This window comes from Phoca vitulina, unplaced genomic scaffold (assembly GCF_004348235.1).
Source record: "Phoca vitulina isolate PV1807 unplaced genomic scaffold, GSC_HSeal_1.0 scaffold11, whole genome shotgun sequence".
Classification (NCBI taxonomy): domain Eukaryota; kingdom Metazoa; phylum Chordata; class Mammalia; order Carnivora; family Phocidae; genus Phoca; species Phoca vitulina.
Window position 1 is genome coordinate 4,633,439 of NW_022589714.1, and position 144,179 is coordinate 4,777,617.

At 37.6% G+C, this 144,179-nt stretch overlaps 2 protein-coding genes across 3 annotated transcripts; one reads left to right on the plus strand and one right to left on the minus strand.

Moving 5' to 3' along the window:
• Nucleotides 1-6,224: 6,224 nt before the first annotated feature.
• Nucleotides 6,225-7,031, plus strand: GJB7 (gap junction protein beta 7). The gene has a single exon (XM_032410086.1). It carries the CDS (start codon nt 6,225-6,227, stop codon nt 7,029-7,031), a length of 807 nt encoding a protein of 268 aa, XP_032265977.1.
• An 18,721-nt stretch (nt 7,032-25,752) lies between these two features.
• On the minus strand, nt 25,753-113,057 carry ZNF292 (zinc finger protein 292). 2 transcript variants are annotated; one of them, XM_032409321.1, is made up of 10 exons: nt 112,701-113,057; nt 112,340-112,587; nt 111,942-112,138; nt 67,543-67,697; nt 67,274-67,352; nt 64,913-65,048; nt 50,134-50,336; nt 43,807-43,943; nt 41,350-41,491; nt 25,753-33,052 (listed from the first exon to the last, which is right to left on the minus strand). In XM_032409321.1, the coding sequence occupies exons 3-10, from the start codon at nt 112,107-112,109 to the stop codon at nt 25,901-25,903; spliced, it is 8,172 nt and encodes a 2,723-aa protein (XP_032265212.1). In that variant the 5' UTR covers nt 112,110-112,138; nt 112,340-112,587; nt 112,701-113,057; the 3' UTR covers nt 25,753-25,900. The 2 variants fall into 2 exon arrangements, with proteins under 2 accessions (XP_032265212.1, XP_032265211.1); XM_032409320.1 differs by lacking the exon at nt 112,340-112,587 and having other exon boundaries at nt 112,634-113,057.
• Nucleotides 113,058-144,179: the final 31,122 nt, after the last annotated feature.

Genomic DNA, 144,179 nt, shown 5'->3' on the forward strand with positions numbered 1-144,179 from the left:
CAAACATCATGAAGTCAGCTTGGAGAATATTAGTATCCCTCTTTCATAGAGAGGGAAACGGAGCCCTCAAAAGAGTGAACTTGTCTATAGTGACATAGCACAGAACAGCCCACTGTGACCTCTAAGGCTCTCTGTGACCTGGCTGGACCTCCTTTTCCAGCCTCATCTCAGACCATCCACCCCTTACTCACTGAGGTCCAGTCATGTGGACCTTCCTTCTGTTTCTCAAACACATAAATTCATTCTGTCCAACCATTCCATTTTCCTAGGACGTTCTTCTTCATAGCTTCATGTAGTTGACTTCTTGCCTCTTGGGGCTCCATCCAAAGGCCACCTCATCAGAGAGGTCTCCCATGGCCACCCAGTCCAAAGAGGCTCTCCTGGTCCCATCAAAATTACATCATTCTGCTTGTGCTTCCTCACAGTCTTCATCATTATCTGATATTATGCATTTCTTTCTTTCTTGTTTATTGTTTCTCTCCTTCCTTAGAACATAAGCTCTACGAGAGAAAGGCCCTTCTCTATCTAGCTCACTCTTATATCCCAGCACCCAGAGCATATACTTGTCACAATTCTTTTTTTTAAGGGAGAGAGAGAGAATGAGAAAGAGAGAGAGAGAGAGAAAGTGCGGGCAGGGAGAGGGAGAATCTTAAGCAGGCTCCATGCCCAGCACAGAGCCCAATGTGGGGCTTGATCTCACAACCCTGAGATCATGACCTGAGCCAAAATTGAGTTGGATGCTTACCCAACTGAGCCACCCAGGCGCCCCTTTATTTTATATTTTAAAAACTGTACTCATCCTAGTAAATGTGAAGCAATATCTCATTGTAGCTTTGATTTTCACTTTCCTAAGACTAATGATGTTAAGCATCTTTTCATGTATGGACTGGCCATTTGTATGTCTTCTTTGGAGATATGTCTATTCAAACATTTTGCCCATTTTTGAATTTTCTTTTGTTGTTGAGTTTTAGTAGTTCCTTACGTATTCTGGATATTAAAACCTTACCAGATACATTACTTACAAATATTTTTTCTCACTTTGTGGGTTGTCTTTTTGCTTTCCTAATAATGTCCTTTGATGAACAATGGTTTTTAATTTTGATGAAGTCCAATTTATTTTTTTTTTGTTGCTCATGCTTTCAGTATCATATCCAAGAATCCATTACCAAACTCAAGGTCATAAAGATTTACCCCTTTGTGTTCTTCTAAGAATTTTATGGTTTTGGCTCTTTTATTTAGGTCTTTGATCTATTTTGAGTTAAGTTTTTAAATGGTGTAAAGTAGGGATCCAACTTCATTTTTTTCCATATGGAAATCTGATTGACCCAGCACCTTCTCACCTCCACTTTTAACTCAGATCAAATGATTGGGGAAAATTTGCAACTCCCCAAAATTATTCCTGATATTGGCAATATTGAATGTTTTACTTTCTGAGAATATTTGATTAATTGAATTTTCCAAACTAAATTCCTGTGCCGTTAACTGCTAGTTCTTACAAGAAAAGAGAAAGTCATAGGAGAATTAGTACATTAGAATTGGCAAGTAGAAACTATTCAAAAATTGGTAGTTATCGGGCACCTGGGTGGCTCAGTCGGTTCAGCGTCTGCCTTCGGCTTGGGTCATGATCCTGGAGTCCTGGAATCGAGCCCCGCATTGGGCTCCCTGCTCAGTGGGGAGTCTGCTTCTCCCTCTGCCCCTCACCCTGCTCGCGTTCTCTCTCTGCTTCTCCCTCTGCCCCTCACCCTGCTCGCGTTCTCTCTCTCTCTGTCTCTCTCTCAAATAAATAAATAAAATTTTAAAAAAATTAAAAAAATTGGTAGTTATCCTTAGTGGCTTAAGAAAAGGGATAAATTAAAGACCTTTATTAAAAATAGACAATCTGAACTATTATTAAGAGATATGAATGTTCTTTGTGTTCTTCTAAGAATTTTGAGTGATGAGCTAATGACTTCAAACCAATAATGACTGCTTTCAAATGCTTAAAGGACTATTATATGGAGATTCTTAATTTATCGACCTTCATAGGAAAAAACCTAGAGAAAAAAATATACTTAACTTACAATTGGAAAGACTTCCAATTTGACATCAAGGAAAGGCTTTTAATGGCAAAATAATAATGATGATGATAATAATAATGCTTGTGGATCACCTACCATGTGTCAGACTCTGTTTTAAGCCCCACGTGGCTGGTTCTATTAACATCAGAGGTGAACTTGGACTTGAACCCAAGGAGTCCAACACTGTGCCCAGGCTCTTATCCATTATGCTAAACCACCTTTGTTAAAATTGAACTAACATTAGAAAACCTCTCTCTCCTGAGAAAAGCCATTACCTTTCCATCAGCAGAGAACTTCAAAATAGGATAGACATCTATCAGTCAAATGAAATTCATAATCCTGTCACATTTGATGGTATCAGTCTTCCAATTCTACTCAAACACCAGTTGCTTTTTTACTGCTTTCCTTTTAGCAAAAAAGTCTGAACCTACTCTTACCTTCCTCCCTTCTCTAAAACGCCCAACAGGGTACTTTCAAATGTTTTGTAACATTACATAAATATCCTTTTGAATAATATGGACAAATGCCCAATGACACATGTTATAGGAAAACATAATACTTTTTGTTTTCCCTTTTTAATCTTTGGGACTTTGTTTTAATAATTCATAGAGACATTAACCTTTCAGGTGGATTTGAGAACCCTTTTTATTTAATACAATTTTGTTTGTGTTCTGAAAACCCAAGGACATTGAAGTATTTATTCCCTGCTGAATAGAGCATTGTGTACATGTATCTTTGTTTTCTCTGAAAACATCTCTTAACCTTCATACATTTCCTCAGGGCTCTAGCGTGTGGGCTTACTACATATTGTTCCCTCTGTAAGAGGTAATGTGACATGCTCCAACAGGTGTGCTGCTATAACAATATCCCAATTTTCTTAACCTCCTCATTCCCCTCACACCATAATTTCCATGATACTCTTTCAGCTGAGTTATAAAGCAAAAAGTAATAATTTTGTAATAGAAAACAAGACATGAAATGGCAAGGATTTCACCTGAGAAATCACAAAGAATATTTGTGGCAGACCTGGAGCTCTGGTCCACATCTTCTGATGATAGCAGAAAGTTAAGAGAAGTGATTTTTACTTGGAGAGATTTTGCCTCATCTCCACAGGGTACATTTGGAAATGTCTGGACTACATTTTTGGTTGTCTGAAATGGGGGCAGGAGGTGGTACTACCGCATCTAGCTCGTAGAGGCCAGGAGTACTGCTAAACAACCTACAATGCACAGGGCAGCTGCTCCAACAAAGATTTATCCAGCCCCAAATTTAATAGCGCCCCTGTTGAGAAGCTCTGCTTTAGAGTGATGGAAATTCGATTTGGAACATTGTTCTGCATCTTATTTTGTAAACGTGGGAAAGTGGCTTCATTTTTTAGAATCTGCTTTCTCATGTGAAAGAACAAAACATCCACCACCATAAACAAACAAACCAAACCAAAAAACAGAACTTCCACTTCCCAGGGTAGTTGTGAGAGACCCAACTCAAAAGCACTGAACAGAGAGTGCTGAGTATATAATGAGCCCAACAAACAAATTGGGGGCTAAACCACAGAATTCAATTATAAGACAAAATAGAAGCCAGAAAGACAACATCACTGAAATGAAAAAGAAGGCTCTCTAGCATCCTATCAACTTTTTAAAAACTATTTTTTAATTTAAATTCAATTTAGTTAACATATAGTGTATTATTAGTTTCAGGGGTAGAACTTAATGATTCATCAGTTGCATCAGAGCACGCAGTGTTTATTACATCAAATGCCCTCCTCAATACCCATCACCCAGTTACCCCAACCCCCAACCACCTCCCCTCCAGCAACCCTCAGTTTGTTTCCTATAGTTAGGAGTTTCTCATGGTTTGCCTCCCTGTTTTTATCTTATTTTTCCTTCCCTCCCCCCATGTTCATGTTTTGTTTCTTAAATTCCACATGAGTGAAATCATATGGTATTTGCCTTTCTCTGACTGACTTATTTCACTTAGCATAATACCCTCTAGTTCCATCCACGTTGTTGCAAATGGCAAGGTTTCATCCTTTTTTATGGCTGAGTAGTATTCCATTTTTTATATATGCCAAATCTTCTTTATCCATTCATCTCTCTATGGACATCTGGGTTCTTTCCATAGTTTGTCTATTGTGGACATTGCTTCTATAAACATTGGGGTGCATGTGCCCCTTTGAATCACTATTTTTGTATCCATTGGATAAATACTTACTAATGCAATTGCTGGGTCATAGGGCAGTTTTATTTTTAACTCTTTGAGGAACCTCCATATTGTTTTCCAGAGTGGCTGTACCAGTTTGGATTCCCACCTACAGTGTAAGAGGGTTCCCCTTTCTCTGAATCCTTTGCCAACATCTGTTGTTTCCTGACTTGTTAATTTTAGCCATTCTGGCCTATGTGAGGTGGTATCTCATTGTGGTTTTGATTTGATGCTGAGTGATGTTGAACATTTTTTCATGTATCTGTTGGCCATCTGTATGTCTTCTTTGGAGAAATGTCTGTTCATGTTTTCTGCCCATTTCTTGACTGGATTTTTTGTTCTATCAGCTTTTATATGTTAAAGAGCAAAATGATGGAAAGAGTTGCAAGATAATTAAGCAACATCAAGGACATACTAGGAGGAGAGGGGAAGAGATGATGAGACTGGAAATAGAAAGCTGTGGGAAGGATGTATAGGTGAGAGATATTTCAGCAGTGACCTGGAGGGGAATTTGAGAGATATTTAGGAGGAATCAGAAGAATTTGGTGAGCAATTAAAGAGTCACGAGAAAGGAGTCCAGGATGAATATGAGATATCCAACTTGGGTCCTTGGGCACTGGTGATGCCATTGAGCAAGAAAATCAAAGGGCAGGACAGATAATAAATTCAGCTGTAGATATATCAAGTTTGAGATGCCTGTGACATATTTAAATGATAACCAAGAGGCAGTGAGATATGGAAATCTGGGGAGAAGCTGAAGATCTGAGAGTCAGGAATCTGAAAGCAGCAGTTGAATCCATGGGAATGAATGAGATTTTCTAGGGAGAGAATATGGAGTGAGAAAAGAACAGAGGACAGAGCTTTTAAGAACTAGACAAAGAAACCTAAGATGGCACAATCAAGAGGATCAGAACAACAGAAAGAGAAGAGAGAGTAATACGGATGTCAAGGCTGAAAGAGTTTCAAGAATACAAGACCAGGCAACAGTATCATAGAAAAATTAAATGAGATCCAGAGCATCCAGAAGATTTGGTAGTTGAGTGGCAGTGCTAATTTTAGTGTGCAATGGTGAGCAGAAAAAACTAGACTCAGTGAGTTGAAGAGTAAATAATAACTGAGGAAGTAGAAATAAGGGATAAAGGAAGATAGGGGGTTTGTCAGAGAGATAAGCTATGCAGATTTCTCCCAGTAAAAATGGATAACATTTAAGTACACTTATATGCTGAGATGAATAAAATGGTGAGGGTTGGAGATACAGAATATAGAACCAGGGAAAACGAATAGATCAAGAATGGGCTGTAGAGCCGGAATGATCATTTTGAGGCAATATGAGACTGACTCCTCCCTCTAAACTGGGTGGAACAGGTTAAGTTGGGCATGGATGTAAGTCTGGAGGGGTGAGGAAACATGAGTTTGGAGTTCATATTGGAGAGCCTCACTTATCACTGTCAGAATGTAGGTGAGCTCCGCTGTTGGTATGGGATACGGGACACAAAGGGAGGTAGGTGCAGTGAATAACCTTTAGGGATTGGGGAGGGGCATTGACAAAGTAGAAAAAGTGAGTAGAGATTACAACTTCAAGAAGTGGGTATGTGAGGGCTATCTCAAGGTACCAAAGTCACCTTGGGATTCATATCTAATTTTTTCTAGATCAGTAACAGAACCCATCCATCCTTAGAGAGAAGCAATAAACTGAAGAATTTGTTTGAAAATGGGATAGTGTGTGTGGGATCACCAACCAAATTCCAAATTAAACTGGACATGAGATAAATTACATCTGTGGACCAATTGTATCATCTCCTTGTTTGAAAGTGAGTCCTCAACATCCAGAGTTGAAATTTGAGTTTATCTTCCACAATCCCGTAATCAAGTAAGACAGTGGAAATGATCAATGAAATAAAAATAAGTGAATCATGATGAAATTGTTTTCTTTTGCAGAATCTTACCTTCTTTTGAACCCAAGTCATGAGTTGGATGTTGCTCAGGGACCTCCTAACTGGAGTAAACAAATACTCAACCGGGATTGGGCGGATTTGGCTCACTGTTGTGTTCATCTTCCGTTTGCTGGTCTACATGGTGGCGGCAGAGCATGTGTGGAAAGATGAGCAGAAAGAGTTTGAGTGCAACGTTAAACAGCCTGGTTGTGAAAATGTGTGTTTTGATCACTTCTTCCCCATCTCCCAGGTCAGACTTTGGGCCTTACAACTGGTCATGGTCTCCACGCCTTCACTTCTGGTGGTTCTACAAGTAGCCTATCGTGAGGGTAGAGAGAAAAGGCACAGAAAGAAACTCTATGTCAGCCCAGGTATGATGGATGGGGGCCTGTGGTACACTTACCTTATCAGCCTTATTGTTAAAACTGGTTTTGAAATTGGCTTCCTGGCTTTATTTTACAAACTATATGATGGCTTTAGTGTTCCCTACCTTATGAAGTGTGATTTGAAGCCTTGTCCCAACACTGTGGACTGCTTCATATCCAAACCCACCGAGAAAACGATCTTCATACTCTGCTTGGTTATTACCTCATGCCTGTGCATTATGTTGAATTTCATTGAACTGAGCTTTTTGGTTCTCAAGTGCCTTATTAAGTGCTGTCTCCAAAAATACTCTAAAAGACTCAAGTCCTCAGCATGTGAGTGCCACAACCTCAGATATGTTGAATGTGGTGAGATAGGGGCTCCTCCCCTACTCCAGAATCGCCATTCAGATTTGGCCATGAGCTCACCCCAGCGAGGTGAAACAAAGCTGCTTTTTGATGCACAAGAGGGTTAGACAAGGAGAACCTGCATCCTTTCTAAGCAAGACCTGGGCTACATTGGAACACAAAGGGCGTCAGCCTTTATGTCATTTGGGACATTTTTTAAAATTTTCAGTATGTGCTCAGTTGTATACACTAGACAGAGATCTCATTGTTGCAGGATTCAAGTATGTATGTGAGTTGTGTTTGAATAGTTAATTGCAAATTAGTCTGAAGAAATTCAAAAGGCAGCATTCTTTTAAATGCTTAGATCCGTCAACTGGAAAATATAAAATGTGACATTTCTGAAAAATGTGATGGCCTCCAAGCTGAGGTTGAAGTGCTGGCAGTCTTTCCATAGTGGCAGCCGAGGCTCCCCTCACTCAGCCCTACTTAATCTTTGTAGAGAAAGAGCATGTTGAGGGTGGGGCAGCAGCTAACCAAGGACACAAAAAAGCACACACAGTGACACTCAGTGAGAAGGCCTGGCTTGGGGAAATGACCACAGGTTAGGGCTCCCTGGATATAAGTGGAGTAGGGAAGAGGGAAGAAAGCCATCATCTGTGGTCTCCAAGTTGATACAAATATTACCGGGAGATATTCTGCTTAAGCCTGAACTAGGAGACACCTGAAAGAGTCACTCTAGAGTCACACGGGAAGGCAGGTCCCATTGAGTACATTGACCAGGAGCAGGGTAGGACCCAGAAAGAGAACATACCCAACTTGATAATTACTTGACACTTCTACCACTGAACATTAAAATACTTTTTAAATTTCTGTATTTGTTGAACCTTTTTATAATCAGGAATTCAGAATGTAGTCTACAATATATCATAGTTTGCCCACACTTTACTAGTACATCTCTCTCTAGAATAGATAATAAAATGTATACTATGCTGTTACATCGGTGTGGAAAAATGCAAAAAAAAATATGTTTATTATTACTTGATTTGGAGCCTAGCTTTTAGTTTATTTTTATTTTTTTTCCTTTAAAGAAAGAGAGAGAGCATGTGAGCACGAGGGGGGCAGGTGGTAGGCAGAGGGCGAGGGAGAGAGAGAATCTTAAGCAGGCTCCACGCCCAGCATGGAGCTCGGCGTGGGGCGGGATTTCACGACCCTAAGATCATGACCTGAATGGAAATCAAGAGTTGGAGGCTCAACCGACTGACCTACCCAAGCACTCCTTTCTTATTTTTTTTAAGAAATCACAGATATATCATCTTTGGATTTAATACTCTAATGGATGTGTATTTCTCCAGAATAAAATGAAGTGCTTTTGTTGTCTGTCATTGATGTTGTTACTTGACTGCACTGAGTATTATTATTCTGTGAAATAAACCTTTTCTGACAGTTTTAGAACATGACTTGCAACCCTGCTTGGTAAGGATAGCTCAGAAATCATTCTTCTCCACTGGGAATTTTTTAATGAGAAGTCAGTGCATAAAAATGTAATTTTAACTAAAACCGATTATGTCATGTCTTTCATGGCCCTGCCCTCTTCAGCAGAAAGCCACTGCGATACATGCATAATGAAGGTTATTTCTGTCATTATCTACAAACCGTGTCACCAACAGTGGTTATAATCTGTCTTAAAGACTGTGCCCTGGACAAGACAGAGAAAGGTGAACTTTGTGGTTTTCCCCATCTTTCAATTTATGCCTCAGATCACTCACTGTTGCACTCATGAGCCTACATCCATTTGATATGAAAACACCTCACCTTCAAAAATGCAGGTAACCACTGAAGGACTTAAAGGAATACATCTAAATTTTTGACAGTGATGGGGGTTAAAGAAGTTTAAGGTTTTTGAGGCCCCGATCATGGCACATAATCTAGAAAATAGGGTTTTAGTGCACAGAACTGGAATGGAGATGATTTTTCAGTCTGAGGGTAAGTTTGCTGCCAAAAATGTTTTTGAGAAGCTCAGCCTCATAACATCAGTTATGACAACCAGTTCCGCTCTAGGGAAAAGGATTGGTGGGACATTAGCATTGCTTGCTTTTCCACTTCGCATGGAGAGGAGATGGAAAGGTAACGGGAGCAAGGACTGTGAATGAAGTTGTTTAGACAGGAAGGGGAATGATTTTTTTTTCCTCCTTTAAGCTTAGTTTACAAAATGAGTTTCCTATAAGAATACTCTGGAACTTGTCTTGGTGCCAGTGAAGACCCAAAGCATTTGATTGAGAGAAACTAGCGTTTAAATTTTGGCATCTTTATTGTTTCTCTTATCACTAAATTAATACTTACTGAGTTGTGATCAATAGAAACAAGACACTGTGCTATGTACCTTCAGAGATATAATTCCTGCCTCAAGAAAATCTCCACTTTCATGGAGGAGCATGGAGGTGAAGATGGGGGGAGTATCTCACATCTCACACCATGTCCTGTATTGACAGGGTCACCTCCCTTGACTTGACCCCCCTCCACCACTAGTGCTCAGAAAGCAGACGATAACCTTAGAGATGAAGAAAGTGAGACGCCCAAGTTCAGTCACTTTCTTTCAGGGATCTACATCTAGTAGAAGCAGAGTTAACGATCAACCGCGGTTCTTCCTTAAACCACTTTCTCACCTCATGAGGCTGCCCAGATCACTAAACAGACATCTTCTTAATTTCATTCAAGCCATTCCTGACCTGCAGGTAGTTTGGCTTTCTAGCACTCAACCCCAAAATCTTTCTGGCTACAGATTTCGTCTGTGGCCACAGGGTTTCTTCTCATTGGAGCTGGAGGGAATTTTTTTTCTTTTTCAAGTGCTTGTATGAAAGAATGCCTAGGGTTGCAAGTAGCTACGGTTCCAGTCTTCCCAAGGAAATTAAACCAACTTCCTCAAGACAGAAAGACTGAAAAGTTAAGAGGAGAGGAGAAAAAGGCAAAGACCTGAGGATGTTTGAACTTTTCAGTCCTGCTGTCCCTGACACAGGCTCCCCACTACCCCTTCCACCCCTGCTTTCTGCAGTTTAGTTATATGAAAGATAATTTCCCCATTTTTGCTTGAACTGGTTTAAATAGGGTTTCTGTATCTTGCAACTGGAAGAATCCTAATAAAAACCATGTTCTTCATACATTTATTTCCTGTACAATTAAAAAAAGAGAGGTAGGACACATCTTTTGTACTTATTCTTCCCTTTTTAGGCATTGAGCATCCTAACTTTGACACGTGTGTACGTATAGAGTGTTTGTGTGAATAGGGGGAGAGATGTGGAAGGATCTCAACATTGGTTACGATAAAGGAGAGGTGAATTTTTTCTTTATAAATCTTTTGTTTCACATATTATTTTTGTTCTTAAAATTTTAATAAAGAAAATAAAGCAATTAAAAGCCCAAAGTGCCCCATCCCATCACATGCATAGCACACCTTCCCCAAATATTGATGCCAACTTATTCCTAGTTTATATTTTGTTTGTATATTTAATACTGCACAGAGCACAAGAGAGAGGGTGTGTCCCAATTCTGTAAAAAAATTGGTGAGGAAAGAAAGAACCAGTGGTGGAGCATGTAAAGGCAAAAAGTGTCAGCATTCTTTTGGATTTTATGACAAAATCCCAAGGGAGGTGTTCTGGGAGAAACCTACCAGAAGCTCTTTCTTTAGTATAAAATTGGGTCTTTTCTCACAGAGCGAATCTTCCTTCAGCTGTAAAGTATAATGGTGACTGTGGGGAGTTCTGAGAACTTTCCACAGACCTATCTTGTTTCCACTGTGTCAGGGAAATTTTCCTATTCTAAGTAAAGATTACTTTTTAAAAGGCTGTGATGTATCCATACATTGTTTGAAAGCAAAGTAAAATGAATTCTGTATGTTACCCAAATAGGTCAACATTCCCATCTACTTAAAGGTGAAGTATCTGATCCTTCCCCTGCTATAGAGATTTAATTTTATATTAAAAAGGAAAAATAATTGTTCAGAGAAAAGTAATATATGTGACTTCTGTTAATTGTCTTGAAAATGTTTTTCAGACATTAATGCCGTCAGTCGAAATGGACAGATGGCTGTGGTATAGAATTGTCTGTACAGAATAAGAGGAAATCGAAGAAGTGGATTCCAGTTTTCTATCCTTTAGAAAAAGGTCACTGTTGAACTGTGTGCAACAGATTGGGTCCAGAGGAGACAAATATTAAGCAATCCCATTTTCACTTTCTCGCTATAAAAATTTCACTAACTAAATTGATGGTCATCGATCCCTTATAACTAAAAGAAGTATTAGTCATTAGGTTAAACAAGTGCTTTCATTTATAAAGCATTTATTTCAAAGGAGAGTCAGTGCAGTAACTTGAGATTTGACTTTCTATGGAAGACTAGCAAATGTGATAAACCAGTCTCAGAGAAAACGGCTTCTAATTAGATTAATTTGATGATGACATTAAAAACTACTCACTGTGGCTAAGGTGAAGGTTGTCTTATTCATCTTTTCGTATCCTGTATCCCCACAGCTTAGGTCCCTGGTACTTAGGAGTTCAAGGTTTCTTGGGGAAAAAATCTGTTCCTCTTGCTTCTTCTTCTGTCTACCCACCCATTTACTCTTCTTCACCTAAAAGAATTCTGATTTTGTTGGAGGTGGCAATGTCCCCAGCTAAAAAGTCACATTTCCAGGTCTCCTTTCCATGTACCTTTCCTTGTAAAAGTAGCAGTGTGAAATCTTCTTGTCAAAACAAGATTTTTTGACCGATGCTCTGGGGAGAAGTTAAAAAGTAGGGCTGACCTAGCTTGAATGCATCTTTTTACTCCCTAGCCCCTTCCTGCCTGAGACATCATAGCTAGAGCTGTAGTAAACATCTTTCTACCATGAGGTGACTTTGAGGATGGAAGCATGACCTTATGCATGAAGAAACAGAAAGACAGCTCCTGGGACATTTGCTGCCATCTGTCATGGAACTGCCATATTAACTCTGAACTGCCTATTTCCATGCTTTTGTTTTTGTTGTTATGTGAGAGAGAACTCCTACCTGATGTAAGCCATTGCCTTGTTAGGCTCTTTTACTTATAGCCAAAAATAGTTCCTGACTACATTCATGTTAGTGATTAGGATGAAGACACAGAAGATATGCTTTTATCTACTGAAGACAAAAGAAATGACCAGTATGTTGAATGCCAGACATAAAACATGATTAAAATATCTCAGAATTTTGTTCAGAACAAGTCAGATGAAATGGAACAAGTAGCCATTCTGTATCAAGATTTAAAATTTTAATATGAGACAAGGATTGATATTAGTTCATGACATAAAGTCCTTGGAGTTTAAGCTTACACCTTAGAAATGAGCAAAGTGTAGTATAAGACTATTGAAAACAAGTTAATCTTGTGTTAGAAGTGTGTGTCCAGACTATAGGGAATGATTTTCCCAATCCTGAAAAGAGAAATACCTTGTTACATGTTCCAATGTTTCAGAACCAGTATTGGTGAACATCAAAGAGATAAACATTTTATCTAATATAGAAATATTCTATTAATTTGAACTACCTCAAAATGAAATGACTGCGCAATAAAGTAGTGAGAACCCTGAGAGCGATGATCAAGAATATTCCTGAATTGTACAGCAGGTATAGCTAAATGACCTCCAAATTTCCTTTTAACTCTCCAAGATTCTATGGTTCTCATACCTAGAACATACACTGGGCAATGGCAAAATAAGACTTGGTACTGGTTATCTCACTATACAAACCTGATACCATAGAAAGATCTCTAATAGAGAATTACCTTAAAAAACAAATTTCATGTACAATACTAAGACACCTCTTTAAACAATTTAGGCAGTTCCACAGAACTGATTATAACAAGATTTATCTTTTTAAGATTTTGTCAGAGAGAGTGAAAGAGAGAGAGAGCACAAGCAGGGGGAGGGACAGAGGGAGAAACAGACTCTCCACTGAGCAAGGAGCCCGACCTGGGACTCGATCCCAGGACCCCAGGACCATGACCTGAGCTGAAGGCAGATGCTTAATTAACTGAGCCATCCAGGCATCCCAAGATTTATCTTCTTTATAATCATAGCATTGTAATAACATGTAAGGTACTTAATATTTTCTATAATTTCATTCTTTTCTCCACCTTGAGAAATCTAATTTCATTTCAAGGCTTGGATCAAATATTTCTACCAGAGAGCATTTTTAAAAAAAAATGTAAAATGGGGATAAATAATACCTATGTCATAGGTTGTTAACCAAAGATGATCCATGCAAAGCATTGGTAAATGGATTTTTTTTTAAATGTTAGGTATTGTAATTAACAATACATGGCTTCATTATATCACTTATCCCTATATAATTTGCTTGTGCATTTGTATCCCCCTCTAAATTATGAGCATATTAAATGTAGGCAAGAGCCACGTCCTTTACCATTGTACCCTCAAGGCTTAACCCACAGAAGTAGCTCAGCAACAATTAACATATCCATGAATCTTATACTCTCTGTTGCATGAACTAAAAAAATCATGGTATTGTGGAATGGAAGAAATCTTTAAAATGTTTATAATGAGAAGAGTACAACTCAGAATGATAAAGTGACTTGCCTAATATTACATGAAGTGATGGAGTAAGAATACAGGATTTTTTTAACTCCAAATCTAGTCGTTCAGAAGTTTTCTGTACAAAATTGTTTCAAAGATCTTTGGAATATTGGCATCCCATAGAATAACCAACTGCGCTGCCCTCTGTTTTTTTTTTTTTTTAACCTTAGTGGTCAATTAAATTCTGATTTTGTTGGCAATGACAATGTGCCTAGCTAAAAAAAAATACACATTTCCAAGTCTCCTTTGCATGTAGAGGTAGCAGTGTGACTACCTTGCTGTCAAAACAAGATTTTTTGGTGCTTTACGGAAAGTTAAAAATACGTGTAATACATGCAAGGTGACTCTAGCCTGTTTCATTATAAATGGTGGTCTATTAAAAAATATACATCATAGTCATTTCCAATTTTCAAAATTGTACTTCAGTAACTGTTCAATTTATCATACTCAAAAATATAAATGATCACATCTTAGTCTATGTCCTTTATAACATATAAATAAAAAATGGAAAAGTAATTTCTAGTTCAATTTCTAGATCTTAGCTCTACACCACATTTCCTATGTTAGCTTGCCATCTTGTGGCCTCTTACTCCTGTGCAACTCAGTATCTGACCATCACACACTCACACATCCACTTTTTCATTTGTTTTATATGCAGCATGTAAGTTAGGTGCACATCCAATTTCACTCCGAGACCAACTTCATTCCAGCAAAGGTTGACAAACCTGTAGTCAGAAATACAAATGCTGGCAGCTACAAATGAATCACCTAATTAAAAAAATAAGCTCTGAGAGACAAGTACTTAAAAAACATCTGAATATTTATTGAATAGAACATGCATACGTTTGCTGAAAAGGAGTGTACGTAATTTTTTTGTGAAGTCAATATGAACATGGCCTCTGATAAAGATGGGAAAGCAAGGTAATAACAGGATTTAGATGCAGATTTTACCAAATCAAAATGATGAGATGGTCTTTCTTCCCATTCTAACAGAATTATGAAATCTACTACAATGTTTACTTTCTCTGAAGGTATGCATGTGTGTATGTGTACACGCACATATCTACCATTGTAACTACAATTTAAATTTTCCTTCAAGCAGTATTTTAGGTTTAACCTCAGTTAAGAGCACATGGGTCTTTCAGAATAGATGAGTCAGGTGGTGACATTTGAATAAAAACTGTGACAATTACCTCCAATACCAGCTACTTCCTTTCTATGGCTGTGATTAAATGAGTTGACATATAATGAACTCAGAGGTCTGACACAATTGTTTATTAAATATAATCTATTGACCATATGAGATAGATAACGCCAGATTTCAGTCTTTGGCTTCCCAAGCCTCCCTTCTAGGATCTTTGAGCTCAGTATTTTAACTGTTGCTTCCCTGACAGCCCAATTCAATGTACCAAAGACCTGAAAGCTCTGACAAATGGAGCATGTCTGCCCTTCGCTTTAGTGTTGTACTTCTGAGAAAAGCTGCCTACACAGATGTTAGAGCTTGGTCAACGAAAAGGGAAAGAAAAAAAATGTATACATCCTATAGGACTGGGTTTCTGCTGACAGTTTTAAAATTAAAATTCAATTTTTCTCTCATTGTTGGGAATATTGGCTTAGAGAGAAAGAATAACACTGTTAAAATCTCAGTGATTACACACAACCCACCATTTTGTGGTAGAAAGGCTCACACCATTACACTGAACATTCTGGATGTTTCTGGTCATTTCACTTCTAGCAGAACAGCTGTTGCCTCTCATACTTCTGGCTCATCAACTTTGGCTGGGGAGCTGGTGTAGGATCAAGATTTTAGAATTGCTTCAGTTCCTCATTTTATACTGGTAACATGTAGGCTACATTAAGAAACCTATTTTTAAAGTGTAAGACATCAACATATGCTGCAACATGTGACAGAACTTAGAATTTTGCCTTATTTACTCATAAGTATATTGCACTGCCTTCCATATTTGCAATGATAAATTTCACCATATAATCCTGACACTCTCCATATTCATCCTTCTGCTTTGAAATTGCAATACTTCCAGCCAGCAGGACAGTAGAGAAAGCATTCTAAGCGAGGGGTCAGACCTGTATTGTAGGTTTACTATTACAAGTCATTACATTTCCCCACGTCACTGTCCTCATCTATAAAAAGGTTGTTACTTTTTCCTCTTACGGGGCAGGGCTTGAGAATTCATCTTAAACTGCCTAAGTAAGGTTAGACCACCACCCAAATGCCATCATGGGATGAGAAAATTCCCTTTGAGGGCTTATATACTTGAGAAAAACTTTGTAATGCTCCAGCTTTAAGAAGCTGTTAAGTAGGTTTAGTAAACACTTTTAAGGATTGCTTTGAAATTTTCAAATAAGTAAATATAATAATGTGTTTACCAGGTAACTGTGTTTTAGGGTTGGAGGTGACAGATAAGAATTGCCAAAATGACTGTTTGAATATTTGGACTGTAATGATTGCCGAAATATTTTTCCAAATATGTAAGAGATTGATTCTCTGTATATCCCATCCCCCTTCCTATCTGTGTTTAGGTGTTGGTTAACATCTTGAAGCCTCCACATAAAAGGGGGTATTTTGGCTTGGTGAGAAGGGGGGCACTCTCCTTTTAGGGGTGACTCTTAGGTACCTGTTTCCAGTGAAGAATTTCCTGGTGTGATCTGCTCCTTAATAGTTTGAAAGCTACTCTGTGTCCTCAAAAGCCTAGTGACATAAACACTTCACTGCTGTAGAGGGACCACAGCACATGAGGGCTATCATTATCACCCTGACGCCCCATTCCTCTTCTCCAACAAACCCTTGGGTGACTGGGGTTTTTAGGGGATCTAGGGGTGGTAGTACTAAAGGCTGTTTTAAGGGCAGCTTGCATAGCGAACATCCTTTTGACATGCCCATAGTTACTTTGAGGGAACACAAGAACCTGGAAGATGAAATGGCAGCAAACAAAACATCTACTAGTTTAATTATAGGGCTCCCAATACACACCGACTATAGAGTGAGAAGAAAGCTAGCTGGTCAGAATCCATTCAACCCCTCCACAACTGCTTATTTTCCTTTCTCTTAGCTTCTTTGGCTTGAGAGTACACAGCTGCAGCAAAGATCTCTAGTAGTAAGCCCTTTGTTCTTCTGTGCTCCCTACCTTCATCAACACAGCTACCTTCTTCATGGCGCCAGACTTGATTCCAGAAGTTTTTTTTTTTTCCCCTTTGGAATCAATATTAACCGTAAACAACAACAAACTATGTATGTATGTAACATTAAAAATATCATTTACGAATCATATACTAATCGCCTGGGGGAGAATTCTCTTCAGCTACCACGACATTTTTTTACATCATTACAAATAAAGACACTGAGCAACTTGTTACTTCATTTGGCAGCCTATGTTTTCCAAATAAAGGCATATACAAGCTCTGGAGTCAATGAACATAGTTTCAACTCTCGGCTATGCCACATACTAGGCAAGATACTTAGCCTTTCCTCATCTTATTCAATTTCATTTTAAAATGAGAATATGAGCACCTAAGAATTGATGTAACAATAAATGGAAATACAAGGAAAGCTCTTAAGCACAGTCTAGCACATAGTAGCAGCCAACAAATATTAACTGTTACTATCATTAGCAGATCTGATACATGGGACTAGGCCTGGGAGAGCTAGAAACAGCAGATTCTTGTTAGACTGTAGCCTTGGTCTTGAAGTATTCAAAGCTTCTCTCTCTTCTTGGGTCACTATAAATGCCCTCTCCCTACTATCTCCATTCTTACTATTCTAATTCCTCTCCCTGACTTCTGCTTAAGCATTTCAATTCTATTATGTTCTTTAAAGAGTTATCTCTAGAGCTGTTTGCTACTTCACAAATTTGTATTCTGCAACCTTAACTGAATCCGGATCTCCCAAGACTTCTGGGCCAAGAGGATACAAGAAACTACTTCCCCAAAATCCTTACATGCCCCACATAGCCTGGAAGCATTCTCCCTGACAAACCTCTTAAGGACTTCAGCACTTGACTCTGTCTCCTTATACCCAGTTCTACTAGGGATATCTTCTGTACACAGTCCATTCAATAAATTAGACAAAAATTCTTTAAATTTTTTAACTCCAGTAACTTTCATCTACATTCTAATTCAGCGATCTACTACAGCCATTTCCAAACACTGCAAGCTGCATTACTCCTAAAATCTTAAATTTCAATGCCCTGGTCTTTCATATCTAAATCTTGGCTTTATTCCCATTATACCCTTTCTTTGGTGCCACAAAGACCTCTAGTCCCTTGACCACGCTCTTCTCTTCAGTCCTTTTGGCTTTATTTCCTACTCTAATTGGGCTCAATTCATTGATGTATTTACTCCTGCCAGGACTATCCAACCTCTTCTTTCTCCTCCATTCAAGCTGAAGAACAGTACTGGAAATAGTACATAATCATACAGATGGTGCCACTACAAGATCATGCTCTCAATTCAGCTGTGCATTGAATGCTGATCAGTAATCCTTTTATACCTGCAACTGAGCTCCTTCCCTCATTCTTCAACTCAAACCTTTACCATTTAAACCTTGGTTTCCTACTTTTCCAAGGCTTGCTATCCTGTACATTTCTGTTTCCTTTCTTCATGACAAGGAGCTCAACATTTCTACTTAACAATAGTCTAAGAGAGTAGGGTGCCTGGGTGGCTCAGTCGGTTGAGCGTTTGCCTTCAGCTCCGATCATGATCCGAGGGTCCTGGGATCAAGCCCAACATCAGGATCCCTGTTCAGTGGGGAGCCTGCTTCTCCCTCTCCCTCTGCTTGTGCTGTCAAATAAATAAAATCTTAAAAAACAAACACACACAAAAACAAGTCTAAGAGAGGTCATTTTTAATTGTGTAAAGCTAGTATTTCTAACCTGCATTCTTAAGACCAGGTTCCATCTACTACTCAAACTTCGACCTCTTTAACAGGTACGTCCCCAGAATCCACAAATGTTTTAAGACTCATCTTAAAATCTCTCAAATAAGGGAAAGCACTGACCAATTTCCTTTTGTTTCGTGCAAGATGCTTAAATAATTCATTGCCTTGACTTCCTTAGCTCATTCACCAATTGAATATAACTAAACAAACATTACTTGGCATCCACCAAAACTTCTTTAAAGATCCAATGACTACCAAAGATTAATTCTAGTAGCCTCTTTATTCTTAATGATCTCCCAGTGGCACAATACAGGACCAACTATCCCTCAATATTCTCCTCCAGCTTCCATAATGCCCCACACCCTTACCTCCATTCCTGGTCTCACCTAACTTAAACCTTCCTTTCCAAGTCTTCTTTGCTAGTTTTTTCCTGACCACTAAGTGTTGGTGTTCCTCAGGGTTCTCTCCTTGGTGATTTATCTTTCCTTACATGCTTGCTATTTCTTTCAATTGCAGCGAAGTGTAGTAAGTGCTCACTGTATCTCAGATTGAGCAAAATGCTGATGAGACAGAAGCCAAAATACTTGTACTCAAGGAATTAAAGTCCACAACTGTAGTTTCAGACCCCTATAAAGAAATGATCACTATTCCTCTCTGCCTTAATGACCTATAAGAACCTCAAACTCAATATTAACCTTTCTTCCAGCCCTATTCCTTCTATATTACCTTGGCAAACAGCGTCACCATTCACAATTACCCAAGCTAAAACTTAAGAATTTTACAACATATGCTATTTTTCACATCTTAACCCCTCCTCTCTACCAAATCCTTCTCAATGCTACTTGAATATGCTCAATTTGTCTATACAATGAAAAACTGGTTGGACTCCATGACACTCTTTAGCAACTATTTTATCAGTCCTCTTTTTCATTTCAATAAAACACCAAAAATAGGTGTTTACACTTGCTTTCTACACTTCTCAAACTGACTTCCACTCAAACTAAGTAATTGCAAAGGTCACGGATTACTTTCTTACCTCTAAATCCAAAGGATACTTTACAATTTCCTTATCTCAGGAGAATGTGACACCTTGAAATAGTTCCATCCTACAAGTCTCATGATTTTTCCTATTTCTCTCTTATCTACTTTGAAATTCTAAGTTTCTCAGAGTTAGGTCCTGGATCCTTTTCTATACTCTTCCCTTAGGCAATCATCAACTCACAAAACTGCTCTTTTATCCTCACCTACCTAAATAACATTTCTTCATTTATTCAAACCAAAAACCTGTAAATTTTCTCAATTTCTATCCTCTTCCTCTTTTCCCATAACCCGTAATGATCAAGTCCTGTCAAATATCCTAGATCTCTCAAGTCTGTCCACTTTTCTCCTCAGCTATCACCACTCTTCAAGACAGTATTCGTTCTTCCATGGACAACTGAGCCTCCTTAACCGGTCTCCTTGAATTTTCCACTGGAACACTCCCTCACCAGAATGAACTTTTAAAACCAGCCTGGAGTTTTCTCTAACTTCCCTCCCCTTATCGCCTTTAGAGAAGTCTTTATTAACTTCTTTCCCTCACCACAGACTACATAGTACCAAATTCTCACCCCATTATATATTCTAATAATGCCCTTAGCACTAATAATTATAGTAATTGTATAGACTCTGAGCTCCAGGAGAGTCAGAATCAAGTTCTCTTTATCTCCCATTTAAGCATTCAAGAAGTTTTTACTACCACTAAGTATGTAGTATGTGCAAGGTACCAGATTGTTCCATGGCACAGAATAAAAAGCAGTTACAACCTGATAAATGCTATCAAGGAAAGTTGAATGGTGCAATGGAGTAATTGATAACAGGGCTGATGCCTAAGGCCTAAAGAATGAGTGAGTGAGTACACAGTAAAATATAGCATTCCAAGCGAAAGAACAGCTAGTGCAAGGACCTTGAAATGTGAAAGAGCCTGGCTTGAGGAACTCAAGAGAAAGCAATGTGGCTAGAACACAATGGGCAAAGGAGAGCAACAAGATGTATTTAGATAGGCAGGCATCATAGTAAAACAAACACCTTATTTTATTCAAAGGGCAATGTGAAGAAAAAATTTTTTCTCCACCCACTCCCCACAAACTAAAATTACTTAAAAAAAATTAACCTAGCTTTTGGTGGGGAATATTCGGAAGAAAGCTCATAAGAATATTACAGTGGTCTAGGCAAGAAATGATTTGGATGAGAAGTGGATTCCTTTTCACTTGAGGTAAAAATGCCTATACTTGTGACCAAACATAGAGAAAGGGTGTGAAGTGGTTACCATGATGATGTTAGAGAACCTAGATTGAGAAATCTAGGTAGTGATTTCACTTATCCAGATAAGGATATGGGGAGAGGAACAGATTGAAGGTGAGGTAGGGAAAGAAATGATTTGGGGTGTTATGTTTAATTCTGAGGTAGGCAGTTAAAATTACAAGCCTGGAACTATGAACAGTTTGGTCTTAGAGGTATAAATTTGCGTGTGATGGTACATTCATACTGAACGCCAGAGAATGGACTAAATCATCCAAAGAGAGAGCGGAGACATATACAATAAGCCAAGGTCAGGTATTGGGAGAGGAAACAAGGTTGGACTCAGTGATGGAGCAGCCAGGAAAGGTAAGATAACCAAGAGAGAATATTTCCAAGAGTAAGTCATTAACCCTGATGAATGCTCCTAAGGCAGTGAATGAGCAGAAAAAAAGAACAGATATGGCAGCATGGAAAAGAATGGTGATCCTGATGAAAGCAATTTTCGGAACAGTTGTGGGATATGATATATAAAGTGGGATTAAATGAGAAGAAATGGAATGTTTGACAACTCAGATTAGCTCTGATGGGAACCAAATAAAAGGGATTATAGTTAGATGGAATCGCCTTCCCCATATCCGCCCCCGCCCCCTTTTTAAGAAGATTTTGAGGGAGAGAGAAACACGGCGAGAGAGGGAACAGAAGCAGGGGGAGTGGGAGAGGGAGAAGCAGGCTTCCCACGGAGCAGGGAGCCTGATGCGGGGCTCGATCTCAGGACCCTGGGATCATGACCTGAGCCGAAAGCAGACGCCTAACGACTGAGACACCCAGGCGCCCCCCTCACCCCCTTTTTTTAAGAATAGTAACTACTAGGGCACATATATAGACTGTTGAAAGGATCTAGTAGGAGAAAGTTTGATGAAAAGAGTAGCTAATTCAAAGTTTTTGAGGTGAGGAAGGATTGATTTTTGGTAAGAGTGCAGATCTGTAGATGGGCTTATAAATTTGGTGGTGAAAAGTGGAGAAAATTCCAGTCACGTTTTTCTATTTTCTCAGCAAATGTGATTAAAAGCGCATTGATGGAGTAGGAAAACTGGAAAAAAAAAAAAAAGCATGGAAATCATTTAAGTTTGTGGAAGCAAGGTATTACAGTAACACTGCAGAAAAACTGCCAGTTTTGAGTCTCTTTGAGATTATAAACTTGCCTGTTGTAGTAATTTCCTCCCACTCAACTGCTCAAAGGCAGACAGGTTTTGAAATTGTTCTAGATCACGACAGAGAGAGGGGCATGATCTGAGGATACCTGCAAAGGAGTGCATGTAACAGTTGGATCTAGTCTCTAAGTAGGACAAGTTGAGGACAGGGTGAGCGGATGAATAATGAGCAGGTGGTAGGATTAACTGACTAGTTGAGATGAGGTAGAAGTATTTTTTAGTGGAGATATCCCAAGCAGGTAAGCTAGCAGTTTGTGGCTGGACAAAGGGAATCTGAATTCCAAATATGGAAGTGATACATGTAGGGCTTCCATTTATGGAGAGCAGATCACTGAAATGAAGCACCTCTAATGAGCAAACCACTGAGAAATAAAGCAGATACTATCATTTTGTTCACTGAGAGGTAGGTAGTGTTGGGAGGCACAGATAATAAACAATATAAAATTAAAAACTGTTATAAAAGGACATGTGAAACTTATCAACTGGAATGGATAAATTGGCCAATCAGAAAAATCACCACTTGTAAACAGATGATACATGCTGCACTGGTGCACACACCTGCTGATTCTCAGCCCTGGTTTAATGAATGCCATTTCAGAGGAGTGTTTCCTAAAACGTGCTCCCTAGAACACTTGGTAGGATATATCTGAGTATTAACATTAAAAAAGAAAAATATTTTCATTGTCAGTTAAGTCTGAAAAATTCCCATTTAACAGTTAACATGTTCTGTGCACAGAACTTTCAGTCTTTAATATACTGCTGTGCACTGGATTCTTTTAAGAGCGAGCTAGAACATGCAGTTTAGAAAACTTTGATGACAGAAGTTCCAACCTGGTAGTAACTCATTACAATAAACATTTTGAAAAAGGTTGCCTTACTGTTCTACTGTTTCTCAACTCTGTTAACATCTTTTCTTCTGGCCCCCACCATTTTTTGCCTCAAGTCTCCCTGCTTTTAACTTCCAACTTATCCAATCTATCCTCTATATAATACCAATTATCTTTCTAAAATTGGCATCTGGTGAAACTGTTGAACTTAAATGCATTCAGGAACCACTTAATAAATCAAAATTGAAAACTATATGGCATACAAGAACCTTCATGATCTGGCTCATTTCCTCTTCAGCTTCTCCAACCCCCTATCTTTCCACATAAACCACTTGCAATACTGCAAATGCACTATGCTGCTTCATCATACCTCCATACCTAGAATTCGTTTCCCCTATGACCATCCAAGGACTGGTCATCTTTCACGAATCACTTTTCTACAGACTTTCATAAACACCCACCCCTGCAATAGAGCATTCCCTCTTTGATATCTCTAGCTATAGTATTTATGTAATCTTAATAGCTATAGCAACTGTTTGCTTACCCAATGATCAAAAAATTGCCTTGCCAAAACTCGATCTCTGTCTAGCCCTTTAAAATAATTTATGTTGAATTTAACATTGCTGAAAATCTCCCAAACTGTTACCTTTTCACTTCACGATACATTTTGAATACGTTCTGATCTGTAGATTCAAATTCTTTGGGTTTAGAAGAGGGAAAAAAAGTCCATTTTTAAATGATAAAACCTAGGCAAATGAAGGCTATAGGAAGAAAGTATCTCAAGACAATAGACTGAGGAAAAGTATACATGAAAAATATATACTTTAAGATTACTTTTTTAATACTTAGGCATTACATTCCATATCAAATTTTACCAACATGCTGTTCTATAAATTAATATTTTATACCATAACTTGATTTTTGTTCCATGCTAAAAAGCCCACTCTGCCATAATTACTTTTAGCAAACAGTACCTGGAATATAAAAAAAATTAATTCAGTGTTGGCAAACTTTCTTCTGACATGTAGAACAATACAGAAATGTCTAAGGGTCAATTTTCTTGAGCTAATGAGCAAAAGAAAAGCCTCAATACAATGGTATTTTCACTTAACGGTGGCTCATCACTACATTTACCAGAAATAAATCTCCTTGCTACTGTACTGTTTAGGGCAGTTTTGCCAAATGCCTATCTTTAAGAGCTAGGTCAACTTCCAAGAAAACTGTACGGAAACATTCAGTTGTTAACAAAAATTTAATATTAAAATTATTCAGAGTTAAGTTACTGTTAATTTAGGAAAAAAACATGTATTAATTACCCATAAGAACAACTTTTATTTTAATAAATAACAGTGGGCTTACCAAAGGGAAGGGATTTTAATGTGTCAAGTTTTATGCATATTGGTAATAAACCTTAAGGAGGTGAAACCAACTATTCAATATAACCCATTAGGCCCTAAAAATAAAACTATAATACTTTAATAAAACTTAAAAAAATATTTTCCAAAAGAAAATAATTCACTCCTTGACCATGCTTATTTATTCAGAGTACCAGCAATTTCAGTTAAGTGCTTCATTTTTCCTGCAAATCTGATGTTGCACAGGGAATATACACATTTTCATATTATTACAACATTGTCAATATCTCAGGCTAATAATATTGTGAATGCAACTGGTTTATAACAAACACAAAGTCAAAAATCAATGCTACTATTTATGGCAAACAGAAACAAAAGTAAATTCAAAAGATGTTTTCTTTTGTTTCCAGTACTGACTTTAGTTGGACTTCAAATGAAGGTAATAAACTCTCCTGAAATAACCTCTATCTCTGCCGTGAATCCACAGTATAAATATGGTGAATAAAGCTAAACTATAAGAGCTAACTATATACTGAATAACCAAAATAATCAATTATAACAACTAATACTGCTCTGGAAGACCAATCTAATGAAAAAAGTATCATTAGATGTGGTGGGAAAATACAAATCTGTACAATCTAACATCTATAAACAGTAAAATCAAAACATCCAACTTCCTTATAGAAAGTGTTTCATCTATGTAATTATAAATGTTAAGGACTCTTGCATTTTATAAACACAAGATGGGCTCACTTTGATGATACCAATTTTAAGATTTATAAAAATGTTTAAAAAAATCTTTCCACAAAAGTTTATACAGTTTAAAGCTATACACCAATCTATAAATCTCAGAAAATGGAAAAAAAAAAAAAAAAACTTTATAAGATCACATGTATAAAACAAGAAATGAAATGTGATTTTATTTAAGGCAATACTGGGCTACTTCACAAATCACCACCTCAAATATTTACACTGCTCCACACTACTAGTTTCTATCACATTCACAAAGGATTTTTTTTTTAATACCAAATGTTTAAAATCTTTGATGTAGTAAATTCTTTATTCACATTTCCATTATATTTCATGGAATCATAGTAACTATATCCAATTAGAAGCACTGAAAAAAACCTGTAGCTATAGGAAACTGCTAAAGAATCTGCTATAATTTCACATGAATACCATCCCAAAATCCTGGAGGATAAATTTACAAAGCAGAGCAAGGTGTTGATATAATGTGCCTACTTTGTGAAAAGTAATTTTGAGATCTTGTAAATAAATGTTTTATGTAAAAAATCAATGAACCATGGCAGAGTTTCTACTTTTAGTTCAAAAAATTCTTAATTTAAAACAATAAAAGAACAGTTTTAAAAACTTGATCACTTAGTTAAAAATTAAAATTCCAAATATAAATGTGTCATTTAATAGTTTAGACTTACACACTGCTGGTGGCAGCAAATGATTTACAGTAATAAATATGTACAAAAAAGATATCTACAGACTACTGTTCTACATGAGCAGTGACCTGGTGAAACATAACAATCACACAGATAATTCAATTTAGTTCATGGAAAGGGCAACTGGCTGATAGAAATTTGAGGTGTAGCTCAACTATTTACAATAACTGAAGTATTGATTCTGTTCCTCAAGTCCCATAGGGATAAAAAAAAAGTTTTACATGACAAATGTCATGTGTTTTTTTTTTTTTTCTTTTTCCTTTTTTTGGCCAGGTTAATTCATGTCAGCAACAAAAATTAATGAGAAAGTTTCACAACTCTAGCATGCTTGATGGCTTCCTACTTAAAATAAAACCGTAAATAATGTATTTATAGTACATTAGTTATCAGTACTGCCCTCTACCTGTGGCTTTACCCATACTAATTTCTTTCATAACAGACACATCTGGATCATTTGAATGTACTTCAAGTTTTTTCAGACTGACGGTAGGTTTCATTTCCTGAAGTTGTTTTAACACAAGTTCAGTGCAATCTTTAAGAGTCTTGTCTAAAACAATTTTTACATTATCACTGCACTGAAGCTGTGATGGATTGGCAAACTGTACAAAGGTTTCACTTTCTTTACAAGAACATACATGATTTCCACTAGTCACAGCAGTCTTATCAGTATTTCTTCTTGAATTTGAATGGGATCCTTTCTTATTTCCACTATTTGGATGATCTTTGTCAGAATTTTTCTTCTGCTTCACTGCAGACTCCTCAAGAAACTTCAGAAATGATACTTCAAATCCCATTGGTTTAAATGAGCTCCAGTCAAAAGATGCAGGATGCTCCTCCGTGGTTTGAATTGCAACAGCAGTTTCTTCTTCTTTATGCGTACTACTTAACTCAACTGCTGATGCTGGTTCTGCTTTTTCAACTTTTCTCTTTTTATTTTGGGAGACATTTTTTTCTTTATTAACTCTCTTCAAATTACTTGTTTTTTGTTTTTCTGACTGGCAGGGGTTATTTTCCTGAAAATCATTACTTACATTTGAAGAGGTATGAGCTTGGGTCTCCACACTTGCATTATCTTCATTTATTAATTTTGTAATAAATAATTCTGTTAGCTCATCCATTTCATCTTTCTCATTTTTTTCACTTTCTCTCTGTGGAACTGTAGCTGTTCTGGAGTTATCACTGCTCTCTGATACACATGTGTCAGAATTTTTCACATCACTCTTATCACCTTCTTGCTCAGAAGTGTCCTTTAGTTGTGAGTTGCAACACCGTTTGAAGACAATGAGAAGATTACGGTGTTGTGATGTAAATGCCTTTGATAATTTATGGCATTTATAATGTCTAATTATATTGCTTTCACTTGTAACAACCGATGTACACCCTTTTATCATACATGGATACTGGGTCACAAATCTGCTTGTACACTCAGATAAGGCATCATTTCTAGCCTTTATAGAATATACGTGCTTTCCACGTTTCAGAGAATAAGGCTTATTTTCTTCAATCTGCACAATTTTTGCAGTCTTGTTCTCTAAATTATTTTTTTTCTTTCGTTTCGTCTTAGGCATTTTGATTCCTTCCTTTCCAGATCTGTGTTTTGTCCCCCGATGCTTAGACTTTGTCTTTTCTTGGTTTGCTTTGCTTGATATATTTTCCTGACCAGGTGTTAATCTTCTTGGCCGAATCAAATGAGCTTTGTGTTTGTCATTATGCTTATTAAAAATGTGTCGGAGGAGATTTGACCGAGTTGCATATATACGGTCACAGCCTTCACAGTCACACTTGTATATGCCATCTTCTTCAGTTTTACTTCCCCTTATCCCAATTCCATGATCTGCCTCAAGATGAACAACATAGTTCAAGTATGTGGTAAATGAAGACTTACACTCTAACTGGTCACATGGAAATTTCCCAACATCCACAGAAGCAGTCATACTTTCAATCTCCTCAGGAGTCATTTCATGAAGTTTCATGTAGTGTTGTATCAGGCCAGTAATTGCTTGGAAAATTCGAGAACAGTCACTCACCTGACATCGAAATTCTTTCACAGTCTGCTTAGTTTCAATTTCTTCACTTTCTTTACCAGCTTCACTTTCTTCTTCAACCTCTGCAGAAAATGCAGGTAGATCTGACTTGTGTACAGCCTGGTAATGCAGAATTAAGTTTTGCTGTATAGTAAAAGCGGCAAAGCAACCCTGGTGAACACATCGATAAGGTCTGTAGGGACTGTATCTTGTTGGAAACTCAAGGGAGTGAGAAACTGGCTTCTTGCGTTTTTTCTCCTCCTTTTCTTTTTTATGTCTCCTAATTTTCCGTCCTTTGGTTTGTATGTTTGTGAGAGAATTTGTATTACCTTGTTCTGAAGTAACTGTGATCACTTGCAAGGAATTTTCTGTTTTTTCAGGACTTTTTTTTTCTACAAGTTGTTTTTCTGGGATCACTGCTACATTACCAAGGGCATTTTCCTTCATTGCTCCCAAGTCTAAAGCGGGCTGCAATTCCCTTTTATTTTCCTCTGTCATAGTTAGCTGTCTTTTTACTTGTGTAACTCGTGGGGCTGACAAATTTTCACTCTGAGATTTTCTTCCATAAGGCCGTTTTATTTTTAACTTTACCATTTCTTCTGTTGTAAAATGATGGACCAACTGACAGTGTGCCCGGAGATTAGAATTTCTTGTAAATGTTTTTGTACAGGTAGGTACTACACATTTAAATGGAGCAAATTTCAACTGATTCTTCTTAATTTCAAGAATCATCTCTGGAGTGTACTGATGAATCTTACCATAGTGCTTAAATAAAGCATCCTTTGTCATAGCACTGTAATTACAGCCTTGGTTTTGACACACAAACGGTTTATTAACTTTGTCACTAAACTGAATGTTGCTTATCATTTCAGAAACTGGCTGAACAACTGTGACATTTGGAATTGGTTTAACAGGAGTGGGAGTCAGTGTCACTGATGTATTTATTAGTACACACTGGGGTGCTGGAGTGGACAGGTCATTTTCTAATTTTAATTTTTGCAAGCCTTCTAAAATTTCCTGTATTTGATCCTCCTTATGTAATACTTCAGACGGAGGAATGTTACTTTTTGCTGGCATGACACCTATGAAGGAAGAAAACTGAGAAGAATCAGGTAACTTGTTATTTTGTACAGCGTTTACTGAAGGAAGCTGAATGTTATAATTTATTTGAGCATTCTGTGATGTTTCACCAACACCGTGAGATCCACTTTTTACCTCAAGTATTTGAGAATTCATAGCACTTTTAATAATTTCAAGAGTCTTTTCAAAGTTTTGTATAACATTGTCTTCAGAAATCTGCAAATCAGAATTTATTGAAGTCGTGCACGAATTCAAAGCCATCATTTGGGAATCACCATTTTCAGTTTTTAATGTTAAAGGAGCTAACACGGTATGGGACTCAAGATTGGTTTTAAAGTTTTCTTTCACATCAGTAATAAATAACTGATTGTCAACATTATTTAATTTCTGTGTTAGATTTTCCACCAAACCCTGAGGCTCACAATTTGGAATTACATTTGAATGGAGGTTACTAGTTGGTATCTCTATACTCTTTGCTATAAGTCCCATTGCTGTTAAGTCACTTGTTACCAAATTTTGGGAAGCATTAGGTGCAATTAGGGGAGGAGCAACTTTCTTTCTTCTCTTCGAAGCACTGTTTCCCTTCTTATTTAAATGACTAGACCTCGTGTTCTGAGGACCACTTATAACTGAAACACGTGAACTGTTACTGGTAAAATTTTGTGATGGCCCACTAGAATTAGGGAATGAACTAGAACACAAACCATTTTCAACAGTCTTCAGTAGTAAGTCATTTGTTGGGAAAACAGGCAAACTGCTGCATTCCTCAATGGAGGAAGTTTTGGAGTTTGGGGTCCTATTCTGGTTTGTCAGCAGGGGGTTTGGGTGGCATACAGTCTGCAACAGGGGTGGCACAGTTGGATTTGGCATCACTGTTGCACTTACTTGTGCCGCATCTGAAACACAACCTGTTGGAACATGAGAAAGCATTTCGGCACCCTCAAATGTACTGGGAATGCCAGCAGTTTCCAAAGCCTGTTTAATAATTTCACTTCCTTCTTGACTAACACTGGTACTAAAGCTAGTCACACCAGTCCGAGGAAATGTATTTGGTAAAAATGTTGACGAGCGATTTTCAGCAGCAAGAAGTTGCAGGAATGATGGATCTTTAAAACATGCTTCTGGACTGAAGGTAGACTGTTGCGGCTGCTGCAAATTTACTGCATTTGTGGAGAGAATCATGCTGGCAAGAAGAGAAGGCTGTCCATTATTCTGTAGGAGTTCTTGAGCAATTTCTGCTCCATCCAGTGGTTTACAGTAAGATCGCTTAGACAAGTGTCCACCCAGAGATCTGGGATTAGTAAAAGCCCTGTAACACCTGCTACAGATAAATTTCCCATCTCTGATAATTGCAGGCCATTTAGCCCTTTTGTTGTGCTTGGGTTTTCTTTCCTTCCCGTTTGGGACCCGCCCACGGTCTTTTTTAACCTTTTCAGGTGCAGACTGTTGGGCACTGGTGCTATTAAAGTCATTTGCAACATTGACTTGTGAAGGAAAAACTGCATTTTCACCATTACCTCCCTTTAGAAAGGAGGAATTAGTGTTTCCTTCAATCTGTGAGGAAAAATGATTTGTATTATTTTCCAGTTGGGAAAAAACAGAATTAGCCCCATTATCTGCTGGTGAAGGGAAGAGAGACATTGAACTACTTTCTGCAGGTAGAGGAAGGAAAGGATCTGAGCCACTGTCAATATTCAAAGGCAAAACTGTTTTGGTTAGATCTTCCATTTGTGCTGGCAAGGTAGTAGTTGATAAATTTTCCATTTGGGAACATATAATACCACCACCTTGTTCATTTTTATCCTGAGAAGGTATATTTGGATTTATGACACTTTCCACTGAGGGCAACAGTGGAGTTGACACACTTGTTAAATGAGCTGGAAAAATGGAAGGCGAGACATGCTGCAACTGATTTGAACAAGTAGGATTCCCGTTGGCTTTGGTCTGTGGTGTAAAAAATGCATTGTTAGAGCTGCTCACCTGTGATGGCAAAAAATAAATAAACTTTCCATTATTTGGTGTATTTAAGTTGTTAGATTTCTGACCTTTTTTACTTTTGCGCTGCATTTTAAATGCAGCATACTGGTCAGGGTGTGCTGTCTTCATGTGTTTCCCAATACTCTGTGAAGAATTATAGGTTCGAGTACATCCCTCAACCTGGCAACTGAATTTCTGAACTGGCGCTTTTGGAGGCACTGATGGAGTTCCTAAAGAACTACTTGGGTTGGGCTGTGGTGGAACAAATGTGATACTTTCCAATGTCTTAAGAGATAAATTATAAAGATTGGATGATGTTTTAACATTACCTCCACATTCAAACTTGGAAGCTGGTAAACTGTTCTGAAAGCCTGCCTGATTTTGCACAGAAAAGGTCATCAGGTTGTTCACTTGTCTTTCTAAGTTTTGTGGGGTAAGGTCACCTATTTTGAGGGTTTCTGAATTTACTAAAGAATTCTGAGTAATCTGGGCTTCATTAAAGCAATCCTGTTTTCTTTCTTGAAAACCTGGACGACACAAATCATTACAAGTATCTCCAACTGGTGTATGTAAGTCTGTGACCAGTGATTCAGCAGTGCCTTCCACAGCTGAGTTTTCTTGCTTTCCAAAGTTATCCTCGATCCCCTGATTGAGGGACACTTTAATGGATACAGCTACTTCACTGGCCTGAAGCAGAGGAGTAGTCACAGGATTTTCCAAACCATTTGACAATGGTCCATCAGCTGGCCTGAGCTCTGATGCAGAAATCTGGTCTTGTTTGGTCACAGCTGATTCTGCTTTGCTTTTATCCCAAGCATCACTTCTATCTGCCGGTAAGGTGTTTTCAATATTATTTTCTGAGGGAAGCATAGACCCCTCTTTCTCGATGCTCACTTCTGTGTTCGGATTCACTTTAGAAGGCTGAACACAATCTCCAGATGAAGTATGTTGGTCTTCAGGAGGCAGCACTTTTTCAGGAGTACTGTGATCGTCCAGATGCTTTTCTAGCTCACTCTGAGAACGATAAACCTTACCACAACCTGTGAACTTACAAGTATAGGTATTATAATGCTGTGCTTCATGATCATACAGTAAATAAGCTTCTGAAAAAATTCTGCCACATTTAGGAAACATACACTTTGCTCTAAAGATTTGATGTTCCTTTCGGTGTGTTAAGAGCTCTGCGTAACTATTAAAACCAGCCTTACATTTCATCTGTATACAGATATATGGTTTACTGCCACAGTGCATTTGTAGGTGATCATTAAGATGAGTAACACTTACAAAATGCCGTCTACAGTACTGGCAAATAACTTTTTTGCTTTGCATTTCAAGAAAGCGCTTGGCATCTTCATTGTCCTTATGGCCCTTTACATGAGCAATTAAATTTTTAAAGTACTTAAAGCCCTTTTTACAAAAAGTTACAGGGCAATTAAATTCATTAACAGGTACTGGTTTCTGGACTGGGATCACTTCTGGTTCATAAGATTTATCTTTGTCATCAGTCTCATCATCTGAACCATCATTGTCATTAAATACTATGAAGTCTGTTGAATAGAGACTATTCTTTTTTATAGGCCGCTGTTCCTGCTTGGTCACAGCATTAGTCTTCTGATTCTCATTGGTAGTTGCGATCTTAGGTGGCCTCCCCAATCTTCTTAATGGTTTCATAGCTGCTAGTCTCTCCTTACTAGATTGTTTAACATGCAATGTGACATGAGGGACAAAAGTTTCTTTAGAATTGAAGTTCTTTGCACATATAGGGCAACTGTAAATCCCATCTTTGTAATGTTTTTGAGCATGTCGTACTATTCTATGACCAAGGAATTCTTTGTCACATAGCACACAATACTGCATGTAGGCTTGCCAATTCCTAAACCTAGCAGAAATAAATCCCCTCTCTCTTAATTGTTTTATCTCTCTCTTCTTCTGCTTTTCATCACAGATGTCTTTAAGAAGGCCAGAATTAGCACCAATTCCACCAGAAAGTCCATTCATAGAAGTTTCTTTAATCTCTTCCTGGTAGTCCACTACTTTCTCATAAACTTCACTGTCGTTTAGTTCATCTATCGAAGACACAATAGATGCTTCTTCCCCCATTAATGCAAGACACTGTCGTTTTAATGTTTTCCAATCCCAGAATTCTGGATCAAAGGGCCATTGAGTTTTCAATACAAGTAAGAGCTCACAGCGTAGAGAATTTGGTATCGGAAGATTCTCTTCATCATATTTCTGGTCTGGCTGGTTATACAGCATTTCCACAGCATAATATGCATCTACTGTAGGCTCAATAAGAAATTCACTCAGTTGACAAGCACGTTTAACTTCCAGATCATCAGGCAACAGGCACGAAATGGTCTTGCAAATAGATATTTTCACTTCAGTATTTTCTGTAGATTCCAAACGAAGGGCTTTTACACATAATTCTATACAGGTGGCAAGTCCAGCCCCTTCAGTCTGTGAAAAAGCAAATAGGAAATGTTAATTTAATCTATACTAACACAGGTTTGTGAATTTAGTAATTTTGAAACTGACGTTTGCTATTCTCAAATTTTGCAGCAACATATGAAATGTTGCCTCCTCTAAAGCACTGTAGCTTAGCCTTGTGTATGCATGTGTGTGTAAAATGAACTGTAAAGAATAGCAGAAAAAGGATAAGCATTGGGAACAAAGAGAAGACCTGGGTATAAAGTCATCTAATATAGCTAGGCAAACTTGGAAGTTATTAACTTCTCTAACCATTCACAGCCCACTTATAAAGATCAAAATAGCATTTAAACTTCATAAAACTGCTGTGAGCATTAATGAATATTATGCATCTAAAGTATCTGATATAGTTTAGTACAATGGTACTGGTACATAAGGAAATAATCAATAAATATCAACTTTATCACCAATCTTATCTCCTAAGTTTGTATTTACAATCCTTCTGAAATAAAAACCCTCTTAATCCAATTACAGAACTGAGAAAGTTCCTGTATTTCCTAACTTACTAGTAATGAAAGGAGATTTTCATTTTTAACAGAATGAAGTAATTTGATCCTTCATAGGGGGGATTCTAGTTCTATTATACATTGGCTAAATGCCAAAATCACATACCTCACTGTTGAACTATCTTAAAAATTAGAAGTACAAGGAGACACAATAAATGTTTTTCCTTTTGAATAAGTATCTTGAACTATTATTATAAGATAGCAGTAATGAAGGTTAAGAGTCATCTGAAGATATATGTAGTAAAGAGATAAAAGTGGGTTTTAAAAGGACTAAGAGAACATAAATATAAGAAATAAGCCGGCTATTAAGATGTGGCCACATTCATGGGAATGGAATATGTATTATACAGGATCAAAGGCAGAAAAGAAATAAGTAAAAAAAGCTGATAGGGTCTGTATTTTCACAGGCTAAGAAGGAAATAAAATATTTTACTAAAACAGAAGCTTAGATTTGTGGTCCAGTAGGAAAGTGAGGGGCGGATACTAAATTGGCCTGACTTTAGGAAAAGCAAGGGCACAAAGACCAAGAAGAAAATGGACAAGAATAGATACAGGACCTATTTTTAAAAGTGACAGTGAGGAAACGACAACAGGGAAAGAAGTGGGACCACATGGTTGTCTCCAGCTTTTACGTCAAACCTGTATAGTGATTTTCTACTATTTTGAGATAAATCTGAGCCAGAAAACTTTTACAGCAAAATATCTGCACCTCTCTTACATGCCTTAGGGGCTACTACTAATAATGGATAATTAGGTCACTGTCATAATATGAAGGGGAAAAAAAGACATGTGGTGAGGAAAGGTGCATATTAGAGAGAGGACGTCTTGGAGAAATCAAAGGTCAAGTCAACCATAAAGATGATCTCAAGTGATAATGTAGACATGTACCAGAAGGACTAGTAAATATGTACAGAACGAGAATTCTGGAAAAGGCTGTATTTATTTAGAGAATTCAGGAAATGATGGAGAAAGAGATGATTTTAAGAAAGGATTCAGGAAACAGGTTTTGTGGATGCCATCTGCGTTGAGGAAGATGACTGTAACTATTCTCTGTCATGTGACTGCTGATCCCTTCATAAACAACAAAAGCAGATTCAAAAATTCTACTTACTGTTTATAAAATGCAACTAAGATTATTTCAGAGAGAAACTCAACAGTTCTATTCTAATACAGTCTGCTATTGGATTCAAGGGTGCATTTCAACTCATTAAGGGCAAATGGCTTTGAATAAATTTGCTTTAAAAATATCTTAATGTTGTAATTGTGAAATCTTAATGCCAACAAAACTATAACAAAGTTTTTATTCTTGTTAGTTTTCATCTCTGTGATTAAAAATTGTTGCTAGGTATATAACAAGTGTTTTTAAAGATGAATTTGAATTAGTAAGTTCCTATAAATATGTGATTAAGCAATTAGCCTATAAAAATCTACTTAATTCATATCATTAGTTAATAAAAGTTACTGATAACACCAACTTGAATTTAAGAGTGACAGGAGCAGAAGAAAGCTAAGTGCTAAAAATTCAGAGGAGGAATAGAGATTCACCCCCGACTGACAATGATCCATCATGAGGCAACCTTCTGAAAGATACAAGGTTTTATCTTTGGTAACCCCCCACTTTTCTGTTCCTTTCCTCTGACTGCCTAGTATACTTGGCCCCAAGCTACCCAAGGCTTACAGACTGACTAGTTCTCCCATGTACACCCTATTTAGCCCTCTCCATCCACACACAGCATCACGTCTTACCCTGCTTTAAAATTCTTAAATGGTTACCTTTGTACCTCAGAATTAAGTATATTCTTAATGGGGAATACAAAAGGGCCTTCACAATCTTTAATAATGCCTCATCTGGTCTAGACTCATCTTTTATTTTTTGCCCTACCCAAACAGCCTATATACCAGGTAAACTGAGCTAATTGTAATTCCTCAAATACGCCATTCTCTCATTTGTCTTGATACCACTTGTGATACTGTCATATAATACATACATACATATTTTGGTTTTCATCCAGGGTTCCGAGCAAATAGCTCCTAAAACCTTTGTAATTTCCTAAGTGATAAGAGCTGTAAGGGTATCTTTTGTTCCCAGCTCCTGAAATAGCTCCAGAGCCTTAAACTGTGAAAAGGTGCTATTATTAATAAGGCCCTTTTAACCACAAAAGAGTTTATGTTAATGAGGCAATTTTTGGAAATCCCCTAGATAACCACCGGACGGGGGCTGATAGGGGAAGAAACCTGTGATTAGAGGGTTGGAACTTTCAGCTCTTGCCCACAACCCCACCCCCAAGGAAGGGAGAAAAGCTGGGGTCTGAATCAATCGCCAATGGTGGCTGATGATTTAATCAATTATGCTTATGTAATGAAGCCTCTATAAAAACACAAAAAGAAGGGGGGTTCAGGGACCTTTTGCACTGGTAAACATGTGGAGATCTGGGAATGCAGATTGCTCCTTGCCCTATGCATATCTTCCATCTGCTTCTTCCTGAGTTGTAGCCTTTCATAAAACCAGTAATCTAGTAGGTAAACTGTCTTCTTGAATTCTGTGAACACTCTAGCAAATTAATCAAATCTGAGGAGGAGGTTGTGGGAACTTTTGATTTTAGCCAGTTGGGTCAGAAGCACAGGTGACAAACTAGACTTGTGATTAGCATCTGAAGAGGGGTGTGTGTGTGGCAGTCTTATGGGACTGTGCTATCTCCAGGTAAACAGTGCTAGATTTAAGTTGTAGGATACCTAGCTGGTGTCCACAGAATCAGAGATCTGCTTGATGTGGAGAAAATCCCCACACATTTGATGACCCAAAGTATTCAGTGAGTAGTGAAAAGAGGAGAAAAGTTTTTTCTGTACACCACTTTCTATGCTTTTTCTATTACTAGGAACACTTTCCCCTCACTCAGAGTCAACACAGACAAGTGGGTTAGAATGCCCACCTCTTTTATTCATTCAGCACTACTTTATACCAGGCACTGTGCTAAGCAATGTGCTCTCACAGGAGTCTTAGCACTCCACCAAAACTGAAAGACTCATACCATATTACAACTGTTTGTGTGTCTCCATTAGTAGACTATGAAAGCCTTAAGGGCAGGGCTGTATTTTTCAACTTTTAATTTCAAGGGTCTAGGAAAAAGCATGAATAAACCAGCCAATAGTCTTCAATAGCTCCTGGAATTCTCAAAGAGGGCTACCAGTTAACCCAAATCACTAACCTTGAGACTAAATTACATCATGTGAAAAATAAGGAGTTATACCAGGACCTAGTCACTAGAGCATTAACTTTAAGGTCTCTTTTAGTCCTAAAACAATAATAATCTATGATTCTACTTTTTGTTGTTTTTTAAATATTTATTTATTTGAGAGTGTGAGGCACGCATGCCACTGGGGGTAGGGGCACAGGGAGTGAATCTCAAGCAGACTCCCCACTGAGCCCCAAAGCAAGGCTCGCTCTCACTGAGATCCCGACTGGAGCCGAAATCAAGAGTCAGATGCCTAACCAACTGAGACACCACCCAGGCGCCCCTATGATTCTAGTTTTAAGATAAAACCTCTAGGGGCACCTGGGTGGCTCAGGTGGTTAAGCGGCTGCCTTCAGCTCGTCATGATCCCAGGGTCCTCGGATGAAGCTCCGCATCAGGCTCCCTGCTCGATGGGAAGCCTGCTTCTCCCTCTCCACCGCTTGTGCTCTCTCCCGTGTGCTCTCTCTCTCTCTCTCAAATAAATAAATAAAATCTTAAAAAAAAGAAAACCTCTGATCAGATTTCAGAAAGTAAAAAACAAAGTGAAAAACATTTTTGCAATAGGAAACAAGATTTTGGGGGCAGAGTACTTAATTAGCAAGTTGCAAGTTATTCTTGTGAATAGGTGAGCTCCCCTGGACCAACTTTCTAAGCTATTATTCATGCTTTTAACTGGTTTTTTTATAGACTTTACTTCTGAAAAGTCTCTCCAGAAAGGTACTATTCAACAGAACCGTCCGTGATGACAGAAGTATTCTTTATGCTATTCAATATGTCACTAGCCACATGGAGCTACTGAGCACCTAAAATGTGGCTACTGGCTACCATAATGGAAAGTGTAGCTCTTGTCCAAGTTTTTGCCTCTCCAACACAATCTCCTCGTGAGAGGGGTGTAAGGTTGAGGGAGGAGAGTCACTTTTACCTAATCTCCTTGATTAATCTAAGTAACAAATGAAATACAAACTGGTTAGAGTTACCAGGTGGTCAAGAGAAAGTCGAGATTTATACCCAATCTGTCTGGCTTCTAGTTTCAAGCTCCTTCCACTTTGCTATACTGCTCTTCAAGTTAGACATAAAGCAGTGGCACAACCTATATTTTAAAATTGCACAGTTATTTTTTAAGAAATTTACTATTAGGGGCGCCTGGGTGGCTCAGTCGTTAAGCGTCTGCCTTCGGCTCAGGTCATGATCCCGGGGTCCTGGGATCGAGCCCCACATCAGGCTCCCTGCTCGGCGGGAAGCCTGCTTCTCCCTCTCTCACTGCCCCCTGCTTGTGTTCCCTCTCTCGCTGTGTCTCTCTCTGTCAAATAAATAAAATAAAATCTTTAAAAAAAAAAAAAAGAAATTTTACTATTAAGTTCATTTTTTTAACTACAGCACTACAATATATAAAATGAAAAATCAGAATGAATTAACAAGGTTGGTAGAAAAAAAACTAGAAAGCAGATGAATCCACTCCTGTTCTTTACTCCTGAAAAGAGAAATTCTATTCTCCTGAAAAGAAATTATTTCAAGGGGCGCCTGGGTGGCTCAGTCGTTAAGCATCTGCCTTCAGCTCAGGTCATGATCCCAGGGTCCTGGGATCGAGCCCTGCATCAGGCTCCCTGCTCCGCGGGAAGCCTGCTTCTCCCTCTCCCACTCCCCCCTGCTTGTGTTCCCTCTGTCAAATAAATAAAATCTTAAAAAAAAAAAAATTATTTCAAGAGAAAAAGTGAAGATATATATAAGATTTATTGACCAACTACAGATTTTAAAAGTTACTTTTAAAGGGGGACAGGAGAGTATCCTCCAGTCTCCTTTCAAAAAAAAAATTACAGATGAATTAAAAAATACTTCTTGGGGTTTCTGGGTGGCTCAGTCAGTTAGGCGTCTGACTCTTGATTTTGGCTCAGGTCATGATCTCAGGGTCCTGTGATGGAGATTTTCTCTCTCCCTCTCCATCATGCTGCATCCCTGTTAAGGATTTCTAAACAGTTTAGCACCCCCATTCTATGCAATGGCAGCTACTGTGTACATTTAAAATGGAAACCAACTGCATTAATACTATAAGGGTTACTATAAGAAAATTAATTAATTTTGGGGCACCTGGGTGGCTCAGTCCGTTAAGCAGCTGCCTTCAGCTTGGGTCATGATCCCAGAGTCCTGGGATCGAGTCCCGTGTCAGGCTCCTGGCTCAGTGAGGAGTCTGTTTCCTCCCTCTCCCTCTCTCCCCTGCTCGTGCTTGCTCCCTCTCTTTCTCTTTCTCAAATGAATAAATAAAAAAATCTTAAAAAAATCTGTAAAATGTGGATTCCAATTGAGATAATTAGAAACACATTTGCAACCTCTGCTTATCACTTTCCTCTTATCTAATCTGTTTAATCTACTTATTAATAAGTGTTTTCATTTCAATGACTATGTTTATTTCTAAAAGTTCTTTTGACTTTAAAATCTGCTTGATCACTTTGATAGTGTCTTTCTCATGCTTTAATTATTTTATGTCTTTAAATATATGTATTTTAAGGGCGCCTGGGTGGCCCAGTTGGTTGGGCAACTGCCTTCGGCTCAGGTCATGATCTCGGAGTCCTGGGATCGAGTCCCACATCGGGCTCCCCGCTCAGCAGGGAGCCTGCTTCTCACTCTGACCCTCTCCCCTCTCATGCTGTTTCTCTCTCTCTCTCAAATAAATAAATAAATCTTTAAATATATGTATTTTATAGAACTTTCCATAATTGTGTTAAAGTGTTAGGCAAATAATTCTATTTCTCTACTGAAATTCATTCATACCACTCTGTTTCATATGCTTTACAAATCTTTTTTTAAAAGATTTTATTTATTTGAGAGAGAGAGAGAGCACAAGCAGATGGAGAGCAGAGGGAGAGGGTAAAGCAGGCTCCCCGCTGAGCAGAGAGCCCGACATGGGGCTCAATCCCAGGACCCTGGGATCATGAATGAGAGCCAAAGGCAGCTGCTTAACGGACTGAGCCACCCAGGCGCCCCTGCTGTATAAATCTTGATGGTTAAATTTATTTATGTCTTATTTTTTTTAAAAGATTTTATTTATTTGACAGAGAGTGAGAGAGGAACACAAGCAGGGTGAGTGGGAGAGGGAGAAGCAGGCTCCCCGCGGAGCAGGGAGCCCAATACAGGGCTCGATCCCAGGACCCTGGGATCATGACCTGAGCCGAAGGCAGACACTTAATGACGGAGCCACCCAGGGGCCCCTATGTATTTAAATATACATAATTTATAGTGTCTATCCTTGTATATTTAATCCTATTCTTCTTTTTCTCTGCCAAAATTCCCTCATGAGAAACTGTTTCATGTTCCATAATTCCTGACATGAACTCATCTCAAGCGGAGCTTACCTGAGGATCCTGCACTGAGTATACGTCCCTCCAAAGAAGTTCTGCATTCTGCCAGGTATTACCAGCCCAGTACTCCACTCTTTACCTTCTTAAACATTACTTACTCAGCATGGGGATTTCTAGACTATATAAATAGGGCAAATTTATTTATTTATTTATTTTTATTATTATTTTTTTTTTTTTTAAGATTTTATTTATTTATTTGACAGAGAGAGAGAACAAGTAGGCAGAGGGAGAGCGAGAAGCAGGCTCCCCGCCGAGCAGGGAGCCCGATGCGGGGCTCGATCCCAGGACCCCGGGATCATGACCTGAGCCGAAGGCAGCCGCTTAACCGACTGAGCCACCCAGGTGCCCCTAAATAGGGTAAATTTAGACCCCAAATCTGTGTGAGGGGTAGACCTATGGTTACAACTTCTTAAGGGAAACATTTTTCCTTCTCTGACCCACAGCCCAGTAGGACATGCACAAGCTTCCCTATCATCTATCTGTATTAAAAAGTAGTATTTTTTTGGTCTACTTTTTCAATGAAATTCTAGGATTTCCCAGGTGGGGCTTGGGGCCAGAGAGCTCAGCTACAATCCCCAACTTGAGAGGGCCCAAAATCTTATCTTTTATCCCCATAAAGCTATCTCCTGTCCCAATGTGCAAACCCCTTAGTTACTGCAAGTAGTAACATATCCCAACACCCAGCAGCAGCTTAAGTTTTCTGCTCCAGTTTTTAAGTTCCTCTTCATTTTGGGCCTATGGATTTCCCCTAATCCCCTTGCAATCTTAGATGCTATACATCAAAAGAAATGTTTATTTTATTTCATCAAGTATTTTGGGGCATTTTGTAGAAGAAGGATTTTTAGATAATGTAATCTGCCAGACTGCTAGTAAAGGAAGCTATCTCTGTATTTCTCTTTATACTTTCTAAATTTCTACAAAGCCAAATTATCAAAATAGTGTTAACACCTAGGAGTAAAAATTGTAGAATGATACTTTTCTTTAGCTCAAGGGCAAACCCCTGGCTCTCATTTGTATTTTTAAGTTTTTCTATATCAAATGCCTATTATAAGACTAATAAGAAAAGCAATGTTCAAAACTCTAAATGAAAGAACAAAAGTCACTGGAAGAGGTGCCAAAATAATAGTTTTTTATTAAAGATAATTAATATAGAAAAATAGCTTGGTTATTCTTACCTCTGAATTAATAACTTTAATCAGGAAGAAAATGTGATATACCGTCTTGGTTAACAGAGAAAGTTGCCGACATCTTTCTAGGTACACTTGTATAGATGGTTCTACTCTTTGCTGTAATTTACTCCAAAAGAGAGTGAGTTCCCTAAAAAAAATTTATAAAAAATAAGTTGGAGCCATAATATAATAATCATGGACTATGTTGGTCCAGTCATTACATTTAAAATTAAAACTGGTTTTAGATTCCAATTTTACACGTGGAAATTAAATTTAAATTAGATACAAAATACAAAATATTTCCCAATTTTTTAGACTAAATAAAATCAGATTTTGATTTATCATTCTTTTAATATTTTTCAATGTCAGAGAGAAGCACTGCCTGTTACTAGTAAAGCACCTCTCATTTAAACAAGTTATACAAACAGTAATTGAGCCACATTTGAAATTTATGTAATAAAGCACAAAATGTGTTTGTGTATATATAAAATGCATATATAGATCAATGGCATATTTTTAAAAGCATTTAATTTTATCTTCTACCTGAAACTGAAAACTGACCAATTTAATTGGTCAATTAAATTTAAAATTATTATTAGATGAATGTTAACAATCAATGATGACACAGAACTCAAAAGTAACTTAACTAATTTCTGTCCAATTGGTGAAATAATAAGACACTTTGAAAAATGAACTTCGAAATTTATTTCAAATACAATTAGAATCTATTTTTCACAGAAAATAATCCTACTGAAATGATGAATTTTCCTCCCTTTTACCTATCGTCCTATTTCTCTTCTGTCCTCCGTGGTTAATTTCCACAAAAATCTTCTTCCTTGCTGCAACTTTTTTTCATCAAGTATTCTCCTCAGTACAGGCCTTTCCTATTATTATTTCCTCAGTTTGCACTCCTAGGAACTCTGCCCTTTCACCACCCACTTGAGTAACTTGCTCATTTACTGGATTTTAACCTATATATTGAGGACTTCAAAATCTGTCTCTCCAGTCTTGACCACTTTCACCTCTCTAGTTTTTTGTAAGACTTCTCCACTTTGATCTCTTCTGAAACCTGAAACTTAATATATGAAAAAGATGATTAACATTCTTTCCAGTTCACCATCTTTGTAATTTAATGCATCATTATCAATGACCCTGTAAGTCTCTGCTTTCTATTATCCTAAAGACTGTTACCTTCAACATTTTTTCAACCCATCCTACATCCATAAGGAAGCCTTCATAACTTCCCAGCTGGACTGTTAACTAGTTTTCTAGTTGACTTTTCTAGCTTAACTCTGTCCTGCCACTTCTTCCCCCCAACTCTGTCCTCACTGTTCAGACCCCAATCCATTCTCAAGTACTTGTATTACACAGCATTTCTTAAACATAAATTTTTTTGCCCTCCTACTTAAGAGCTTGTAATAGATTGCCTTTGATGATATGAAATCCAGACTTTGATGACTTTTTTAAAGCAGTGTGAGAGTTAAATTTTTAGTCACTACTAATATTTATGTTACATGGAAAATCTACTTCTCCTCAGTAAATGCATGCTTTTTATTCTCCCTTCAGAATCTTTCTACCCACCTTTTATATCAATCCTCTGTGTACTGCATATATGATTTTCCCTTCACAACAAAACTCGTAACTGCTCAGAAAACCTTTATAATTGTGAACTTTATTCTTCTTTAATTACACATTTAGTTTGCCTGTCCCATATTCATGGGATTTGTCTGTCATATGTCATTTGGTAAAAATTCTTAAATGTCAGAATGTTGTAAACTAAATTCTGTGTTTCCAATACTACCAACACAACACTGAAGACTAATAACGCTGTTCACTGACCAGATAAATTGCCAGTTTTAGCTAACACATTAATTTAAGACAGCTGATCTTAAGATTTTTTGAGTCAGTTGAAGTCAACATCTCTATTAGTTGTATGTTCCCAAAAGAATATAACAGGCTTTGCACACTTGAAAATGTACCATATAAAGAAATGTGCACTCAAGAAGTTAGTGAAATAGAATGATATCTCACAGATGGAAAATAAACTGTATTTCCATACATGAATGACTAAGCTAGTTATGTAGTTAAAAGTATGTAAAATGCAGAGGAAAAAAATATACACATTCAATCACAGATGGCTTACATATCTGAAAAAATTGTGGCATTAGACAAAATAAACCTTTCTTTCATCTTCTAACATCTAAAAATTTCCTGATCATTATTATTCATTATACAATCATTACTGGTATACTAAGGAGTTGTCCTTAATATAAAAAAATTTTGAAGTTATAATATGAACTACTTGATAATCAGTTTGCACAGCATGTAGTAACTGAAAATAAGCTTTTTGTTTTGGTAAGATTTTAAAGGATTAAAAAATACGTCCTTAAGCTCTCTGAATTCTCACAACCTATCTTGTATTCTTATTTAACAACTTTTCTTTACAAAATAAAACCAACTCACCAAGCACAGTACATATCTCCTTGTTGGAGCTGACGTGATAAAAATGCAGTACATAAGACAAGAGCACTTTTTTCATCACCCTCAGATTCTAAGTTACAAATCATTTCTAGTGCATCTTTGCAATCAACTTCTGAAATCTACAGAAAAAAGGATATAGAAAACATGCCATAAAATGGTTTTATTATTAGGATATATAGTAATATACTTTAGAATCTTCACTAGATATTTACAGATCATTTTTATCAGTAAAACCTCATTGACTCATATACTATCAATTCATAGTTTGTCATTACTGGGCTGCAGTAAAGAAATAATCTTTCTTCAAGTCAGAGAACCAACTATTTTCATGAACTTTACAAATATTTACTTATTTGCAATGACTAATCCTAATTATAAGTACCCTCTACCCATTAATCAGGTCTATGATACTGAAAAAGAAAAGTTGTATTTTTCCCCCTTTTATCTGGTAATTTAAAAATCATTAGCATCAGCAGAAAGGCAAAGAAAGGTCTACTGGATATAGACTAATAAAGTGTCTATTCATCTGAGGGGAAAAAAATATACTATGAAACATTTTATGTAGTTATACCACCTTTAAGTTAAGCTCACCTCAGTGTTCTATAAATCTCCATTATTTTTCTTTTCATATAAATTCATTCCATCTCAAAGCCTGTCAACAGTCATGCATGCATAAGTATAACCTAGATGAAGGCAACTTCTTCATTTAATTATACATGTATATCTACTGCTTATTTTTTGAGAAATTAAAATTTACTACCACATTACAATCATTTAATACATAAACAGATCTCTATAAGCATTTGCTGTGAGACAAGGATATAGCAAACAGCATACAACCACAAATCACTGGCGTTCCACAAAAAGATTAATTCCAACATGGTATAAATGACAAATGGGGAAAAAAAATGAAGACCAATACAGACCACTGGCACCCATGTACCACAGAGATAACCATGCCCCTCCTTGTTGATCTTCTGTCTCTCCTGATCAACGTTTGAGTACAGGAAAAGTGTATGTGTGTGTGTGTGTAAAATGTAAAGTGTTTAGGATGAACAAGTGACTAAATGAGGATAATCTTTGAGGAGGATAAAGGTTGCATGAGGATAGATTCAGAGGTTCCATTTTATACATTAAGTTGGGCTATAAAACTCTAAAGACCCAACTCTGAGTCTGTGTATTTAACAACAATGATTTCTTACAGGAATAATGAAGTTAGTGGCAGAGTTAAGACTGAAACCTAAGTCTTGGAATTCCCCGGTGCAGTGCTCTTTCCATTACTCCTCCATCTGACTCTTTCTAACAAATCTTTAAGAGACCCCACTTAAACAAATAAAAAAAAGGGCTGAACAATATATAATCATACAATTAAATATTTTCAAATATCTACATTAAGTGCATTATCAGACATATTTTATTATTTAATCATATATTTCCTACTAGGAAGGTATTATCATTAACATTTTATACACAATGAATGTGGGGTTCAAAGAAACTATGTAATTTGCCCAAGTTGCAACAGTTAATTAAGTGGTAGAGCTACAAATCAAATTTTGTCTAACTGACATTAAACATGCTCTTTCAATTTCATCACATTATCTTTTATTACAAGCTGTGTTAACTTTAAACAATTACCCTGATACACACATGTAGACAAATGTTAGAAGTCAACCCGTAAGTTTTATTTTTTCATGTTAATAATAACAATAATAGCAGCTACTATTTATTATTAGGGCCAGCTTCTTCAGAAATAGCATTGCTAACCATATAGCTTGCCTGGTAGATACTACTACTAACTTTTTAGAAATAAGGTTCAAAGAGTTTAAGTTAACTTGCTCAAAGTCACATGCTTACTTAATTAGTGGCAATCAAAATTTTAACCCAGGTGCAGCTTCAAAGTCTGTGCTCTTTCCAGAATTCCCCATGCATAAGCATATTGAGGCCCTTTATTGCTAAATACTGATTTTTTTACATGTTCAGGTTTAATAAAAAATCTTATATCCTGAAAGTCTGATTTGTTTTGAATCTCATCTTTTGTTGTTGTTCTTCTAAAACCTAAGCCACTCTTCTTGAATGCTCAAATGATGCAAAATGCGTACATTATATATAAGGAAACTTATTTTCCCAATGATATTACCTACATTATTAGCTTACACTTAATAATTAGAAATATATATTTGTATGTAAAATAGCCTCAATATATTTATTTCACATATATACAAAATATCAAGTGAAACATCTGCCATATTCAGTAATACAGAAAACCTCACTTTTTATAGGTATACTAGGAAAACAATTTTTAGTGTGTACTTCATAGCTTTCATTTCCCTGGTTTGCCACTAGATGGTCCTCTCGAAAAAATAGGACACTAAAGAGAATGGCAGGGAAAATGAAACCATATTTAAACTAATGGATAGTTGAATTCAAACCATGAAAGTGAAATACAAATCAAATATAGCTATCAATGAACAAGAATTTTTTTTAAATCCAAGGCAGCATAAAGTAGGAATTACCAGTATATACCTAAATAATGACTATATATTATAGACATCTTTTCTCTATTGCTTTGAAAAATGAGCAAAAATTTAAACACCAGAAAATCTGGAACTGTGAATAAATTCTCAAAGTCAGAATGATCTGTTCATTAAAACAACATTAAAGACATATTATGCTAACTCCCTCTGTAAAACAGAAAAATCATTTCAAGAATGTGAATAATGATTTTTATGTCTTCGTATGGCTCGTTATGCCAGGTATTCAAAAAATACAGAATACTTCATCAGTATTCTATATACAATTGCCAAGTGTACTTTTAAAATGTATTGGCTCTAATCACATTTTAAGAAGTCTTGCTGATCAACATAAAATTGCTTTCCAACTAAAAAAGAACTTAGAGGGCACCTGTGTGGCTCAATTGGTTGAGCGTTGGACTCTTGGTTTCGACTCAGGTCATGATCTCATGGGTCGTGGGATTGAGCCCCTGCCCCTCCCCGCCCCTCCCACTCTGTCATGCTTGGGCTCCGTGGAGAGTCTGCTTGAAAGATTCTCTCCTTCTGCCCCTCCTCCCACTAGCTCTCTCTCTAAAATACATAAATCAATCTTAAAAAAAGAAAACAGAACCTAAATGGTAAACCTATCATACTAAGAAAACATAAAATCAAATCATGAGCTACTATTTTTTAACTCTCAGGCTGGCAAAAATTTAAAAGACAATCTCCAATGTTAGGAAAGAGGAAATTTCATATACTGTTTATGGGGGTATAAACTGGCATAATATTTTTTGGATGATAGTATGGCTCTATCTATTAATTTAAAATGTGTAGACTCCTTCATCCAGCAATTCTGCTTCCAGAAATCTGTCCTACTAGTGTACCCCTGACAAGAATGAAAGGATGTATATATAAGGAAACCGTTTAAATGTCCCCTAGTCTGACTAAAAATATTACAAATCCGAACTATGGAATTATGAAGCCATGAGAAAGAATGAGGTTGATTTATAAATGAACAATATGGAAGGATGTCCATAATAAATGGGGAAAAAGTGACCAGCAGGTCAGGCTGTGCATATGTATGCTTGAAGCATATAAAAAAAATACATGTATGTGCATAGAAAAATATGAGAAAGGTTACATATCAAATTTCAAACTGAATGATTACTTGGGGGAGTATTAAATGGGTAAGGGATGGTTAGAGAGAGAGGATTTTACTTTTTAAAAAAATTCTATGTTTATTTTAATGACAAAACCAATAGAAATACTGGCTCTAAATAGATCCAAAATACTAAAACACTGCTCACTTTGTTTTATACCTATACCAAGAATACAGGCCAAGCTATTCCTTCCAGAGAAGCCAGATAAACACTCCTCTCTCAGCCCCATTCCTTGGCCATCTACCAGGGCTAGCTGCTATTTCTATTATAGTGAAAGGATCCTGGGAAAATCCTAGTAGATTCCTTGTCTACTGGCTCCCCTGGACAAGGATTTCCTCAAAAGGATCACAGAATCCAGGCCATGGCTGACTCTTTCCAATATCTCTTCCTACCATACACCAAGGAATGGGTAAAAAAGTCAAATGCTTATAAGAACCAGACAGGGAAAAGCAAATGAATGTGTGAGAGACAGCACACCTCTTCTGAAGAGGGCAGTATCTTTGGGCAATTGTTTCAAACAAACGGACTACCTTCCCTTGGGGCAGAAATAATACAGGCCTTGGTGACAGCCAATCTTAACCCACTTCACATGGAACAATGAAGAAAAAGTCTCTATATATTTTTAATAGGAACATAAAAGAGTAACCAAACAATTTCTAAGCAAAAGAAGACTTTTAACAAGGAATGTGTAGACTTATACATATCCTGTCCTGTTCTGCACTTTATGATCTAGTGTTGTTTCTGGGATAGGGTACAGAGACTTTGGTGAACTCTGCTTAAAAACATGGAATGCCTTACTTCTGCTTACTTAATATAAGAAGGAAAAAAAATCATTTTATATGACATCAGAGATACCTGGGGCCCTCACACAGAATTTTCCTGAGGATCTCCCAGAGCAAGCTAGGCTGCTGCTACTCAACTATGAAAAATTAAACCAAAAGGGAACTTAGGTTCAGTACTGCAAGATCTTTTGATTATTCAAGAGAGTTAGAAATACAGATTTTTCCTGGGGATTACAAATTCATAGTCTTCAACTTCAAACAGGGACTTCGCCTAATGACCCCATGTTTAGATAGTTTCCTATTAGAAGCTAAGCTGCTTTAGGCCAAGACTTATGCCTTAACTCACATTTAACCCCCCAGTGCTTAGACAGCACACATCACTGACTTAATAAAAATTTGATGAAGGGAGGATAGATGAATGGACAGACTGACATAAGGGCAAGGAATGAACTGCTAATGAAAGCTTTACTATGGAGCTGAAAAATAAGAGGTAGCAGCAACACAATAATTTAAGAATTTTAGAAAAACTGTTAAACACATTTCAAAAGCTATCTCAAGAAACTTTGTATGTCTGTCAATTAACTGTCTACATAGCTATTCTGAACTAATAAGAAAACTTCAATCTTCTATATGTCTAAACTAATGATGTAATTTCCTAGGCTACAGCCCTGAGCTCTATTCTATTCAGCCTAAGAATTGCCAGACATCACTCTTCCCAGTACTCTCATTATCCTCACCATCCACAACAACCTTATTTCTAATCTTGATCCAAGCCTACCATCTCCCTCTTCATTTTCTTTAAAAAAAAAAAAAAAAAACATACAATTACCACTATAATTACAAACTCTAACCTCATGTGGGCATTCAGCTTTTTGTCTGAGGCTATCCTTCTTCCAGACTGATTACAGTATCTGTCTACTCAGCTGATCATGCAAGCTCTCTTAATTGTCTTGGTTTGTATCTCAACTCTTCCTGTTACACATCTTTAAGTGTGTCCTTCAGTCATTTTCTTCTCCTCTCTCTATTGCTCTGGGGTTGAAGGATACTTATATTAGAGATACAAGACAACTGTGTGCATTAAATGCTCAATCAAAACTGTTCAACACATTATAGTTTTCTTTATCTAAATTATTTAAATACATATTCCCTGTTTCTTGATCAACAACTTTTAATTTTCCTACCCTGTCTCCAACTTCATTTTGGAATTACGAGTCCTCCAAAATGCAAATTCCCATTTGGACCATGATTCTATCTCAGAATTCTGTAGTATAAAACAAATACACGAATACTATGCTTTATGCCAAACTAGAAGTAAAAAAATCATGTCTCACAAAAAATAAAGTTTTACATTAAATATGCAAATAAAAATTTGATCTTAATATATATATATAGATACCGGCTATATATATATGACTTCTCCCTAGGAATACATTCTGTTTTTGAATACGCTAGGCGTGTGTGTGTGTATAAAACAGAGAACATATTTTTAGGAGGAAGTCACATAAATTCTATAGTTACTTAAATTAGCCAGTTAGATTTACAAGTATCTTAAAGTCAGGTAAAACTGAAGTTAAGGTCCAACTGCTAACAAATAAAAACACCCTACTAAATTGTTAAGCCACCTTCATCTTCCCATAATTTAACCACAGCAGTAAAAAGGTTCAATTTTAAAAAGAAGCTAGGTGAAATCAGTTTACATATAACTCTGAAAGCTGCTTAGAATCACTACCCCAAAGCATACTAAAATTTAAGACTGACAACAGTCCCTCACTTTCTAAGAGAAGTCAAAGACATTCTAATCTAATTGAAAATTAACCTCTTCACTTTTAAAAATACTCACTTTTAAAAATAATTACTAACAAAAGAAAACATACTCACCTCTTCGATTAACTTTTCATTTGGTGATGATGTACAAAGACAAACAAGGTAAGTTTGCTTAAAACTACCTTTTGTACCAATCTCTGGATGGTCAGAACACAGCTTTGCTAGAGCAGTTGCTTGACTTAACTGATTGGTTTTGATTAGATGTTTAATTCTCATATCCAACAAGATGGGACCCTCAAAAGCTAAAAATTCATTCACTTTAAAAAACAAGACATAATAGATTATTAACATTTGGTAATAATTCATTTGCAATACAAATACTTAGAAGGAATATCTTTTTTAAAGCACAGGAACTAATACTCTTTTTTTTGCTTTGCAATTTTCTATTACTGTCATGCCACTATAAAATACCTGACTTCATAAGCAAAAGGAAATTATATTGCTAACTTTTATAAGTTGCATTAAATATTTTTACCCCTGAGAGTACCATTTAGAATGAGGTAAATTAACTTCTTTATGACAAAAATAATTTTGCATCGAATTCTAATAGTCCAAGCTATTAAAATTACACTAAATTCTTTTCCCCATAGCATTTATTCTTGAATATCAGAAGTTAGCATCCCTGGAAATCTGCAGTGCTGGGGCATTACACACTTATACTGGTAACCACTGGATATTCTAGAAGATGAGATTCAACTAAAATTGTGTTCAGTACTGATGATGTATTTTTTATTTTACAAAGGCGAAGTCTACTTTGTTTTAATAGATGTTTTCGAACAAATTAAACATCTACAGAAAAATAAATAAGGGGGAGGGGAGTCTACTGAAACTTCTGTAGGTTTGTAATTTTTAAAACATCAACCGATAAACCTCAACATTTGCTTAAGACCCACATACACATAATACATTTCTATTCTGTTCAAATCTTCAAACACTTGTTTGATCAACTACAAATAAAATTTTTTATTTTTTTGTATTTGTGAAGGAGACTTTAAATTTTAACAAGTGCAAATTTAAACTCTTCCCTATTTTCCTTATCAGAATGAGAAAATCATGTTTAAAAATTTACTTGGTGATAGCTAGCCTGAAACCTTTGGAAGGCTTTTAGTAATAGAATTTTAAATACTCTAAATAAAGCACACAATTCCTCTACTTATGAATAGACTGGAAGATATGTCTAGTAAGTAATTTGTGGGTTAAAAGATGGAGAATGAGAGATGTTCTTCCTTCTTTAGATATCTGCGACCCTCTAGGGCTTTTATTTTTTAGATCTACCTGCACTGCATCCCATTGTGAGAAGATTCTTCTACGATACACTATAATCATGGCTCCTCAGTATTCAAACCATGAACATGTATGCATTTCAACACAGGATCCCAAATTCCATCCTTTTTTTGAAGTCTAGACCTTTGTACCTGCCACTCTCTATTCTATTCTACTCCCTGCCACGTTAAATCAAAAAGAATAAAGATTGAATACAGATAAATACTAACTCTGTGGTGCCTCTGACTAGATGTCTTACATATACAGGGTATTACTTTTCTTTTTTTAGTATCACATGATCCCACTTGGTCAATTATACTGCAAGTATCTTTTCACCATTTAGTTTGCTGCCAAACCAAAATCAGGGAAGATTCTAAACGAAAACTTGAAAAAAAAAGTTAAAATAAAGTTGCTCTCGCTATAAATAAATCATAGACTTAAAAAATAGCTTTAGTTTCCTAATACAATAATTCTCTCAGAAGAGAAAATCCAGCAATAAAAAGTCTGGGAATTACTTAAAATACTCCCACTAAAACTCATAATCAACAAATTCTGAGGATTATGGCAAAGAAATTATTTAAAGGTGGCAAGTATTTAACAAAACCGATGATACTGAATAGAATCTCAAATAGTCCCTAAAAATCTCAAATAGCAACATATAAATTAGAATGACAAACTGTGCAAAATAATTTCTGTGCTAATTCAATATATAGGAGAATATATGTTAATACTGTAAAATTTCAAAAACATAGATTTTTTTTTTTTTAATGATGGGAAACCACTGCCACACTCAGGGCAAAACTGATTCCAAAGAAATACAGAATATTAGAGCAGAAGGGACTTTACAGATCATTTTCTGTAACTCCATCATTTGACAGATGAGTAAACTGAGGCTCACAGAAAGTAAGTAACCTCCTAGGGTCATAAAGCCAGTTAATGACAGAACCAGGACCAGAATAATGGGTCTTTTGACTTCCAGCTTAATACAGTCATGGGATGAGAAAGCCAAATTCACATTAAATGTGTCCACTTCTAATTAGAATGGCACTTTATAGCAGTAAAGAGCTGTGAAGTAGGATTAACTTTTAAAGGAAAACAATCATGTATTCTGAAAGCTCAGGATTCAAACAGATCAAGAGTAGATTACATTTTATTTATTTATTTTTTTAAAGATTTTATTTATTTATTTGACAGAGAGAGACACAGCGAGAGAGGGAACACAAGCAGGGGGAGTGGGAGAGGGAGAAAGAAGCAGGCTTCCCGCGGAGCAGGGAGTCCAGTGCGGGGCTTGATCCCAGGACCCTGAGATCATGACCTGAGCCGAAGGCAGACGCCTAAGGACTGAGCCACCCAGGCGCCCCCACAGATTACATTTTAATACTCAACTCAGAACCTGCTAAATGCTTACTCTCCCTGGTCTTTTTCCATTTCTCCTGCACTGCTTTCCATTTCCCATTCCTTTAATATCTTTCTCTACTTCTCTCCAATCCAGAACATGCTTTTTCTTACAGTGTTATAATATCACATCAAAGGCTACCTGTTTTAGGGCTTGCCAGACTTATGAAAAAAGTTTTATATTTATTCTTGAGTAGCTAGTCACATCACATCTCATTCCCTACCCTGCTTTTCCCACATCCCAGAAAAATAAAAATATCTTTAATTTTACTTGTGTGCAGTCTTTTAATCTATTTTCTCTGTATTTATGGACTTGAACAGAAAAGCAGGTTTTACCACAATCGAGCCTATCAAGAGAGCTGAACGACATAAAATGATAATGTAAATCAATATTTAGCCAGTTCAATTAAGAATGGCTGCTTCTCACAGAATATCACTTACATATTAAAAAATACAATTTCTATATTAAAGATAATTAACTTTAAATATATTACAATATATAAGTTGAATTTTTGTGATAAATCATTATACAAACATTAAATGAGCATGTCCTATGCACAGACTAACAAGGTCCTGGATTTCCTTCAAAATGGAGTCAACTTATTTACTGGGCATGTATTTCCATGGCCATATTTGCACACAATCTCCTCTGTAGCATCTCTGAACTAGCTATTTAGCAAGCATCTCAGACTCTGCATACAGAAATCTCTATACCACAATATGTATTATCTCAATTCACTTAGTCATGCTCAAGCCAGGAACCTAACAGTGGCTTTATAAATGCTCTCTTGTGCCTTCTTCTCACCCACACATCCAATCCACCACCTAATTCTGTCACTTCTAATGCCTAAATACTCCATCCCATTCACTTTTCTCCATCTCTATTCCTGCCATTCATCCACTCCTCCCAGCCCTCATTAATCCATCAGACCACTTTGTAGCACTCTGCTAGTCTTCTGCATCCACTCTTAAACCATCACATCTTCTCCCAGCTTAAAATGCTCCAATGCTTTCCCTTTGCCTTTAAAGAGTAAATTCTAAACTTTTCACCATGGCCTACCTGAATCTGCATCAACTATTCCTTTTTAAAAAATACAATTTGTATTTTCTCTTAAAAACAATTTAGCATGTGGGCAAGAAAAAAAAAAAGAAAGAAAAGGCATCCAAATTGGAAAGGAAGAAGTCAAATACTCTGACTACAAGATTACATGATCTTTTTATGTAGGCAACCCCAAGGATTCCACAAAAAAACTATTAGAATAAATGACTTTAGCCAAGTTATAGGATACAAAAATTAAAATACAAAAATAAGTTGCATTTTATATACTAACAATGAACAACCTGAAAAGGAAATTAAGAAAACAATTCCATTTACAGGATCAACAAAAAATAAAATACTTAGGAAGAAGGTGAAAGACTTGTACCCTGAAATCTACAAAACACGGCTGAAAGACATTAAAGACAAGTAGATGGAAAGATCCCTGTTTGTGGATTCAAAGACTTAACATTGTTAAGATGTCCAGCTATCAAAACTATCTAAGAATTCAATATAATTCCTGTCAAATCGCAATGATGTTTTTTGCAGAGAGAGAAAAATTTATCCTAAAATTCATATGAAATCTCAAGGGACTCCCAATAGCCAAAACAATTTTGAAAAAGAACAAGTTTGAAGTGTCATACTTCCTCACTTCAAAATAATCTGTAAAGCTACAGTAATCAAAACAGTGTGGTACTAGCATAAAGACAGACATATAGGCAATACAATAGAGCAAAAAGGCCAGAAACAAACCTTCACATATATGGTCAAATGATCTTCAACAAGAGTGCCAAGATCACTCAATGAGAAATGGACAGTCTCTTCAACAAATGGTGCTGGGAAAACTCATGTCCACATGCAAAAGAATGGAGTTGGACACTTACCATAGACCATATAAAAATTTAATCCAAAATGGATTAAAGATCTAAATATAAGACCCAAAACTATAAAACTCCTAGAAGAAAACAAAGAGGATAAGCTTGAAGACACTGGACTTGGCAAGGATTTATTGGATGTAACACCAAGGTACAGACAACAAAAACAAAAGAGGTAAACTACAACTACATCAAACCTAATTTTTTTTATGCATCAAAAAGACAGAATCAACAGAGTGAAAAGGCAACCTACATAAAGGAAGAAAATATTTGCAAATCATATATCTGATAAGGGGTTAATATCCAGAATATATAAAGAATTCTTATAACTGAACAATAAAAAAATCAAATAATCCTATTATAATGTGGGCAAAGGACTTTAACAGACATTTCTCCAAAGATGATATACAAACGTCCAACAAACACATGAAAAGGTACCCAACTAATCATCAGAGAAATGCAAATCAAAACTACAATGAGATATCACCTCATACCCATTAAAATAATTACTATCAAAAAAAAAAAAAAAAACAACCCACAAAAACCAACAAACCCAGAAAATTAGTGTTGGTGAGGATGTGCAGAAATTGGAACCTTTGTGCACTGTTGATGGGACTGTAAAATGGTGCAACTTCTATGGAAAACAGTCTGGAAGCTCCTCAAAGTTAAAAACAGAACTACCTACCATATGATCCAGCTATTCCACTTCTGGGTATGTACACAAAAGATCTGAAAGGAGGGTCTTCAAGTGATATGCATATGCACCCCCATGTTCATAGCAGTACTACTCACAAGAGCCAAGAAGTGGAAGCAATCCCAGTGTCTACCAACAGATGAATAAACAAAATGTGGTATATCCATGCAATGGAGTATTATTTACTCTTAAAAAGGAAGAAATCCTGGGATATGTTGGATATGCTACAACAAGGATGATCCTTGAGAACATTATACTAAGTGAAATAAGCCCATCACAAAAAGGTAAATATGATATGATTCTACTTATAAAGGTAACTAAAGTAATCAAAGTCATAGACACCAAAAGTAAAATGGTGGTTAACCAGGGGCTGGGAGAGGTGTGGTAGAGGGAGTTGATATTGAATCGTTATAGAATTAAAAAAAAAAAATTGTTGGGGAGACTGGGTGGCTCAGTCAGTTAAGCATCCGACATCAGCTCAGGTCATGATCTCGGGGTCCTAAGACTGAGCCCCGAATCAGGCTCCATGCTCAGCAGGGCATCTGCTGGCCCCCCTCCCACAGCCCCTCCCACCACTCATGCACACTCTCTCTCTCACATAAATAAAATCTTAAAAAAAAAAGTTACAGAATTTTAGTTTTGCAAGATGAAAAGTTCTAGAGATATGGTTTACAACAATATGAATATACTTAACACTACCTGAACTATACAATTAAAAATGATTAAATGATACATTTTCTTATGTGTTTTTTACTACAATAAAAAATAAATTTAAAAAATCAATGTAATACTGTTAGTCACAAATATCCAAATTTAGAAATTTAATAAAAACACAACACTTCAAGCTGCAGGTAAGTGTTTCTTAACCATGGCTGCACAATTATGTTGATCTTCTAAAAAGTACTGATGCCTGGGGCTCAGACCCAGAGACTCTGGTCAGAGGCAGCCCTCCACTACTGAAATTTCAGTCTAAAAACTCTCTAGGTAATTTAAGCACAGATAGGACTGAGAACCACTGCTCTAGGTATCTATATTTCAGTGTCCAAATTACCAATTAGGAATAGTCTTAATCTTCACCCTACCCCTCACCCTTTCTTGAGGGAATATGTTACATTTATAAGAAATAGAATTTTTTACTTAAAAGATTTCAGAATTTCTTAAATCATGCTGCTTGCTTTTTCATTAAATCTGAAACTTTATGGTCATTACCTGACTATGGTAAAACTTTATGAACATAACTGATTTTCTGACATGGTTGCTATAAAACAGAATTTTTGAAGACTGGGGGTGCTTGGGTGGCTCAGTTGGTTAATCATGTGCCTTCAGCTCAGGTCATGATCCTGCTCAGCAGGGAGTCTGCTTCTGCCTCCCCTCCCCACCCCCCACTTCTGCTCTCTTACTCACTCTCTCAAATAAATAAAATCTTAAAAAAAAAAAAAATTTTTTTTTAGACTAAAAAAATTCCATGCCATAGATGAACCCAGTTAGTATGCAACACTAAAATTTTCATGTGAAGTAAGATTTCATTATGAGTTCTGAACTTAATTGACATATTTATCCATGTAACTTTATTATAAAACACACTCATTAAAATAGAATGCTTCAAGATGTTTCAAGAAACCAATGAGTGTATTTTAAAACCATTTTTAGTAAAAATGAAAATCTAGGGGTCACTACATTTATATTTAATTATATAAGAGTATAATCAATGTTAAATACAAATATGTCATCAGTCTAAAATGGGAGTGAACACTTCTATAGGCTTACTACAGTTAAATTCTATCAGCTTAATTCTATCCAGTCACTGATCCTCAAGGATCTAAGGGTTATATGTAAGTAAAAGGCAGTCTAATTTAGAAGTGATTTTTAAAAATAAAATCTAAAATGTTCCACTTATTTTTTATGCCAAGACAAGGTCAATTAAGGGCACAGAAGAGAGAAGGACATAAGGCAAAAAAAGGGAAATCAAACAAGAAAGAAAGAAACAGGGAGAGAAAGGAAAAAGAAGAAAAGAGAAAAGAACGAAACAAAACCAAAGAGAAACAAGTTAGGCCAACTGTATTTCTAAAAGTACTTAATATAGTCTTTAAGGTGCTCTTTTTATTGACTTTCTATAAGAAATGTCCTAACACAAAATAACTGTCAATAGATTTAAGTCTAATTTTCAGAGTCACTTTTTCTGGCATTCTCTGTATACACATATAAAGCTATATATACACACACGAAAAATATACCAAAAGTATCAGGGTGAAGGAACTGTGGAGATTTACTATCCAAAACTAAATGCAGCTGCATGCAATCAGATCTGACCTCATCCCATTTACCTGGAAAGTATGAGTTATCACCAGCTCTCTCCTCCCATCTCCCCTCCCTTCAAAATATTACATCTTACGTATGCTAATATCTGATAAAACGGAACAATTTTTCCACCTTCACTTTTAAATGCAAAGTTTATTACTGAAATAAAGACTTATTTTCTCACAAAATTCTTAAGGATTTATAAGTACTGTGGTAAAGGTTAAGCTTTAGAAATTTCCTTTGAAAAATAAGAGGTTCCGGGGAGGGAGGGAGAACTGCAGGGCTTAAGATTCAAGAAAGGACTGGCAAGCTAACAAAATATAACTTGTACAATTGCAAATTATCCCAATATAGAAGTATAAGGGACAGATTTGAAGGAATTCAGTGTGACTGTAATAGGGCGCTCTCTCAGAGTTTAGACTGTAAAATGATGACATGTAGAAAATGGAAAGCAGGCTCAGGACCAATGATGCATGCACCGTTAAGTGTTAGAGACCTGGTACTAACCTATGCAAAATGTTATTAAAGCTAGAACCCAAGATGACCCCTAGCTCACCAAAAATGTTGAGAACAATCAAATTGGCAGAGGTGGGTAACTCCTGGAGAAAAGACTGCTACTTGGGTTTAACTATGTATTATTTATGATGACAGAGAAAAAGGAGAATTCCTCTAATGGTGGTTCTGTTAATAAGCTTTAGATTTAAAAGGGCAGAACAATGGAGCAAATGGAAACAGATGGAAAAAGTTATTTTCAAAATGGGGCTGAGCAAAAGATATAATCCTGAATAAGTCTCCAAATTAATTATATTAAAAACATGGCTTGTGATTGTTCAGAAGATATGTGAGTGTTAAGAGCCGAGAGAGATACACTAAACATAAATTAAGTTACGCTTGTCACAAAAATTATCTCAATATGTATCAGAGACCCGAATGTAAAATGTGAAACTATAAAACTTCTTTGAGAAATCTACAGAACTCTAGGTTTGGTAATGAATGAGTATGTATGTATGTACATATGTATGTATTGCTATTTTTATATTATTTCATTTTAATTCCAGTATAGTTAACATAGTGGTAATGAGTTTTTAGATAAAACACCAAAAACATGATCCACAAAAGAAAAAATTCGTAAGTTGGACTTCATTAAAATTTTAAATTTCTGCTCTGTGAAAGACATTGTTAAGAAAAAGGATGAGCCACAGACTGAAAGAACATACTTGCAAAACTCATATCTGATAAAGAACTTGTATCCAAAATATACTGTTAAAACTTAGCAATAAGAAAACAATAAGAAAACAAACAATCTGATCAAAAAATAGGAAAAAAAAAATCTAAAGGGATGCCTCACCAGAGATATACAGATGGCAAATATGCATATGAAAACATGTTCAGTATCTTATGTCATTACAGAAATGCTAATTGAAACAAAAATGTGGTATTACTACACACCTATTAGAATGGCTACAATTCCCAAAACAGGTAATCCCAATTACTCAATGAGGGTCTAGCGCAACAGGAATTCTCATTCACTGCTGGTGAGAATACAGAATGGTATAGCCACTTTAGAAAACAGTTTGGCAGTTTCTTACAAAGCAAAACATAGTCATCCCATATGATCTAGCAATCTTACCCCTAATATTTACCCAACTCATGTGAAACTTATGTCCACCCAAAAACTTAAATGCAAATGTTTACAGTAGCTTTATCATAAAGAGCAATGGTAGTAAACAAGATGTCTTTTAATAGGTGAATGAAGAAACTGGTATATTCATACCACACATAATATCATGGAATACTATACAGCAATAAAAAGGAATGAGCTGTTAAGGTATTCAAGACATAGATGAATGTTAAATGCATACTGCCAAGTAAAAGCAGCTAGGCCAAAAGGCTATAATTTTATGACAATCTCGAAAAGGCAAAACTATAGAGATGGTAAACAAATCAGTAGTTATCAGGTGTTCAGGAGAGGGTTCAGTGGGTAAAGATAGTTGATTTTTTTATGGCAATGAAAGCTACCTGTATGATACTGTAATGGTGGATACATGGTACTAAGGATTTGTCAAAGCCTATAGAACTTTACAGCACAAACAAGAAATCTTAAGGTATGCAAATTTTAAAAAATTATTTAGGAGGTTGAGGAAGCCCAGGATGAAATGAAGAATACGGCAAAAAGAATAATAATAAATAAATAAATACATTTAAAAAATCTAACTGTATTACAAATGTTATGAAAGAACTTCACTGAAAGAGGTAGGGAAATAAAGTGCTCACCTAACTAACTTTGGATGAGTGGAGTCTATAAGAAAAATGGCAAGAGAAATTGTACATAAGCATTGTATTCTAATCAGTAAAGTTGTTTTCCACAGAGGTATAAGTTATCAATTCTGAAACTACTATACATGTACACTAAGACTGATTAATTAATTAAGTATATAGATGGCCAATGGTAGGAGGTCAGTCTGAAAAGACTATATTACTGCATGATTCCAATTATAGGACATTCTGTTGAAGTGAGAGGTTACAGATAAGCAACAAGACTAGAATGACTGGAAGACATCAGCATGAACCCTCCTATTTAGTTTGATATAAATACAGCTGGTTACATATGGAAATATTTACTGATGTGTCTACACACAGATTAGTATACCTACATATATTTTCTTGCTTTGTCTGTTGAGAGGTCCTAGAAGTAATGACACCCTAGAAGCAATGTCACTTCAGTAGCAATAAACACACCCAGTTATCAGGTCTTGGTTTCTATTACTGTTCTCTAAGAAAAAAGAACAAGGCCTCCTTGGAAAAACAGCTGATTCAAGGACTGGGGCAGGAAATATGCAAAATAAGCTGGAGTACCTTATAGTGCCAGAAAGCAAGAAAGTACCTCAAATAAAAAACATAATCCATAATGACAGGGGTATGTCAAAGGGACACAGAAATTAAATCAGAGGGTTCCCAATGGCCAAAGCTGGGTCAATTTGAGTTAACAAAATAAATAAAATAGTACTGGATTACGACTAAAGTATAAAATGAATATCCATTAGTCCATACGGATATAAATAAATGACTGAATAAATGGGGGAAAGACAAATCTGTGTACATTCCAATAATCTGTGTAGATACTGCCCCCCTTCAGGGGGTGGAGCTTAAATTTCCACCTCTTAACTGTGGGCTGCATGTAGTAACTTCCTTCCAAAGAGTACTGTATGGAAAGGGAGAAAAAGAGTAACTTTAAAGTGGAGAAACCTGACACACTACCTCAGCCAGGTGATCAAAATTAGTATCAAAAATGAGAAGTCATGTGTACCCTTGATATGATGTAATAACAATGGCATTTTACCTCTGTGATCTTCCTCCCCAAATCCATAAGCCCAGTTCTAATCATGAGAGCAACATCAGACAACTCCCAATTAAGGGACATTCTACAAAATACCTGACCAGTATTCCTCAAAACTGTCAAGGTCATCAAAAACAAGGAAAGTCTGAAAAATTGTCACAGCCAAGAGGAGCCTAAGAAGACATGACGACTAAATGTAATGTGGTATCCTGGATGGGATCCTGGAACAGAAAAAGGACATTATGTAAAAACTAAGGAAATCTGAATAAAGTATGGAAGTTAGTTAATAACAAAGTATAAACACTGGTTTATTAACTGTGACAAATGTATCATACTAATGTAAGATATGAAGAGTAAGGAAAACTGGTAGTGGGGTATATGGGAACTCTTCACAATTTTCCTGTAAATCTAAAACTATTCTAAAATAAAAAGTTCATTTTAAAAAATAATAAATCAGGTCATACTAACCTATATTAAATATTATTACTTAAAAGAACTCTAGCCAAATACTTGTTATGGTGTTATGGTCTTTCATCAAATCCTTATATACAAAAAAGGAGAACCATGGAGCAGACATAAGGAAAAACAGGCATATTTTAACAAACAACCATAATCAAAGAGTATTGATTAAAGGCCTGAAGGCAAGAAGGAAGATTTCTGTAAGTATCCCAGGGGCTAGGTTTTTGGACATGACCATTTTATGGTTATTTTCAAGGACCTGGATGTCAACAGAATATGTTAGTAAGAGGAAACTGGTAAGGACAAACCTTGAATAACAAAATCAAGACTGAAAATAATATTGAAAAGTTGCATACACAGAATCAATCTAACAGTGAAATTAAGCAGGGGAAAAAAAAAAAGCAATGCTTCATGTGCCAAAAGACAAAGCATAAAAATGTAGTTGGTAATATAAGGGTAGTATTTATATTTAAAAATTTTTGTGTGATTTTTGTAATCTCACTGAGTTGTGAGAATGATAGGCTACCCAAAAAGTTTAATGTCATCTTAAGAAACACAACGTATAAATTGTTAGGATGAAAAATGAGAGTACCAAAGACCTCAAAGTCGGCCAGATCATATTTAGGGTACACATTAAGTTCTGAGAATTACATATTAAAGAGAACAACAAAACGCACTAAAAAAACCCCAGGAATCGTGATTTAGATTTAAAATCTTTAAAAATCTCAACTGCTATGGCATGCAAGAGGGATTTATACTTTGTTTGACATGGCTCTAGGGGTAGCACTAAATCCAAAAGATGGAATTCTAAGAACGTAGTTTTCACAATTTTCATAGTGAAGATTTTCTAATCATAGGTTAAGAACAGACTGAAGTACACAGCAAACCACCTCTCTAGCGAATAAACTGGTGTTTAAGAGAAGGCCAATTTATTAGTGATATTTAGAAAGGAGTTAAAATTGGGTAAAAAAATAAGCATTCATTGTCTTTCCAATCCTGAGATTATGACCAAAGAAAGGTACAAGTAATATGTAAGCTTAAAGTTCCTGTGATATTCAAAGGCCATCTACTTGAATTATGTTGATTTAGTTATTAGAGTTACTTTATTCTAGGATGCTAACACCTTAAAGTGAAATCAGCATTTCCACCCACCCTCAATCCCCCAAATCAAAGAGCACTTCTCGGGTTGTTAGCTGGGTTGTAGTGAGTCCAAACTCAGTCAATAAAAAAAAAAAAAAAAAAAAGTTCAGGATTAAGTAGATTACTGTTCAAATACTGTATCAAACCTCCAAAGGCTTCACTATAAACAAACTAATGAGCATAGCCTCCTGAAGTGTATTCATTATTCTCTAAGCTCTAGTTCTCTTCAAACTTGCTGTAGTTAAGTTAAACTAAGAGGCTGGATATTTAAAACTACAAGTTCCCCATCCTTTTGAATCATCAAGTTTGAAAATGTAAATAAATTATTATTTTTGTGTAAAATGTTAATTCCTTCAACTTTTTCAAAAGAGGTAATAAACATACACTTCTAGCTTTTGTGATTATCCATAAAATGACTCCCATCAAAGAGACATTCTAAGTAGCAGAGGACCAAGTAAAGACTATGGCTGCAAAATCTCTGTCATTTAACATCTGATTGCTTCATTGAGTTGTATTAAAGTCTGGCTACCTACAATCCACTGCTATTGTAAGAAACTGCTCTTGGCTGAATAGTCCAAATTACTCCAGTAGCTATGTCAGGCAAAGAACAAGAAATAAAGCAGCACAGAGACAGGCAGAGGCTTTGTTAACAGAAACGATGTTAGGCACATTAAAGCAAGTAAGGAAACTGAGGATATATTCTTTTAAAATAAATTTTAAATCTCTGCTAAGGTAAAGGTTCCATTTTCCTGTTTTAGTGTAATGTCTGAGTTTTAGCAAAAATGCTCTTCAGAAACTGACAACAGAAAAAAGGAGTTAATTCTTTACTTAAGCTAGGTGCGATTTTATTAGGCTAGGCGCAACAGGGCATGATATAAAAAGGAGAGAAGTCCTGACTTCAATTCCTGGCTCTGCCTCACAACACTGGCAATGTAATATAGAAAAGACAACCAATCGTCCTGAGCCTCCATTTTCTCATCTGTAAAATAGGGATAATAAAGATCCTACCTTTTTCACAGGATCATCAAGGTTAAATGAAACCATGAATATAAAAGCACATTTCAAACTGTTAGGAACTATACAATGTAATCTGATATTATTATTAATATATTACATCCAGTATTTCCAAAAGCTGAATAGATTAGAAAGTATAATTTGATTATAAGAACAAAATCATAGTGGTATTAGTATTGTGGGAATATAATTAATATGCCAAAGGCAAAAAAAATCCAAGATTCTCAACTTTTAAATGTTGTTCTTATTATTAATTTAAATAATGAGAGTCCACTCCCCATTTCTCCAAGGTCTTGAGAATACTGTAGTTAATCTGTGGATATCCTTGATGGAAGGGGGGTACTAAAAATAATTTGCTTGTGAAAATTAAGGAACAGGTAACATTGCTAGAACTATCAGGAAAGCATGGAGAAATGGTAAGAGGGGAGCCAGGTAGGAAAAACCAGCTTGAAGAGAAGTCTGGAGAATGTCTGGAAAGCCTTTCAGTAAATATCAACGTACACAGAGTTCACAAGCAACGGACCTAACACTCCTTTCTCAGCCTTCACCATTTGCTATCACATAGCAAAAAGCTAAAGTTTGCCATCAATCAACAAGCAAAGCAGCAATAAACAACAGAAGAAGTTTATTTACTTCTTTAGTTAAATACCGTGGGAAAAGTTTGAGTGAAATCTGGGCACTTCCCTAAATAATTTCAAGAAAAGTACCAAAGACATTAATTGTGCTCTTCTTCATGGTATATACCATTTTTGAGCTCTGAACATTAAGTGTTATACATATTATTAGTGATTTAGCCATCTACTTCCAACAGAGTGTCTGCCAGTTTGAGTTTAACCAGGATCTTTATTGCCCAAGCTCACACAATAACAAACAATAAAATAAGATGGAGCGATAAGCTGTTTGAGAAAGAGTACTAATCTTAGAGACAGAAGACTTGAGAGTTCTAGATTTAATTTCTTCTCTATTTTGAGGAAAATCATTTAACTACCCTACTTCTGCTTCCCCATCTGTCAAGTAGGTTATCAAATATAAGCTAGATTGCCACCTGTCAGGATATTGCAGAGGGAATTCCTCTATTTGAAAAGGTGCTGGGAAAAAATTTTAGTTTTTCTGTTACTCTAAGACTGTGTAATATCCTAAAAATACATCTTCCCCCAAATAAAATAAAGGTGAAGGGCCTCAAGCACCTCAGCTAAAATTTAATTAAATGGTCCTTCTTTGGGAAATCTTGAGATGAATTATATTTATCAAAACAATTTTAAGTACTTATTTTTTTTCTAATCTAATGATTCTTTTTTTTTCTCTCTCTCTAGAAAATTTACCTTTATCCTTATCCAATGGTTCCTGGGAAAGAATAGTGCACAGTACCGGGTTTTTCCACACCCCAGTCTCTTGAGCTAGAGTAGCTAAAAAATGCAATTCACAGCTGCCATTCTCCATCAGCTTTTCATGAGCTACCTATAAATATTAAATAAACATCCAAAGAATTACAACAGATTTTTAAAAGCAAGCTTATCAGGCTCTAAATATAATACTAAACTTTTGAAAAATAAGATTTTTATCTTTAAAATTTCACATCACATTACAAAGTGCTGAATTCCTTTACTTCTGATTCTTAAAGATGAATCTCAAGAATTGTATCAACTGTAAATTTTAAATAAATACAATGTATTTCTAGCGATAAGTCAAAATTATTTTTCCCCCAAAATCTAAACCAAGAGCAAAGTTACTTCTGAAGGAAGCTATCAGAATATCCAAGCATAAAAGACCTTACACATTTTATATCCTTTGTGTTAGTAAAAAACTTTTTCCAAAAAAACTTCTATCATTAATAAAGGACAGATTTGCATCAAGGCCTAAGTGACAACGTACACATATTCCAACAAAAGGGACTTATGAAAACAACTAAATGCATGATTTTTCATTTATTCATTACATAGCCTTAGCAATATTCTATTTAAAACTGACACTAAAACTTGCTTACTAGTTGTTTCCAAGTGTTCATGCAATTAGCATATTCTTCAAGACACAAAAGACCAATGGTTTTTATTCAACTCAGAAAAAGTTTATTGGGACTTTCTACGGGCAAAGGACTAGGGAAGAGAGCAACTGGTCCCTGCATTTATGAGGCTTATCCTCTAGTGGGGTAAAGAAAGTTAAAACAGTAAAACATAGGCAAAATGAAACATATGCTATTAAGCAGGTATAAAATAACCCCAACGAAGCTCTGAAATGAGAGCAAAGTGTCATGGAAACTCTTAAAGCTACATGCTATGTTTTTAGTCTATTCCTCAAAACCATAAAGTCTCCCCACTGCAACAAGTTCCAGTGCTTTAAGAAAGTTTCTTCGAGCAATTGCTAAAAGCTACCATATAAGGATTTAAAGAGTTACTTCCTTCTCATTAACCTGTATGAAAAAGTATCACCTAGTGCTACTGTTTCAAAAAGGAAAGTTTAAAAGTTTATCATATGCTGACAAAATAGCATGAGGAATTCAGTATTATATTTGTATATAAATAACTTAATTCATTCTGGGATAGAGTGCCAAACAATGAAAAGTTCTAAAATAATTATTTGCCTAAAAATAAATACTTGCTGGCAAAACAACCTAAGACATGAGTTACTGATATGCTGAAGTAGAAATTGCGTGATCAAAAAGTTAGTTGCAACATGACAAGACAAGACACCTTCATTTCAACAGTTAAGTATTATGTGTAAGACACTATATGGAATCCTATAATAGTAATAAGATATGAAACCTACCTTCAAGAATTTTGCAACTGATGAAGATTTTAATGGTTTATATTAAAATAACAAAGCTGACTTCTCTAACTACAGTTTATTTCACATGCTTCTAAAATTTGAAACTAATTATCTTTAATATATCTCCTACAGAAAAAAAACATCAAGCCAAAAATATTTTATGAACTCTGGCTAGAGAAAGAGAAATACTTTCTGAAACTAGCTAGTAAAAACATTCTTTTTAGTTAATCAATTAATCAAAACTTACTTGAAGCTATAGTATATACAGCACAATCTAGTGCTTGAAACAAAGTTTAACATTCTTGAAAATACTCCAAGACAACTAAGTACTAAATTGCATAGTACTTCTATAAGGTAGAATAACAACACTAAATAAGAGAGACAAAGCATGTGTTTTCAGTTATAGGAGAAAAGCATGGACTTTGGAATAAAGAACCTTGATTCAAACAACTACTCTGTAATATTAGCTGTATAAATTTGGGTAGATAAATATTTTAAAGTATGAGCCTCAGTTTCCTCACCTTTAAAATGGGAAAAATATACCTACCCCCACAAAGTTTTCATAAGAATTAAATGATATATTAAATTCGTGTAAGGCATATTGCAGATGTTCAGCAATTAAACTGTTTCTAAATACAAATTAGGGCATTTTCTTTTGTTTTCCCTTACTGGTCTGGCAAAGTGCTAATTAACTGCTCCTAAAGAACTGTGCAATATTCAACCAATCTATCTAAATGTATATCTTCATTTAACACACATTTATGAACATCTACTATATGCATGACATTAGTGTTAACAAGAGCTGCAATTAATGCTTGTTATTCCCTAGATGTTTTAAAGTGTAGCCAAATAATTTATTAAGAATAAAGAAAAGGATATACGATATACCTAAATGAAATCTAACAGGTAAATATTCTTACCTGCACCAGTGTCTGAAATTGTTCCCACTGTTTATCTGATAACTCAACAGGCAGACACAGTAAAAGTTCAACACAGCTTCTAAAAAAACAAAAAATTGGTAAGGATACAAATATTTATTAAAATTCAAAGTAAAATAAAATAAATAATCCTAGTATCAGTAGATACCCCATAACTATTCTATTTAAAATTAAACTATCATAAGACTGAGATACCAAATTAAAACAAAAAAGCTAAATCTAATTTTTTATTTACTCAAAGGTCTACTCACAATGCCAAGCGTTCCAGAACCAATGCTACATTTTCACATTCAGAGGTAAGATAAGGTCGGGCTTTAACATAACTTTGGATAGCCACTGTGTATACCTCCAATAAAGGTAAAGGATCTTCTGAAGTTTTCCATTTCTCTGCATATTCAAGGAGTGTCTGTTTTGGAAGGAATAATAAAAAGTATCCAATGTAAATCAAAATACACAGGCTAATCAACTGTTTTTCTTTCCTCCCTTAGAAATTTTGAAAAATAACATTTTTTATTTTTAAAAACAAAAAGCAGCTTACACCAATTAAAATATTAAAAGTAATAAAGTCACAGTCTTATTTCCAACAGCTCTCTGTAAGAGAAAAGATTAGTGTTAATTTTCCAACAACAGCATCGTTTCATGAAGGATGTAAGTAGTGCAAGCATTATCTTCTTTCTTCTCTATCAAAATGACATCTTTCACCTCAAAACTCCTAAGATTTAAAAGTTATTTTAAAAAGAAGATACCTAGACCAGCTTGACCAGAAGGCATGCAGTAAAGAATTTCAAATATTTTTGTTTCTATTTTTCATATAAGGAGCATAAAATTCAACACCTAAAATAAATAAATTGCATGTAGTCAGAAGACATGTAATTTTTCAGTTAATAAAAAAATAATAGTACAACCTATCACTATTTTTATGACAACCTTTATCATTTAAAAAATCATCTAAAGTACTTCAACATACATAAAATGTATATTAAAGATTAAAGAATGATAAGGTGAAGTAACTTTTGCAATAAAGTGCTTATTTTTTAAAAATAAAAACTCTTTATCCCTTAATGAATATTTCAAATATGCCTTATCAGAATTACTAAAAGTAAACAAACAAACAAAAAAGACAACCCCCCAACCCCCTGCTGTTTATCCTATAGAAGGAAGAGGTGGAAGAAACTGGCAGCAGCATTTAAAGACACCCACATTTAAGACTCTACACTATTAAAATAGTGAGTTACTAAAAAGTATTATCAAAAAGGTTCTATAATTATACTAAATAAAGAAGGACTCTAATTGTTTTTATAATAGAGAAAACTGCCATAGTTGGTCCTCTTCACACTTCAAGATTTAAGACTCCTCTCCCCACATGTGGACATTCAGGTACCCTTTCCCAGAAAAGAGGGTATCTTGAATGAAAACTCCATGAGGGCTTATATCCTCTCTGGCATAGAGAAACAACTTTTAAAAAATATGTAGATAGGTAGAAAGGTAGGAAGAAAGTTAGAAAGTTAGGAGGGAGGAAGGAAGAACTTACATTCTGCTATCAAACACTCAAAACACTGCCTTGTACTCTCTACTACCTGCAACAGTAGTAAGTGATCAGAGAGAATAAGGAAGGACTAGAAAGGGTAAGCTGGTAAATTAAAGAACAGCATAATAACAACTCACTCTCTGAGCAGTCATATATTCACAGACCCTGATTCTCTCCAAGTTGGACAGAAGTGCAGGTAACCTGGAGACCCAAACTTGCCACTGACATCTGAAGTGAGGGCAGTCTTGTGGGACTGAGCCCTTTAACCTAGGGGGTGTTTGATGCTAAGTTCAGGTAGTTACTGTCAGAATTTAATTGTAGGACACCTATTTGGTGTTGGAGAGTTAGAGAAATGGTATTGGGAAAGAGCATGTATTTCGTGTTAGCAGTAAAAAAGAAAAAATCCCTCAACACAACTTATAAATATCTAGCCTCCGAGTCTTCTCCCTCTCCCTCTGCCCCTCCCCGACTTGCATGTGCACGCACGCTTGCTTGTGCGTGCTTTCTCTCTCAAATAAAAATAAATAAAATCTTAAAAAAAAAAAACTTATAAAATCTAAACCAAACCTACCAAATGAATAGAAAGATCTGCATTTTGGGATTGTTGGTAATCATCTATTTCTAGGAATGAAACAGAGTATAATGTTCTGTTTTTAATGCTGGTTTTAATGTGTTCCTTGGGCGTTTTATGGTGATGTGGCAGAGGATGACCTCACATCTTCAAGAATTTCAGAATTAACACCAACTGTGCATATAATTCTTACTTTAGCTAGCACCTGTTTATACACAGTTATTAAATTTTTTTTTTTTTCTGGAAAAACATGTTTAGATGTCTAGGAAATTTCATGCCTGGCAAATGTTTCTACTCTAACATGGATTGGATTGAATGCTTAGGTTTCCCCTATTAGTCCTCTAGCAGTAATGAATCAATTTCCAGAAGAGTTTTAATTTTTGCTGGAAAAGAAGAGAAAATATAGCATACATACCACTTTCCCAATGGGTTTGAAACTATAAGCTTCCTCCTTTTCTTATCTCCTAACCAAAAGAAACTCTAAAAAAGGTCATACATTTCTACATATATGTACATACATATCTAGGCATTCCTCATTTTGTTGCACTTCTTCATTATGTTTCAAAGGTATTGCGTTTTTTAAAAATTGAAGGTTTCTGGCAACCCTGCATTGAGCAAGTCTATCAGCACATTTTTCCCAACAGCATTTGCTCACTTTGTGTCTGTCACATTTTGGTAATTCTTACAGTATTTTAAACTTTTTCATTATCATTATATTTGCTATGGTGATCTGTGATCAGTGATCTTTAATGTTACTACTGTAATTGTTTAGGGCACCACAAACTGCATCCATCTAAGACCGTGAACTTAATCTATAAATGTTGTGTGTGTTCTGAATGCTCTACCGACCATCTCTCGCCCTCTCCTTGGGCCTTCCTATTCCCAGAGACCTGACAATACTGAAATTAGGGCAATTAACCCCACAAGAGCCCTCTCAGTATTCAAGTGAAAGAAGAGTCACACATCTCTTACTTTAAATCAAAAGCTAGAAATGACTAAGCTTAATGAGGAAGGCATGTCAACAGCCAAGACAAGCTGAAAGCTAGGCCTCCTAGTCAAACAGCCACGTCATGAATGCAAAGTTAAAGTTCTTGAAGGAAATGAAAAGTGCTACTCCCATGAACACACGCATGCTAATAAAGTGAAACAGCCTTCTTGTTAATATAAAGTTTTAGAGGTCTGAATAAAAGGTCACCAGCCACAAGATTCCCTTAAACCAAAGCCTAATCCAGAGCAAGACCCTAACTCTCTTCTATCTATGAAGGCTGAGAGAGGTTAAGTGGCAGAAGAAAAATTTGAAGCTAGCAGAGGTTGGTTCAAGAAAAGAAGCCATCTCTAACATAAAAGTGTAAGGTATATCAGCAAGTCACCCAGAAGATCTAGCTAAGATCATTAATGAAAGTGGCTACAGTAAACAACAGATTTTCAGTGTAGACAAAACAGCCTTCTATTGCAAAAAGATGCCACCTACGACTTCCTTAGCTAGAAAGGAGAAGTCAATGCCTGGTTTCAAAGATTCAAAGGAAAAGGCCAACTCTTGTGTCAAAGGCTAATGCAGCTAATGACTTTAAGTGAAGCCCATGCTGAAGACCCTAGAGCCCTTAAGAATTATGCTAGATCTACTCTGCCTGAGCTCTATAAATGGGACAAAACTCGAGGGATAGCACATCTGTTTACAACATGGTTTACTGAAAATTTTAAGCCCACTGTTGAAAAAAAGATTCCTTTCAAATATTACCACTCACTGACAATGCACCTGGTCACCCAAGAGTTATGATGGAGATGTACAAGATTCATGTTGTTTTCATACCTACTAATACAACATCTGTTGTGCAGCCCATGGATCAAAGAGTTATTTCAACTTTCAAATCTTATTATTTAAGAAATACTTTCATAAGGCTAGAGCTGCCCTAAACAGTGTTTCTTCTGATGGATCTGAGCAAAGTAAGTTTAAAACGTTCTGGAAAGGGTTCACCATTCTAGATGCCATTAAGGACATTCATGATTCATGGGAAGAGGTCGAAATATCAACATTAAAAGGAGTTTGGATGAAGCTGATTGCAACGCTCATGAATGACTTTGAAGGCTTCAAGGCTTCAGTGGAGGAAGTAACTGCAGATATGGTGGAAACAGCAAGAAAACTAGAATCAGAAGTGGAGCCTGAAAGTGTGCCTGGCTGGCTCAGTCAGAAGAGCATGAGACTCTTGATCTCGGCCAAGGTAGTGAGTTTGAGTCCCACATGGGGTGTAGAGATTAAATTAACAACTAAAAAAAAAAAAGTAGAGCCTGAAGATGTGACTATATTGCTGCAACCTCATGATAAAACTTAAAAGAGGTGAGGAGTTGCATCTTAGGGATGGGCAAAGAAAGTGGTTTCTTAAGATGGAATCTACTCCCGGTGAAGATGCTATGAAGACTGTTCAAATGACAACAAAGGATTTAGAATATTACATAAACTTAGTTGATAAAGCAGCAGCAGGATTTGAGAGGACTAACTCCAATTTTGAAATAAGTTCTACTGTGGGCAAAGTGCTATCACACAGCATCACATGCTACTGAGAAATTATTACTGAAAGGAAGAGTCAATCAAAACAACTTCAGTGTTGTCTTATTTTAAGAAAATGTCACAGCCACCCCTACTTCAGCAACTACCACCCTGATCAGTCAGCAGCTATCATCGAAGCAAGACCCTCCACTTGCAAAAAGATTATGACTCACTAAAAGCTCAGATGATGGTTAATATGTTTTAGCAATGAAGTATTTTTAAATTAAGGTTAAGTACAGGGGTGCCTGGCTAGCTTAGTCGGCGAAGCATGCAACTCTTGATCTTGGGGTTGTAAATTCAAGCCCCACATTCAGTGTAGAGTTTATTTAAAAATAAAATCTTTCAAAAAATTAAGTACGTATTTTTTAGGCCTAATGCTATTGCACACTTAATAGACTGCAGTACAGAGTAATTTTATGTGCACTGGGAAACCGACAAATTCATTTAACTCACTTTATTGTGATATTTGCTTTACTGCAGTGATCTGAAATTGAACCTGCAATATTTCCAAGGTATGCTTGTACCTACATTTTTCCCAAGACCCACATTTCTTGATATGTCTAGCTCTGCAAAGGGTACTCATACATTATTTCTTTCCTTTATGAACTCAGTTCTACTGTCCCTCAGATGAAAGAAGTTTTTAAACTTAACTCTAATAGGTAACCAAAGATGAATTCTTTTGGGTTTAATAGAGTCTGGATTGATGAGAAAAATAACTGACAAATCACAGAATGTTAGAACCAGAAAAAAACTCTCTCTCTTCAGGGGCGCCTGGGTGGCTCAGTCGTTAAGCGTCTGCCTCCGGCTCAGGTCATGATCCCAGTGTCCTGGGATGGAGCCCCGCATCGGGCTCCCTGCTCAGCAGGGAACCTGCTTCTCCCTCTCCCTCTGCCTGCCTGCCTGTCTGCCTACTTGTGATCTCTCTCTCTCTGTCAAATAAATAAATAAAATCTTAAAAAAAAAAAAAAGAACTATCTTTCTTCACCTCATTTTATAGATGAGGAAGAGGGAGAGGAAGCAGATTTTGGTGAAAACAGAGTCCACTCAGGTGGCTATTTAGTAGTCTGGGAATAATGTAACTAGGGAGAGGGTAGAAAGATGACAGCAGATTGAGATAATATGAGAAAAGTGATGATATACTCATAATGATTCCATATAAGAAAGTAAGTTAAAAAGCTGGTTAAAAAACAAAATATCTATGTATATAAAGCTTTGAGAGTTGATATTTAGAGCCAGTAAGTGTGTTAATAGTAGAGCTTCCCCTGTTTCTCAAGGCACTAAGTTCAGGAGAACCACTGTGAAACTGAAGTATCCCCAACATAACTGGTTAATAAAATTATGCTTTCTTCAATTAAAAAAAGATTTACTTATTTATACCTCCTGCCTTAATCTATACAAGGGCTTTTAGGTGGAAATTTCAGAATGGTCTCCTATTCTTTTCACAGAATTAGAAGAGACCTTAAAGATCATTTAATTCTTAGTAATTAAAGGGTCCAGTGACCTGCATACTATTAATAGAATTGGTAATTAGCAAAGCCAAGCACCCTCATTCTCTGTGAAACATTCTGTCTACCACAAATACTGGTTGCATACTGTAAGAGAACTATATATCTGTGGTGTTACTCTAACTACAAAGTACCTTTTACCTCTATTACTTCAATTATTCCTCATAACTATGAGATGAAGTACTATTTATCCAATTTGCCAGCCATACTAGAATTAAATAACCTTTTTATTGATTCAGCTTATTTTAGTTGGAAGTCAGACTCAAAGCAGCATACAAGAAAAAAGGAAATTAAGAGGAAGGGCAGTTCCAGGATTGGTTAGTGAAGTAGCTCAACAATGTCTTCAAGATTGTGATGAGCACTGGGTGTTGTATGTAATGAATCACTAAAGCCTATACCTGAAACTAATGTTACACAGTTTATTAACTAATTGGAATTTAAGCAAAAACTTGAAAGAAAAAAAGTACAAACAAACAAATAAAAACAATGTCTTCAAGAACCCACCTATGTCAAGAACGCACCTATGTCTTCAGTCTGCTCTCCTCAGGTGGTACCCTACCCAACCCCCAGGCCTTAAGACAGTGAAACAGGTTTCTTACCCAGACTCAGCAGTAACCAGAAAGATGAGACTATCTCTTCATGTGCATCTCATTTAGGAACAAGGAAACCTTTCTCAGAAACCCAAACCCAATTCCCATCAGATTTCTCCTCAGGTCTCAATGGCCAGAACTGCATCACACACCTATGTCAAAAATCACCCAGACATCATGGAACACCCTGGTTGACTTTTAAACCAATCAGAACCCACTCTCCAAGGCTGGAGATAGGGCCTGATTCTCTGAAGCGTAAAGCCATGTGGAGGAAGGAAACTGTGTGAATAAAATCAGGGTTCTGTTAGGAAAGTGAGAGAGAAGCCAGTCTTACAGTTTGGTTGTCTACTGGTTTTTATGTCCACATACCCTCAAGAATGAAGTGAATGTATGTGTGCATATATGTATGTGTATTTATATTTATATATATGTATAAACATATATTTATATATACATATAAACAAAGATAAAAGTCATTGGATCTGGTTTTGAGAGGTGTGAGGGGATAGTATAGAAGATAAGAGTTAGGGAAAGAAACTTAAAAGTTTTCCTGTAAGGCACCAGATTGCTTCCATTAATGAGTAAAGTATTAAATATGGCAAGAAAATATAAAACTGTGTTATATGAAGAATGATTGATGGAACTAAGGATGCTTAACCTGGATAATAACATTTACTGAATATTTACTACAGACTAGGCACTGTTTTGAGAGCTTTACATGTAATACCTATTAGCAATTAAATAAATTACAGTACTATATTAAAATTGGACAAACTGGGATACAAAAAGATTAAAGTAACAACTCCAACACTACAGAGCTAGTTAAGAGGCAGAGAAGAGATTCAAACCCTAACAGCTTGACTTTAGGGTTTAAATTCTATGTTCTACATTTCTGGAGAAATTTTTGATTCACAGTCAAATTCACAAATTTGAAGACCTATCATGTAAGAGAAGAGTAAATTTTATTCTGTGTGGTCTCCCAAAACAAACCAGGACCACTAGGTTAAAGTTTGAAGGAGATATATTTCTGCTTCCTCTGAGGCAGAGCCATCAAACAGAGTTAACCAAAACAGGACAGGTTAGCCTCTTGGGACAAGAGGATCTACCACAGTTATTCAAGCAGGAGCAAGATGACTCTTGAGTTCAGGATGCTGTAGGAGAGTCATATTCTGGAGACATTTTATCATGGTGGAAGAGACTACACTTACTGTGGTATGTGTGGGGGTGTCCTAAAGCAGTGGTTCATAGAGGTTTTGATTGCTCTATTATTTTTAAATTATTTAAATTAGCTTCTGATATTTAAAAACAAGTTTTTTAAAGGTGGGAGAGCGACAGAGGGAGAGGGAGAGAATCTTAAGCAGGCTCCACACCCAGCATGGAGCCCGAGGTGGGTTCAATCTCACAACCTAAGATCATGACCTGAGCTGAAATCAAGAGTCGGACGCTTAACCAACTGAGCTACCCAGGAGCCCCTAAAAATAAGTTTTCCATAAAATTTGGATTTCTGGCTTTTCTTTCTAAAAAATTTAGGAATTCTGGCAACTTTGGGCCCATATTCCACTATGACAATAACTGGCTGGAACTGAGTGATAAGCCAAGGTCCTCGGACATAAACTCTCTGGTTGCTACAAGCCTCAACTAGTTGTCTCCCTCTTTAAGAGACCTACTGCACCCCTACAAAGTATTTGTGGTTACAGCTTCTACTCTGTGGCATTATGGAGCAAGCTTAGGAAGAGAAAGAAATGTAAGTAAAAGAAAGGTTAACAGATCATGCTCTAACAGGATCTCCAAAGCAGTGTTTTGCAACCTCTTTTTCCTTATCATCCCTTCCTAAGGAAACTTTTGATTTTTCTTCCCTAATTATCCCCCATCTCCAATGAAATTTTAATACCCAGATGTATACCTGTTTATGGGTCACAAACTATTATAATATCTAAGTTTTTCTCTTGAAGAGCCCATTTTCACCCCGTTGGGAATAAAAATGCACACTTTAACATTATGGCTCTTAAACTTATTTCTCATTATCTAAGTCAGCAGAGACTGGAACATATATACTCTAGGGAGAAAGACAGTATTGATTAACTTCCAGCAGCTTCCTTTTGTTCCTCTAAGGATTATTAGGTGAGAAAACAAAAGAATTTTGAATAAAACTACAGTAGTGTTAAATTTAATAAGCATGAGGACTAAATCACATTACTGTTCCATGTAAAGCTGAGACTAGTGGAGCACTGGATATGTTTATACTGTTATATTCAGTTCCAATTTATATCTAGGATTGTCTAGAGTAGAAGCCCTCAAAAGTTTTGACCTCATGAATCTTTATTCTCTTAAAAATTACTGGACACTGGGGAGGGTATATGCTATGGTGAGAGCTGTGAATTGTGTAAGACTGATGAATCACAGACCTGTACCTCTAAAACAAATAATACATTATATGTTAAAAAAAAAAAAAAAAAAGATAGTAGGAAGGGAAAAATGAAGAGGGGGAAATCGGAGGGGGAGATGAACCATGAGAGACTATGGACTCTGAGAAACAAACTGAGGGTTCTAGACGGGAGGGGGTTGGGGGGATGGGTTAGCCTGGTGATGGGTATTAAAGAGGGCATGTATTGAATGGAGCACTGGGTGTTATATGCAAACAATGAATCATGGAACACTACATCAAAAACTAATGATGTAATGTATGGTGATTAACATAACATAATAAAATAAAATTTAAAAAAAAAGTTAAAAACAAAAAAAATTACTGAGGATACCAAAGATTGTTTTTTATGTGGTTTATAACCATTGATACCATATTTGAAATGAAAACTAAGATTTTTAAACTATACATTTTTTTAAAACACAATCTTTTTTTTTTTTTTTTAAGATTTTATTTGACAGAGACACAGCGAGAGAGGGAACACAAGCAGGGGGAGTGGGAGAGGGAGAATAGGCTTCCCGCAGAACAGGGAGCCCGATGCGGGGCTCGATCCCAGGACCCTGAGATCATGACCTGAGGCGAAGGCAGACACTTAACGACTGAGCCACCCAGGCGCCCCTAAACTATACATTTTTTAATGGATTTTAAAAAACAACAATAAACCTATCACGTTACTATAAATAAGATATTTTTAGTGAAAAAACTTTTCAAAAAATTAGTAAAATGAATGCCATTATTTTACATTTTTTAAATTTCTTCAGTGTTTGACTTAGAAAAAACATGATTCGCCTATTTCTGCATTTAATCTGTTGCAATATCACGCATCTTGTAACCTCTGGAAGACTCCATTGTACACAAGTGAAAGAAGGCAAATACCATCTTATAGTTTTGACCCTTTGGACTCCCTGAGCATTTGGTGTGTAATGCTCTTCAAATTTCGAAGTTATTAAAATTTTAAGGTTTTGTGTAAAAATGGTGGACTGGATACACACATTATTGCACCTTGCTCTCTCCAAATTTCACTAAAACAACAAATTTTTTAAAGTAGCAGGGGTGCCTGGGTGGCTCAGTTGATTAAGCATCTGCCTTCAGCTCAGGTCATGATCCCAGGGTCCTGGGATGGAGCCCTGCGTTGGGCTCCCTGCTCAGCGGGGAGTCTGCTTCTTTGTGCACATGTGCACTCTCTCTCTCAAATAAATAAAATAAAATAATAAAGTAGCATAAGGCCACATAAACTAAGAAAATAGAAATGGAGGAAAGAGAAACAAAATTTTAAACACTTAAAAGCATATAGAAGAGTGGCACTCTAAAAGTGACTCCTAAGGAGACTTTACATAAAGACACTAACTGGAGGAACACCAAAGGGCTCAAGAATTGGGAGCACTAGGTGCCTCTAGAAATGCGGGTCAAGGTGGGTCTAGGAAGAGGACTGGTTGAAAGTCTATTTAAGCGGTTAAGCCTCTCTGATTTCCTAGACCCTCTCCACAGTTAGGTGACCCAAGCTAGGAACTATTCCTCTCTATTGCCAGCAGAAGCTATTCTGTAGAGAAGTTTTCTTTCTTTCTTTCCTTTTTTTTTTTTTTAAAAAAAAAAATAATAAAGGTGTCTATACACAATTGAGGGGGGTATCTTTCTTTTATAACAGGGCATTAAGTCAACTTTACACACTGACGACAGAGGCAGCTCCCTTTCTCAAGTCCTCTTCCCAAAATCATTGCCAGAACCTCCAGAGCCTTTAGTGGAGTCCTTCTCTGGGAACTCAAGAGAAAAGACCCAAATATTCTACCAGGCTTTTCCCAGGAAAAAAAAAAACCCAGCTAGGTTCCCTTATGGTGAAGACAACAAACGCCATTTGGGGGCTTGGAGCTCTGAATCACTTTTTCAGTAGTACATCTTTAAATATGCACAGCCAAGGACCAACTAGACATTTGAGGAAAGCATCTAATAGTGAGAGATCAAAACAAACGGTAAAAAACAAAAACAAAAACAAAACCACACACAACACAAACTCAAAAAAAAAAACACAAAAAACCCCAAAAAACAAGAAAGAAACCTGAAGCAGAGACTATGAGACTATGGGAGAAGACAAAATCCAGAAACTATCATTAATGTCCTCAAAGGTGAGAGAATATATTAGACCTATGAACAAAACACCGTATCATATTTAGAAAAAAAGATTTAATTAAACATAATAGAAATGAAATCCTCAAAGAGCTAGAAGACAAACTGAGGAAATGTCGCCAGCAAGTAAAATAAAAGGGATAGGAGAGAAAAGACAAGAAAATGTGGAGAACAGTGCTCAAGGCCCCATAATTAACAACAGGAATTCCAGGAAGTCAAAACAGAGAAATGGAAGGGAAGAAATCAAAGAACTAATTCAAGTAAATTTCCAAGAATCTAAGGACATGTATTTTAATGGAAAGACCCACTGAGTGCCCATCACAATTGCTGAAAGTAGACCTACACCAAGGTACTTTTTCATAAAATTTCAGAGCTCAAGGACAAAGAGGATCAAAATAAGCTTAAAGGAGGAAATAGTAGACTTCTCAACAGCAGCACTGAAGCCAAAGGAAAATGAAGCACTGTATTAAAAACTGAGGGGAAATTATTTCTATCCAACCATCATAAGTATTAAGACAGCAAAGTTATTTTCAGACATGCAAGTTCTCAAAAATTTCACCTTCTAAGCACATTTTTCCAGGATGCTACTGAAGAGGGAATTTTGCCAAAATTAGAATAAAGCAGGAAAGAACTGAGAATGATATCCAAGAAGGTAATCTAACAAAGAGAGAGGTGATGAAGATCCAAGAAGAAAGCTGTGTAACAGGCCTGAAGAATAACTGCAACCTAATGGTTCTAGCAGAAATTTCTTCAAGAGAACTTGATAAACTACCTAATGTGCCTGAATAAGCTGAGAGGAGATTTACACAACTGAGGGAAGAGTTTGGATTCAATTAGCAATACATACACAGAAAATTCAGCTAAGGCAGTAAGTCTACAGAAAATGGCAAACAATTAGAGAATGAACATTCTTTACAAACACAAATAAAATATTTACAAAAACTAACCACAAACCAGTCAGTCACACACACACACACAAAAACACACAAACAATTAATGTCATACATTTCATTCTTTGAACACAGTGAAATAAATTTAGAAACAATTATCACAAGAATACCCTATAAGGAAAACTACAAACTTGAAAATCTTTAAAAGTACTTCTAAATCATGGCTAAGAAATCATAACAGAAATCAGAGAATAATACTTAGACTTGAACTATAGCAAAACACAACGTATCAAAATTTGTAGGATGCAGCTAAAGCAATCTAAAAAGGGAAATTTATAGATGCAAATGTTTATACTCCAACTTCTGCTATAGAGTTTTTTCTTAAAAAAAAAAAAAACCGACACATTTGTTTCAACACAGTATGAGCAAGACATGAATTTCCCACTTGCTTATGTGTGATTTTTTTTGGTGAGAAACATCAGGTAAAAGCTGAAAACTGAACCCAGTGGAACTGAGCTATGCAGGAATATGCAAAATACACACAACTAAAAACATGTACCATCTATCTCAGTTCACCAGGTGTGTTGAACCACACTACACACACATGGTATTACACTTTCCGTCCAATGTCAGAGAACTCTCCTTCCACCACCTCACAGTAACTCGAAAGCTGTATCCCTTCTGACACCTACTTCCACAAGCAAACTTCAGGTCTTTTTCAAGGTCAAGTACCACATTCATTTTAGTACTTATGTATGTCCTAACCACTAAATGTATATAAAACAGTACTACTGTTTTTATAAGGTTCTCTGTGGGGGGAGGGGAGGGAGGAAGGAAAGGAGGGAGAGATGGAAAAGGAGGGAGGGAAGGAGAGAAAAGGAGGAAGGAAGGGATGGAGGGAGAGACATGAAGTTTTTGAATGTTATGCCTCTAACCCCATTTTCTCCATGAACCCTGTGATTTTTGTTGTGCAATTCTGCACAACAAGGTGATTGCTAGAAATACATAGTGATAAAGCAAAACTGACTGCATTAGAAAAGATATAATGAAAAACATTTAGAGAGGATATTATTGGGACAAATACAGAAGTCTAAACATATACTGTAATTAGATAATATTCATGTTAGATAACATTAATATTATCTAATTACAGTATATGTAATATACTGTATAAAACCACCAGCAGAATTAATAATATTAAATCTCCCAAGTGTGATGACTGCCTTTGGCCTTAGGATATAAAAATAGAAGGGGGACAATGTCATGACGCCTGCTAACTTTAAAAATCCAGGAAAAAGAGAAAAGAAAGTGTGAGACAAAGCAAATAGAGCAAAATGTTAACCAGCAAATCTGTGAAAGGTATCCATTGTACTATTTTGTAATTTTTCTGTAATAAAAAAGATTTTTTGTGATTATGCAGAAATTTGTGAAAACTAAGTAGCCAACTTAAGCCAACTTAACTTAGACAATGAACAGAATAAACTCAAAGTACAATAATTTTTTAAAAGTAAAAAAAGGATAAGAAATAAATGAAATAGAAACTAAAGATACAAGAGAAAGGATCAACAAATCCAAACACTGATCATTTGAAAAGATTAAAAAAGAAATCTTTTGACGAAATTTATCCAAAAAAAAAAACCCAAAAAACACAAAGCACAAATACAGAATTACGAATGAGAAAGAGAACACCACTACAGAAGCAATACAATTTTTAAACTCTTAATACATTAAATAACCTTATTTCTTATTTGAAATGCTTAAAAATCTTTTTTTTTTTTTTTACTTAATTGATTTTTAATGAAAAAGCTTAAAAATCTGAATGGGAAGTATTTTAGAAAAAGTTTCTAAAACTATCTCAAAAAGAAGTAGAAACAGTCCTTTACCCACTAAAGAACCTGAATCCAGTTAAATAAAAAAAATCACCAAATTTTTACAGGAAAATCCTGCAATCTGTTAGAAAACAGATCATCTCTTTATTATAGAAACTTTTGGAAAAAAGGAGAAAATGGAGGGAAAGAAAACTCTCCCAATTCATTGTTTGAGGCTACTATAAACTTGAAAACTGGGCATACGTAGCATGAGAAAGGAAAATCACAGGCAAACTCACTCACAAGCAGAGATTTTAAAATCCTAAATGTTGGGCGCCTGGGTGACTCAGTTGGTTAAGCGGCTGCCTTTGGCTCAGGAAATGATCTCAGCGTCCTGAGATGGAGCCCCACATTGGAGCCTGCTTCTCCCTCCCCCTCTGCCTGCTACTCCCCCTGCTTGTACTCTCTATCAAATAAATAAATAAAATTTTTAAAAAAATCCTAAATGTTACTAAATCAAATCCTACAATAAACATTTAAAAATTTTAAAAATATTTTGAAACAATCACAAAGTTACAGAAAAGTTGGAAATACAGTACAGAGAAAAATTTTCCCTGAACCATTTGGAAGTTAGTTGCCAACCTAATGCCCCACTGCCTTTAAATATTTGTGTGTATTTCCTACAAACAAGGACCTCCTATGTCAACAGAGTATGACCATGAAAATCAGGAAATAAATATTGATAAGTTAATGCCATTTAATTCTCAGACACCATTCAAGTGTGCCAATTATCCCAATCATTCCTTGTAGAGAAAAGGATAGAGTTCAGAACCATGCAATGTATTTAGTTATCATTTAGGACCATTATACTATCAAAGATTATGGGCCAGTTATTTTGTAGAATGTCCCTTAATTTGGGTTTGGTATTTTCCTGTAATTGTATTCATGTTATGCATTTTAGCAGGAATACCACAGAAGTGATAGTGATTTCTTCTCATTGTATCGCATTGTATTAAGTGGTACCTGATTTCAGTCTGTCCCATTAGGACATTCCTTTTGATCACTTGATTAAAGCAGGGTCTGCCCTCCTTCTGGGTTCTGACTTAGTATGCTGGAATTGGCTGTCTCTCTAGGTAATTCCACCCTCCCCCAACCACCCTTCTCCTCTGCTTAGGCTCTGACAGAAATGCCCCTCTGCAGAAATGCACCCCTTACCCTGGTCTGGCTGTGAAGCCCCACCTCAGGCTGCTCCCTTCCCCCTTCATGGATGCTCTCTACTCATTACACTTGGGTTCTAAATCTCCACACACAGCCATGTGAGCCATCTCCCTATGAAGCATATGTCATCCTAACTGGGCCCTGACTCCTGCCCCACTGAGCTGCTACTCTGTGCAGACACCCTCCCTGCCCAATCTGGGCTCTAACACTCACTGTGGGTCAATGCAGCACCCCTGCTCCCATCCCCAGATTACCTACTTCACCCTAAGCAATGGATTAAAGATAAGGACTGAGTTATTCGGGATGGAAAGAATGGCTACAATGTATTTTTAAAAAGTATTCTGGACCCAGTAGGATTTATCCTAGCAATACAAGGACAGTTTGAAATTAGAAAAATCTATTTACTAATTTACCATAATAATAGATTTAAAGGGGACACTATATGATTATTTCAATAATTACTCAAAAAAGAACATATAAAAATGCAACCCATTCAAGGTAAAGAAAAAAAATAAAACCTTCTTTGCAACAATGAATAAAAGGAAAGCTCCTCAACATAACTGAGGGTATTCAGTAAAACCCACAGCAAATCTCATACTTACAGGTGAAATGTTAAAAATATTTCCCTTTAAAGTCAGAAACCAAATAAAAATGCCTGCTATCATTGCTTCTATTCAACATTGTAGGGCTAATCAGTGTAGTAAGAAAACAAGTTTAAGTAATAAAGGCTGGATAGGAAAAAAAAAATCACTTATCAGGGCACCTGGGTGGCTCAGTCAGTTAAGTGACTGACTCTTGGTTTCTGCTCGGGTCAAGATCTCAGAGTCCTGAGATTGAGCCCCACTATGGGCTCCGCACTAGACATGGAGCCTGCTTAAGATTCTTTCTCCCCGCTCTCCCTCTGCCCCTCCCCCTGCTGGTGTGCGCACACACGCTCTAATAAATAAATTTTTTTTTTAAATGTCATTACTGCAGACAATGCATACATAAGAAGTTGAAGGGAATTCAGTATAGTTGCAGGGTTATCAAGTCAATGCAAAAAATCAATTCTGTTCACAAGTAAATAAGTAGAAAACATAACTGTTAAAAAAAATACCACTCACAAAACCCATGACTACCTAGGAATAAATTTAACAAAATATTTTTAGGATCTTGTCAGAAAAAAAATATGAAACTTCACTTAAAGACATAAAAGAAGGCCTGAATAAATGGAAGTAACCTCATTCATGGAGGTAGTAAGATAAAATTAATAAAGATGGCAATGTGACCCAAATTTAATCTATAAAATCAAAGCAATGTCAATGAAATTCCCCATAGGATTTTTCATATAACTTGGTAAGTTGATTTTAAGATTCATACAAAAGGACAAACCAATTTTGAAGAGCCAGGTGGCAGTATCTGCCCTAATGAGATAGCAAAACTTATCCTAAAGATAAACTAAGAGAATGTGATATTGGTACAGATACAGATGATAGAAGAGAATCAGAGCTTTAAAAGAGCGCTACTAGGTATACATAGGAGCTTGGTACATAAAAGATGTGCCATTAGAAACCAGTGAGTAGGGGCACGTGAGTGGCTCAGATGGTTAGGCGTCTGCCTTCGGCTCAGGGCATGATCTCTAGGTCCTGGGATCGAGTCCCATGTCCGGCTCCCGGCTCAGCCTCTCCCCCTGAATCTCTCTGAGTGTCAAATGAATAGATCTTTAAAATAAATAAATAAAATTAAAAAAAAAAAAAAAACAGTGAGTAAAGTACAGACTCTTCCTTAAAAAACAATGAAACCACCAGTTATCCAGGGGGAAAAAATTACAACTATTCCCAGCACACAGCAAAATTATACCCTATATGGATCGAATACAAAAACGGGAAAAGTAATACTTTAAAACTGTAAGAAGAAAACATAAGAGGAGAATATCTCAAGGGAAAATGAAGGACTTCTTAAATAAGACACAAAATACAAAACCATAAAGGAAGACAATGACAACTGCAGCAACATTAAAATGTAAAACTTCTGTTCATCAAAACCCCACAAAAAATCAAATGAAAAGCCACGAACTGGGAAGAAATATCTGGAATCCATATTCCCAAAGAATACTTATTAATATATTCATTAACATAAAAATAACTCTTACAAATCACTTTAAAAAAAAAAAAGAAAAGAAACACACACAATCCAACTGAAATGGGCCAAGGATAGAAACAATTAGCTAGATGGCTAATCCAGTATAAAGATAAAATCGTGATCAACTAAAATCCCAGGAAGACTTTGGGGTAAAAGGTACCTCTGACTAGAATTGGTGAAAGTGAAATGTTAAAATCATTTCCCTTTAAAGTCTGAAACAAAACAAAAATGCCTGCTACCACTGTTTCTATTCAACACCATAGGACTAATAAGTGCAATTCAAAAAAGAAATGAAAGTCATAAAGACTGGAAAGGAAAAATAAAAATGTCATTACGGCGGACAATGCAAATACATAAGAGGTCCAAGAGAATTCCAACTACCAAGCTTGTCAGAAGTCTGACTTAAAGAACTGATGTTCATCTACATCACTTAAACTCCCAAGTCCGCCTCTGTATCTCAGGTTTGAGCTTTCCATCACCATATTTTCTTCTGAGGATGCTTTTATATACCTTTCTCCTAAACGAGAATTCAGGAGAGTCTCTTACTTAAAATGAAATCCAAGATCATTTTATCATCTTACTTCAATATAGATGCTATAAACACTCACTCTCCAGAGTTTCTCAGACTCCAAGGCCTATTTTCTTTGCAGCACTTAGGTGGCATGAACATCATGATCTCCAATTTCCTATTCCCTACCCTGACATAGCCCAGTTCTTGTAGAGTGTATCTTTTGCAATAAGGAAGGCTTACACATGCAACCAGATCAGTTTCTTGGTGTAGAGGGTGTCAATATTGGATCAATATGAACATGTCTGATACTAAACTATTCACAATGCTCACAAGTGACTAACTTCCTATGAAACTCGATGTAATGGAAGTAGTGAAAAAAAAAATGCCTACTACATAACCTAGAGTAGGAATGTTTTTAGATCCCATCCAATGAACTAATTCTCATAATGCTATATAATCATTTCTGTACATAGGGCACCCTAAAAAGGACAATTTTGACTTTGTATTTATATTCCAAGAACCATAAGGGCATATGTCTGGCAGACCTGTACCTTTATATCATGATTCCAATAGTCAAACAGTCATAGTGAAGGGAAGCATATGGCTCAAGTCTAGAGGGATGACTTTATTCCAACATATAGCTAAATGCCACACAGGAGGTCCAAAATCCTGCAGGGGGAAAAAACAAACAAACAAACACCCTCTACACAGAATTTAACCCTAGTATATCCAGGAACCTACAAACCCATTTGCACATAACCATATTCAAAGAAGCAGAGTCAAGATGCCATAAATAACAACAGCATGAGTTTCAATCTGAACTTGCTGGGGCTCAGCCAGAAAAGGTACCAGAGTCTACTGGGTATGTCTATCGTGGGCCAATGCCACATATATGATATCCCCACTGCTACGGACTGAATACACGCGTCCCTCAAAATTCATATGCTGAAATACTAACTCCCAAGATGATGGTATTAGGAGGTGGGGCCTCTGAGAATTGATTAGGTCTCTTGAGGGTAGAGCCCTCATGAATGTGAGTGTGCCCTTATAAAAGAGGTTCAAGAAAACTCCTTTGCCCTTTCCACCATGTGAGACACAGCAAGAAGGCGCTGTCTATGAACTGCAAGTAGGCTCTCACCAGACACTGATTCTGCCAGTGCCCTGATCCTGGACTCTCTAGCCTGAACTGTGAGAAATGAATTTCTGTTGTTTTTAAGCTACACAGTTTATGGTATTTTTGTTATAGAAGCCCAAATGGACTAGTATACTTACCTTAGAACATGAAATACAATTGCAGGTAGCCCAGCTTAAAAGATGCTCAATTTCTTTCATTTCTGTAACTTTTAATAACTATCCTGGATGGCAATAAAATTAATTAGAAACCAGTTTTCCCCTAGTCACTTTCATTATACTCAATGATCCACAAGGAGCTTTGATTTAAAACAAATTAAAAAGTTACTTCTTCCCAGGAAAAATGTTAATCAACATAAGCTGAGCTATGAAGGGATGTGATCCATTCTCAACATAACAAATGGTACTGGTACAATTGGATATTCACATGCATAAAAATGAAATGAGACATTTACATCACATATAAAAATTAACTCAAAATGGACCATACTTAAATGAACAGCCAAACCTATAAAACTCCTAGAAGAAAATGTAGGATAAAATCTTAGTGACAAAGGATTAGGATAAGAGTTCATAGATACAACACTAAAAGTGTGATCTTTATAAAAAGGAACAGCTGAATTGGATTTTATCAAAATTAAAAATTTTGCACTTCAAAAAATGCCATTAAAAAATGAAAAGACACAAATTCAGTAAAGTTGCAAGGTATGAAACCAAAATACAAAAATCAGATGTAAGACATCAATTAAAGAAATTGCAAAAGATACAGTTTTCCCGTTATCTGAAAGTTTGCTTTATGCTACTAGGCTTTTACTGAAGACCTACATTAGTACCTGTTTTCACTAACTGAAAGAAATCTGAAGAGGATTTTTGCTTTTATGAAATGGTAATTGCTTCTTCACTTTACACAATTTTGGCTTATGAAAAGTTTCGTAAGAATGCTCTACTCTGGATAGTGGGAGAAACCTGTAAATGCAAAGATGAAGTCCATGCTCATGGATTGGAAGAATATTGTTAAAATGTCTGTAAATACCCAAAGCAATCCATATACTTAATGCAATCCTATCAAAATTCCAATGACATCTGCCACAGAGAAAGAACAAACAATCCTAAAATTTGTATGGAACCACAAAAGACCCCAAATTACCAAAGCAATCCTGAGAAAGAACAAAGATGGACACATAACATTTCCTGGTTTCCAAACTGTATTATGAAGCTAGAGTAATCAAGACAGTATGGCACTGGCATAAAAACAGACAAAGAGATCAATGGAATGTAATAGAGAGCCTGGAAATAAACCCATATATATATGGCCAACTAATATTCTGACAAGGGTGCCAAGAACACACAATGGGGAAAGACTCTTCAATAAATGGTCTCTTCATTAAATGGTCTCTTCAATAAATGGTCTTGAGAAAACTGAATATTCACATACAAAAGAATGAAATTGGGACTCCTATCTCATACCACTCACAAAAACAAACCTGAAAATATATTGAGGACATAAATGTAGATAAGACCTGAAACCATAAAATTCCTAGAAGAAAACAAAACAAAACTCCTTGACACTGGTCTTAGCAATGACTTTTTTTGGCTACGACACCAAAGGCACAGGCAACAAAAGCAAAAATGGACGGGTGGGACTACATCAAACTAAAAAGCTTCTGTACAGCAAAGGAAACAATCAACAAAATTAAGAGGAAACATGAAATGAGAGAAAATATTTGCAAATCATATATCTGATAAGGGGGTTGATACCGGAAATATATATATCTGAAATATATAAGGAACTCATACAACTTGGTAACGACAACAAAAAATCCAATTAAAAAATGGGCAAAGGACCTGGAAACATTTTTCCAAAGGATACAAATGGCCAACAGGTATATAAAAAGGTGCTCAACATCATTAATCAGGGAATGCAAATCAAAACCACAATGCGATACCACCTCACACCTAATATCAGAAAGATAAGAGAGAAGTGTTGACGATGGGTGGAGAAAAAAGAACCCATGTACACTACTGGTGGGAATGTAAATTGGTATAGCCATTATGGAAAACAGTATGGGGTTTCTCAGAAAATTAAAAATGGGGCTACCACATGATCTAGCAATCCCACCTCTGGGTATATACCCGAAGGAAATGAAATCAGTATCTCAAAGAGGTATCTGCACTTCCATATTCACTGCCGCGTTACTCACAATAGCCAATATATGGAAATAACCTAACTGTTGGCCAATGAATAAATAAATGTGATATATATTCAACACAGAATATTATTCAGCCATAAAAAAAAAAAAAGAAAATCCTGCTATTTGCTACAATATATATGAACCTAGAGGACATTATGCTAAATGAAACAGGCCAAACACAGAAAGTCAAATACTGTAATGACGTCACTCATACACCGAACCTTTAAAAAAAAGTCAAACTCACAGAAACTGAGAATATAGAGTGGTGGTTGCCAGTGACTGGAGGTGGTGGTGAGGGAAACAGAAATGCTGACCAAAGAGTATATAAACTTTCAGTTATAAGATGAACAGATTCTGGGGAACTAATGTTTAGCATGATGACTAGAGTTAATATGTATTGTATACTTCAAATTTGTTAAGAGAGTAAATCATAAGCGTTCTCAACGCACGCACACACACGCAATTGGCAACTGTGAGGTGATGAATGTTTTAATTAACTTGACTGTAATCATTTCATAATGTATATATCAAATCATCATCTTGTGCACCTTAAATATATATAATTTTATCTGTCAATTATACCTCAAAAAAAACGGAGAGTAAAAACATTTCTCATTTTAAAAAAAGTTAAAAAAATGAAGAGAGGCACAGGCTGGAAGAAAATGTTTTTAAGTGATATTATCAGATAACGTAGAAATAAACAACTATTACAACTCCATAATAAAAAGACAAATGACCCCTCAAAAATAGGCAAAGGTTTGGGGCGCCTGGGTGGCTCAGTCGTTAAGCGGCTGCCTTCGGCTCAGGTCATGATCCCAGGGCCCTGGGATCGAGCCCCGCATCGGGCTCCCTGCTCCACGGGAAGCCTGCTTCTCCCTCTCCCACTCCCACTGCTTGTGTTCCCTCTCTCGTGTCTCTCTCTGTCAAATGAATAAATAAAATCTTTAAAAAAAAAAAAAAAAATAGGCAAAGGTTTTAAATGGACAGTTTGTCAAAGAAAACAAATGGCTTAAAAAGTACATGCTGTATCATTAGTCATCAGGGAAATGCAAATTAAACTACAAGAAACCACTGCATATCCACTAGAATGGCTTTAATTAAAAAGACAATACCAAGTTTTGGTGAGGATATAGAGAAAGTTTGTTTGTGATTGTTCTGTGGAAGCAGACTTGACAAATTTTAAACAAATTAGTGTCACTTAAGTCATAGATCCCTGGCTGTCTGAATTTTCTAATATAAGTAATCAAATTTACAGAAATAATTTGAAACTAATGAAAAATACCAATCAACATATATTAAACATTGCTTAAACATTAATGGTTCAAAATCATATTACTTTTTAAAAAAACATTAACTATAATTCAGAGGTACCTGACAGAAGGCTTAAAAAATACTTCTAAAATAGAAATTATCTGAAAACTACTTTTACTATAGCACGCTCAATACCCAGATTCAGAGATGGAAAATCAAAACTTTTGAAAGACTTCTTCATTGCAAAGCGTATGTGTAAGAAAAAGAAATTAAACCTCCAGCGTTGCCAGAAATAAAAAGATTACAAGGAAACACCATTTCACCCTGCAAAATAGCAAAAATTATAAAACTTTAAAAACGACCAGTGCTGTAGAATGTTTATCAGTACAGTCTTCTGGAGGTCAAGCTGGCAATACAAACATTTTACATGGGCAGAACTGCTAAACTAAAAATTCTGGTTCCACAAAATAATCCTAAACAAATACTGTCACATACATGCAAAAATAGAGATATAAGGGTATTTTGACATTTCCTGTAGTCCAAAATATTGGAAATAACATAAATGTCACTAATAGAAGACACTTTAATAAGTTATGGTATGTCCATACTATGAAACGTTTTATTTAAAAAAAATGAAGTAGAGGTGCCTGGCTGGCTCAGTTGGAAAAGTGTGTGACTCTTGATCTTGGTGTCATGAGTTAGAGCCCCATGTTGGGTATAGAGATTACTTAAAAAAAAATAAAATCTTAAGGGGTATCTGGGTGGCTCAGTCATTTAAGAGGCTGCCTTCGGCTCAGGTCATGATCCCAGGGTCCTGGGATAGAGCCCCGCATTGGGCTCCTTGCTTCTCCCTCTGCCTGCTGTTCCCCCTCCCCCGGCTTGTTCTCTCTCTCTCTGTCAAATAAATAAATGAAATCTCTTAAAAAATAAATAAAAATCTTTAAAAATTTAAAAAAGTAAAATAAAAAGAATGAAGTAGTTTTGAATTTATTGATATGGAATGATGTCCAGGATATATCTATCATAAGGTGGAAAAAAAATGTATGGCACAGGACAATATACATGATCCCACTTTTTAAGCTTGAACATAAAAATATGAATGAATTATACTTATGTGAATACACAGAAAAATGTCTGGAAAGATACTCAATTTTGTAACTAGTTACTTCAGGAGTAAAGAGGGGAACAGGATGGAGAAGATAATAACCTTTGTATTGCTTGGATTTTTAAATAACAAGAATGTTATTTTTATAACTTAAAAAAGGAAACAGTGAAGAAAAAACCGGAATTAGTATTAATACTATGTACTAGAGAGTTGTGACCACCCCCCCCCACCCCAACCAATGACTTCACTGGCTCCTAGTAAATCAAACTATACAAGCTGTTTATATATGAAAGTCCAATTACTGGAAATGAGTTTTATATCACCAAAAACTATTAAAGTTGATCAAAAGTAAAACTTATGCTTCAAAGATGTTTTTAGCTATTTAAACATTCCCTTGAAGGAATTTTTTCTTCATTCTTCTTTTTTTTTTTTAAGATTTTATTTATTTATTTGACAGAGAGAGAGACAGCGAGAGAGGGAACACAAGCAGGGGGAGTGGGAGAGGGAGAAGCAGGCTTCCCACTGAGCAGGGAGCCCGATGCGGGGCTCGATCCCAGGACCCTGGGATCATGACCTGAGCCGAAGGCAGACGCTTAACGACTGAGCCACCCAGGTGCGCCATTTTCTTCATTCTTCTTAAAAATATCTATCCACTTGCCTAAAAGCTCCATTTCCCGGTAAATTTCCCTGTAGCAAGCATGGGCATTCTTCACTGCTTTGAGAACTTCAAAATTTTCTAGGATCTTTTATCTTGACACAGTAGTTGAATTTTGTTAATTACTGGGTTTTAGGGTTAGCAAGGGTGTAAAAAAGGAGGGATAACTAGTACATAAAACGTAACCTGTATTTTAAAATTTTTCTTCTAGATAAAAAAACTTGTGCTAAAACACACCCACATGCAAAACACACACACGGATTGGGGTGAAGAGCTATGTCAAAGGAATACATGAGTGAACTGAAATAGCTCCCAATGCCCAAAGCTGGAACAATTTGGGCAAGAAAATACAATACTGGATTATAACCCAGAGTATACAATAAATATCCATGAATCCATACTGATGTAAATAAGTGACTGAATAAATAAATGCAGGAGAAGAGACAAACCTCCTACAGAAAAAAATTCCCAATAATTTACCTAGATTCCACTCTCAAGGAAGTAGAGTATAACTTCCCACCTCTTAATTGTGGGCTGTATGTACACCGTGACTTTCCAAAGAGTACAGTATGGAAAGAGCTAAAAAAGAATGACTTCACAGTGGAGAAATCTGACAAACAGTGCTAAAGCCAGGTGATCAAGGTGAAGATCAACAGTTAGGTCATGTTGGTAATATGCACCCTTGATATGACTGTGACGACAATGGCACTTTACCTGTGTGGTCTTCCTCCAAAATACCATAACTCCAACCTAATCAAGAGAAAAACATTAGACAAATTCCAATTGAGGAATATTCTAGATAATATCTGACCAGTACTCTTCAAAACTTAAAGTCATCAAAAATAAGAAAAATCTGAGAAATCATCACAGCTCAGAGGAGCTGAAGGAGATATGACAACCAAAAGTTAATGTGGCATCCTGGATGGGATCCTGACAGAAAAAACATTAAGATAAAAACTAAGGAAATCTGAATATAGATTTTAATGATACTGTATCAATATTGGTTAACTGTGACAAATGTACCATACTAATGCATGATGTGACTAATGTGGGAAACAAACTGTGAGGTATTTGGTAATTCAATGTACTGTCTTCACAATGTTTCTGTAAATTTAAAACTATTTTAATAAAAAATTTATTTAAAAAAAATGATTTGTCAGGTCACCTGGGTGGCTGAGTCAGTTAAGTATCGGACTCTCGATCTCAACCCAGGTCTTGATCTCAGGGTCCTGAGTTCAAGCCCTGTGTTGGGCTTCATGTGGAGCCTACCTCAAAAAGATTCGTATTTATAATTATTTATTTTTAAGATTTGTATTTTTTTTAAGGTTTTATTTATTTACTTGAGAGAGAGAACACAAAAGGGAGAGAGCAAGGGAGAAGCAGACTCCCCAATGAACAGGGAGCCCAATGAGGGGCTCTAACCCAGGACCCCGGGATCATGACCTGAGCCAAAGGCAGATGCTTAACCAACTGAGCCACCCAGGTGCCCCTAAGATTTGTATTTTTAAAAACCCTTCATTATTATACTCATTTTCATATTTGATACTGGCTATTTTTACTTGGTTATCAAACTTGATATTGGCTCTTTCAACACAGTGAACTAAACTTGCTAAAATAATCAGAAGCTAATACAGCTGGCCATTATTAATCTAAACTTGAGAATTTTCTCAGATAATGCAAAAAATTAAGCAATGTTGACATTCTATAAACTTATTTTAACATAAGTATATTTTTAAAATTTTAATCATGTAAGTTGCAAGTTAACGTGGTTGCAAGCTAGAGTTACCTGACTGGCTCTCTTCCATCCTTCCACTGAGATATTCATTAAATCACACTTGGATATACACAATGTTTAAATAGTTAGAAAGTTAAAATACTGGCTAAATATCTGTCAGGCCTCCGGATAAATTAAACAAAGCAGGAGAAGACGACCAGGAAGATGTTAAGAGATTTCTACCTATCTGCCAATGGGAAACTTTACCTTAGAGATCTATTCCAAATTAGGTACCAAAGCAACCTAGTTGTTTCCCTCACCTTACCTTATTGGCTATTTGTACACCTCTCTTTCCAGATGCATTCAGGAGACTACAATTCCCAGGGATGCAAATGAAAAATGGAAACACACAGACTGTGATGGAATCATAAAGAACCAAAACTCACTCTGAGGGAGGAGTTGTTTTTCATGTCCTGTTTCTGGCAAACGATAGATTGCTCAAAATATCCAGGAATAAATTTAAATTACCCAGACATGTTTTGTTTGGCTCATACAGTGTATGGGGGTGCTTCTCCCCCAGACATTTTTAATTAGTTGCCAATATTTCAAAATTGTGATTTTATACTAAGAATCTGGATTTCTAGTTCTTCTTGAGAAACCAGAAGATCTAGCAAACCTAGGCCAGAATTCCCACATAGCAGTAATAAGGAGGTAGTCAGCAATTAGTGAATCTGGGTGGGAACTCTAGTTGCTCATTTTCTTTCCCTACCTAAGTCATTCGTTTTACTTTATATTCCTGGGGTTTGTAGACATTTATTGTCACTGCTGGAAGAGACAAACAGTTAAGTAATGACAGTAGTTTTTAATCCAGAACCAAACTGTATTTGGTCACCAATAAATATAAAACATTTGTCCACGGAATAGGTTCATCCAACAGCCCTTCAGCTGTAGATTTGGCTATGGATGTATGTATTTTCCAGTACTAAGTGGCCAGGCCTTGGAATCCAGAGATTTAGTCAAGTAAATTACTGAACAAGATGATTTTTTTTTTAAAGATTTTATTTATTTATTTATTTGAGAGAGAAATAGCATGAGAGGGGAGAGGGTCAGAGGGAGAAGCAGGCTCCCCACTGAGCTGGGAGCCCGAAGCGGGACTCGATCCCAGGACTCCGGGATCATGACCTGAGCCGAAGACAGTTGCTTAACCAGCTGAGCCACCCAGGTGCCCTGGACAAGATGATTTAAAAAAAAAAAGTTCACTGATACTTATCACGATTGACCTGTACCCATAATTCACAATACTTTTTATGTATTTAAGTCAAAAAGAATTGACAAATTGTTATATGTAAGCACTTTTTACCTAAAAATTTGATCACTATTTTTATTAGGATGAGAAATTCAACACAGGTCCCTTAAATGAAAAAAAGGTAACTTACTCACATAATAACTGTTAAAAACCAGAGTGATGATGGCACAACTGGAATCCTGAACTTACTTGCCCTATTCATCTACTCCATGAAGCCTTGCTGCTAATGTAATATAAGTAGTTAGGAAACACTAAGAACCTGACCCAGCAGTGCCTAAACAGGGAGGGCCATGGAAAACAACTCTCTACGGTCTAAGAAGAACTGCAGGGGGAGTTGGGGTGTTAGCTGCTGGCTCTCCAGGAAGGAGACATGATGTTTGGGGTGTGCAATGTACATGTCAGGGGAACTATGGTGAGATGGTCAGTAAGTTGGGGCTGGGGCTGTGAGCTCACCAAGAGTGTGTCTACTGTGGGCACTCAATCTGGGGCAGAGGACCACTGGATGTCTCCATATCTGTCCTACTAGCAGTCATGCAGTAGGAGCAAGAAACCAAAACTAAAGCCCCTTCCTTGTGTAGTGTCCCTTCAGTATGCTCTACTAACAAAGCTGAACATCAATCAAAGAAGAAATGCTTAAAGGGTCAAACTCCAATACTGCAGAGCAAGTAATTGAGGTGATTCAGAGCTGAGAGGGAATCTGGTAACTGGGACACTTAATACTCAGGTATCTTCATAAAGGGTAAAGCATGACAGAAACAATAAACTGGAAATATACACTACATTAAATTTGACTAAAAGACAGTAATTAAAATCGGCTGTCACTGCTGTCGTATCTCCAGTACACTCTGAAAATGGGAAAAATAAATCAGGCAGTTATTTAATAATTTATCTCAGAAACATCAGCTACTCATAGCACCATAAACCAGCGGTTTCCAAAGAAAGTATACAGTGAAGTATAGAAAAAACTTCTTGTTCTATCGAATTTATCTAAAACATAAATTTTTAATTTAGTACACAGACTCAAATAACTATATAAGCTGTAATAGTACATATATGTGGTGTGTGTGTGTACACACTCTTTCAAAATATCTTATTGTGCTATACTAACCCTTCTTCTTCTTAGGATGAAATTAATTAACGCCTACCCAATGAGATAAAGTGAAGTGAATGACATAGGCACTGTGATGCAGCATTAGGCTACTACTGACCTGTGTTAGAAGGAAGATCATCTGCTCTGGACCACAAATGACCATGGGTAACCGAAACCACAAAAAGTGAAACGAAGGACAGATAAGAGGGGGACTACTGTGTATACAAACATATACAATTTATAATTAGATACTCCTATATTGAGGTTTCATATTCAAATGTTTACTGGTTGAATACCCAATTAAAAGCTGCATAAAGATCACTGATGTGACAATGACCCTATTTTTCTCCAAGAGTTTTAGGTACTTCTTTGTGCCAAATAAAAGAGACAAAACACACCATAAATGCAGATTTTTTTTTCTTAATCCAATAAAATAAAGAAATTATCTCGCTTATATGTGGAGGAAAAAAGAGTTATTATGTGGAGATTAGAAACCAATTTCTTCAACAAGTTGCTCCCATTATAGTTCATAAATATGTATTGATTACCTTTAAAAGACTTATACATTACTCAAATAAATTCAAAACTAATAAAATTCCCACCACTGCTAAACAAAGAACCCTAATTAACACATTCTTAAGGAAGGCTATTAACTTAATCTTCACTACGATAGTAAAATGCTTATATTCATTGTTCTGCTTTCCTGATAAATTTAGTTTCAAATTATTAAAGTTTACTATTGTAAATTCCTTCTGTAACCTAAAACAATTTTCAAAAAAACAACACCTACATATTCCTCCCAAAAAAGAAAAAAATGTTTTACTTAGTTTGGGTTTTGCTTTTCCTGTTTTTGTTTTGTTGTTGTTGGTGGTGGTGTTTTAAAGGCTCCACACCGGCGTGGAGCCCAATGCAAGGCCTGAACTCACAACCGTGAGATCAAGACCTGAGCCAAGACCAAGAGTCGGATGCTTAACTGACTGAGCCACTCAGGTGCCCCTCTTGCTTATTTTTTAAACATTAAATCCTGTTACTTGACTTAGACAAGTTATTTTACTGCTTTGTCCCTTAGCAATCTCATATATAAATAGGAATAGCAACTCTACCTATTTCAGAGGGTTGAGGATTAAAGGAGTTCCTCCCTCTCAATCTCTTTCCCTTTCCGGCCAACATACATACTCACTCTCTCTCTCTCTAACACACACACACACACACACACATACACACTTTTAATAGTTCTGGCACATAGTCAGCATTTAATAAATATAAGCTATTGACTACTACTGATCATGTACTCATGTTTGCTTTATAAGAACTCTATTTGACCAAACTCAATCCTTGCCCGAAAACAGATACCCAATGTTAGAACTGAGATGAAATAAGAGTGGTCAGAACAAACAATTTCAGTAAGTAACAGCCTCTTATAAGCAAAAAATTTACTCTCCCCTCCAATAATTAAAACCACCTATTCAAGGGAAAAAAAAGAGACAAACATCCAACAATATTTAATTACCTATGATTCAGTAAAATAAGGCATGGCCCCTGCTTTTTATTTATTTTTTTTTTAAAGATTTTATTTATTATTTTATTTGAGGGGTGCCTGGGTGGCTCAGTTGGTTATGCATCTGCCTTCGGCTAAGGTCATGATCTCAGGGTCCTGAGATTGAGCCCCATGTCAGGCTCCCTGCTCAGTGGGGAGTCTGCTTCTCCCTCTGCCCTTCCCCCTGCTCATGCTCTTTCTCTCTCTCAAATAAAAAAAATATTTGTTATTTAGGAGACAGAGAGAGGGGAAGGGCAGAAGAAGAGGGAGAATCTCAAACAGACTCCACACTGAGGGCAGGGCTCAACCTCATGACCCTGAGATCATGACCTGAGCCAAAACCAAGAGTCCAAGAGTTGTATGCTTAACCAAATGAATTACCCAGGCGCCCCCTGGCTCCTGCTTTTAAGGAGCTCCAATTTGGGGGTAAGGTGAAGAGACAAATGCAATCATAACACAGATAAACTATGATAAAAGCCAGAAAAACATACAGTCTAATATAAATATGGGAAATATGTCGTTAAATCCATTTAGGAGTGTAGGAAGGCCTCCTTAGAAATTAATACCTAATAATTTTATCACAGATTAAGGGAAAGAAATGTATAGACATGGGGTTGATAAAAGGAGGAAACATTAAAGGAAAAAGCTAAAGCCAAAGCACAGACATGAGGGAGGATATGAAAAATGCAGTATAAGAACAGAACATGAAGTTCTAAGGCTATAGAGAAGTAAGGAATATGGCTCCCCCATCAGCCAGGCTGGTGCCCTGGGAACCAGGTCATGAAGGTCATGAAGCCAGGTCATCTAGCCACAGAAGGCTAGAGGAAGCAGTGCATGAATAAAATCAACAGAACGTGGTGACTAGGTTGTGGAGGTGAAAGAAGGAGGAACTAAAAATGACTCAAGGTTTCAAAACCTAAATGTAAGTGTGAGTGGGGGCAATGTCACCAATACCAACAGGCTTTCTGTTTGGTGGGGAGTAGAGGAATGTAAAGGAGAGTGGATAAGTTCAATTTCAAACACATTTAATTAGAAGTACCTACTGAACTCCATGAGGAAGAGTTCCATAGGTGGCTGGAAATAGGAGCCAAGAGCTAAGAGCTAAGAAGAGTAGTAAGGTCTAAAAGAATGGATAGATACTGGAAATCCTATTCAGACCAGGTAACAAGAGATGCTGTCAGAATGGATGAATGCTGAAGATTAGTATGTAAAGCATGGATTATCAACCAGGGCATCATGAGTCACTTTCTGGTAAGGGTCCAATCTCAGACATGATGATAAGGTGAGAAAAATGTCTGAGGGTCATTCGCATAAAATGCAAGGAAGAAAAGCACATTTGAGGAAATGCCACCAAAAAAATTCTGCAATTTTGGATCTAGTCTTCTTAAATATATTAATTTTAGCTAATAATTACTGTGCTATTCCAGCAGGTGAAAGGAAGAGTCAGTGGAGATGACCAAGGAGCAGTCACAAAGGTAAGAGATTAGGAGAGTCGTGTAAACAAGTTGAAAGGAGATAAACTTAAGATGGGATCACAAACACTTTAAAATGCCAACAGGGGCTGAGCAGGCAGCCACTCCAGCCTGTAGCCATGAATGAGTGCAATACTGCCAGATCTTCTGACTTTCCAAGATAAGCCAAACATCCATATTTCAATATGAAAGCTTGTAATTTTAAAATTCTGGACAATTACATTTTCTTAAAAACAACGCAGCAAATGAAGTAATCTGAGCTGGTGGATTGCTACTTGGATCTACAGTTAATAAAAGTATTACAGATATGCTGAACAAGTGACCTTTAAAAGAACATCTTCTTTAGTATGGTGAGGGGTAGAATCCAAACTGCAATGGAAGGTAAGAAATGAAGACAATAAATAGGGTACTTTTCCAAGATGCATGGCAATAAAGATTAGAAAACGAATTTAAAACGCCCCCTGTATAAGGTAAGAAAGGTCTCATATGTGAAAGAAGGGTTTAAAGAAAACAAAGAAATCTGAAGATAAATGACTAACAAAGCAAAAAGATGAAAAAGACACACACACACCTACAGGCTCAAGGACAGGAGTGATGGAAAGAAAAATGATGAAGACACAATAAAAGTGGAAAGGTTCTCTGAGGGGATGGGGAATCAGCTGCACAGATAAAAAGATCCACTTTCCAGGGAACAGCCACTTCTCTGGAAACCTAAGGAAGAAAATGAAAGATGCAGAGAAAAAGAGATCAAGACTGGGAGGAATGTGTAAAATGGTGCAGGTCTTCTCCATGAACTTTCAAAAAGAATTAAATGTTAGCACTGAGTATATTTGTGGAAGTGTGCATAAGTTTCACTATTATTTAACATTTATTGTTCCTCTGATAAGGTACCATTTCCTTATTCATACTATATATATGTCAGTGCCATGATTCCAGAGAAATAAATGTATTTTAAATATTAGGTACCCAAAAAACGAGTTTATTTAATGTGCCTTAGTATGTAAAACAAAAGTAAGCAGCACAATTAAAACTCTTTAAAAATTAAATAAAATACATGAAAGTTCTCAGTGATGGCTTTATTATGTCTCTAAGACAAGAACATTCATTATGTTCTCCAAAATACAGAGAAGAAAGCAGTAAAATGAAGAAAAATAGGGAAAAAAGCCACACCTGTTTAAGAAGAAAATAATGTCAGAAAAGTATGCTTGAACTCCCTTTACAACCTCTGGCAATGGTATTCTTATATGCTAGATTAGTACTTCTCAAACTTTTCTGCAGAGGTAACTTTGTTTTACACATCAAGATATCAAGTAGGACTTTGGGGTAAAGGGAAGGGGTTCCCTTAATTTTTTTTAAGTTTTAAAACCACTATCTAGATGACAATAAAGAGTATTTTACTAACACTAAGATTAATGTTCTTTTACGAGGGAAAATTTCAGATCTAGTCCTCTTAAGTGTATTAATAGCTAGCATTTACTGTGTACTTCCAGCATCATAACATGCTAAGTGCTCAGCAAACATCATACCTGAATCATGACAGCTTTAAGGCAGATATTACCTCCAGTCTGTAGATGAGGACTCAGACACAAAACCAAGCCTCAAGTCCATAAGGAAGTAAGGGGGTTGTAATTCGAATCATAGTTCAAAATCTGTACTTTTAGTTACTATGTAATACTACCTTCTCTCATCCCAGCCTCTCAAATGCCATGTTTAAAATTCTGGAGACAAAGGAAAGGTTTCAATTGTAAAACTAATAATCTTCTCCTGGTACATTCCACACATCAAGTAATCTCTCTCCTGCTCACACCCCCAAAATCAAAAGAATTTTTTATAAACTATTATGAAATAAAATTCCACCTTCTCTAAAATAGAGACTTCAAAAAAGTTGGTAGATCAGTACTCTAATGTTATTTTTCAAGGTGATGATAATAGATGACATTGAACCTGACAGAATTATTGTTTTCAGATTATGCTAGGTCATTATCATATATAAAACATCAAAGGTATTCCAAAGTAGTCTCTAAGTGTATATGAAAATGCTGCTTTATAACAATCATTTAAAATAACTATGTCTTTGATCAATTCTCACAATGTACCATTTCCATTTCAAGGATAAAGCAGCGAAGTTATAAGTAGCATATCAAGGGTCATAATAATTCTGTGAAAATTAAAACCAGTGTCCTTAGAATCCCAAGACTTTAATTCACAGTATCTAATGGGCTGTCAAGCAAAGTATGTATGAAAGAAAGAATGTAAAGAGTAGGTTTTTCCATTAAGTAAAACAAGATCTATAAAAGACGATTCTCAGGGTTGGGGGGGGGCGGGGAGTCAAACACCACAAATGGTTTCATTCAAGGTAAGTAAATCCTCAAAGGTCTTTTTGGTGTTAAAAATAATTTCTCTTTGGCAGCATTTGCAACATCAGGTCACCTTTTCAGAAATATTTTATAAATAGGTCACAATATTGAATATGCTAAGTGTGACTTGCCAACATATTCAGTTTTACATAATAGGGTGAATTCTTAATTACTAAAGAAAGAGCAGTTATGACACGAGCATTCAGAACTGTTTCCTATAAAATATCTTCATGCTGACCATGAAGTTCATGATCAATTTGTTTGAGGATATAAATTTTATTCATAGTATCTGCTGTTACATGCAATATCCCACTTTAGGCAAGTAACTTTTTTTTTTTTAATTTCCCTAATAGAGCTTTAAAATAAAGTTATACAGGGGCACGTGAGTGGCACAGTTAAGTGTGGGACTCTAGGTTTCAGCTCAGATTGTGAGATGGAGCCCCAAGTTGGGCTCTGCACTCAGCATGGACTCTGCTTAAAGACACTCTGTCATCCTCTCCCTTGTGCCTTCCCCAACCCCCCTCGCCGCAGCACAGTCACACTCTCTCTCTCTGAAATATAGAAATCTTTAAAAAAAATAAAGTCATGCAAATATGGTTTGGATAAGTTGTGGTAAGTCACAAGATCAAACCTAAGTATCACTTTTAGTAAGTATTTTATTAAACTTTGTTTTATTCTTTTGAAATATAATCTTGTGAAAGTTTTGTTCAAAAAATTAAAAATAAAAATTTGTATTTTTCAGAATATAAATTGACAAAATGATAATGCTTTTGAGTTAAACATACAATGTTTCAGGTTTTTTATTGTCTGAGATTTATCATATTTGCAAAAATTAGGGAAAGATCAAGAATATGTACAAATATTTATACAAAGAATACAAAATGTAAGCTATTAATTTGGAGAAAAAATTCTAAATGCCTCATTTTGATGATAATGGCTCATCTAAAAGAAGCAGTAAAATCATTCTTATTTAATGAAAATAATTTTCTCTCAAAAATCACAAATATCTGCTTCAATTAACTTTGGTAAACTAAAATTACCCCAGGAATTAATTTAAATATCTAATACACTAACTTTTTTTTTTTTTTTAAGATTTTATTTATTTATTTGAGGGAGAGAGAGAATGAGAGACAGAGAGCATGAGAGGGAGGAGGGTCAGAGGGAGAAGCAGACTCCCTGCCAAGCAGGGAGCCCGATGCGGAACTTGATCCCGGGACTCCAGGATCATGACCTGAGCCGAAGGCAGTCGCTTAACCAACTGAGCCACCCAGGCGCCCTAATACGCTAACTTTCTAATAGCCCTATAAAGTTGGGATGGGAATCCAGTCAATTATTAATTACCACTTTTAAATTCAGATACCTCTTTTTAAATATAAAACCTGTATCTGAGAATTATGAAGTTAATATATAACGTTGCCTATGTCAGGCATCAAAAAGGATGCCAAATATTCCATATGAATACATTGTCCAGATATGTGAACTGCTTCATTTTAGCCATTTAACCAAATATCTCTGTCTTCCTAAACAAATGCCTAATAAAATTTAACATCTTCTGATGATCCAGTGTCATACTAAACAATTATTATATAGTAATGATGAGATCCTAGGAGGCAATTTGGATTAAGTGAGATATTTAAACAAACTGAATGGTATTTAATCCTATGATCTCACAGGTCTTCAGAATAAACAATTCACTGTTAGTAAAGCATCTAACAGTTCTGAACATTAATTCTCTTTCTGAACATTAATTCTCTTCATCTTCAATCTTAGTAAAGCCTCTAACTCCAAAAGAAAGCATAAGCTAAAGATCTTGTCCAATTAGAGAGGAGCTCATATCTGAAATCAAATCCATTTGGCTTTCCACTACATAACACTGCTCCTCTAAGCAAAATCACAAAGTAAGTAAAACGAACAGGGATACTTGTGAGGAATGAAGAGACCAATTTAGATGGAACAGAAAGTTCCTGTTGAACAGTGAAAGGATGGTAAAAAAGTAAACAGAGCAAGCAGAGACCTTGGCTGAGGCTTAAATTTGTATGTTATCTTATGCACCAGAATTTCTCAAATTGGGTTTCATGGCCATAATGCTGGGTTTCTAGCATTCACAGTAAGAAATTTAAAACTGTATTTTAATTTTGATGCTCCTCCTAAATAAACTGTAAGAATGTTCTGAATCAGCTAGACTAGAAGGTCACCTTAGAACTTAGGACTGCCTGCCTACCTTTCTGCTTACTACTAAACGGAGCACAGTGATCCCCCTATAAGTAGTATTTTTCAAACTGTTGGTTATGACTATTCAGTGACTATAAAATCAAGAGCAGCTTTGCAAAACAATAATAAATAAAACAGAACGCATCACACACCTAGTAAGGATAAGTACTGTTTTGTGATATTTTTGTTTCAGTGTAACAACTAGGTGGTGAAGTTAAAAAAAAGTTACATCTTACTATAAGCTGAGTCAAAACTTGTAACTCTAAGATCTAGACTTACTCTCTTGGGTTTCTGCAAACTCAAACTTGAGAAACACTGTTACAAGTATTGGACTGCCAGTTAGGTAGAAAGATAAAAGCAGGATACTGGGGACTTTCACAAATTGAAAGTAAGGTTAAAAGCAAGTTCACCAGTTACAAAAAAAAAAAAAAAAAAAAAAAAGAAGAAGGCTGAAGGTAGGACAAGACCTAGGATGCTATTATTGGACTACACAACGTTCAGACAACATAAAATACCAAACTGAGACCATACTTAATATTAAGGTAAAACTACTGTAAATAAAGAGGTTGTTCTACAAATTTCCCAAAGTTTGAGTGATGTAGTGGAGACACCCTTCTTCTACTTAGAGACTGAGATTAGAAAACGGGACTGGAAACCTTTAGCCAATCTAAAAGAAAAGGAGCAAAGAGATGTGCTTTGATTACAGAATATGGATTGACAAGAAAAAAAGCAGAGGCAGGGCTACAGAGAGGAAAAATTGAAATCTGACCTATAAAAGTGCCTGACATTGCAGTGGGGAATAAAGAGAATTGGGATATGTGGTAGATTGTTATGTTATAGAAAGAATCACATTTCCTTGTACCCCAAAGAAGCTGGGTTTACCACTTTTGTACCCAAAAGGACCTTGGCAAACATGACACAAGCAGAGCTTAAAAAGCAGTTGTGCAAGAGAACTTGTTCTCTTCTTGCCATGTAAAGAAATCCCAGGTAACCTTACTAGATGGTAAGACTGGAGCAGATGAGCCAACCCAACTGAGGAACTTTGACCAACCCACCTGACAACAAGACAAATGAGTGAGACCATCTGGGACCATTCCATCCCAGACAACCTACCAGCTGACAGCAAACCACCCAACAGACCCATAAACTTGTGAACATTAATAAAAACAGCTAGTCTTCTGGGCCACCTGTCTGGCTCCATTGGTAGAGCATGTGACTCTTGACCTTGGGGTAGTGAGTTCCAGCCCCACATCAGGGGTAGAGTTTACTTAAAACAAACAGACAAACAAAAAAACAGCTGTTCTGAAGCCACTATGTTTTGGGGTAGTTTGTTACACCACAATAAAACTGCTACAGGATACTTCAAGAAAAACCAAAGTTGGGGGTGCCTGGCTCGCTCGGTCAGTAGAGCGTGTGATTCTCAATCTCAGGGTGTGAGTTCAAGCACCACACTGGGCACGGAGCCTACTTAAAACACAAACACCTAAGGCTGTAACATTCTGAACTTCTTTTTGTGTGTTTCAATGTCCCAAATTTAGGAGGGTGAGTCTTTAAGCAATGTAACCATATATTATCTATACTTAAAAGGTTAATTAAAATTCCTTCTTTCGGATCCTAAACTCTTACTCTGGTTCTCATCTATCTTTTCTACCCTATTTTTCGACCCAACCCCTGACATTTTTCCCCAAGATGCCAGTTTGAAGTTGTTCCATTTTTCTGAGTGTTTATTCCCACCCTTCTCACTTCTGTTTACTTATCCAAATTGATTCAAGACTCAATGTAAATAAGTGTTTTCCTTTCCTGATCAATTTTTATTAAATTAACTTCAAAATGCTCTTTACACTCCACTTACTGTTATTTATCACTAGATACTTTAATATCTAATACTATTGCTTAACTGTTAACATATGCATCAAATTTGTAAGGGCTCTGAAGGCAGAGATCTCCATAATTCTCCATAGCTCCTTTAGTGCTCCCACATGACAAATTTAATTACCTAATTAAAATAAATTAAGAAAGGGGCACCTGGGTGGCTCAGTTGGTTAAGCGTCTGCCTTCTGCTCAGGTCATGATCCCAGAGTCCTGGGATAGAACCCCACATCGGGCTCCCTCCCACATCTCCCTCTGCCTGCTGCTTCCCCTGCTTGTGCTCTCTGACAAATAAATAAATAAAATCTTTTAAAAAATGAATAAATTAAGAAAAAATATATGTAACTGACTGAATTTTAACACATCTTCTTGGCTAAATATGCATACTCACAGACCATAAAGGTTTTTTTTGTTTTTTTTTTTAAGATTTTATTTATTTATTTGAGAGAGAGAGAATGAGAGACAGAGAGCATGAGAGGGAGGAGGGTCAGAGGGAGAAGCAGACTCCCTGCTGAGCAGGGAGCCCGATGCGGGACTCGATCCCGGGACTCCAGGATCATGACCTGAGCTGAAGGCAGTCGCTTAACCAACTGAGCCACCCAGGCGCCCCATAAAGTTTTTGTAATGTAAAGTTAAGGGGGAAAAAGGTAACATATTTCTTCTCAGGCACACTGTGCAACTCTCAATACTAAAAAAGAAATAATGAATCAAGAGATGTTCCTGTAAACAATATATAGTTAAAAAGTTATATGGGGTATGTAACAAATGCATTAATAAAAAACAAACTTTCCATTTTATAAATGACGCTCCTCCCATAGTGACTGGTTAATTTTATGAACTAGATTTATGTGTGGGAGTTGGAAAAAAGTAAGGTAATTTCTCAACTTTGACAGAATTTCAAAGAAAATAAATACAGCAGCAGCTTCATATAGTTAAGAACATATATTTTCAAAAATCCTTGGTTTTGCAGGTTAGTCATATAAAATATTATGAAGGGCAATTGCAGAATACATCTTATCTTCCTCCATTTCAAATTAGGACCAGGAAGTGTCAAGAAGGAGGCAAGCAAAATTTGGTAAAGTCTTCCTTTGCTAAAATTGGCATAAGCATATTCTGGAAAGTGGAATATCTCCAATATGCAATCATACTAATTATGAGCATTTAAAAAATTATTTCCCTTGAGCATTACCTACACTTTTAAAGTTTAAATGACTTATTACTCCCTCAATACCTAAAGTAATTATCACTAATTAACAAGCAAGCCATCCTTTCTTCCCATTTGAAGTGTCCTAAAAATTAACTTAAGATATCCTCTAATAATCAAAAGAAAAAAAGTCTAGCTTTTTTTTTGAGGAAAGTGAGCATTTTTTTTTTTTTTAAGATTTTTTTTTTTTTTAAATATTTTATTTATTTATTTGAGAGAGAGAGAGAGTGAGAGAGAGCATGAGAAGGGAGAGGGTCAGAGGGAGAAGCAGACTCCCCACTGAGCAGGGAGCCCGATGCGGGACTCGATCCTGGGACTCCAGGATCATGACCTGAGCCGAAGGCAGTCGCTTAACCAACTGAGCCACCCAGGCGCCCCGAAAGTGAGCATTTTCAAAACACTTGCCATATAACAAAGCTAAACAGAAGATGCAGGTAAAACAATCAACTCGTACCAAACAGATGAAACAAAAATATATTCTGAAATATTTTAACTTTATAATTTAAATACTCAGAAGCTCTCCTAACAGTTTTATTTTGATTTTTCTTCTTATTCCAATAAGGCATCAGTTAATAAAAGCACTAAGGTCCAGCTCAAATCCTATCTCAGTAAAGCTTTCTCTGATATCCCAGCCAGAAATGCTTACCTCCTACTTTGAACAATTTATTGAAATTACTCTACATAAAATTAACTTATTAAATAGCCACCAATAATTAACTGATTAAACACAGCCATAAACTGGAATTATTACGGTTTATTTTTTTAAGATTTATTTATTTATTTGAAAGAAAGGAGAGAGCCTGAGCAGGGGGACTGGGAGAGGCAGACTCCCCCCCTGAGCAGGGGGTGCCCGCTTCTCCCTCTCCCTCTACCTGCCACTCCCCCTGCTTATGTGCGCTCTCTGTCAAATAAATAAAAATCTTAAAAAAAAAAAAGGCCACAGATTTACATGAGGAGCTATGGAATGATCTCGAAGATATATTTTTTTGGTAAATAAAAGCAAGATGCATTGTACAGTGTGTCCTCATCTTAATTTTTTAAAAAGAGCAAACACGTATTTCTGGAAAGAGGGATAAAAAACTATTAAGGGACTATCTTTGTTGGGGGTGACAGGAGGTCTGGGATGGGAAGATCAAGTTTTTGTTATATGCCCTTTCTCTGTTTCAATTTGTAAAAAAAAAAAAAGAAAAGAAAAGAAAAAAAATCAGTACACTACACCTACACTTCTATTTTTAAAGATTTTATTTATGTGCCAGAGAGAGAGAGGGCACAAAAGCAGGGGGAGCAGCAGGTAGATACGGGGCTCGATCCCAGGACCCTCGGATCATGACCAGAGCGGAAGGCAGACGCTTAACCAACTGAGCCACCCAGGCATCCCTATACTACACTTTCAATTAAAAAACAGAATAAAAAATAAATTTGTTAATGATACACTGCCTTTTGACACCTCTTCAACTGTCATCTTGAAATTTTATTTAAATCTTATTTTATATACTACAAGAGTCTTCTGTATCTTATATCTCCTGCTAACATCTAAATCCAATCTTTGCATTAAATGCTTTCTTAAAAATACAGAATTTTAATTATCTCAAAAGGTCAAATCTGTGCTTTAATCAGGATAATTAAGAATGCTGAAATTGCTACCCTCTTACCCCAGTAAAACTGAATTGTTTTAGTAATTGTTTAAGTAATTGCTTGTAATTTCTACTAAGGAAGTAGAAATTTTCTTGACCTCTCAAGCTCAGTGTGAATTTAAATATGGTTGAACAGCATTTACCTGGACCTGTTCCAGATTAGCTACACTTCTTAATATAACTATATTATCTTAACATGAAAAGATTATAACTAAAAAAAGTCTTAATATATTATTTTTCTTTCTGTTCAGTGTTTCTCAAAAGAACACTGCGGGTATTTAGGCAGAGGAATACATTTCAATGGGGTGGGACTATCCTAATCACCTCAGAAAATTTAGTATCCATGGCCCACGGGCACTAAATGCCAGTATCACATCTGCAGACACTGCAATGACAGAACAACTGACCCCACGTATTTTCAAATGCCCTTGAAGAGAGAACTTCAGGGGAAAAAGTACTAGGCAGTTGAGACACATTGCTTATATGAATTAAATAAGTGTGTGCATGTGTGCACATGTGCAAGATACAAACATATTTCCAAAACTGCCATTCAATCTCTTAAAACAATTATCGGCCACCAGAAGATAAATGAGCAAAACCAGTCACAACTCATGTATTAATCAACCAGTCATCCAGTCCTGCATATAATGCTGTCAACAAATACTATGTCCTGACAAACCGTTCTTCAACTATTACAATGGCTTAACTTTTTAAATGAATAATTATTTTAAAATTCTTTTAGAACAATTCTTCTATTGAAATCCTTCTGTTTAAACTCCCAAATAAATAACCTTTCACTGTACTGCACTGATCTCCTAAATAAAAGATATAAATCACAGTTTACAACAATTAGTAGTTGTCTACCTTCCTTCAAAGACTGTAGGCTCCTTGAAGCCAGGGACCATGATCATGATTGCCTGGCCCACAGTGTAGGTATTCAATAACAATGTTGAGTGAGTGAGTGAATACTGACCCCGTCTAATACAATAAATAGTCCAAGAAGTTCCAATTATAATCAATTTTTATGTATAGTAATGATCCTCACACAAATAAATCCAAGAAATTATTTCTGGTTATCCTATATTCTTATTCTAAGTTGATTTTAAGAAAATCAGTGAAGTAATCTACATTACCCAGATTAAAGCTAGCTTGTAAAGATTTAAAGAAATTTGAGATTTTTGACAGGCACTCCCTTATACTCATCCTCTACCACCCTCCCCTCCTCCTACTTAACTTCAAGCAAATGTTCAGGTAAACAAGTAAAAGTGGGGCATACTTCCAACATAATATAAAGAACAAAACAATTCTGTTTACAGTAAGAAAAACTTATTTTATGTTTCTATTTTACTTCTCAGAACTCAAGAAATCTGTTATATTGTACTTCATTCAAAAAGAAAGAAAATCTATAAACTAGGATGCATAAGCAACTTCTTCTTTTGTAGGTTTCACTATATTCTCCAGAAACTCATCTTCTGCTGAGGTAAAAATTCAAAATATAAACTAGTTCATTTTTAAAACTAATTCATTCTTTAAAATACATGCAACAATAAGGATTACACAAGCACTAAGTGTTAACAGGTACAGAATATTAAGTCTGAAACCCACTGACAAATATTGTTCATCTTTGCCTTTCTGAAGCATGTGAATATCACAGTTTTACAGAAAAAGCTTACAAAGAAAAAAGCTAATCTCAAGGTTAGAAACAAGACATAATTTCTGGCTCCTAGCATTTCCAGTACTGTTTTTAAATTGCTCCAATAAATTCTTTGTTAACCACTGCTTTGCTCAACTCATATCCGAACGTTAAGTAATAATGGCTAGGATACAATTTTAAAGAAACAATTGTTTCAAGTTACTGCCCACTTGACCAAATCACTAAAACAAACAGATTACTAAAACAAAAAACAAAAAAAAAACCCCATAGCATTTGTTATAGAGGGGATCAAGTATCAGATACATTCTGTAACTGTTCAAGTAATGGAGATTACTTTTAAATACATTTAAATTATTGTGGGATTTTAATGCATGAAATAGTTCATTATTCTTGAAATCCAGAAACCCAGCATGTTTTATTACTGTTTCCTGTAGCACTGGTCAATAAAAACTATATACATGTTATAAAACTAATCACTTAAAACACAGTAAATTCCTTTTATATTGATAAAAAAACAATGGTGTTTCATCCATTAAAAATACTTTTTAAAGTGACAACTTTATGATATTCCATACACTCAAAAAAGTCCAACCTGCATGAGATTTCCATTTTCCCAGAATCACTAATCCTGCTTATAAATACTGCTCGCCAAGAATATTTACGGTAATTAGCCTTAAACCCATCAGTGGATAATGCTATCTGAAAAGTATCTTTCAGCAAAGCTAGACTTTAATACTTTTCACCGGTTAAAGCAGACTTTACTTATAAAAGAAACACTTCCTTTTATGGGTACTTCAAGTATTCTTTTACACCAAAATAAATCTTTATATCTAAAAGACCAATTGACAATGAGTTGGCGCTGCCAGGGTAGGTCAAAATGGCAAATTTCAACAATTCTTTAAAACAAGGATTCAAAGGAATGATGGAATCTCTAATTCTGCCATAGGTATTCATCAGACCTCTATTACCTTAAGTGGGGAGCTTTCACATTGCATAGACTCCTACACAAGTCACCACTTGATCTCACAAACTTTTTTTTTTTTAAGATAATGAAGTACTATCAAATAATTAGTGACAATAACGTGCATACATTAATGGAAAAATTTTTTGTATGGGTTCAAGTATCCTTGATCTTCTAAAGGAAAGATTTCTGAAGACTAAAAATTAAGTGAAAATGTAATCTACTCGGGGATTCTAAAATAGTCCACCCATTGTTCGGCCTTAGGCTCATTATCTTTCCAAAACAACTTCTCTATAATGATACATTGACAAGTTAACTCTAAATGTGACCTGTATAAATTGTCTTTTTCCTCCTCGAGACGACAATCTAACCAAAATCTTCACCGCAGCCAGCAGCAGCTCCTTGAAATTTCAAACTAACTGGAGGGTTTGTAATCAGGTCCAAATGTAGACCCAAACTCTCCGATTTCTATCGAGCAAACAGTGCTTTTAACGTTCCAAATCCTGGTTAGAACGCAGTTACTGGAAAGCAGTGTCCTTGTTCAAGAAAAGAAGGAAAGGTCTGAAACTGCCCTGAGCACCGGTCCACAAGAACCTCAATCCTCAAGAACCTCCGTTTCACCAGGAGGCCAAATAGGGAAGGCTCCAAATAATAGGGGCGGTGGGGAGATAGGGGAGGAAGCGCAGAGGAAACCGTACTCCTCGAAGGGTGAAAGCAAAAGAGAAGCAGACTCTGGAAAGCCGCCCCACAGGATACAGGGAAGAGCTCCTCTCCTCTACCGAGGAGAGCAACCTTTACCATGGAAGCGGTGCACCAAGCAAGCAAAGGCAGGAAGGGACAACCTCTGCGCCCCCACCCCAGAAGGTCTCGGCCAGCTAGAAGGGGTCGGCGGGGACTGTTCCTCTGAACATCAACAAAGGCCCCTTCAGTCCTAAGGCGAAACTCGAACAACAAAGGCCGGGAGACAGCGAGGACGGGGCCGGGGGCGGGACGGATGAAAGCAGGGGGAAGCAAAGGAATCAAACCAGTGGGGGCGGAGGCCCGTCGGAGTGGGAAACCAGAGGCGCAGAGGCGGGGGGCGCGGTAATCCCCAGTGCACAATAAGAGGAGGAGGAAAAAGAAGACCTGGCCTCCATTCCTCCTTTACCCTCTCCCTGCGGAAAAGAGGACTTCAGTCCTCCGCCGTCTACATCTCCTGGGCCTCGGGGACCACGCAGTCCCGAGTTCGGGGAAGGGAAGGGGAGGGGGGATTTTCCGCCCTGACCACAACTCCCTTCCCCCAGTCGGGAGCTGCCGACAACAACCGCCACAACGGCAGCCACACAAAGGCGCCTTCCTCGTACTCCCCGCTCCCGCCTGGGCGGCGGCGCCAACGATGCCAAAGAAGAGACGACCACCGCTCAGCCCCCAGGCGCTCGCTCGCCCTCTTCCCCCTCTGGCTGGGGAAAAGGGGGAGGGGACCCCCAGGCGCCCTCACCTGGCACAGCTGCTGACAGTACTCCGTGGCCGCTTCCACGGCCGGCACGCGGCTCTCCCGCAGCTGTCGCTCCAGCTCCTGGAGCCGCTCGCCTAGGCGCTGCAGCTCCGCGACGCAACCGCCTCCGCCACGACTCAACCTCTCCTGCTCGGCCTCTTCGTCCGCCATCTTCACACCCCGCTCCGTCGCGTACGCACCTGGGTCACGTGATAACACAATGCCACGTTCGGCGGGGTCACGTGCCGGGCGCGCTCGCACGCCGCCGAGCACGTACAAAGGGCCTGGTGGGGAGGATGGGGGAGAGGGGAGAGTGGCGCGAGGGAGCCCGAGGGAGGTGAAGGGAAGGGGAAAGGAAGAGGGCGGGGTTGGGGCGGTGCGGAAAACCGCGGTTTACTTACCCAGAGCGGGAAGTGGGCTGCAGCGGCCGAAAGGGGCGGGCCGGTGGAGGCCTGCTCTCGGTCACGTGGGCCCCGCGACTGGGGGTGGGGGAAAGCCTGGGGAGGGGCTGCTCTCTCGAGTGTCCCGATTCCGGCGTCCCTTTCCCCAGTCCCCGAAGTCTTCTACGGACATTTGCCCCAGTTCCCCAAGAGGATGGGTGAGAGAAAGCTCTGGGTGGGCCGGGGCAATGGCTGCATATGCGGTTGGCCTGTAGGCAAGCCAGAACAGGGGAAAAGGGAGAAGGTAAAACCTACCCATGGACCGCAAGCGTGAGAGCCAAAGCGGGACTACGAACTGTCAAAATTGTCTCTGCCTTCTCACCAGGCGGGGGAGGAGGGATCTAGTTCCCGAGGTGCCAGATCTCATCCCACTAGGCTCTCCTCTTCAGCCCCAAGAACGCCTCCCCTTGGAAACACAATCTCTAGGGGGTGGAGGCAACAAAGAAAAATAACAATTGGATCAGAGCAGAATGAGGTTCAAATCCTCAGTCCGGAAAACGGAGAGAACTCATGAAAAGCACAGCTTAAAAGATTTCGCTCTATGAAATTGTGGACGTTGTAACCAGATGATTTTTAAACCACGAAAACATTTCTAAATTAAGTGATAGCCAACTAATCTGTTTCACTGTGATTTAAGACTTTCTCCTATACACTACAGAAATCACCATCACTGAAAACACTCTACATGAAAGCTCTTGAAAAGAAAGTAGGTCAAGAAAAAAAAAACAAAACAATAAGAACTCCATTAAAATCACAACGAAGGAGGGGAAATTGATGCTAAAATAAAAGAGCAAGGTTACCAAGAATTATAAATTCAACAGCATTTTTTTCCTGGTGCTGCAAATAGAGATGGCATATGGTTACCTGAAAGAAATGAATACGTGACACTTGAACAAAACAGTAGAAGAGGTACAACAAAAAGTCAAGTCCTTAACCCTAATGTTCAGAATAATGAATATTTTGTTAGTAGTAGAAAATTAGACAAGCTGCTTATCTTTCTTAAAACTGAATGGTCTACAGAAATTCAGAAACAATGATACTGATCAGGCACCTAGTCTTTTCACTATCATTCCAAGTGAAGTATATTTTTCTAGTACAAGAATTTAAAATAAGAATTCCTATTGTGTGCAGCATTCTCTTCCAGAGATTTCTAGCAGCTACAGAAAATATTCTAGGTAGTATGTTGTCCAGAATGAATGTTTTGTAATGCATCAGTGGTAGCAACATCTGTTAAGTGCCAGTGTATAAGGGGAGTGAGCACAACTGAATCCCTTATGAAAAACAGTATCAGCTAAAATATTAGTACAACATGTGTAGTGATATTACATATTAACAAGACAAGTTCTTCAAATATCTACTTATGGAAGAGTCTGGGGAGTACATTAAAAGGCTAAGGAGTGGGTATATTTTTTAAAGTATCACTGATAGCTGAAAAAGCAACAATTAAGACAGCTAATAGATTTTAATATTTGCAGCTCACTTTCCCAAGTGAAGTATTTTAGACACCCAAAACCAGGTTTCTCCAATTTATGTTATTTTAGGATGATGGTGCAAATATAAAAAGTGAGAAATATGAAATTAGCCAAATGTACCAGTAAATCAAAAAATAGATATCAAAAGTTTAGCCAAGGCATATTTTCAGTTCAAGTATAATGGCTTATACCACACCTAATCTACAGAAAGAAAGAAAACGGAAAAAAGAAAGGAAAATACATGAAAAGAGAAATATATCCAAATACTGATTTAAAAAAATATCCTGAGAATGTAGGTCATTCCCACCTCTTGCCCAGGATAGCTCTAAAACCAAGGAGACTTGATTAGCAAATTGATTCTGAGCACTCTTAAGGTCTTGCAAATGTCCCTCATCATGAACGTCAAAGTCCTTCACTTTTATCCGTTATCTTTGAGCTCCACCTCCCCATTCCTCTGTTTTAGAGCCTACAGGAAATGGAAGGACTAGGAGTGAGTGGTGTTATATTTAATCATCATTTACTGAGTATTTATGCACATGCACTGCTTGGTTTGGGAAAATCAAAGGTGAATAAAAACTATTCCTGCCTTGAAGAAGCTTACAATTGTGATGAAGAGTCACCTGTAAAGGCATTATTTACAACATGACAAGTGTTCTATTATGAAAATGTGTGTAGATTCAACTCAGAACACAATAGTCTGAGGTGCTAACTAGAATGTCTACAGAATCTCAACAAAGTACAGGTTTTTAATTAAATGAGAAGGATTGGAAATACTCTCCCTTACGAGGTCGTGGAGATCTCAGAAATCTCATTCTTATCCATAGAAAACATGTATCAACAAGTACACGACTGGTTTGTACCTAAGTCCATTTGTTCTTAAATACCAAACTGTCAGTTCATTACAGAATCATTACACACACACACACACACACACACACACACACACACACCTACTTACTGAGACGTTCCTGGGGGAATTCGGAGGCCTGTTCCATCGAGAAACAAGAATAAACCCTAGGGCCAAGAGAATCCTTCTCTCTGGGGAGCTCAGTGTCTGCACAGCGAATGCCCGTGCCCATTTTGGGCACAGCGCGACTGCTATGGACATGATCTAATCATATGGACTTTCACTCCCAAGAGGCTCTATTTCAGAGTAAATCTGAGAGACCGAAATAGACCCTTACCCCACTCCTGCGATCAATAAAGCTGGGGAAACCTTTAGGGGACAGGTGTGTTTGCTTTCAGTCCACCTGTGCCTGCCTGCTTCGCGAGTTACCCTGCCTGCCCAGGCCTGCACCTCGCCAGTGCACATTTTTTCGCTAGAATTCTTGAAATAGCAGGGCCCAGGGGCAGGAAGGGAGCTGGGTTGTGCCTGCTAACAGAGCCAAGGGCCGTGCCAGGGATGCAGCGAGCGCGGTGTTTGCAGAAAACGGATCGCGGAGGGGTGAGGCCGGGCAGGTCCTTCCGACCCCGGGCGCAGAGAACCACCGCAGCCGGGCCCCCACCCCAACACGCAGGGAGAGAGCGCAAGGCCAGGAGGTAGCAGAGACAGCGCGCCGCTCTCGAGTGGCTGTTTCTCCCTTCCCCGGCTCTCTCCCTGGGCACCCGCGGCCGAGAAGGTCCACAGGACCAGAGCCGGACCAAAGCTCGGCTCCGCTCCGCTGACCCTGTATGCGGGTCTCCAGTCGGCGGAGGCCAGACTTGGCTCCCCGGACCGTGGCCCATCGCTCGCTAGCCCGGCAGCCGCGGGAGCGCTTGCGTCCTCGGTCCTGGGGCCGCCGCCGCCGCCGCCGCCGCCGCCCGCGCGCAAGCGACCAAGCCTTGGCTAAGGCGGCTTTCCCACCTAGCGCTGCAGATCAAGTCCACAGAGCGGCTGTGTCTCCTGGCCCGGGAGCAGCGGCCGCCGGGGGGCCTCCAGGCCCAGAAATGCTGGAGCCTCAACAGGGCGCGGCGGGGCGCTGGGCCTCCGGAAACCGACCGGGAGGGGATGCTCCAGTCTGTTCTGCGGAGGCCGCGATGCGGGCACTGCTGCTTGGTCTCTGGCAGGCTCAACCTGCTCTCTTCCAAAGAGCTGGGCCAACGGCCCAGACAGGCCGCCTCCTGGAACTCAGAGGTGAGGGCTGGAGTCTGTCTGGGGTTCGGTCCAGTAGAAAGTATCCCCAGAGTCTGGGAACCACTGCCGTGCCCAGAGACACAAAGAAGGAGCATGGGTTTGAAGCTCTATTGGCATCGGTTAAAAATATACCACACTTTGACAAGGAAGACATTTTTCTTGAGAGGAACAGTGAGGGGAGTCAAATAATATGTTGAAAACACGAGGCAGGTGCTGTTCCACATGCTGAAATGATTCCAAAGGCATCGGGACACAGGACCCACATTTAGGAGGATTAATTTTAGTCCTTGAGTTGTCCCAGAAAGAAGATGGACAGGTAATTAAATGAGGAGGGATATTTTTATTGCCTATTTGGATAATTTTTTTTCTTTCCACAGGAGGAAAAGCCACATATGAATGAGAAAGAGGAACAACACCTTAAGGAAATGCTTTTTAATACAGCCTCAATTATTCAAACTTATAAATTAACCAAGGTGAAAATAATCACTAAAGCAAAATAAAATTTTGGAAGCATGAAAATAGTATGCACTGTTTCTGTATAGAATCCTTGAGTTAGTTCACAGTATCTCTCCAAAGAAGCAAAGAGAGAAATGTAGAAAGTGACTTTCTTTTCTTATATTTCTGTTTTAATCACTGTATCTCATTTACCTCATTGGAAATCCACCAGAGAGTATTACTTTTGTGGCATGAAGGGTCAGAAATGTTTTCTCTGCTAGGTTCTAGTGATTAAATAGTTATGAGACAGATTAACAGGAGAAAACAAAGTTCAATAACATGTATACCTCCTATATCCTTGGAACAGACCCGGGAAAACTGGAAGCCGGGGTATGGTTGTTATGCAGATCTAAGTCCTGGTCTTTTCTCGTGATATGAGTTTCTAGAGGTTGAATCATCCCCTTCTTCCAGACACAGTGAAGGATGGAGACACTCTTACAAATGGAGATTTCCCTTATAAGTATAAATGTCTCTTACAAAAGAGTAACTTCGGGGCACCTGGGTGGCTCAGTCATTAAGCATCTGCCTTCAGCTCAGATCATGATCCCAGGGTCCTGGGATGGAGCACCTGCATCAGGCTGAAGCCTGCTTCTCCCTCTCCCACTCCCCCTGCTTGTGTTCCCTCTCTCGCTGTGTCTCTCTCTGTCAAATAAATAAATAAAATCTTTAAAAAAAAAATAACTGGTTTAAGATAATCCACAGGCTAAGAGACACATTTTGGGGTAATAAATTCTGCCGCCCTTTAGTCCCACCTTTGAAACTTTAAATAAGAAATTTCACAATCAAGAAGCCTGAGTTGCTCCATCTCACTGAAGCTGTCTCTTAGTCCTGACAATTGGTCAGTTCAGTTAAACACTCGCGTCTCATTTCAGAAGGCAGTCTAGGTGGGATCCCAAAGTTAGGCCTATATTATGCAAGCAATCAGGTAATTAACAAGAACCATTTCTGTGGAAACAAAAGAAAAGCAAAGGTTAATGATTGGAGCAAATTATAAATCAGTCTGAGCCCAGGGGACAGTCAGTCAGGATTTCTAGTTGTCAGGGTTGGAAGCATCTTCGGATGGAGTGAGGGGAGGCAATGACAATCTGAGAGATTTTCCTGGTTTGCAGTTTGAATGCCTCTGATTATATCATCTGTGTACCAATAAACTTTCTAAGAGGACCATACAGCAACAAGCATGAAGAAGATTGTCTAAATATCAGCTATTGTGGCGATTTCTCTGAATTTTTAAAAAGATTTATTTATTTGAAGAGAGAGAGAGCATGGAGGCAGGGATGGGGAAGAGCAGTGGGAGAGGGAGAGAGAAAGTCAAGCTGACTCCGAGCTGAGCATGAAGCCCAACTTGGGGCTCGATCTCAATACCCTGAGATCATGACCTGAGCTGAACTCAAGAGTCAGATGCTTAACAGGCTGAGCCACCCAAGCACCCTGATTCCTCTGAAATTTGTATCAGGTGTCTAGTTTCAGTTTGCAGGGCTTCGGGGTGAAGGACAGTTTTAGTTCTCAGTGATTCCAAATCAAAGGATGGGAGAAAATTGGAAAAGTTAGTTTGGAGATTGTAGCCAGATGAGGAAACTAGGAGAATTTAGGATCCATCCAATTTATAGGAAATACCAAAACCTCAAAGACAATTAACATGACTGGAGTTAACAGGACTAAAATCTGGTATCTACACATTATAATTCCTACTGAGGCATTTTTCTTTTTACTTTCTACATTTACTTTCTAATTTTTCTTTCTACCATCACTATATTTTATCTTATTTGAAAATGATCTAGATATTCAATCAATATCTCATCATTTATTTTAACTTAGCAAAACTAAAGTTTCAAGTTACCGAAGAGATTTGAGAAACTGTTTCTAAGAACACATACCTTGAAATATAATTGTTGCTAAAGAGTTTATCTGTAACTCTTATTCTACTTACATCTATCTAAATAATTTGTTCCCAACAATTACGTTTAGAAGAACTTGTTTTTAAGCCAATTAAATAGAGCTCTCCAACGAATTAATTTTAGCAACAAAAATATCACACATCTATAACATGTGTATACATGCACAGATACACATAAACATATAGACAGACTCAAAGAAATCTTAAAGCTTTGTTTTAAAATTTTAGCCATGAGGGATGTCTGGGTGGCTCAGTTGGTTAAGCATCGACTCTTGGTTTCAGCTCAGGTTATGATCTCAGGGTTGTGAGATCAAGCCCTGCATTGTTGCCCAAGCTTAGCGTGGCGTCTTCTTGAGATTCTCTCTCTCCATCTCCCTCTGCCCCCCTGCTCATGCTCTCTCTCTCTCAAATAAATAGATAAATAAATAAATAAATAAAATCTTAAAAAAATAAAGTAAAATAAACTTTGGCTGTGAGATGGGCATAATAATGCAAAACTTACTGGTTTATAAAATAGAAGTTGGATCCAAGCTGTGTTTCTGGCAAATGGAAAAAATTAAGTTTACCTCCCAAGATGGCTAAAGCTTTTTCTACTAATATTTGTGAAGAACACATTTAAGATTTTTTATTAGCCCACTTTCTAAATACCTACCCCCTTTGTATTTCTTCTGATGAGAAACTTCTCCCTAAAGTTTGCATTTCAAAAAAATGGTTCTTAGTTCCCAGAGAAGATGGGAGTAGAAAATCCACATCACAAAGGCACAGAGACATTATCCAAGTTTTCTCCAATATAGTGAGAGAGGAAACTGAAGGGACCCAAAGAAAAAAAGCTGTTTTTTTTTTTTCTTTGTTCCTTTTCCTGCTTCTATTCTTGCTAGAACCTGCACCCCTGCCTTAATGTATGTCCTCCTTGTAAAGGTCAAGGAGTTAATGATTTTTGTTGGGGACTTCCAGCGTAATAGATAACATCTAAGGAGTCACCAGGCAAGGTTATCAAGTATGTTTTCCAAGACCACTGACTACAGACACCCTGACACCAAGACCCCTGGCTTTAGGGCATAAGTGACTTATGGAGGACAGCTGAGCACTTGTCTTTGTTCGACCAGTTCCTGAATGCCCGAGAAGACACGTACACCAGATGACTGTTCTCAATAAAAACACCAGACCCCAAGCAAAAACAAGACTCATTCTCCTTTTCCTTTCTGAGTCTCCCAGCCTCTCCATCTGTATCTGCTCTCTCTTCATATATCATCAGTAAACTCTGGTCTCACTTCCTCCTGGCTCAAGTTTGATTTCTATCCTGCATATAGCCAAGGACCCTTCTGGCTGGTCATTCAAGACCCCTTCTGGGTCCTCGGACTTGGCAAGGCCTCACAGTAGGAGTTTTGAGGGTGTATTTGCCTATTATCAGAGGTTTAAATTAATTACTGTTTTGTTTTGTTTAAGTAGGCTCTCTGCCTAATGTGGATGTTGAACTAATGACCCCGAGGTCAAGAGTTACATGCTCTACTGACTGAGCCAGCCAGGCGCCCCTACATTAGTTACTATTTAAGTTTTTCCTTTCCTTAGGTGCAAGACATTTGTGTTTCTAATTTCCTGATCTTTTACAATAGCTACAAGAATTTTGAGATGAGTAGGGGTTTTGGGATTGGTGAGAATAGTAAGCTTTGAATTGCTTCTAGAACCATATTTCTGGCTTTGTAGAGATTTGCAAGATAAAGACCGTTGCTTCCAATTCCTTAAAGAACTGAATTGCAGGGCGCCTGGGTGGCTCAGATGGTTAAGCGTCTGCCTTCAGCTCAGGTCATGATCCCAGGGTCCTGGGATCGAGCCCTACATCGGGCTCCTTGCTCAGTGGGGAGCCTGCTTCTCCCCTGCCTGCCACTCCCCCTGCTTGTACTTCCTCTCTCTCTTGCTCTCAGGGAGAAGGAAAGAGAGAGAATCTCAAGAAGACGCCACGCTAAGCTTGGGCACCAATGCAGGGCTTGATCTCACAACCCTGAGATCGTAACCTGAGCTGAAACCAAGAGTCGATGCTTAACCAACTGAGCCATCCAGACATCCCTCATGGCTAAATAAATAAAATCTTAAAGAAAAAAAAGAACTAATATTGCAGCCTGAATATCAAGGGGATGACCTGCCCATCCAATTAAATTATCTTCAATTTGTTTCTTTATACCAGGAAGACTTCCATTGCAAATAAAATGGGAATTTAAAAAGATGTCTTTGTTCTAGAACTTCCGGGCTTAATGTTTTATGTCTTTAAAAAGTCTGTATAAAACATTTAACAAAGGCCTTTGGATGCTCTTCTTTCTGAATGCATAACTTAAACTTAGACCAATTCACTTTAGGGTGAAAGCCTCTAATATTGCTCCTATCAAGCCCCTATCAGCCTCCAGCTGAGCTATTTCCTGGTCATTTGTAGAAGGGCCTGGAAGAGATTCTGGTCATCTGTTTCCTTTGGGGGTGAGGGGGAGTTCCCCCAGGGAGCCATCTGGCTTGTCTGATAACTATAGCATAATCTTGCCAGGGAAGAACACCCCTTAACAGCCAATCTAGGTCCCTCTGAGTGGGCTTGTGATTGACCACTAATCTTTCCAACTCCCCTTTAAATTTGGTGGGGTCTTCTAAAAGGGCTTTATTGTTTAGAAAATCTGTTGCTGTCCAGGGGGTATTACTTTTTTTGTAGTGGAGGTCCAGGATACATCCAGAAAGAACATTGTATAGGAAGGGCTGAAGTTGGTACAGTGTGATTACAGAGCCCTGGAAAGTAGGAGGAATTGTAAGAAACAGCAGTGTGAGCTCTACCTCCAGTCTCAGGTGCTTCTGCTAAATTCACTTCCTGACTTTTAATGTTTACATGAGTAACCTGTGTACCCTGGGACCCTGGGGCTGGAAATCAGACTAGAGTGCTCTCTACAAATCTTGCAGTGAGGGGCGTCTGGGTGGCTCAGTCGTTAAGGGTCTGCCTTTGGCTCAGGTCATGGGCCCGGGGTCCTGGGATCGAGCCCCGCATCGGGCTCCCTGCTTGGCAGGAAGCCTGCTTCTCCCTCTCCCACTGCTTGTGGAAGTTCCCTCTCTCGCTGTGTCTCCGTCAAATAAATAAATAAAATCTTAAAAAAAAAATCTTGTAGAAAAAGATAAGTCAAAACAGGCAGCTGGGGGGCACCTGGGTGACTCAGTTGGTTAAGAGTCTGCCTTTGGCTCAGGTCATGATCTCAGGGTCCTGGGATTGGGGTCCTGTAATGGAGCCCCATTGGCAGCAGTGGTGTTGACTCCCTGCTCAGTGGGGAGTCTGCTTCTGCCTCTCCCTCTGGCAAGTTCTCTCTCTCTCAAATAAATAAATAAAATCTTAAAACAAAACAAAACAAAACAAGCAGCTAGGTATTTAAGGGATTTTCTGGGGAAGGTGGAAGAGTTTTAGGTATGTAAGGGACTTTGCTGGGGCAATGGGGCTAGATTTTGAAATGGGGGTTAAACCAGGGACCCAGAGATATAAAAGATCTTCTGGAGGATCAGGGATGGAGGTGGGGATAAAGGGGTGTATGAGAGAGTGGACAAGGGGAATTTACATTAGATGTGGACTTTAATTTTTGTAAAATGTTTAATTTCTATTCTTCCACCTTATTAAGGGAGTCAGTCCCTAAGGCTAGCCATCATCCTTTTTATCTGCTTTTCAATTTGGTCTTTCCATGGGTACCAATAAGACAATTGTTTAGGATAAAAGCTCTTCGGAAAAAAAATTTAAATACAGAAATTTGTCCAGTTCAAAGGATCCATCATCCAACCATTGATGAGAAGGAACTTATTTTAATCTTAATAATGACTGAAACCAACAAGCCTTTTTATGGCTTAACCACAGATACAAGAAGTGTCCCCAAGGGAGAGTGCAAAAGATGCAGCCCTCACAAGATTCAGAAAGCGCACTCCCAGAGGTAGCCTCAGAAGTCAGACTTCATTGGCACAGGTGGTAAGAATGGTGTAGTGCAGTGTATCCAGTTTCCCACGAGAATGTGAGATGCTGAGATGCCTCCAGTCACAGACCCGCTAATCTGTGACACTGGGCAGGCACTACTGGAATGGGAATTTTCCAGCACTAACAAAACAGCAGAGGTTGAGACAACAAAGGTCCCTTATGAACCGGGACCCCTTATAACAAACTCCCCTGAGAACTGGCACAGTTGGACAAACAGAATGTGGCTGCCAGTTGCAAGTCCAGGTTGTTACCATACTTCTGACCCACAGGCTATAAATCAGAGGTTCCCATGACTCCCCCTCTTTTTTGGATCCACAGCCTGTTGGGCTGCCTGCCAAACAGACACGGGTACATGCATCCTACAGTTGGTAGGGAGAATATTCTCTCTGGTCACAAAGCCATGCTCCCAAGACACAGAAGACTAAAGGAAGGCCTCATCCAGTTTTTCTGATATGCGCATTAGCAACTTTAAGCCTTGGGTCTCTTGAAGTCAAACTAATACCTTAGAGGGACTGCATGGTGTTTTACGAAGTGTCTCATTGCACAGAAATTGTTTTGGGGTTGGTGGATGGCCTTGTGTCAATCTAACCTGTTCTGTGACCAACTTATCCTAACATGGGGGTCTTTGGGTTAGGTGGCAAGCACTCTAACCGCTCTTAAGTGGCCACCAATTTAGTGGCTTTGGCTTCCAGGATGCCCCTTAGCAGCAACAGCCTTCACCTCATGTGCGCATTAACCTACAGTCAAGTTTGTCCGGACAGATGCTGGTCTGTTGAGAACCGTGAACAGCCAGCCTGAGGCAGGCTCGAACAGCATGTATAGAGGTACGCCTCTGCCTACATTTTACCCTATGGTTTTCCTCTTGATGACAAATAACACAATAGACAGAAACTAAGAAAAACTTTGACTGTCTCTGGGAGGAAAAGGATCAATAAAAACCAAGAGTACTCAAAACAAATCTTTACCAGAGTCACTATACCCAAGGAAATAGTTCCACAAATATTTTCTCTGCTCATATAAATTTAGAAAAGCAAAGCAAATAAGAAAATAAAAAAGGACTCTCATCACTTTCACTTCCACCAGACCCTGCAGGCAGAGGTCTGGGAGACTGATGCGGTAAGAATTCTTACCTTCCGCCAGCTTTCTGTCAGAGGTCCCAGAATCTCTCAGCTGCAGCAACCCTAAAGCAAACAGCGTCTGGCCAGCGAAGGTCCCACCTGGCTTGCCAAAACCGTAGGGGTGGGAAAGTTTTCCTTTCTTACCATCTAGGTTCCTTGTCTTGCCTAATCATTAAATTGATATAAAACAGATTAACAGGAGAAAAATGAAGTTTAGTAACATGTATATGAAGGGGTTCAGGACAGGCCCCTCCCTGAATGTGCCACTTTGGCCTGGGGATTATTTTGAGCTGAAAGCACTTGAGACCTTGTGGGCTCAGAAGACTTTTTTTCCTCTCAACCACACAGAAGAATCTAAATTGGGGGTCTTTCAGACTAAGAATTATTAGCAGATGTAAATTTTATCTGAGTGACCCATCTCTGTGGCAGGGCAAACATCTAATTACCAAGCATCTGCTCTTCTTATCACCCTGTGAAGTGCATTCCTCTCCTCTGAAATCCCAGACCCCCACTCCCTCTACTTAGTTCAGAATGACATGTTTGCCTCATTTTGCCTGACTGTCTTTGGAATTTCCTTGTCTATGTGAATTCCCTGTGTGTACGCCTATTAAATTTGATTTTCTCCTGTGAATCTGTCTTATGTCAATTTGAATCTTAGTCCAGTTAGAAGGAACTTTGAGCGGACAATGTGGGGTAACCCGATTGCTTGGAGCCTGGTGGCATGGGTGGAGAAAGAATGTACCCAAGGCAGAACAAAGGAGATAGAAGGTTTTTAAAAAATTTTTTTAAAGATTTTATGTATTTGACAGAGAGAGAGAGCACACAAGTAGGCAGAGTAGAAGGCAGAGGGAGAGGGAGAAGCAGGCTCCCCGCTGAGCAGGGAGCAAGGTGTGTGTCTCTATCCCAGGACCCTGGGATCCTGACCTGAGCCGAAGGCAGAAGCTTAACGACTGAGCCCCCCAGGCGCCCCTGGGATAGAAGTTTATTGACTACAATGCAGGAGAGCAACAGGCAGGACAGCAAAGGAGAGACTGTCTGCCAGGAGGCAGGGATGAGGGGCTATAGTGAAGGGGGGAAGGTGAGGAGCCATGGGAACATATGGAATTTTCCCTTTTTGCTTCCTGTGCCAGGTTGTAAGTTGCCCATTGGTCTACTAGGGCCTATGGCTATTTCAGGGTGGGTTGCCTAATGAGCCTGTTTGCATTCAGTCCCATGGTTGCTGCGGGCCCTTTTATCTCCATCGGGTTTCCTTTGCTCAAGCCTGTTGCCTAAAAGTGGCCTCTGCAGACAAGAATTCTTGCTCCCTTATATATACTTTCTGTATACATGGGAGAGATCCTGGAAAACTGGGTAACTCCCCCAAATGGCCAAAGCCATCACCTTAAATATCATCTTCAGCTAAAGACAAAAGAAGATGTTGGGTGGGGGGAGTCAGTTATGGGAGTTACCAGGAAAAGCACACCAAACCAGGGTATGGTTGTAATGCAGATTTCAGTCTTGTTTTCTCTATTGATAAAAGTTTCTAGAGAGGGCGCCTGGGTGCCTCAGTTGGTTGAGCGACTGCCTTCGGCTCAGGTCATGATCCCGGAGTCGTCGGATTGAGCCCCACATCGGGCTCCCTGCTCAGCGGGGAGCCTGCTTCTCCCTCTCCTTCTGCCTACTGCTCCCCCTGCTTGTGCTCTCTCTCTCTGACAAATAAATAAATAAAATCTTTAAAAAAAAAAGTTTCTAGAGATTGAGTCATTCCCCTCTTCCTGGCACAGAGAGGGAGACACCCTTAGGAACAGAGATTTCCCTCATAAATATAAATGTCTCTTACAAAAGAGTGACTTCTACTCAGTTTTCAGAACTTTACCTGTGTCTGCTGTTTCTTAATCAGTTTATAATAATAATCAGTTTAAAATAATCCTCATGCTGACCCTTAACTATAGGAAACAAACTGAGGGTTGCTGGAGGACAGGTGGGTGAAGGGATGAGGTAACTGGGTGATGGGCATTAAGGAGGGCACGTGATGTGATGAGCACTGGGTGTTATACACAACTGAAGAATGATTGAACTCTACATCTGAAACTAATGAGGTATTGTATGTTGGCTAATTAAATTTAAATTAGAAGAAAATAAAATAAAATAAACCTCATGTTAAAGAGACACATTTTGAGGTGGCAAATTCTGCTCCCTTTCAGGCATCTGGATTTTTTTAATGCTTTCTTTTATTGAAATAAAATCAAAGTACAATGTTATATTACTTTTAGGTATATAACATATTGATTAAACAATTGTATCCATTTCTCAGTGCTCACCTCAATAAGTATGGTCACCATGTGTCATCATACAATGTGATCACAATATTATAGACTATATTCCCTATGCTTAACTTTTCATCATCACCATGACTTCTTTATCTTATAACTAAAAGTTTGTACCTCTTAATGCCCTTCAGCTATTTCACCCATAGCATCTGGATTTTTAAAAATAGGCCTGTCAAAGTGGGATGAACTTGGAAATGCACAGGTCTTGTCCCATTTTAGGACATCAACTTTAAAAAGGTTTGCTTTAAGAAGTTTTGCTGATTTCTGTGAATCTTACAGACATATTCTTCAATAAAACAATAATAATAATTCAGCTAATATCACTTGGAGTATTTAGTCTTCTATTCATATACTGGGCAGAATCAGTCCTACTAAGCACTTACCCTCTCTCATACCTTTACAAAACTGTTCTCTTACTATTTCTGTCCCCACATCCCCATCCTCTTGAGTTCCTTTCTAACCAGAGCTCCTCTGTGAAGCCTTCCTTGGTCTGCTTGGGTGGAGTGAAGTCTGGGTGTAACATCATCATTAGAGTAGATTTGACTCATTTGTTCTGCTTTCTCTTACCTGCCCTTCCCATACAGAAATAACAGCTCTTCAAACTCTCATACCTTTGATTTGCTACTTACTCTATTTGGTTTGGAATCTGTCACTTTGCCTTTCATTACAGTTAATCTATAGATGAGCCTTGCTCAGGAGCCTGTAAACCCTTTGAGGGTAGAGACTGTGTTTTGTATTCAGCCTCAGTTCTCTAATACCCTTTGGCACATCACAAGGTAATAGTAAGTAGTCAATAAATGCCCACTGAAACAAATTCAGTTCATTTTATATTTTACAGTCCTATGGATATGGATTTATACTTATCCTCATTATTTAAAATGTCCTAGACTCTGCAGGGAGAACATATGCCCTCCAAACTTTAGGAGCTTATTTACAACTGTCTTTCAAATATTTGGGGGATCTATACTTGAACAATAAAATTGTCTATAATCAAAAGTTGTAACTCAAGTACTATCCAAAGAGGACAAGATATATGCTCAGTTGTTACGCTGTAACAGAGGAACTGCAAACATGTGGGCTCTAGCTTTCTCTTTCACAAACTTAATCTGTGCTTTAGGTCTAATTTAATTTTGTCTTTGCTCTTAGTTTTTGTCACAATATTGATTTTTTTTTTAATCATCTTCTTGAGAGATTCTAAATTTCCAACCCAATGGTTTTCTTAACATGACTGGTTCTTTTCTCAATTTCTTCACCATGAGTTTACCAACTAATGTCCAATGCACAGCTTAATATGGGCCCTTACTATCTTCTTGGAAATCTAAGGAGAAAATTAATGTGAGGAGACTACTTCTGGGTGCAGGTAAGACTTACTCTTCAGGATCTGAATTATCTGAGAAAAGCTTTCAAATTGTGGTGAAGTAAAGATCAACTGGACAAGTTAACTTAAATGCAGATTCCCAGACCACATTTCTAGAAAGTTTGTCTGATTCAGTAGACTAGAGTTGGGCCCTGGAAACCTGCATTTCTAACTAATACTTTAGGGGCCTTCAGATCATACTGTTATAGATATGATTGTCTACTTCTGCCTTTCCTTCCTTCCCTCCAACTCATGGCCCTTGCATCAATTTTTTTTTCTTTCTTTAAGTAAACTGTACCAGGGCGCCTAGGTGGCTCAGTTGGTTAAGCTTCTGCCTTTGGCTCAGGTCATGATCTCAGGGTCCTAAGATAGAGACACACATCTTGCTCCCTGCTCAGCGGGGAGCCTGCTTCTCCCTCTCCCTCTGCCTGCCACTCCCCCTGCTTGTGCTCTCTCTCTCTCTGTCAAATAAATGAATAAAGTCTTAAAAGAAAAACAAAAACTTTACCCCCAACATTGGTCTTGAACTCAAGACCCCAAGATCAAGAGTTGCATGCTCCACCCACTGGGCCAGCCAGGTAACCCTACCAATTTTGTAAAAAATGTTTAAACACCTTCCTTCTACCTTCACTCACCAATGAACACAAACCACTTTTTAAAAACTTATAGCTAACCCTTCATAATTTGTTCTGATCATTCTAATTATCAAAAGTCTTTGTTTTGTGAATCATTTGGATTCTAAGCCCTTAGTTCAATGCTGGGCACATAATTGATGTGTTTTCAGTAAATGTGCATTTTTCAACCCCTTCTTCATACATTCTCTAGTGAGGTTACTTGTTGAGAAGAACTTTATTACTTCTTAAGGGCCCTATCAGAGGGTGCCTGGCTGGCTCCGTCAGTGGAGTGTGTGACTCTTGATCTCAGGGTTGTAAGTTCAAGCCCCACGTTGGATGTAGAGATTATTTTTTAAAAAATCTTAAAAAAAAAGAGAGAGAAAGGGTGTGCAAGGTTAGAAGGAAGAGAGTTCAAAACTTTCCCGGTGTTTATCTGTTATGATAAGATGCATTTTAAAAATACACATAAGGGTAAGTGGAAAGGGAAGGAAGACTTAATTTAAAATTTGATTTATGAATTCCAGCAGTTTCTATTATTACTGATTAGGTGCCATTTATTTTAAAATTATAAACATAATTCATGTTTGCACATATTTTTCAAGCAGCAAAGACAGACATAGAGTTTAAAAAATCTTCCTCATTCTTGACCTCTAGTCCATCACTGAACTCAGTAACAGTTTATTTATTCTTAAGAATTTTCTTCTGCATATGTAAGCATTTGCATGTATATCACCACTTCACTTTCTTAAGCAAATCAACTCACACCACTCAGGCATTTTTCTATTTTGCTTTTTTTCTCTTAACAATTCATTTAGAAATTTTTTCATATCAGCATTATTTGCAATGACTGTATGGTATTCCATGGTATAAATGAAGATAGTTTAATTATTTATATCATTAATGAGCAATTAGGTTATTTCCTTTTTTATATTACTATAAAAGTGCTGCAGTGACCTTCCTTGTGCATATATCTACTTATCTGAGCAAGCAAACATCCATGGGATAAATTCCCCCTACAAGGAATTATTGGATCAAAAGCAATGTGTGCTTTTAATCTACTCACACATTGCCAAATTGCCCTTCCAAAATGTTGGACCAACTTACAGTCCCATCAACAGTGGAAGAGAGCCTGTTTTCTCTAAATCCCTAGTGGAACCATTTTGTCAAGCTTTTAAAACAATTTCATAGTTTAAAAATAGTATCCCATTTTAACGAGCATTTCTTAAATTTTGGGTCAAATTGAATATCTCTTGACTTGTTCATTGCTCCTATTAATTTCAGAAGGATATAATCAATTAAAATCAGATGGTATTTTAAGCAATTGTTAGCTCTGCGCAACATTAATATGGAATTCCCTTAGTATACTGAGCTTGGAATTGTTTAAGTTAGATTTAAAATATACCCGTAAGGGAATACCTTACTCTTAAGTCGATAGAAGAATATTAAGATGGAGCTAATGTTTCTTATTTGATATTTCTGCCCACTGAATAGCTTTCTGGTATATTATTCCTCTTTTGAATTAGTGACAAAGGTAAGTGGCTTGATTTCTAGGGAGAGTTACTTATTTTATGCATGAAATATAACGTGAAACAAGGAGGCAACTTCCTTTCCCCTTTGCTTCAGGATGCTCAAATCTTGCTGTCCCTTCCATTCTACTGTAGCATTTCCTTCTTTGGTGCTCTGCCCTATTTTGAGTGTAGAAAGTAACAGAACATTTATAAGCACTCAACTGTCTGCAGCTTTGGTGCATCATTTAGAAAGCAAGAATCATTTCTTGCAGAGTACTGACTGGCACAACACAGCAGGGGAGTAAAGCTGAAAGGAGAAACCACTAGAAATTTGTTTTCTTTTTGCTCAAGCTTCCTGTCAAACGCATAAAACCAGGACTTAAAAATGAACCAGATGTGGTTCAAATGAACTTTCAAGATTAAAGTCAAAACATGATTTTTTAACTTCCAAATGATCAGTCTGTATTGCTCCTCACGGGATTATTAGAAACTGCTCTGTACTTTTTATTTGAGGTTATAAAACTAGAAACTTTAAAAACTAGTTTTATGACACACTCAGTTTTTGGAGTATTTTGCGTCTTTCATATACTTGCACTATTTATGTGGGAAGCAAAAGACTATTTTTAAAAGGGTAACTGATTACCATCACTTCCCTGTATAAGGTTTTTTTTGTTTTTTGTTTTGTTTTGTTTCTTTTTTGCACTGAGAATTTTCGCAGTTACTCCAAATGCTCCAAAAGCACAGTAAAAGTAAAGCACCTCATTCTGTTAAAGATGACTGCAGATGATCACATGTGCCTTGAGCGTGTAGTGTAGGATGCCCAGAAACTTGCAGTGAAGACCTTCATGAATTGAACCTCAAGCTCCTTACTTCCACCTCTGATCTCATAAAGCCCTTATTTTTACAATTATTTTGGAGAATAACTGCTTTGTGACACATTTACCATGATTTTTCCCCATAAAACTTAAAAAGATTTTAATTTCCAAGTCTTTTTTGAGAAAACAAAATCAATGCAATGCAAATCAGAACATCTAATTAATAAATTTAACAAGAAACCATGTAATTTTGTTGCCTACATTCACCCATTTGTGATATGGTTAGCATGGTTTTAAATGGTGGAGCTTCTGTCGGTCTCTCAATTCATTCAATCTTCTGATGGCAGATATTACCGTGACGGCAGAAGTGGTGTTAGGGGTCTAGGGACCACTGGCTACTGTTTTTTGCAGGAACCACAGTACCAGATCCCCACAGCTGGTCTCTTCACTTCACTGCCACCGAAGGAAAAAGTGTACTTGGCATGCTGGCTTATTTCAATTTTCCGAGCCATTTTCTGGAGGGAGGCACCATAATGGGTCCTCTATTTGCTGACGATTTTGACCTTGGTGTGTTTAGCTATGTTGCCACAAACTAGGACCAAGCCCAGAAAGAGCCACATTTGCACTATTAAGTTTCTAGTTTGGGGATGTATCTTCTAAGGTCCTTAAGATCTGAAATTGCATCTTCGTTGCTCAAGATACTGTTACCAATTATTTTCTTTTTTCTTGCCTCCAGTGATATAATGTAATTCCATTATATTAGATCTCTGATCTCACTAGAAACTCTTCATGCTAAATGTTTTTTTAAGTTCCTGTTATCAACCTTTTCTTTTCTTTTCTTTTCTTTTCTTTTCTTTTCAAGATTATATAAGTATTTGCCTTTATTTTCTTTAAGTATTCTGCTATCAACCTTTTCATTATATCCTCTCCTTTGGCAATCTCATCCATGTTCATGGCTTCAACTTTTATTTTTATGAAGATAACTCCCCAAATCAATATCTCCTATCTGAACTTTCCCCTGAGCTTTAGCTTCACACATCCACCTGCTTGTAGGGCAGCTCCACCTAGATGTTTGGTTGGCATCTCAATCCCCGGATGAACTCATCAAGGTCCCCTCCCACCTTTGCTCTCACCCAGGCTCGTGCTTTCCTCTTTCTGTTTGGGGCATTACTATCCTTCCAAGCTTTAGGTTCCAAACCTTGAGTTCAGCTTTGACTTTTTCCTACCTTTTCCTTGTTGCCATAAGCTGTTCAGATGTGCCAAAGAAATCATTGTATCCTTTTTCTTCTCCATTCCCAATGTCATTCCCAGTGGCTCTCCTAAATCTCTCCTAGGGTAAGTTTTCTTAATTTGTCTTTTTACCATCTGCTTCTTCTTCTGTTTTGTGCTAAGGATTTCCAGCTAGAGCTGTCCTTCTAAAGTACAACTCTGATTTTGAGATGAGACAATCTAAAAGAGTTGAACCCCAAATCTGGAGTGAGCTAAGTGTGGGGGATTGGTTAAGCCACTTTATCTCTCATTCCTTCTTATTTGTATTGTGGATTTTAATTATTCCCACAACCTATACTTGTTGCAACTGAATGGAAATGTGCACATGAAATTCTTATCCCTGGCACATAATTAACACTCGATAAATGTTAACAGTTATTATCATGTCACTTTGCTGCTCCAAACTGTCAATGGTGCCATGTCAGCCAAATGGCTCAGGTCTAACCTACCTTTCTAGCTCAGAATCCCACTTATCGACCTTCTAAAACTCTCTTTAGTCATATATGCTGAACTGTTCTCTGTACACATATTGTTTATCTGAGATGTTTCTTACTTTCTAGTTTGTCTTCAGCTATTTATATGATTTCCCCTGTCTTAGTCAATGTTCTCTTAGTTACAGATGACCTACACTCTTCATAGTAAGTTAAGTAAAAAGGAAGGAAATTATTAACTCACAAGTGTGGGCTAGCCAGGAACTGGAAAGCGCTCAGGGACCGTGGAAGGCACTCTCTCAAACGCTCTTGATTTGGGGACCTAGGGGCTTCGTTTTCTGCCCCTGCACTTTGACTTTCTCAACTTCTCCTTATACCCAGGAGCAACACATCTCTCCATTCAGGCCTTGTTATTTCCATCCACTTGCTTCCACACACAGATCAAATAGCCTTACATCCCACTTCCAAATTTCGGGGAAAGAGAATCAGGTCAGTGCTCATTCTAAGTCAGTCAGTCAGTCACAGCAGCAGGTCAGGTCATCTCAGAAAAACCTGGTTGCCAGGGCCCACCCTATGTGGCTGGGCAGTTCTCAGAGAATGTCTCTTCAGGGTCAGATGCTCCAAAGATATTTAATGTATCAAAAAATCTGGTCATTAGAGCCTGAGTAGTGTTTTATCATTTTTGTATTTTCTCATCGTTGCATAGACCCCTTCAATAAGTTGTTACGGAAAGAGCTGAAAATTTCTATTGTGAGGTTGCTAGAAACAGTGCTGATATTAAAAGTGAAGTTAAATTGATAATTTACTTAATATGCAGTGAACAATACAGGTTTGACTGGGGACCTCACAATGCAATGGAAAATTTTGCCACAAAATGAAGGAAATACTTGAACATGTCTAAATCAGGGAACTTTGAAGAAATGAAAGAAGTCATCTCAACTCTTCTTTGGTAAAACTCCATTTTGGGTAAAGCTTTGTGTACTTTGGAGCCCATTAGAAGAAAGATGCTGATAGACTAGAAAGTATCCATACAGAGTTAATGGGGGTGATAAGAACAGAGAGTATGCATTAGTTTCTTAGGCCTGCTGTAAGACAGAAGTGCTTTAATAGCACAAGCTGCATGGCCTAAAAGAACAAATTTATTGTCTCATAGGTCGGGAGGCTAGAGTTTCAAAATTAAGATGCTGGCAGTACTATGTTCACTCTGAACCCTGTGAGGGAGAATCCTTCTTTGCCTCTTCCTAGCTTCTGGTGGTGGTGGCTGTAAGTCCTTGACGTTGCGTGGTTTGCAATCCCAGTCTCTACCTCTGCCATCACATGGCATCCTCCCCATGTGTCTCTGTGGTGGTTCGTCTATGTATCTATGTGTCAAAAGGCATTTTTCACTTTTTTTCAGGATACCAGTCACACTGGAGTAGAGCCCACCCTGATGACTTCATCCTAACTCGATTACATCCGCACAAACCCTATTTCCAAGTAAGGTCACAGTCACAGGTAACAGAGGTCAGGACTTTGACATAATTTCTGGGGGACACAATCCAACCTGTAACAGAGCATGACCTATAAAGATCTTTTAAAAGTTGAAATATGTCTTAGTCCAAAAATGAGTCTTTGAGGATGTGATAAATTACAATAAACATTAGGATACAGTGGTGGTCAGAATGATGCCTTCTCACCTACAGATGTCCATGCTCTAATCCCCAGAACCTGTGAATATGTTAGTTTACAAGGCCAGGAAGGATTATGGTTGCAGATGGAATTACAGTCACTAATCTGACTTTAAGATAGGTGATTATTCTGAGGGGACCTAATGTCGTCACAAGTGTCCTTTAAATGTGCAAGAATTCAAGGCAGAAGAGGTCAGAATGATTTGATGTGAGAAGAGCTTGACTAACCATTGCCGGCTTTGAAGGTGGAAGCCAAGGAATGCAGCGGCTTCTCGAAACTGGAAAAGGCCAGAAAGGGCATTCTGTCCTAGAGCCTCCAGAAGGAGTGCAGACCTGTCCAAACCTTGATTTTAGTACAGGAAGACCCATTTAGGACTTCTGACCTCCAGAGCTATCAGATAACAAACTGGCATTGTTTTCAGCCACCAAGTTTGTGATAACTTTATTATAGCAGTCACAAGTGCTAGGTCATAAAAGGAAGATAGTATTTAAACTGGTCAATTTTAATATAATGAGGAGGAAAACTTGAAACTTGAAAATAGACATACTTCGGGTAGAGGATAGTAATTTGGCTCAGATAATGATTTATCTAAATCAATTGCTAATGTGTTTCTGCTGGAGGTAGTTAAATAGGGATTTTGATGTAGAGAGTGTTTCCATATTTGTTCAGTAGCATATACTTAGAAGACAAGTCTTTCAATCATATTATTTGTGCTTTGTTTCCCTTTACCAGAATAAAATTTACTAAAATGAGTATATGCCTGTTAGAGTGTGTTGGACTTAATGAACATAGCTGGATCTAGAATTTTCATTTCATTGGCAGTATCAGAAAGTTCGCCTGTAACCAGCTCCCTCTGGAGAAGATTGCCTTCCTGTGTAATCTGATTTCCATAGTTACATGGAATGAGAACCTGGCCCCTTGAAAACAAGGTATTGATCTGGTAAGTATCTACCTTATTCTTATTCATAAAAGCTGTTTTCAGTTGCAAGCATTTAAGTTTCCAAAAACCACCCTATTCTAAAGGAATACTAACTAAAGCTTGAAGGGATAACTGTTACCCTAATTTTGCTTCTAACATTTTATGGGTTACTATATAGCCAGAGATAATATTAGCCATAGAGAAGTCAAGAAGTTTCTGGCTCTGACTTTTCTCCGAACTGCAAATTTCTAATGGTCCTTATCCCCTTTTGGTTTGTTGGTCCTTTTCAACAAAATACCTCTGATTCTAATTTCTAAGCCAAAAGGCAGGAGAAGGGGAAGGCTAGCTCTCTGACAGCTTTTATGGAGAGGTCAGAATGACTATAGAATGATTTGTGAGCCCAGAGAGTTTATGGTTAATTTACAAAATTCCCAGTATCTTGCAGAGATTTATAGTTAATTGTTGTGTTTTTTTAAAGTTTTAAAAAGATTTTATTTATTTATTTGACGGGGGGGGAGTGCAAGCATAAGCAAGGGGGAGCAGCAGAGGGAAAGGTAGAAGTAGGCTCCCCACCGAGAAGGGAGCCCCATGTGGGGCTTGATCCCAGGACGCTGGGATCATGACCTGAGCCAAAGGCAGACGCTTAACCAACTGAGCCACCCAGGTGTCCATATAGTTAATTGTTAAATTTAATTCTGTCCAAAGTGTTTACTCCCTTCCTTTCTTTTCTTTCTCTCTACTATCGAAACATTCCCTGGCAAGTTTCCTTTATAACTTTTGTGTGCACATACATGCGTACTGCCATTCCAAATAACGCCGAGTTCAATTTCATGAGGATGATGTGTAAAAATCATTGCAGTAAGTTCTTTAAATTGAGAGAGAGTGTTTATACACTGTTACTGCCCTGCCATGTTAATATAAGTGAGAAATTATTCATTGGTAAACACTCAACCATGAAATTCTTCCTGGCAGGTGGGAGAAACCTGCAGGTGGGTTCCAGAACCCAAAGTAGTGCAGATTGGACTATGATGGGCTATGATAAGGGACTAGGTACCCGTACTAAGGAGGATTATACTATACACAGGAAGCAGGAATTCCCAGACACTCTGCAGACATGGAAAATGATGTATGAAAAGTTGGAGGTCCTGGCGTAGGAACAGTTGATTTCTATTATCTCCATATTTTCTGTATCTGGAGTTTTCCGGTTTTCTTTACCGGGACCTCTAAGTGCTAGTTAGATTCTTTTGATATGTGTACCCACCCACAGCCACATTTTCAAATTTCTTTAATTTTAATTATGTATTTCCCATTCTACTCTCAATATCATATTCTAATTTAGGTGCTACAATCACTTTAATAATTTGATCCTTAATTTTTTTCTTCTCTTTTCTCTTTCTTTTCTTTCTTTCTTTCTTTCTTTCTTTCTTTCTTTCTTTCTTTCTTTCTTTCTTTCTTTCTTTCTTTCTTTCTTTCTTTCTTGTAGGCTCCACATCCAACATGGGGCTTGAACTCACATCCCTGAGATCAAGAGTCACATGCTGTACAAAGTGAGCCAACCAGGTGCCCCGGCCCTTTAAGTTTTTAGTTTCTCTCATTTTAGTGTCTTGACTTGTGGGCAGGTGGTATAATCAAATAACCCAAAGAAATTCATGGTTTCATATAGCTTTTCCTAAGAGAGGAGTTTGGTTTTGCCTTCCTGGAAAGCAAACACTCTATCTCCAACCCTTTTTTTAAGTGAAGGCTTTCTATACAAAAATTGCAGAAAATCAAAGTAGTCTCAAAACACCTTGTTGTGCTGTATTACCAGAGGCAGAGCGAGTATGGAAGACAAAGTTTCCAAATTTTCACATTCCAGCTATGTGAAGTAAATAATTTTTTTCTGAATTATATTTCCTCAAATTTTTGTCAATTAGCATTGAGAATTGCATTATTTTCTCAGTAAAACAAACCAGGACCTTTAAAAAAGCTTTCACAAGAGACAATAATAGCAAGGATGAATTCAGACTCAATTTACTAAGTACTATATTAGGTCCTTGGGGTTTTTGATTGATGATAAACCTATGTATATTACTTGTGAATTGTCTATTGATTTCAGCCATATGGTAAAAATCATTGCTTAGTGGAAAAACAATAGCTGTGAAATGACGAAATGAAAAACAATATAATATTTATTTATTTATTTATTTATTTATTAAAGATTTTATTTATTTGACAGAGAGAGACACAGCGAGAGAGGGAACACAAGCAGGGGGAGTGGGAGAGGGAGAAGCAGGCTTCCCACAGGGCAGGGAGCCCGATGCAGGGCTCGATCCCAGGACCCTGGGATCATGACCTGAGCTGAAGGCAGATGCTTAACGACTGAGCCACCCAGGCGCCCCTATAATATTTATTTTTAAAAAGATTAATAAGAATACAACAAATGCAATAAATTTCTCTTGTAAATAGTTGACTAGTGGTAATAAGACTGTAGAAAATATTGGGAGAAGAATGTAATATTAACCACTTTTTAATAAAAAGCCTTTATAACATATATCTTCAGCAGCTAAATTTACTTTCCTACAGCTCTTTGTATACAGATAATTTTCACTCATACAAGCCTTTGCATTATTTACAATTAGTTCACAGTTCATGGTGATAGAGATTTTAGCAAGAAAATATTAACTTCCTCCTCTAAATCTCCCCCGAGATCAACAACTTACAAATACATTCCTTGTCAGAGATGCACAGTCTCCATTTTTTCACACCAAGATAACAGCTCCTTACACAGCTATTCTCTTACTTGATTAGGGGCAAAATGTCACCTTTGCTGAAAGCAACTCACTGCTTTCACAGCAATCAGAGATCAAAATTCCACTTTATAGATATAAATTGCACATGGACTTTCATAGGAGAAAGGTTGTTGATAGCGTTAAGTTGTTGCCTGAGCTAAGACTCGGGGAAATATGAAGGAATCCAGGATAAATTTAATTTTATGATTCATTTAAAAATAGTGTTTAAATTTATTACAAAATCTTGTTTCCCAGAAGTATCATTTTGTTTTATTTATTTATCCATTTGAGAGAGAGAGACAGAGAGAGCACAAGCAGAGGGAAAGGCAGAGGGAGAGGGAGAAACAGACTCCCCGCTGAGCTGGGAGCCCGAAGTGGGGCTCAGTCCCAGGACTTGCAGATGATGACCTGAGCTGAAGGCAGACGCTTAACCATCTGAGCCACCCAGGCGCCCTACGGAAGTATCATTTTAATAAGTTCTTTGATACTTATTGCAGTACCACTGACATTGAACCAAATTACCATAATCTGCAACTAGATGATGTTTCAAAATATGAATGGATGTGGTCCCCTTCTATTTTTTTTTTTTTTTTTGGTTCCCCTAACTCTTCCCCAATAACACACTACTGGATGGTAGGCCATCATTGCCCCAAGGACAACTGAACCAGAGAGTTGAGGCAGCAACTTCTGGTTTTTGTTTGCTTGCTTGCTTTTTCAGTTCAAATTTCCAGGACCAAGGATAAGGCGGAAAGATTGGAAAGAATCCTTGATAAGTGAGTTCCACTCTGCCCCAACCTCCCTTTGTTCCTACATGAGAACAATGGAAACAAAACAACAAAACAAAACAAAACCCCCATAGGAACATCATCCTGCACTGGGAGAGGAACACAACATTGGAAAGTAAACAGTAGTCAGGTGTTAGTGACAGGTCCCCTGGAAAGAGGTCTGCATCTCTTCAAACAAAACTCTGGGTTAGGGGAGGGATGTTAATAGACTCTCCAGATCCTAGAAATTTGGGTATCCAAGAGTGGGTGTGTCTGGTGTCCCGTCTTCCTCCAGGGGGCCCTAGGGATCAGATGAGATGCTTTGGGTGGCAGAAACAATAAAGCGACTCCAAGGAGGAAGTCCAACTGCACACAACTTGCTTTCTCCCCTTCTCCCTCTCTCTTTTTAAAAACTGTACACCGTGGGTATGTAATTAATAGACTAGAGCTATTTATAAAGAATGTCAATGAATCAGTCAAATATTTATTGAATGTCCTGACTACTTTCAAAAATTTTTGAGAAAGTAATTGTGCAACCCACATAACACATGTTTTAAGAGCCAGAGAAAGGAAAAATTCAGAGTAGAATGAAATAAGTTTCATGAAGGAGATAGGTTTTGGGTGGGAAGTGGAGACATATTGGTTTTTAGGAAAAATATAACAAACCCCAAACACAAAAGCCAGGCAAGGAAGGAATAGGTCTTCAAAAGAACAATATTTTAGGGATTGCTGGGTGGCTCAGTTGGTTAAGCATCTGCCTTCAGCTCAGGTCATGATCCAAGGGTCCTGGGATCGAGTTCCGCATCAGGCTTCTTGCTCAGCGGGGAATCTGCTTCTCCCTCTGTTTGCCACCCCCCTGCTTGTGCACTCTCTCTCTCTCTCTGTCTCTGGCAAATAAATAAATAAATAAATAAATAAATAAATAAATAAATGCAATCTAAAAAAAAAAAACCCAAATAGTCTTTTATTCCTGGAATCCCCTGTAGGTTAAACCCAATCACTGAAGCATGGCCGTACAGAAACTGAGAAGAATTAAAAATGAACAGTAAATGACAACTCCTTTTCCCTTCAACGTGTCCAATCCAGTAATGGGGCAAAGGAGTGCCTTTGTGGAGACTCAGTTGTGGATGCAGATATGCAAGGAGACCACTTCACCAGGAAAGAGGGCCAGGGAAAATTTACTGTTCCCTGTTTTTGTTTCTGGGGCTAGTCTTCAGGTGGAATGTCAAAAAACTGCAAAAATTATTCTGAAATGTAAATTTCCCTAATAGAATCCTCAAACTAGAGAGTGCATTGCGGCTTATGTGAAGAACCAAGCACTATAGTTTGGGGGATTTTCTCAGATGCCACAAAGCTTAGCTTCTGCATAACTATTCCATTGTTCACTCAGAAGAGGTATTATGAAGTTGTTGTGGGCTGAATGGTGTCCCTCCCACCATCCCCATGAATGGTCAAGCCCTAACCCTCAATGTCATGGTGTTTGGAGATGGGGCTTTGGGGCGGTGATTAGGTTTAGACGAGGGCATCAGGGTGGGGCCCTTGTGATGGGTTTAGTGCCCCTTTAGGCACAGATGCCAGAGCCCGTCCTCTCTGCCATGTGAGGACACGGGCTTGTCTACAAGCCAGGAGAAGGATTCTCACCAGAACCCAGGCTGGCACCCCGATCTTGGACTTCCAGCTTCCAGAACTGGGAGAAAATAAATTTCTGTTGTTTAAGCCCAGTCAAGTATTTTGTTATGGCAGCCTGAACAAACCAAGGCTGAAGAATTGGGCTCGCTGGCCTGAGGACACTTTCTGAATGTCAAGTGGTTATTGACTTTTAGTCTCCAGGAATGCATTAGGATGCACATAAACCACTGCTTCTTACCACTTACATGTCATCACGTCCATCCGTGCCGGAGCTGAGTCTAGTCATAAAATGCCAGTGGCAAAGACATACCAATTGTTACTTATTTAAGAGAAGATCACTTAGAGAACAAAGTACGCAAAAGTGACAGAGAAGCCCTTCATGTTGTCTCAGGGATTAGGAAGTCTCACATCTTCCTCTGTTCAGGCCATGCTGTTCCAATTTGTACAGATTACAGACTTTCTCTGGGAGTCTTACGGAGAAATAATCCTGTGCTGCTAATTATTGTTGCATACACAGAGCTCAAGATTTTTTGCTTGATATGTTCTTCTAGTTTAACAAGTAGAAACCTAAAAAGCAGAGTTGACTACTGAAGATTGGAACCATCTACCAGAGAAAATGCCCGACTCTGTAGCAATGTCTTCTTGGAAAAGTGTGGTGTAGAGAATCTTCAGGATAATCAGACTGAATGATTAAACTAATCCCAGATTGGTAATGGCTTGCATTGCCTGTGAAGGCATGTGCAGGAGGAAATTGCTTGAGTTATTTAAGCCACTCATATGTCAGGAGCAAGAATTATCAGTCTCGCCTCTGGGGGAAAGTCACATTATTCCATAAATTATTATCTATGCTGCATATACGGAATCAGGGCTGTCTGCATGAAAGTGGTGTCTAGAAATTATATCTGAAGTCTTGTAGGGTCAGCAATCCTTCCCTAGGTGCAAGTTCCTTCTATACAAAATTCTAGTGTACCCACTTTTATTTCTATGTGCATTTTGATAATCATGAAAATTTTATTTCCAAAATAGGTGCACAATTACTTTGGGAGCAATAAAAGAAAGAGAGAGTTGAAAACAGAAAAGAAGAAAATGACAAAAGTGTTGATGGCAGATGAGGAGAGCAGGATTTTAGAAATCTTGAGTTAGACAAAGATGGAAAAAAATAAGCCAGACGTTGGAACCAGCCTGCTACCTCTGTTAGAACAAAGGATACTGGGATGCCTCTAAAGGACAGGTGAATTGGGGCCTCCCTTCAGGCCTACATTGGGATTCTGGGGACAAGAGTACAAGTCCTGGGTAATAAAAGCAGAAAGGCTTTAGCATTTGGGTGAAGAAGCAGGAGTACAAAAAAGATAACTTTTAGGATGTGTACCATCTCCAGGGAAGTGGAACAAGTTTCCCAGCATTTCCATGAGACTGCAAGTGAAGGGGATTTGGAAAACTTTCTAGCCAGCAGGAAATGGTAAATGAAAATTAATCGTATGGTGCCCATTATTACTCATTTAAAATGTTTTTAGACTCAGCCTCAATCAACCCCAGTCCCTATCTAATAGGTCAAACACATGGCAAAAGGAAGATTGTATTTGGTAACTGTTTTCACATCTGTTCAGGTTCATAATTCCATGTCTGCAACCCTTGGGGATAGATGTGTTTCAGAATTCACAGACATTTTAAAAAATGTATTAATTTTAGAAAAAGTATATATATGTTTTGCTAAGAAATATTGGGGTGCTTGATTACTTGATTACAAGTTACTTTCCCCAGCTCTACCAGAGGCTATAGACATAGATTTAGATATAGAGAGAGAATATAATACTATATGGTACCTCTCTTTAGTACAGTTTGGGAAAGTAACTCAAAACAAGTGTACCAACATTTCTCAGCAAAACATAAATATTCCCACAAAGTAAAATAAAGATTATAAATGGTCTCCTCAGTTCAGGCCAGGATTTACTGCCAAATGAATCTAAGTTGGGTCAGGTTTTACTGCCAACAGAGTTATGAATAAAATTTCAGTTTTAAGAGATTTTTAGATTTCAGACATAGGGCTGTGGAATTATGAACTTACATGACTTTTTTTTTTTAAGCCAAAACTCAGTTTTGGCTAAGAACTATGGAGTGATGTATGCCAAGTTATACTTTTTCCATGATAACTGAGGTCATTGAATCTGGGTTGGACAAAGTATAGAGTAGATGGGCTGATACGGAGTCCCCCATAGGAGAGGACTATGAAGGCATTTCCTCATAGAGACCAGGTGTGCCCAGAACCTCTGGAATAATCTTGCTTTGTGATGCTGGTCAGAAGGACATGTTCAAATGTTCCACAAGTTTATCAAATGTCTTTGATGAGGTTGAGGAGGTAGGCAATCTTATTAGCACCTGTTTGGGCCTCACAGATGGTCAGGAGTCCAGGGTGTTTCAATTCTGGATTGCTTCGCTTATTCATCCCAGAATGCCAACTCATGCCATTAAACTCCAGTTTGCCCCCAAATAGTGAAGAACACATTCTGCTCAGCTTTTATGATAAAGTGTATACTTTATTGCTCACCAGTAGCATTCTCTCTTCATCGACAAGATCCCAATTATGCTGCTAAAAAAGATCCTGCGTGGACTATTACTAGAAGTCAGATCTTTATGTCTTTATGGCTTCAAAAGCTGCAGCCTGACCTGTAATTGTTTTAGCCTGAGCCTTTAACAAAGCAAAAGAAACAAATACCAACACCAAACCCTGGTAAACCCAGTCGTGAAAAGCAGGAACATTTCGGGAAAAGTGAATAGAGTGAACAAAGCCGAGAAGCAGAAGATAGGAAATACAAGGAATGTGAGGAAAGTAGATAAGAGCCTTGCAGGGCAACTCCATCTCGGATTGTAACTGAAAAGAAAGCTAGAAAAGCAGTGTGGGACTAGGCAGGGACTGATATTCATGTGCTAAAGTGTCTCCATTATTAATCTTTGTAACCTTTGTGCCAAGCGTAGTGGATGATAATAATAATAATAATAATAAATTTGCATAGAACTTCTTTTATGTGCCAGGCATTGTCTAAGTGCTTTATATGTACTAGCTTTTTTTTTTTTTTTTTTTTTTTAGAGAGGGAGAGAGAGGGTCAGGGGAGGAGCAGAGAGAGAGGAAGAGAGAGAATCTCAAGCAGGCTCCATACCCAGTACAGAGCCCAACACAGGGCTCCATCTCACAACCCTGAGATCATGACCTGAGCCGAAATCAAGAGTTGGACGCTTCACCGACTGAGCCACCCAGGCACCCCTAAATTAGCTTATTTACTTCTCACAGCAACTCCATGAAAAAGATACTATATCCACATCTTATAGATGAAAAGACTAACAAAAAGAGCAGTGAAGCAAATTTGTCCAAATTTACGGAGCTAGGAAAGAGTCGAGGTGGTATTTAAGCCTGCCCAGCCTTCACTCTGAGTGAATGAGTATAGGGATCAAACAAGAGGAAAAGTCAAAAACAATCCCAAGAAAAGTGGTGATACTATTAGCAAGATGGAGAATGAGGTTGGAATGGAAGTGAGGTTGTAGGGTGGACAATGGAGTTGTGGTCTGGCATCTAAACTCCCTTGTAGTTAGTCATAGCCCTCAGGTTTTGTTTCGGAATCTCTCCTCTCAGAATCTCAGTCCTTGTAGCTCTCATGTATTGGACTCCATCAGGCCCTGAGACGTGGAGGCTGGTGATTCAGGTGATTCCATCCTGGAGAGGCCTTCAGTTCCCTTGGCCCTAGTCATCTAGGGATGACCGATCCCCAAGGAGCCCATAAGACAGTAGGAGTCTTTCTTGAGGAGAAAGGCAGATACTCTTGACTGCTGAGTAAGAACTCAGAGACTGTGAGGTCTGGAGCTGCCGTAGCCAGCTGGATCATGTGGCCCCTGCGACTAGTGCCCACACAGTGGAAGGGAGAATCGGTCTATGGAGGGAGCTCCAAAGACAAGGTTTGAGCCCTGAAGCCAGTCCAACTATCCCTTTTAGTGAAAGCTTCAGTTATATGAGCCAGGACATTCTCTTCTAAAATGAGCTCCATTTGTATTAGTTTTCTTGTAACTTAAAAATACATATACCAACAAAAATAGAATAAGAATTTGGAAGAGAAATAAGTTTGGTTTGAACAAGTTGTGCATGAGGTTGTTAGAACAGTAACTGGAGATGTTCCACAGACATTTGGAAGTATAAACTAAAATGCAAATGCGTGGAGATGTCTGCTCAGAGAATCTCCCTTTAACAGTTAAAGTTGACGATAAGGGCGCCTGGGTGGCTCAGTCAGTTAAGCGTCTGCCTTCGGCTCAGGTCATGATCCCAGGGTCCTGGGATCGAGTCCCGCATCAGGCTCCCTGCTCCGTGGGAAGCCTGCTTCTCCCTCTCCCACTCCCCCTGCTTGTGTTCCCTCTCTCGCTGTGTCTCTCTCTGTCAAATAAATAAATAAAATCTTTAAAAAAAATAAATAAAAATAAAGTTGATGATAAGGAGGCTAATTGAACAATGAGTGTGACTAAGCAGGTGATATAGAGTAAGTGGAAAATCAAAGACAGAGCTCCAGGGCAGTGGTCTTCATAATATTTTCATTATATATGTGCCCAGTCAATACATTTTTTAGGTTCTAAAAAATTTCCATTATAAGTTTAAGTAGTTGCAAAGTGTGTAATTTCCTGCATATTCTAAGCTTGACATTTTA

What these genes read in the sequence shown, in the direction of transcription:
- GJB7 (XM_032410086.1), top strand. Translation starts at nt 6,225, where the DNA reads ATGAGTTGGATGTTGCTCAGGGACCTCCTAACTGGAGTAAACAAATAC.
- ZNF292 (XM_032409320.1), bottom strand. An exon ending in ACCATTGGATAAGGATAAAG is followed by an intron (nt 50,337 to 64,912) that starts GTAAATTTTCTA and finishes TGTTTTTTAAAG; the next exon opens with TGAATGAATTTTTAGCTTTT. An exon ending in GGAGATATGTACTGTGCTTG is followed by an intron (nt 41,492 to 43,806) that starts GTGAGTTGGTTT and finishes AATTTTTTTTAG; the next exon opens with GGAACTCACTCTCTTTTGGA.